This window comes from Lynx rufus, unplaced genomic scaffold (assembly GCF_022079265.1).
Source record: "Lynx rufus isolate CCGP_SWC_20201006 ecotype Redwood Valley unplaced genomic scaffold, mLynRuf1.p SCAF_8, whole genome shotgun sequence".
NCBI lineage: Eukaryota > Metazoa > Chordata > Mammalia > Carnivora > Felidae > Lynx > Lynx rufus.
This window is the reverse complement of record NW_025814896.1, coordinates 103,288,992-103,410,887: the sequence shown is the minus strand read 5'-3', so window position 1 is coordinate 103,410,887 and position 121,896 is coordinate 103,288,992. Positions and strand designations below refer to the sequence as shown.

General features: G+C 38.2%; 2 protein-coding genes and 2 pseudogenes across 8 annotated transcripts; 3 read left to right on the top strand and 1 right to left on the bottom strand.

Moving 5' to 3' along the window:
* Window positions 1–886: 886 nt before the first annotated feature.
* ZC3H8 (zinc finger CCCH-type containing 8) lies at window positions 887–27,904 on the bottom strand. Of its 5 annotated transcripts, none has more exons than XM_047068733.1 (9): window positions 27,765–27,904; window positions 23,514–23,610; window positions 15,297–15,528; window positions 12,869–13,002; window positions 10,920–11,006; window positions 10,174–10,285; window positions 8,682–8,791; window positions 7,518–7,566; window positions 887–1,481 (listed from the first exon to the last, which is right to left on the bottom strand). In XM_047068733.1, exons 1-8 carry the CDS (start codon window positions 27,839–27,841, stop codon window positions 7,537–7,539), a joined length of 879 nt encoding a protein of 292 aa, XP_046924689.1. In that variant the 5' UTR covers window positions 27,842–27,904; the 3' UTR covers window positions 887–1,481; window positions 7,518–7,536. The 5 variants fall into 5 exon arrangements, with proteins under 5 accessions (XP_046924689.1, XP_046924687.1, XP_046924688.1 ...); XM_047068731.1 differs by having other exon boundaries at window positions 10,884–11,006; window positions 27,765–27,903; XM_047068732.1 differs by having other exon boundaries at window positions 7,529–7,566; window positions 10,884–11,006; window positions 27,765–27,903.
* Window positions 26,334–26,421, top strand: LOC124504504 (uncharacterized; annotated as a pseudogene).
* Window positions 27,905–32,848: 4,944 nt separating the features above from the next.
* On the top strand, window positions 32,849–102,217 carry ZC3H6 (zinc finger CCCH-type containing 6). 3 transcript variants are annotated; one of them, XM_047067979.1, is made up of 12 exons: window positions 32,849–33,266; window positions 57,356–57,536; window positions 64,760–64,882; window positions 79,351–79,597; window positions 81,930–82,063; window positions 87,522–87,638; window positions 88,481–88,592; window positions 92,539–92,648; window positions 93,528–93,781; window positions 95,071–95,567; window positions 96,119–96,352; window positions 99,740–102,217. In XM_047067979.1, the coding sequence occupies exons 1-12, from the start codon at window positions 33,235–33,237 to the stop codon at window positions 101,206–101,208; spliced, it is 3,510 nt and encodes a 1,169-aa protein (XP_046923935.1). In that variant the 5' UTR covers window positions 32,849–33,234; the 3' UTR covers window positions 101,209–102,217. The 3 variants fall into 3 exon arrangements, with proteins under 3 accessions (XP_046923935.1, XP_046923934.1, XP_046923936.1); XM_047067978.1 differs by having other exon boundaries at window positions 96,119–96,361; XM_047067980.1 differs by lacking the exon at window positions 96,119–96,352.
* LOC124504501 (uncharacterized) lies at window positions 45,048–45,150 on the top strand (annotated as a pseudogene).
* Window positions 102,218–121,896: the final 19,679 nt, after the last annotated feature.

Sequence of the window (121,896 nt, the reverse complement as noted above, 5' to 3'; positions counted from 1 at the left end):
CAGTATTAAATGAAATAGCATACAGCACATGGATGGCAAGTGTGCATAAATGTTAGCTTACTGTCCACCAATGTTAACATACAAATTTGCCACAAAATTGACCTTCTGCAATTGTGAGCTATGACAGCTGTGGAAATCCTTTGAATTGTATATGATGTTTAAAGATACAAAGTATCAATTCTACAGGTGATATGACCACTTCTCTGCACAATTTCATTAAATTATTGAAGGCTTTTGCAAAGGATCCTTTTGAAGTATCAACTCAACCTCTCTCCTCTGTGACTTCCTCTGGCAGCCGCTAGTGCATTGTCTTGCCCTCCTCCCTAGCCACAGCCAGGGAATAAACCAATCAACCTGGCAGATAGCAATGGGCCATGAAGAGATGACACTCTTAGCTCAGAGACTCCTATGCTAAGGGCCCAGGAACTATCCTGGTTTCTTGTTTTCCTAGGTCTTGTCTGATAAACCTTTGCTTGAAATATGTGCAACTCCATTTCTTATGTTAGCAGGATTAGGTTATAAGCAAAATAACTGACTCATGTTTTCAAACAGGACTCTGTTAAGAATTGCCATTACCTTTGGTGTACTCTATGTATCCAGCAAGCTAGAGATGCTATTATTCTTCCCAGCAATATAACAATATGATAATGACAGTTTCAGGCTCATAGTATTGTTCTAATAATAATCAGTACCACTATATAAAAGTGCATATTTAGAATTTCATTATCTGTGCTTGGAGAACTTTCTATTTGACGATTATGTTAGAGATGCCATCACATTTCTAAAATTTACATTTTACACAAATGTATAGTCTCACTACAGTTTATGCACCAATGAGAAAGATAACCATTCTTGTATCTTAACAAAAAAGTAAAAAAACTCCAAGTTTAGGAATGGTATAGCAAGAGACATTGTTCCATTTTATTTACAACACTAAGAAATTGGAAACAACAGGAAAGTGGTTTTAAAAAAAATCACAAAACTGTAATTTAAGCCATAAAACAAAATTGTGAGCAACCATTAAAAATATGTTGCAAATGTATTTAATGACATGAAAAGATCTAACTGTATAGTCATCATCTACCTGCTATCCCAATGTGTTCCTAGAGAAACCTAACAGTTTTCTCTCTTCAATCTCCTGTATCTCTTCATGCGTCCGCATTCAGCCTAATCTTCCTTCCTATTTTACTGACAAAACTCAATCAGAAAAGACTTCTGCAATTTACTACCACAACATTTGCCTACCAGCCAGCAGCATCTCTGCCGTATATGTTCCTTTCCTGTTCCACTGGTTGGAACAGCTTGGTGAAGACCAATCCCCTCACTTATACACTAGATTCTGCCCCTCCCACCATTGATTAGAGAAGATGCACAACATCATAATGACACAAGAGGGCGCTTTAAATGAGGACTCTTGTAAACCACTCCAAATCAACAGTCTTGAACAGGCGTAGACATAAGTACTCTTCATCCATACAAAACTATGGAAGAAAATAACAAAAATACATCAGCTGCTGAAAATTACCAACTTTAGACACCCCTACTCCCTTCCCCCCAAAAATCACGCAGCAGCAGCAAACTGTAACACAAAAATCCAAACTGAATTAAATATCCCTGTTTAAGAATATGAAAAAACAACCTGAATTGAAATTCAAAAACTAAAACAAACACTGAACAAAAAAACAGAAGTAATGAAACAAGAGCTGACTGACCTCAGAAATGATACAAAAAAGAGATCATGTCAAAAATATAGCCTATATTATAAGACAGATTTGAATGGAAACAATAAGGATGACTGGATAAAAGTGGAAAAAGAACAAAGAATAAAAATGAGATAAAGAAAGCAAAATTTATAAAAGAATAAAAAAAGAAAATTCATCATAGAGAGGGAAAATACATAAATATAACAATTTACACAGTAACTATAATAAAAAATGACAGAAGCTAACCCAAACGTTCAGTCATTTCAAGAAATGTGAATGGGCTCAATTCACTTATCAAAAGAAGTAAAGGATTTTTGGTTTGGCTCAAATAACAAAACCCAAACTACACATGCTATATAAGAAAGGCTAAAACTTAACTCAGAAAAGCTAAAAAACAAAGTGGTGGGCAAATAAATACTAAAAGCAAATGTAACCAAATTTCCAGTTGCAATGTAAAATCTGAAACAATTAGAAGGAACGTTTTGTACTGCTACATTAAAACCTATTAGTCTATACTGTAGGTAGGATGGATGTTTAACCCATACTTTATACATCTTCCAATTTCACTATATGGATTACTGACATAACATATACTCAAGAATTGGTGTTTAACAACATTAAACATTTTTACCGTTTCATTGAGGACATTCTTTTTTTTTTCAGTTTAATTATTTTGAGAGAGAGAGAGAGCAGAAGCAGGGGAGGAGCTGAAAGAGGGAGACAGAATATCTCAGTAGACATAGAAAACACACTTGATGGGGTGCCTAGGTGGCTTAGTTGGTTAGGCATCCGACTCTTGATTGTGGCACAGGTCATGATCTCACAGTGGTTGAAATAGAGGCCCATTTCAGGCTCTGTGCTGACAGCGCAAAGACTTAGGATTCTGTCTCTCCCTCTCTCTCTGCCCCTTCCTCACTCACACACACGGGCTCTCTTTCTCTTAAAATAAATAAATAAATAAAAACTTTAAAAAGGGGGGGGAACACACTTGATGAAATCCAACACCCATCCGTGATAAAAGCTCTCTATAAAACAGGAATAGAAGGGAACTTCCTCAAACCAATGAAGAGTATCTCTGAAAAACCTACAACTAAAATCATACATGATGGTGAAGGACTGAATGCTTATTGCCTAATATCAGGAAAAAGGCAATGATATCTGCTGTCCCTTCTATTTAACATTGCACAGGACGTTTTAGTCAGTGAGATCAGTCAAGAAAAGGAAATAAAAGGGAACCAGATTAGAAAGCAAGAAGTAAAACTGTCTTTATTCTCATATAATATGTTGAAATTCCTAAGGAACACACACATACACACACACACACACACACACACACACACACACTCTACAGCTAATAAATGAGTTCAGCTAAGTCTCAGCAAACAGGATCAAAATACAAAAATTAGGGGCTCCCGAGTGGCTCAGTTGGCTAGGTGTCCAACTTTGGCTCAGGTCATGATCTCACAGTTTGTGGGTTTGAGCCCTACATCAGGCTCTGTGCTGACAGTATGGAGCCTGATTGGGATTCTCCCTCCCTCCCTCCCTCTCTCTGCCCCTCCTCTACTCATGTTTTCTCTCTCAAAAATAAATAAATAAACTTAAAAAAATACAAAAATTAATTCTATTTCTCTTTACCATGAATGTATGACCCCAAAATGAAGTTTAATTCCTCTCATCAACACCATCAAAGGAAAAATACATGTAAATAAATTTAACAAAAGTGTAAACAACACACTTGTACACTGAAAAGTACAAAACTGAGAGAAATTAAGGATCTAAATAAATTGAGATACATTCCATATTCACAGACCAGAAGATTCAGTTAACACTGTAATTTTCCACAGATCAATGTAATGTTTGTCAAAATTCCAGCACAGGTTTTTTGCAGAAATTTACAAGCTGATCTTGAAATTTATATGGAAAAGCACAAGACACTAAATTAGCCAAAATGATCCTTGAAAAGGTGAACAAAACCAGACAGCTTCTATTTCCTTATTTTAACACATAGTATAAAGCTATAGAATCACAAGACACTATCATAAGACAGTGTGATAACATATAAGGGTAAACATATAGAGCAACAGATAAACATATAGAGCCTAACATATAACATATAAAGATACACATATACAACAACAGAACACAATTTTTTACATTTACAGTCAATTGATTTCTGACAAAGATGCCAAGGCAACTCACTGGGGAAAGGGCAGTCTTTTTTTTTGAAATGGGGCTGGGACAATGGGATATCTATATGCAAAAAGAAAAATTTAGATCCTTAGACCACACTTTTCTCAAGAATTCAAAATGAATTATAGACATAAATGAAAGAGCTAAAACTATAAAAATTTTTAGAAGAAAACATATAGGAGAATCTTGTGATCTTGCGTTAGAATTTTTAGATAGAACCTCAAAACCATGATCCATAAAAAAAAAAATACACTTAGGGCATCAAAATTAAAATGTTCATGCTTTAATAGACACTATTTTAAAAATATAAGCACAAACTGGCCAAAAAGACAAAGTCACATATTGGGACAAAATATTTCCAAATTATATATGTGATAAAGGACTTGTATCCAACATATAAGAACTCTTACAATTCAACAGTATGAAGATGATCCGATTAAAGAATGGGTAAAGATCTGAATTGACCAATGGCACATGAAAAGATGCTTAACACCAGTAATCATTAGAAAAATGCAAATTACAACCATAATGAGATACCACCTCACCCCTACTAGAACAGCCACAATCAAAACAACTGACAGTAACAAATGTGGGTGAGCATGTGAAGAGACTAGAATATTCTCACATTGCTATCTAGGATGCAAAATGATGCAGCCACTTTGGAAAACAATGTGGCAGTTCTTAAAAAGTTAAAAATATATTTACTGTAAGACCCAGAATCTCCAAAACATACAATGGAATAATGGGGGCAATTTTATATGTACACACACACACACAAACACACACACACACACACACGTGATCGGGGTGCCTGAGTGGCTCAGTTGGTTGAGCATCCAACTCTTTCTTGATTTTGTCTCAGGTCATGATCCCAGAGTCGTGAGAACAAGCCCTGCATGGAGCCTGCTTGGGATTCTCTCTCTCTCACTCTCTCTGCCCCTCTCCCCCATTCGCATACACACTCTCTCTCTCTCTCTCTAAAAATAAAAAATATATGGGGCGCCTGGGTGGCTCAGTCGGTTGGGCGGCCGACTTCAGCTCAGGTCATGATCTTGCGGTCCGTGAGTTCGAACCCCTCGTCGGGCTCGGTGCTGACAGCTCACAGTCTAGAGCCTGTTTCAGATTCTGTGTCTCCCTCTCGCTGACCCTCCCCTGTTCATGCTCTGTCTCTCTCTGTCTCAAAAATAAATAAAACGTTAAAAAATAAAAAATTTAAAAATAAAAAATATATAAATCTTTAAAAAAATAAAGTTTTTTTAAAACAAAAAGTGATCTATGCTAAGGCATGAATGAATCTCAAAAACATCATACAATGTGAAAAGAATTAGAAGCAAAAGACCACATATTAAAGTTTATACGAAATGCCCAGAAAAGGCAAATCTAGAAATAGGAAGTAGATCCGTGGTTACCTACAACTGGATATGGGACTGGGGAATGACTTAAAATGGGTCTAAGGGATCTTTTGGGGGATGTCAAAAACATTCTAAAACTGGATTTGGTGATGTCACACAACTTTTAAATTTACCAAAAAGTATTAAATTTTACACTAAAAACAAGTGAAAACTATGTCAAAGTAAGTAAAAGGGCCCAAAATAGCCAAGGCATTCATGGAGAACAGCATTAGAAAAACTATCAAAGTATATAAAATGCAGTAAAACTACAGTAATTAAGACAGACTATTAGAGAAAAAAACAAATGAAGCAGAACAGATACCCCAGAAATAGATCTTTGTCTGAAGGAAACTTATCTATACCAGAGGGACCAGGCATTACAGATCAGTGGGGAAAGGGCAGTGTTTTCAGTTGAATGGTATGGAGAGAATGCTTATCCACATAAGGAAAGAGAGGGAAAATAAGGTGTTAAAAAAGAAATCAGTTAGTTTTAATTCTTCTCATCTCCCACTAGCCACAGCCACTCTCTTTTTCATGTAATTTAGCGGCTCTTCCCACATGGAAACTACAAGAGTGTACTTCCCTACTTTCCGACTTTGGACTTGGCTATATATCTTACTTTGGCCAATGGGTTGTGTGTAAATGTGATACAAACAGCCTTGAGCTTCTGCCAATGCTGTGAGAAGAACACATCCCAGCTAGCCCACTGATCCCAGGAGGAGACTGAGACAAACGTGGGCCAGAACCATCCTGGTCAACCTGCTTTAAGAAGCAGAGCCAACCTAGCCAAGGCTAGCCCAGATCAGCCTATTCCCAGCCAATTTGCAGATGCACAGAAAAAAGAAATGTTTATTTTTACATGCTGAGAAGTTTGTGGTTGTTAAAACCATTAAATTAGCAACTATTACCAGATACTTTTTTCAAAGGAGTAAAAAATAAATGTAAAAAGCAAAACCCCAAAACTTAAACGGATTGCTAAAATAAGCAATTCTGCTCCCAGAGGCACCTCAGAAAAAGTGAAAAGACAGTTTACAAAATGGGGAGACCTGCCACACATACCTCACAAAGGATTACATCAGGAATATGTAAAATCAATTTAAGGACAGTCCAGCCCAATAGAAATGTAAGCAAAAAACACTAACAGGCATTTCACAAAAGATGAAATTCAAAAGCTAGCAAGCATAAGAAAAGACGCTGAGCTTTATGAAAATAAAGCTATGTGACATCACTTTTATGCCCAATAAACTGGTAGAAAAAAAAAATTAAAGACTTGACAATGCAAAGTATTGGCAAGTATAGAGTAACAGGATTTATTTTACACAGTTGACGGGAATATAAACCGTTCTAACTACTTTCGAAAAGATTAGTATTGTTTTAAAATTTTAAGATGATACAATTCTACTCCTTGGTTTATATCCAAGATAACTTACACACATTTACGTCAAAAGACATGTATGTTATTAGATATATTATTTATTACACATTATTAGCAATACTTTATATTTAAAATATTGAAAATAACCTAAATGTCCATCATTAGTAGAATGTTTAAGTAAATGTTAACATATTTACAGAATGAAATGCTATATAAAAGTATAAATTAATGAATAAGAGCTTTGTGGATCTACATGAACGAATCTTAGAAACATAATGTTGAGTGAAAATACCAAGTCACCAATAAATACACAGAATACTTGTTTAAAAAAAAATCCAAACTGGTGGGGATCCTGGGTGGCTCAGCAGGTTAAGCATCTGACTTGATTTCAGCTCAGGTCATGATCTCACAGTTCATGAGATTGAGCCCCATTGGGCTCTGTGCTAAGCCTGCTTGGGATTCTCTCTCCCCTCTCTTTGCCCCTCCCCCAATGCTCGCTCGTTCACTCTCTCTCTCAAAATAAATAAGCATTTAAAAAAAAATCCAAACTGTTTAAATAAAATCCAAACACAAGCAAAACTAAATATAGTATTTAGTGAATCACATACATTGGCAAATCTACATAGAAACAAGAGGAGAATAAAAATACAAAAGATAGTGACAAACAGAGGGAAGCAGGTCCAAGGAGACGGGAGATACATATCTACGTATATGTATCAGATATTTTATAATTTTTTAGCAGGGGAGGAGAAAGAAAAAGATTTCTATTTTAGAAAATGGAAAAGCCCTATGTTTCCATGCCAATTTCTAGAGGTGTTTCAGAGAAATAAAAGGAAATGTGCTAAATTCTAATTTTACCTTTTTCATACCTTTATTTTCATGATGACTTCTTCTCAGTATCCAAAACCTAATATGAAAAAAAACCACACATTTTTATGCATCAATATCAAATTCAGGTACATCATAATGGTCTTGTAATTTTCTAATGATTCCAATACTATTTATCCTAGTAATTATAATACCGTAAGAACAACTGAAACATAACTTTTACATCTCTTTTTTCCATGTATATTTCATACTAATAACAAAATACTTGGTATGACTTTTTTTTTTTTTAAGTTTATTTATTTTGAGAGAGAGAGAGAACGTGCACATGTGAGCAGGGCAGAGAGAGAGGGAGAGACAGAATCCCAAGCAGACTCTGAGCCATCAGCACCAATCCTGACATGGGGCTCGAACTCAGAAACTGTGAGATCATGTCCTGAGCCAAAATCAAGAGTTGGATACTTAATTGACTGAGCCACCCAGGTGCCCCTTGGTATGACTTTTAATTCCAGGGTAAGCCTTCATATTTTACAACATAAAAATATCCATAAATAAGCACCTTTGACTTTCTCATATTTGCACACACTCAAGAGAACTTCTGCCACAAGATGATATGGCTTGGTTCTAGAAGAATCTTTCATTTTCGCTTAAATTTCAATTTAATTTTAAAGGCACAGACTCTAACATATGGGAGATGAAAGAATATAAATTACTATTTTTTCAATTATCTTTCCTCACTGACTGGAAGAACATTTGAAGAAAACTTTGAAATAACTATTTAAGGATGCTCTGACATAACTTTAAAACATTCATCACCCAATGATTCTTAGCTTTCCTTCTAAGAGTATAACAGGAGTACTAGTTCTCCTATTTGCTTTGTTTTCCTTTGCTTAGCTTGGCTACTAAGGTTACTAACTACTTTGAAAGTTTTAAGAACATTCCAATTTATACTTATTGCTTGCATAAGTATAATGTTCTTACCAGCAATAAGTATATATTTTCCTTTAAGCTACAAAAAATATATATACAATGAATAATTTTCTAAACAGAATTAAATTCTAAGATTGTCAGTCCTAACGTATCCCAAATGGTAACCTATGAGGCATTCTCCTTAAAGAATAGTATGTTTCCAAATTCTTGCCCTTAGTTCAAACATATTCTTTAAAAAAGAAAAACAAAAATTAAAATTCTACTTACTTTGGCCAACAATTCTTGTGTTTCAGGAGTCAGTGGAGCATGTGAAAACTTGCAATAGTCACCCTGATAACATTTTGTTCCTGTATGGTAAAACTTGCAAGGATATTCATGTAACCCAAGTGTTAAGGAAGAGAACAATTTTAATCCAACTAAAATAATTTGTAATTAACTTTATGTTCCCTGTATAAAGGCCTTTCCTTCTAGTAGAAACACTAAATTCTCTATTTAAAATATGATAAATTATGAATTGAACTATATGAAACATCTAATTTTAGGATAATTATAATAAATCAAGTTTATTGGCTATCACATGAAACTTTCCCTTCATATTCATTTTTATAATAAATTATAGGTCTGTTTCAATGACGTAAGAAAAGTTTGTGTGTTTTAAATACTTTAAGAAATGTGATTATTATTTTTTTATAATTTTCTTAAGTTTATTTATTAATTTTGAGAAAGAAAGAGAGAGAGCATGAGCAGGGGAGGGGCAGTGAGAGAAGGGGACAGAGGATCTGAAGTGGGCTCAGCAGAGAACCCCAATGTGGGGCTCAAACCATGAGATCATGATCTGAGCTGAAGCTGGATGCTTAACCAACTGAGCCACCCAGGCACCCCAGAAATGTGATTATTTTTAAGGCATTCTTTTGGGGTAGAGGCAATAAAGTCAATGACGATGATAGGTTTTACAAAACTGGATCCTTTATATATTAGGTTTACTTAAAATAGAATGAACTTAAACAACTTCAACATTGTTTTCTAGAAAAAAAACTCTCAAGTTAGAGTTTGAGATTCCCTATACTGCATGACTGAAGGAAAACAACTTTTGTGGTACCCAAAGGTGCTATTACCATAAAATTTTTATGTTCTATGTTTTTACAACCTGTCTGTACCGTTTGCATTAAAGAGTTAAGGTTATTCTCCAAATTAAAGGACAATTCAGTACAGGCTATACAGAAAACAAGTACTCCCAAATGACACTTTTTTTTTTTTTTTTTTTTTTTTTAACAAAGTAACTCATATGAGGGTGCCTAGCTGGCTTAGTTGGTAGATCATATTACTCTTAATCTCAGGTTTGTAAATTCAAGTCTTATGCTGGGGGTACAGATTACTTAAATAGAAAATCATTAATAACAACAAAGTAGTTGTATATATGTATATACACATACATAGCTATATCTCTATAAACATAGATATAATTAGTTAATGTCACAGCAGAAATTCTGAGTCTTTCTGTGGGTTGAATAGGTCTCATGAACTTGCTGCTATGCTATCCAAGTGAAGGATCTTCATTTGAGAATTACTAAATAATCCATCTTTTCTTTCTTGGGGAAAAAAAAAAATCACACAATTTAACCACTTTGATATGGATTTGGGCTTGGGTAACACAATTTTGCCATAGCTAAAACACAGGTTTTATTCAAAATTATACATACTTAAAATGTTCATGTAAATATTTATAAAAAGTAAAATTATATCTTGTGATAAAGGATATTATGCAAATACAGACAATTTTCACCTCTGGTACAATATCCTTGTACATAAAACTTGCACATTTCCTTTTTCTTCTCTATCTCTGCATCATGATCAAATTTACACTGGTCTCCCTGGGCGAAAGGAAGGAACAAGGACAAGCCATTATTTCTCAGTTAAGTCATGCAGTTCCTACCAATCTTAAAATAAGCAAATGGTTCCAGAAAAAAATCTGAGAAGCCCTACAGTCTAATTCTTAACGAGCTATCATATAACCACTCCACAATCTTAAAATCTTGTTACATCCTAAACCTTTTTAACACAAAGTATTTTTTTAAAAAAATGCTTATTTATTTGATAGAAAGAGCCTGAACATGAGCAGGGGAGGGGCAGAAAGAGAGGGAGAGAGAGAATCCCAATCAGGCTCCACAGTGCCAGCACAGAGCCTGCCACCAGGGCTCAATCCCACGAACTGTGAGATCATGAGCTGAGCTGAGATCAAGAGTCAGCAGTTTAACTGACTGAGACACCCAGGTGCCCCTAAAAAGTGTCTTTTTTAAACATAAAATAATACTTCAGTAAAGCTTTCTAACTGAACCTTTTCCAGAAGGAAAGAGTTATAAAATGTACAGGTATGCTTTTAGAGTATCCAATGGAGACAGGAGTTGGCTTTTGTACATTTTTGCTATACCTTACATTTTAGTATATTTTTGCTTACGCAGTTTTTTATACCTTAATACATTTCCTTTCAAGAAAATATTTACAAACTTGTTTCCCCTTGCGTTCCACTGTATGTTGGTTGATGAATCCCTGACTCATTCTCACATGCTGCTGCTTCTCTTTCGGTTTACCATCCTTTGAAAACAAAAACAAAGAAGTAAATGTGAGAAATATAAATTTAAATATTTTATTCCACTGCACAAAATTATTTTGACCACCTTTAAAACATTAAAAAGTGACTCTTCTAAACCGGCCTACATGTGTAAGATTTGGACTTTTGCACATCAGTTGAAAAATAAATGTTCTGCCAATTACAACAGAATTCCAGCACTGAACGTGTTTGGTCAATTTGAATTATTTTACTATACTTTGCCCTTATTTTTAAAAATTGAATGAGCAATTTTTTAAAGTGAAAATGCAGCTACTTGTGATAAAAAATGAAATCCGGGAATAAGGCTCTTGAGAACAACGGAGACAAAACTGGAGACCGTAAGGTAGACCAAAAGCGGTATACTCTTTAAGTTCAATGAGATGCTCACTGGGTGAGAGCGGAGAATAATAACCAGCTCTATCTAGTAAACAAATATAACCTCAAAGATGGCAACAGAGATATAAAAACAAAAGGTGACCTTTATATAAAAACAAAAGGGGAGGGCGCCTGGGTGGCGCAGTCGGTTAAGTGTCCGACTTCAGCCAGGTCACGATCTCGCGGTCCGTGAGTTCGAGCCCCGCGTCGGGCTCTGGGCTGATGGCTCAGAGCCTGGAGCCTGTTTCCGATTCTGTGTCTCCCTCTCTCTCTGCCCCTCCCCCGTTCATGCTGTCTCTCTCTGTCCCAAAAATAAATAAAAAACGTTGAAAAAAAAAAAATTAAAAAAAAAAAAAAGGGGAATCTCATAATACATTTTAGCTCTTTAGAAACCTAAACCATTTTAGCATGTTAACCTGTGGTACAATTTACATACAATGTCTGCATCCCAAACTTCTGAACATGTTTAGGAATTAAACATGTGCAAAGAAGAGACCTGACTACATTTACGTGATCTGCTTTGTAATGATGTTAAATTTCTACTTAACACTATCAAAATTATGTGTCCAATATGTGCCAGTTTAAATCTTTGGTTTTATTTGACTATGTTATTAAATTCTAACACAGGTTTATAATTTGCTACTCATGTAGAAGGGCTGTCAATTTTAGCTGAATAATCATTTGAGTCCATGTAAACCAAATGAAGCGAATACCAACAGGGTCAGGAGATACAGGCTGTGGCCTGGCCCTGTGTGACTGAGCAGATACCTGAACCCCTAGGGCTTCAGAGTCCTCATCTGTAAAATATGGAAACATATATAAATATGTTTCAATCCATAATATTTGGTATTTCTAATATTTTACCACCCCTGACTCTTGTCTTCTGGACCCAGCCTAACAAAAAAGTTTGTTTAAAACACCTCAGAAAAGCAGAGTCCAGAGGAGTCACTTACTATTCTATCCTGATTACATCTGCAGACCAAGGAAGAGGAACTTCTACAAAGCAAAATCAAAACACCAAGCGGATAGGGGGTGTTTTGTAAGCCAATGCTCAGAAATATTCATTTTTAATTTCCAGAGGGGAGTCAAATACTGATAGACCAGAACCGCAATCATAGCAACTCTGTAAGACTCTGTGACCTTTGAAGTGTTCTCTGGGCTACTTTACCTTCTCCCTGTTTCTCCTGCTTTTCCAGTCTCTGACAGTACAACACGGCCAAATCAAGGGACTTGTGTGCACGTATTCAGGTAAACAGGTTCAACGCTAAGGCTTAACACAGGTGCTGGCAGCTCATGAGGGAGAGGGAAGGAGCTGCAACAGTGACAAGGAAGAATGTGGAGAGCCAACTGATTGTGAGAGGAGATTTTTCACCGTCAGAGAACCCTCGTTTTATGGCTTGCCACTGAGGTAGGTGCAAGATGAATATCCTGCAGCATGTAGGCGTTCTCCTACGTGCCCATACTCTTGTACCTGTTCCTGTGAGCCACTGTTCCTCAGTGAAGCGTTGGATCCTTTGTGTCCGGCGCCAGGCCATTTTCGCTTCATTTTCTTCTGTTTACCATTTTTCTGTACAGCTTTAAGGTTTTTATTTTTTTGTTTAACAACTAAAAACAAAAAAGTTAATTCTGTTTAAATCTTAAACATTAAATTAAATCTTAAAATGCTTAATTTTAATTTATGATGACATAAAAGTACAATGGCAGTTTACTTTAAATTTTTTTTAACATTTGTTTCTTTTTGAGAGGGAGAGAGAGAGACAGAGTGTGAGTGGGGGAGGGGCAGAGAGAGAGGGAGTCACAGAATCCAAAGCAGACTCCAGGCTCTGAGCTGTCAGCACAGAGCCCAACGTGGGGCTCAAACTCATCAACCAGGAGATCATGACCTGACCCAAAGTCAGATACTTAACTGACTGAACTACCCAGGCACCCCGGCAGTTTACTCTTAAGTACATTCTGGGGCGCTTGGGTGGCTCAATCAGTTGAGCATCTGACTTTAACCTGGATTATGATCTCATGATTCATGAGTTCAAGCCTCACATTGGGTTGTGCTTTGGCAGCTCAGAGCCTGCTTCAGATTCTGTCTCTCTCTCTCTCCTCCTCCCCTGCTCGCTTGTGTACTCTCTCTTGCTCTTAAAAATTAATAAAATAAACACCTAAAAAAAAAAAGTACATTCTATAATAATCCAGGAGGAGTTCTCCACTGCTCACTGAGTGAAAAGTGGTATGATGCTCACCTTTCTGGAAGCTCTGGGATTAAGAGACCAAAAGGAGAATATATTCTGGATCCCCAATTCATTCCTTATGAAAATAGATAAGGTAGGGAGGCCTGGGTGGCTCAGTCGGTTAAGTGTCCAACTATCAGTTTCGGCTCAGATCATGATCTGGCAGTTTCATGAGTTCAAGCCTCACATCAGGCTGTGTGCTGATGGTGCGGAGCCTGCTTGGGATTCTCTCTCTCTTTCCCTCTCTCTCTGCCTCTCCCCTACTCATGCTGCCTCTGTCTCTCTCAAAATAAATAAACTTAAAAAAAATTTTTTTAATAGATAAGGTATAGTCAGGAAGAAAGAAAAGCAAGATAATTAATGAAATCAATCTTGCTTGCCACCAGCCAGATCCTTTTGAAGTGTTCAGAGTATAATGGAGCTAATTAGGAACTGCCATAGCACTATAAAAGCAAAACCTTCAAATGTTTAAAATGACCTCTTACACTACTGTCAGAGTTTTCACTGAAAACATTTTATATATGAGTGCCTGGCTGGCTTAGTTGGTAAAGGATGCAACTCTAGATCTTGGGGATGTGAGTTTGAGCCCCACACTGGGCAGTGTTTAATTTAAAATAAAAATAAACACAGATTAAAAAAAAGAAAAAAAACATTTTATATAGATTAAATTTATCTATAGACCGATTTTATTTTATTTTATTTTTTTTTTTTAATTTTTTTTTTTTTTTTTCAACGTTTATTTATTTTTGGGACAGAGAGAGACAGAGCATGAACGGGGGAGGGGCAGAGAGAGGGAGACACAGAATCGGAAACAGGCTCCAGGCTCTGAGCCATCAGCCCAGAGCCCGACGCGGGGCTCGAACTCACGGACCGCGAGATCATGACCTGGCTGAAGTCGGACGCTTAACCGACTGCGCCACCCAGGCGCCCCTATAGACCGATTTTAAACAGAAAAACATTTCAAGAGAAAAAAAGCAGTAAAATAAGAGGATTAATTTCGTTTACCATGGTCATTTGTCCTCATATCTATGACTAAACTTTATTTGATTAATCCAAAAGAATATTATTTCTGAGTTTAATCTGGCATACCACTATAACAGATATGAAATCAATCCCTCCCTACAACACAGCAATACAAACAGGCACATCTTGTCCTTCATATATGCAGAGGCAAAGGATTTAGCATTCTCCCTTTCAAAGCAGTCATGGCCTTTGATAACCCTGCTGTACTTTCCTCCTATAAACTAAGCATTTGTACACCAAATGGCCAGGTCTCAGGGGGGTATCCGGCCATGCAAGCTCACATCTGGTGTAAAGATCCATGGAGGCGCACCAGGGTAGCTCAGTCAGTGAAGCATTTAACTCTTGATTTTGGTTCAGGTCATGATCTCACAGTTCATGAGATCGAGCCCCAAGTCAGGCTCTGTGCTCACAGCACAGAGCATGCTTGGCATTCTCTCTCCTCTCTCTGTCCCTCCCCCTCGCAAAGTAAATAAACAAAAATAAATAAATAAATAAATAAATAAATAAATAAATAAGATCCATGGAAAGCATGATCTTCCTATGAAATAAAACGCAAGAGAAAACTCCCCCCCTCCCCAAACCCCAATCTGTATATGGACAACTGTGATTGCTTCTCTAGATAAACACAAAATGACAAAACAGTCTCACCCTTACCTTTCTGGGTGTCCTTCACTCCCTCTTTCTTCAATTCTTCAGGAAATGGTAAGGATTGAGCAGCATTTGCCATTTCTTTAGCTTGTATATACTGCTGAAGCTCTTTAGCAAAAGTATCTTCTGATTCCTGACTGCAGGTATCATTATCACTATATACATCATAGTCCTTGCTTCTTGATTTTCTATGTAGCAATTTCTTCGGTGATGCTGTAGCGTTCCCCAAGTGCCTAAACTAAGTAAAAATTAAATTTTCAATTTTAAAAACCTAGCATAATTCAACGCAATCTGGTTATAAAGAAGAAATAAAGACCAGCCATGAACTGATCATTGTTGAAGTTGGGTGATGGGTATACGGGGGTTCATATACTTTTCTTTCCACTCTTACATACTTAAAATTTTCCAGAATTAAAAAAAAAAATAAACAAAAAACACAACATATTGTCCTTGAAGAAAACTTAACACAAGATTCTGAATTTGTACACTAGATGTACTCTACTGAATTAAAGACGAAACCCCCAAATCTTAATTATTTGATATAATTTTATTTGATTGAATTATAGTATTACAATTCACATTTTATTTCTCCCTTTGCATCCCTTTGCATACTTTAAATGGTTTAATTCAATAACTCATCATTTCATAAAAGAACAAGTAAACTGTAATGGCCCAAGTGAAAATCTATACTACACTAAGATATATCACAGCTAGCGAAGTCCGTTATTTTTCCTGTAACTCACAGCATTGGTGGCAGAGAAGGTGGCAGCACTGACAACAAGGAAGAAAGAACTGCCCCGTTCTCTATAATCAAGTTAATTTTACTTTCAGAAACAGTTTTCTAACACTGTTGTTGCAGCTGCCCCAAGGCGACAGATGCAAACACTGGCACCCACACTGGAAGAGCAAGCCAGGTAAGGCAACTGACCCTGGGTCAGCCTGAGATGATCACAGGAGACAACTTAAAGTACTCTGAATTAAAGTACCAGAATTCCCTAGCATTGGTTATATAGGTATTTATACTCGATAACCCAGGTGGATCAAGTTGTATAATTATAGTTAGTACATATGATACATTTTAATTAAGGTTTATTTTAAAAAGTCCAAGTATCAAAGGGCTCCTGTTTTGATATCAAGAAGAGATGACATGTCTACCATTAAACTGACCAATGATCCTGCTCCAGAGCATGCTTTGGGGCCTGGTCTCTTACCTACTTTCTTATAACTGATCAAGGCAACAGACTCAAACAAACCAGAAGACTATTATAAAATATACTAAGTGGCCCAATTTAATGGTTTACCTTTGATGATTAACTTCAAAGCTAAGAGTCGTACCACCAGAGGATTTATCATAGGCTTAGAAAATGACTTTGCTCCCTGCCTGAAGAATCCAAACAAGTGGAGAAAGTTTCCTAACCTGACAGTGGCCTTAATGTACACCTCATCTTCATTACACCAGACAAGACTACCAACCAATCCAACAATCATCAGGCCACCAAGTTCCTGGTCTCCAAGTTTTCAAGAAAGAGCACCTTTTAAAACTAAAGCCATAGATGAACTTGTAAATGTATCTTCTTCCAGTCAGGGGTTGGCAGATATCAGCCTGGCCTCTTGTTTTTGTAAATAACGTTTTGCTGGAACACAATCACACCCATTCATTCACTTCTCTGCTACCTGTGGCTTAGTTGTGACAGAGACAATATGGCTCACAAAGTCAAAATGATGCACTAGCTGGTCCTTTATAAAAAGTTGGCCAATTTCTGTGTAATTATGTTTACCTTGGTTTTCGCCTTTAATTTCATTTAATGGGCACAGGGAGAATCATTCAATTATGCAACAGCTTCGCGAAGCTTAGTCAAACACACAGGAAATTCTATTCAGCGTAACTGAATCAAAATATCACAATGATCCAAATGAATAATTAAGTGCTCCCTCACACACAAAATATGTACAAAGCAGACCCCTTTTAACAGGTAATAATATGTCTGATTCGTTTGTATTAAATGAAAAGATGAGACGACTTGGCAACATGAATAAAACCAGGAAGATCATCAATTATGTTGTTTTTTATACATTAGAGATGAGCACTCCTAATGGATATGATTACTCTTAGAGAGCAATGAAATACACAAAATACGAATGATTGCTTTAATACTTTTCTTCATGCAGCTAGCTATAAACTCCTTGCTTTGATATTTGTTGTTCTCTATGTAATTTAGAAAGCATATAAATACACTATATAACTTTTTTCCCTTCAGTGAAGGAGTCTAAATAAAAATTTTTTTAAGCAAAAGATTTTTAATTTAGATGATTTATTGAACTAGTGTGGCCTCCTGAAAGTCCACAGAAATAAAAGTATAGAAATGTAAAAACAGTTCCATATTAGTGGGGGTGAGGGGGAAATGAAGTACATTCATCAGTAATTGAGAAAAGTTTAACAAATTATTGGCAAACATTTGAAAAACAAAAAGCAAATGATAATTGGGAGGCTGGGCTTATGTTGGTGTGTGAGAAATGGTGCTATAAATGAGGATGAATTAAAATTCTACATAAAAACAGACAAAGCTATTGTTAACAAATTCTCTCTACCCTACTCCTCACCAGAATACATACAAACAAAAATTTACCCTGGGCAAAAAAGAGAATAAAGAAATTGAATAAATGTCTGATAAAAGCCAAGTCTTGTTACCTGGGTACTAAGACCCCAGGATGAAGTCCTCCACATTCTGGCATTTGAGAGCAACCCCCACCAGAAATATACTCCATCCACTCAACCTACAACAGGAGTTCTACCCCACTGTCCAGAAGAGATCCGCCCACTGGGGTCTATAGACAGAATTCAATGAACTTGAATGGCAATAAAAATCACACATTATTTGCATCATCAACCTTTAAGTTGACATTTAGCATCTTCCTGTTGTGAAACACAGGCCAACAAACAGCAGTATTATCAGCAGTACCAGCAACTGTCCCTAATAGAATCATAGTTACTTTCATATATCACCTTATAGTTGCTGCAAATCTCAAAATATCTTTTATGTTCATCACTATGTCAAAGTTACAATAATTAGACCTGTTGGACCTTATTACTTAGTACATTAATAAAGAACATATTACTCTTTTCCCATTTGTTTTATTTTGATCACTATTATTTCAATAAAATAAATTTCCTTTGTAATCCAACATAGTCTATTTTATTCACTTAAAAACATTATTCTGAGAAGGGACCCATGGGCTTCACCAGACCTCTGAAAGGGATGCATAGCACAAAGCAGGCTGCAGGAAACCCACTTATCCACACAGCCCACTCATGTACAGAGAATGTCCAGTCAAGCTTCCCATCTGGACAAAAGGCCTACAGAGACACAGACCCGGCAACACACCAGTTTAGGCCGTCCATCAACTCTCCAGGCCTATCTTAAATCAAGGGACAATGAAGGCACAAAACACATGACAAAAATCTAGAGCAGGTGTCATTAAACTATGTTCCCAGGGCCAAATCCATCTTGCCACTTATTTCTATAACAGCAAGCTAAAAATGGTCTTTAGAATTTTTAAATGTTTGAAGAAAAAAATCAAAATAATAATATCTCATGACAATGAAAATTATATAAAATTCAAATTTCAACACCCATAAATAAAGTTTAATGGAACACAGCCACACTCATTCATTTATATATTATACTAGATGCTTTCACACTACAATAGCAGAGCTGAACAACAGCAGAGTCGAATAGTTGCAAAAGAGACCATAAATAGTTGCAAAAGAGACATTCAAGACATTATCTATTTAAAAAATGCTACAAAGCTGTAACATCAAAACAAAGAACAAGAAAGAACTCTTGAATAAATTATGAGAAACCAAGAGTTAGAAAATGGATGCTTAAAAAAGACGTTAATTTATAATAGCCTCATCAAACATCTAGCAATAAACCTAACAGAAGGTATGTATGTAAGATACCTACAAAGAAAAGTATCATATACTGTTGAGAGAAATTATAGAGGACCTAAAGATTAGACAATTCAATATTCTAAAGATGTCAATTCTTTCCAAAATGATCTACAGATTAAATGTATTCCCAATGAAAATTCCACCAGAATTTTCCACGGAAAAACTAATTTTAAAATTTATATAGGGCTAAGAAAAAGCCAAGACACTTAAAGAAGAAAAATAAGGTGAGAGGACTTGCTTATCTGACATCTAAACTCACTATAAAGCTGCAGTAACTAACATGGTGAGCTCTTAGGGGAGGGCTAAACAGATAAACCAGCAGAAGAGAATAGAGTCAAGAAACAAACCCACTCAAACACAAACGTTTGATTTTTGAAAATGGTGACATTGCAGACCAGTGGAGGAAAAGACCATTCTTTTCCTTCAGTGAATGGTGCTGGAATAACTGGGTATGATAACAGGAAAAAAAAAAAAAAAAAAGGTAAAAAAAATGTATTACCTCTACCTCACAGTATACAGATACAAAAATTAGTTATGGTGACTATAAGCCTTTGTGAAAAGCAAAACAATAAATCTTTTAGAAGACACTACAGAAAAATATTTTTATTATCTCAGGATATTTAGATAAAACACATAAAACACTAACTATAAAGAAGAATAAATTTGAATACATTAAAATATAAACTTTTAATCAAAAAATGCCATCCTGTAAAGCCACAAAATAAGCAGATATCTGCAACAGATAATACTCAATGAAGGGCGGGGGGGAACCCTTATAATCCAAAATAAAGAACTACAAATCAAGGGGAAAAAAAAAAATCACAGACAAACCCTTGTAATACTAAGACAAAAAGACCTGAACAAGCACCAAAAAAAAAAAAAGGAAATCCAAATGGACAAACACAAAAAGGTGCTCAATCCCAATAGCAATTAAGAAAATATAAATGGGGCGCCTGGGTGGCTCAGTTGGTTGAGCGTCCGACTTCGGCTCAGGTCATGATCTCGCGGTTTGTGAATCCGAGCCCCGTGTTGGGCTCTGCGCTGACAGCTCAGAGCCTAGAGCCTGCTTCAGATTCTGTCTCCTCCTCTCTCTGCCCCTCCCCTGCTCATGCTCTGTCTCTCTGTCTCTCAATAATAAATAAATGTTAAAAAAAAAATTTTTTTTTTAATTTTTTTTTTTCAACGTTTATTTGTTTTTGGGACAGAGAGAGACAGAGCATGAACGGGGGAGGGGCAGAGAGAGAGGGAGACACAGAATCAGAAACAGGCTCCAGGCTCTGAGCCATCAGCCCAGAGCCTGACGCGGGGCTCGAACTCCCGGACCGCGAGATCGTGACCTGCCTGAAGTCGGACGCTTAACCAACTGCGCCACCCAGGCGCCCCTAAAAAAATTTTTTTAATAAAAAAATATATATAAACTAAATTACAATGAGAAACTTCACCAGGTGATAAAAAATAAGATGGATAATAATATCACATGTGGAGTAGCAGAAATACAGTCTTTCATATATACCTCTGGGAATAAAAACTGGTAAAACCACTTTGGAATACAGTTTGGCATTAAGGTAAAGGTATAGATGCTTATACTCTAAGACCCAGAAGTTCTACTCCTAGGTAAATACAGAACACACGTGCAACACGACACAAGTTAAAGAATGTAGCAGCACTGCCTATAATCTCCTATAACCTATAACCTCTACCAACAATGAAATCTAGTATATTCAATAAAGGAATACCATGCAGCTAAGAAAATAAACAAGTATACACCACAACATCTATGAATCTTGTAAATATAATGTTGAGACAAAGAAGACAGAAAAGAACACATACAGGGGTGCCTGAGTGGCTCAGTCATTAGGCATCTGACTCTTGATTTTGGCTCAGGCCATGATCTCACGGTTCCTGAGTTTGAACCCCATGCCGGGATCCACATTGACAGCATGGAACCTGCTTGGGATTCTCTCTCTCCCTCTGTCCCTCCCCCTCCTCCCACATGCACACACACACACACTCTCTTTCTCTCTCTTTAAATAAATAAACTTAAAAATCATCTTTAAAAGAAAAAAATACAATCACTATCTTATTTCTATAAAATGTAAAAACAGGCAAGAAAAAACTGTGTTAAGGATGACAGCATCAGCAGTAAAACTAAACCTGTAAAGAAGAGCAAGGAAGTGATTGTTAGCATGCAAGTTAGGTCTCTAGTTACCTCTAGGAGGAAACAAGGGGTTATGACTGAGAAAGGAGGCATCAGAGGCTTTGCACGTAATGTTCTTTCTAGACTTGCAAATTGTTGGCTTGGGTGTTCTATTTTTAATCAGCTGTGATACTGTACATTTATGTTTCATGCACTTGTGAGTAAAGAGTCAGGCTGTAGCAAGCCTACTTAGGAATAATGCAGGTGTCCATCTTCTCACAGTACTGTTTCTTGGAATCTACTTAAGATTAACTGTAGAATGTTCTATCTGCCTAATTCCTGTATAGGATTATACATGGATTAGGGAACCTTAAGTGGGTATGAAGAACTGGGGTCTGTATGACTAAAAGAGTATTAAAAATTGGGGGGAAATCCAGGCTACAGTTTTAGTGTCAAGACCTTGGTTCTTGTCCACAGCAGCCACACATGCCCCAAAGGGCAAAAGAAGTTATATACTTGGGTAGCTGAGAAGCTGAAGATGATGTACCTGCTGCATTATCTGTCCTGTATCCTTTTATAAAGCCAAGTATAAAAGTAGCACATTAAATGATGCCTGGGTGGCTCAGTCCGCTAAGCGCCCAACTTTTGATTTTGGTTCACGTCATGATCTTGTGGTTCATGGGCTCCAGGCCCACATCCAGCTCCGCACTGGCAATGCAGAGCCTGCAAAGTATCATATTAAAGCCTATTTGTGTCTTGTGAGTCTCACTCCCCACTCAAACCCATCTCTTTGTAATGTGTTAAAATTCACAATTAAAAAAAATTTCACGGGCGCCTGGGTGGCTCAGTCGGTTAAATGTCCGACTTCAGCTCAGGTCATGATTTCATGGTTGAGTTTGAGCCCCTCATGGGACTCTGTGTGGACAGCTCAGAGCCTGGAGCCTGCCTCAGATTCTGTGTCTCCCACTGTCTTTGCCCCTCCCCTGCTCTCTCTCAGTCTCTCTCTCACAAAAAAACATTAAAAAAAATTTAGAAAAAAAAAATTTCAAAAAGAGAGAAAGAGGCAAGAGAGGCATAGATACTAGCTGTTATGGGTTGACTGTGTCCGCCCCCTCAACATTCTCTTGATGAAGTCCTAACCTTAGAATGTGGGCTTATTTGGAAATAGGGCCATTACATGTGTAATTGGTTAAGATGAGGTTCCTAGGGTAGGTTCTAATCCAATATGACTGATGTCCTTATAAAAGGATTAATTTTGGGGTGCCTGGGTGGCTCAGTCGGTTGAGCAGTTGAGCGTCTGGCTTCGGCTCAGGTCATGATCTCGTGGTTTGTGAGTTCGAGCCCCGCGTCGGGCTCTGTGCTGACAGAGCCTGGAGCCTGTTTCGGATTCTGTGTCTCCCTCTCTCTCTGCTCCTCCCCCGCTCGTGCTCTGTCTCTCTCTCTCTCTCTCAAAAATAAATAAACATCAAAAATAGAAAAATAAATAAAAGGATTTTAGATACAGAAATATGCACACAGGGAGAACACAATTCAAATATGAAGGTAAAGATCAAGGTGATGCTTCTGGAAGCCATGCCGAGGAACACCAAAGACTGGCAACAAACCACCAGAAAGTATGTGAGGGGCATGAAACAGACTCCCCCTCACAGCCCTCAGAAGGAACCAACCTTGCCAGCACCTTGATCTCAGATTTCCAGCCTCCAGAGACACAAGACAATAACCTTCTGTTATTTAAGTCACCCACTTTGTGGTACTTTGTTTAGGGCAGTCCTAGCAAATTCATCCAAGCTTTAAGCTGTAAATCACTAAGGTTAGTTGAGTTAGCTGTAAATCACTAAGGTTAGTTGAGTCAGCAAATCAAAACCCTTAAAAATTGTGACCTAATTTGAAAAGGTTTTGAAATAGACTACAACCCATTTCAGAAATAGAGACAACCAAAATAAAAGCAATACACTAAAACAGTTCACGTTAAATGACTAAAGTTTTTTAATAAGTTTTTTGACCGTGTAACCAAGGTTTCCTTGATATAAGCAACTAGATCTCAAATGCTGACTATACTGAGACAAATAGGACCCCTGATAAATTTCTCACACCCACTCCTGTCTGGTGTTTTGATATGCCAACTTAATCTTACTTTTTTGGGTATTTGCTCACACTCCAGTTTTACTTCCCATTTTATTTTCTCTTCTTGTGTTTCTTCAACTTCTGTATCATCTATTTCATCATCGATTCTGTAGCAAAAATATCAAATAATACAAGAAGGGTTTTTCAACCTGGAAATGGTTCATACCACACCATTAAAATTCACTGCTTTGGCTTATCTTCTACTTGCCCTCAAAGGAATTCCAAATTCAAATTCTACTCCAAATACTCCAAGAACAAAATTACAGAAGCAGTAAATGTCAACATGTGTTTGTAAGTAAAGTACAAACCTGAAATTTAATGCATAACCTTCATGTTCTAGTATTAGCAGCTATAGAAACCACCCATTCATTCATCCATCATTCCATTCATTCAACAAATACTGAGTATCCACCATATACCAGGCTGTAGGCCTTAAATCCTGGAACACAACAATGAAAAAGACTTTGTCCCTGCCTTGTGAGAACTTTCTATATTCTTGGAGAAAAAAAATAAAGCAATTTCAATATAGTCTGATAAGCATTGGTACATATATGAAGAACACTTAACCTACATTTGGGAGCCAAGGGTTTTCTAAGCCTCAAAGGTATATAAGAATTAGCTAACAGGGGTGCCGGGCTGACTCAGCTGGAAGAGCATGCAACTCTTGATCTTGGGGTCATGAGTTTGAGCCCCACATTGGGTGTAGAGATTAGTTAAAATAAATAAACACGTAAACTTTTTAAAAAGTTAGCAAACAAGGAGGAACGTAAGGGAGAATAGTATTTCAGGTAAAATGCAGGGTGTCCTTCAAGGTCAGGAGAGAGCCTAACTTATAAGCAAGTGGAAAGATAAAAAAGAAGTTGTTTCCAGACTTGCAAGGACTGAGAAGCTGAACATGCAGAGACGTCATCTGAGACAATTACTTGAGAATATTCTGGCAAAGCTAAAAATGAAAGATGAAGATGGGAAATATAAGAAGCTGGTGAACAAAGATGCCAATGAAATTTATGGGTAAAGCTAAATAATGGCTTATACTATAAATACCAGAGACTGAAAGCAATTGTGTCTGGACAAGTAGTGACTACTGAATAAAAGCTTAAGATAGGAGTTACATGCCTGGTAAAGGTAAGAACTAGGCAATGTGTACATTCTCAAAAAAACGTGTTACAAATGGAATGCGCAAGAATGTGAAGAGTGGCTCTGAGCTTCTTTCAAACTTAGGAGGAGCTCAGGCTTCACAACTTAATCCAATTCAACAGTTTACCACTGATCTATCCCCAGATAGAGCCTCAAAATTTCTTCAGATAAGACACCAAGTTTGAGCTTTCTACAGAAGCCATTATTACAAGAGCCAATAAGCCAGATACTGTGAGCCTTCATTGCCCCAGTTACAGTAATGAAATATTTCATGGAGTAGGAGGCAACCTCCCCTGAGGCAAAGCAATAATGACAGTAATGACTACAATAGCATTAACAACAGCAGCAGCTAACACTTGCATTATGCTTTCCCTCTGCCAGAAGCTATTCCATGCATATTACCCACATCACAACAAACTTAAGACACACAGACCATTTCACAGACGAGAAAAATGAATTACAGAAAGCTTATAAAACTTCCCACAGACCTAGTTAACTGGAAGAGTTGAGATTGGAGCCCAGGCAGGCAGAGCCAAGTACCTATTCAACATATTCCCCTGGATTGCTACCCGACATATTTTTAATAGAGCCAAAACTGAATTCTTGATCTACTCCTCTTGCTGTTTTCAACACCAACTCTACCCTTCTAATGATACCAACCAAAAACCTTGAAGTCAACATAGACTCCTCTCTCCTATCCCCATCCAATCTGTGAGAAAATCCAGTTTATCTTTAAAATATACCCATATTTGGCCACTTCTTGCTACTAAATACTATGATCCAAGCTTCTCTTGACTTGTTACATTCTACTCTCAACACAACCACAATGACCCTGCTAAAATGTCACCCTGTTGAAAACCTTCCAATAGCCTTTCATCTCATTCAGGGTAAAAGGCAAAGTCATTCTTATGGCATCTACAAGTCCCTACATGAACTGCCTCCCTGACCCTATCATGCGTACCTCTAGAGTATTACTTCTCTTCAACTCCTGCTACTCCTGGCCCCTCTGCTCCAATGACCCAATCACACCATGTTCACTCCACTTCAGGACTTTTATACGTACTTTTATATTCTCTCTGCTAGAAATCAATCTTCCTCACCTCCAAGTCCCTACTCAAATATTACTCATCGATGATATCACTGAGGCTTTAACTATCGTCTTTAAAACATCTACATTCTCCCGACCATCCCATCCTCACTTCCTATCATTTTCGTTTTCTCCCAGGCATTTATCATCACCTAAAACACTATCTATTTATGTACTGTGAACCAAGCATATAAATCTCATGAATATGGAGATTTTTATCTCTTTTGTTTATTTATTCCTATAGCCCCAGGGCCTAGGATGTCTCATATGTGGCAGGTGCTCAATACACGAGTAATCCCATCATAAAATTACTAGCAAAAAACCCAGAAACCATTAAAGATTAATTCATTTGACCTTACTTAAAACAAACAAAAAAACCTTTATGCAATGAAAATAAAGCCATAAGCAAAGTCAAAAGACAACAAATTGGAAGTAAAATATCTGCAGACCAGAGATCCTAAAATTTTAAAGAGAAAGACCAACAAAAACAGGCAAAGGATATGTATGAACAAGGAACAGTTCACAGATGCTCTCCATACTTCAATACCATTCTCCACCTAATACTTTGGCAGAAATCCAGAAGTGTCTTTTATGTAGTTCAGTAAAATCGCTTCTCGGCCTTTTGGCTAAGATCAAGTGTAGTATGTAGTTCAGTAAAGCTTTTGTGAATAGAATCTTTTGTCCAACACATCTTCAAATCGACAGACCCTACTGTTTTCTCACATGCACCTATTGTTTTTGTGATGATTCACCTTGCCGAATTCTCTTACGTATTTCAATAGTCTATTAACTGGTTCCTCTTGTTTTCCTTTGTAGATGATCACCCATCTGCAATTAATTAGTGTCTTTGTCTCTTTTCAATATTTATAGATCTTATTTTAGTCACTTTGCCTTAGAAACGTAGCAATGAAATCAAATCATGGCTCCTGAAGTAAGACTGGGTAACTTAATCCTAGTTTTGCCACTTACACTGTGCAATCTTGACAAGTTATTTATCCTTTCTCTGCAATTTTCTCATCTGCAAAAACAAGGATAGTTCTTTTCTTCAAGGTTAAGATCAAATGACGTATTTCATGTAAAGCACTAAATAAAACTCTTGATGGTAGCCTGAATTAAGGTAATAGTTTTAATTAAGGTATTTGAGAGAGACGGGAACAGATTTGATATCAGAAGGTAAAATCAACCAGAATAAGAGATATATTGACAACGAGAGAAATAAAAGAACAAAGGACTGTGTGTCACAGTTTCACCTTAGGGAAATTGGAAAAAATACATTAAAAGCTTAGAAGTTGGTTTTTGCATTTCAAACTCAGTAAAAAAAAAAAAAAAAGTAAATTAGTATCTGCGTGTAAAGAAACTACACTATACACGTCTCTAAGAATGAGATCAATAAACTAGCACCGTCTGATCAGCAGTGCCCCCGACTTTCTCAACCTAAAGGAAATGTTACATCTCAAAGGTGTTTGCTGATTTATTATGGTCTTCAGGGTCTTTTGAGGCAAATCAATGCACTAAAGGTAAACTATTCACCCTTCACTGCTTAATGAACTTAGGGTTTCGGTTTTTTCTACAAGAAAAAAAAAAAGCGGTTAGCATGTGTCAGTGAGAAATGACAATCTGTCCCCTAGGAGCTGATGGTCCGATGGAAGTAGGAGTACTTTGGGAACCCACTGGGTTTCTAACCTGGTTCACAGGGTCAGGAGCGCAAGGAAAGGGGAGCATCCTGGGGCCTCCCTCGACCCCTCTCGGTCGCCGCCTGGACCCCGCCGGTCCCCTCAACCTCAAGCAGGGTCCCGGCCAGAGCCGTGGCGGCTTACGAACGGATCCCCACCTCCGGCGTCCGTCCCCACGGCTTCGGAACGACCTCTCCACGTCCAACCCTCGCGTCTGCCAGGCCAACCCCACGCGCTCGCTCACGCACTCCCCGCGCGACCCCGCGGCGTGGCCCACGCGCAACCCCAGCGGCCTCCGAATGGAACCAAAAGGCGGAACACAGCTGAGTCCCTGCGACCAAAGTAGAAAAAGATGCGGAATCACCTTTCATCAGAGTCCGTGGTCGGATTTTTACCCAGGGCCGGGTTGGGGGGCTTGGAAAAAAGATTCTCAAAATCCATCACCCTCACAAGGACCCGGCAGCTATAAAGTAACAGCCACCGCGTGAGGAAAAGGGACTCAGTGCGGCGCACTGGCCACAAGTCGCCCCGCGCATGCGCCGCCCCGTCCCCGCGCAAGCCCGCTGTCTCCTGCTCATTCGCGGTTCTGCGCACGCGCCAGTTTAGGTGTGTTCTTTTTCCGTTCCCTTTTTGATCTGTTATCCAAAATGTTTACTAGAATTTTTAAATTGAGTCCTTGGGATTCTTTCTTTCACTTTCATTAGGGGTAAGTGGGCATCCCAAGTTGGAGAGAATTGTGTCAAGGCTGGAAAATAGAGCATATATATGGGAAACGGAATTGTTCAGTTTTGCTTACTACAACGCCCGGGGAAGAGTGGCGATTGTGGGAATAATGAAAGGAAGGCTCAATCTGTAGGGTAGCTAATGACCTCAAACATGACTCACTCCTGTTAGTGAGAGACTGATTCCTAGCGTGAATCAGAGTCCACTTCCCATACAAACGAAGGAAAGTTCTTTGAAGCCAGACATCTTATTTTCCCCTGTAGTTTCACAAATTCTTTATAACACTTCTCCCTTCAAAAGGTGGAGCCTATTCCCCTCTCTTAAATGTGGACTAGATTTAGTGACTCCTAATAAGTAACACTGTTAGATGGTGCCTGACTTCCGAGGCCAGGTGGTGAAAAGCATCACTCTGCCTTAGGCTCTTGAATTACCTACCTGAAGGAAAGTCCGTCACCATTTCATAAAGTACTCATGCAGCCTGTGAAAAGCCAGCCATATGAGTGGCCATCTTGGAGCTGATCTGCCAACGTGACTCCAGCTTCAGGAGAATCTGGAACAGAACCATCCCAGCTAAGTAGCTCCTGGATTCCTGACCCACAGAAAATATAAGAAGATAAATAATTATGTTACTGGACTCAGGTCTTTGGACCCAGCCATAGTAGAAATGAGGCTGGACCCAAAATTTAAAAGCACAGGCAAGGCTTTATTATGGGGGCAACAGCTACAGCTGGAGAGAGACAGGTAGTGACAAAGGTGTCAAACTGGCTCTCTGAACAATAGTCAAGGGAACTTTTTTTCCCTACATGTATTTATTTTTGAGAGACAGCACAAGTGGGGAAGGGGCAGAGAGAGAATGAGACGCAGAATCCAAAGCAGGCTCCAGGCTCCGAACTGTCAGCACACAGCCTGATGTGGGGCTCGAACTCACAAACCGTGAGATCACGACCTGAGCCGAAGTTGGACACTTAACCAACTGAGCCATCCAGGTGCCCCTCAAGGGAACTTTTAAAGGGACTGAGGTGGGAAAGGAGGGATGTTTAAGCATGTAGGGGTGAGGAATTCCAGGAAATTTGGGGCACAGGCCCAGTTGACAAAACATGCTTCATACATATGTTCTGGGTGTTGTCTCCACTTCTGGGTGCATTTTTTAGCATTATAATGAGGGAAAAAGTCAGTGAAAATAAATTTGCTGCCCATCTTATATCAGACTAATCTGAACCTGGTCTAGTCTTGTTCCTTGGCTGGGGCTTTGCAAGAAAAAGCAGTAACAGCTCACGGGTTGCTCTGCAAGAGAAGTGTTAACAGCCATGTGGGAGAGTTCCGGGTGCATAGGGTTTTGTTCCCAAGGTCCCTGTCTCATTTATGTTTTAAACCCACAAAGTTTTGGAAAAATTTGCTATGCAGCATAGATAAGTGATGTCCCTATCATTATAAAGCAGCTGGCCTAAACATAGAATTATCATATTCTACTCCTAGGTATATACACCAAAGAATTGAAAACCGGGACTCAAACAGATATTTGCATACTCATATTCATTGCAGCATTATTCACAAGAGCGAATAAGTGGAAACAACCCAAGGAATGGATAAATCAATTGTGGTATATACATACAATGGAATATTATTCAGCCATACAAAGGAATAAAATTCAGACACATGCTACAAATGATGAACCCTGAAAACAGTATGCTAAGTGAAGTAAGTCTGCCTCAAGAACATAAATTACTGGGGCACCTGGGTGGTTCAGTGGGTTAAGTGTCCAACTTCTGCTCAGGTCACGATCTCACGGTTCGTGGGTTCGAGCCCCATGTCAGGCTCTGTGCTAACAGCTCGGAGTCTGGAACCTGCTTCGGATTCTGTGTCTCACTCTCTCTCTGCCCCTCCCCCACTCATGCGTTGTCTCACTCTATCAAAAATAAATAAATGTAAAAAAAAATTTTTTTTAAAGGCATACATTACTATGTTTACACTTATATGAGGTATCTAGAATGGGCGAATCACAGAGACAAATAATAGATTAGAGACTTTCGGTGCTGGGAGAGGGGGGAAATGGGAGTCATTGCTTGATGGTTACAGTTTCTGTTAGGGGTGATGAAAAAGTTTAGAAGCAGACAGTGATAGCTGCACAGCAGTATGTAGTTAATGCCACTGAATTGTCACTTCAAAATGGTTAAAACAGCAAATTTTATATCATATATTTTACCACACACACAAAAAAGCAACTGACCTAATAAGATGTTGGAATGGCCTCTTGAGGACCAGTTTCAGTACCAGCTAGATGCAAAGTACGTTTTGTGGACATATGCTATAAATCAGCAATCAATAATATGGTGCTATTTCTCCCATAGTCGGGATTCATGGGTCTGGGAGTCAAACCATGGAAATGGGAGTGGACCCTTCCTTTATCATCTCTCTGACATCCTAGTAAAATTTTTGTTGTTGTTGTTGTTGTTTTGTTTTTTTTTTAATTTTTGCTTCTAATCGCTAAAACTTTGGGTTCTACTGGTCAGCAGAGTTTTTCAACCTCAACATTTTGACATTTTGGTTTGAGTAATTGTGGGAGACAGTTCTGTGCATAATAGGATGTTTAGCAGCATCCCTGGCCTCTCCCCACTAGATGCCAGTAGCACTCCTTCCCCTGTTGGCACCTTTATAGTTGTTACAATTTTTGTGTGCATTAGGGGTGGGGATGATTGTCAAAGATAAACAAAGCCAGGCATTAAAGTAGCAATATTTTTATTCAGTTTTTATTCAGAGAAAGAGCTGAGCTCCAGATTGTGCAGGGGTGACTGGGTGTTTTAAAGGGACAATGAAATAATGTATAATTCAATTTACATGAAATGTTCAAAAAGGCAAATCTTTAGAGACAGAAAGTAGATTATCAGTTGCCTGACACCGGTGTGGCAAGACAGGATTAATTGTAAATAGGCACTTGGGGGAAGGGAATGTTCTGAAACTGAATGTTGGTGATAGCTGCATAATTAGGTAAATTTACTAACAGTCATATAAGTGTACACTTAAAATGGGTAAATTTTCAGGCATATGTTTTAATATCAAAAAATCTATTTTTAAAAAAATAAAGGGAAAATGAGAAGTGGGCTATCCAAATTAGCTACAATAAGACCTAGGTAAAATGGTTTACAATAAATAAGGTCCTGAGATTCTAATCTAACTCCGAATGTTAATTGTTACTCCCGACAAAATAGATCTACTTTTCGAATGTTTACTAGTAATGTATTATGTCAAAATGTGGTGGATGCCCGCAGAATTATTTATCAGTGTGCAGGTCTTATCAATGGCTACATTCAACTTAAAAAAAAAAAAAAGTGCTATTTTTTTCCTTTTTCAATGTACATATCCAATTTTTTTTCGTTTTAAAATTTAACCGACTAATTGTGATTGCTTCCGAATGCACTGCATTTACGCATTAGCCAGATGCATTTATACCACAAAGTCAAAATCTGAGAGGATTTACCATTAAGTCCATCATTTCATTACAAAACAAGGAACTTTCCTTCGGAACCAAATAATTTACTGAATAGGCCAAAACATTGAGTTATCATTAAAAAATTATTTCCAGGGGCGCCTGGGGGGCTCAGTCGTTAAGCATCTGACTTTAGCTCAGGTCATGACCTCTGTGAGTTCCAGCCCCTCGTAGGGCTCTGTGCTGACAGCTCAGAGCCTGGAGCCTGATTCGGATTCTGTGTCTTCCTCTCTCTCTGCCCCTCCCCTGCTCATGTGGTCTCTGTCTCAAAAATAAATAAAAATATTTTAAAAAATAAATAAAAATATTTCCAAAGGTCACACTGTTCATAAGTATAAAAACATGTGACGGCTAGTTTTTGTGTGTGTTTATTATTGACAGAGAGAGTTAGATAGACAGAGCATGAGCGGGGAGGGGCAGAGAGAGAGAGGGAGACATAGAATCTGAAAACTCCTCCGAGCTGTCAGCACAGAGCCCCTGCACGGGGCTCGAACGCACGGACAGCAAGCTCATGACCTGAGCCAAAGTCCGACGCTCAGCCGACTGAGCCACCCAGGCACCCCTAGTTAATATATACATACATATAAATAAAATATTCGTGTATATTTCCAGATGGAATGTTAATCTTTTTACTATATAACTTAAATCTGATTTAGTTTTGTTTTCTTTTATTAACTAATGATCAAGTAGGTAAATTTAGTATTAACTATCAGAAAAAGTCACATGTCAACCCATTTTTCTCAAAACGCATTCCCAAGCACTAAACATTACAAAAAGATAGGTGCTACTTTGTAAGAGAATGTACATTTCCCCATTATTTAAGCGACCGAAGTGATTTTTTTTTTTTTCACTCTACCTACGAGTTCTTTATCACCCCACCCGACCACGCCGCAGAAGGGCTTTGAGGGCCTGTTTGTTAGGGGGCGTCTTGAACCAGACTTCCGCCCGTTTCCCCGCGGGCTTTCACAAGACGGGCCCGGAGGGCCCGAAGAAGGCCCGACGGGCCTCCTACCCCGCCCAGTACTACTCCAGGCGCCGCCCGGCCCCTCCAGCTAGCTGCCGCCTCCGCCGTTCACTGAGAAGGATGGGAACCCGCCCCTGGAGGTGATTGACGGACTGCCTCCTCCAATGGCCAACGCGTTCGGCGCCGGCGGGCCGGGCAAGGGCCGCGGCACGCGGAGGAATCTCTCCTGCCCTTTAGTCCCGGGCTAGGTGTTGCGGCAGGCGCCATTTTATCGAGCCGCCTGTCTCGGGTGCCGCCATGTTGGTGAGGAGAAATCACCGTTACGGCCAGTGTCCAAATCCCCGCGTCGCTGCACGCCGCCCGCCCGCCCGCTCCCAAGCCTCAGCCACCGGCGGCGAATAGAGACTAAAGCGGCAGCGCCGGCAGCGCGGGGCCGTTGCCCAGTGTTTGCAGTTAGAGTCCCATCTCTCTGGCGTGGTTGTTAATAGACTGGAAAGTCTGTGTCTGTGTCGCTCACTAGTAACCGTGAGTTTTTACCACTTCGTCACCTCTCGGCGGCGGCCGGGAGCAGGTACCCGCAGGCGGCGCAGGGGTCCTCCCCGCGCCCCGCCGCCGCCGGCCTCGCAGACCTGTCCTCCAGCCCCGCCCCGTTCTTGACCAAACATGACAGACTCTGAACATGCAGGGCACGACAGGTCGGGAACCCTTCTTGTCTGTCTTTCTGTCGGATGAGAGGAGGGGTCTGGGGCGGCGGGAGCGGGCCGGGGCCGCGCGCCTCCTGCATGACTTAGACGTCTCTGTGTGGCTCCATCAGTTCCATGACGTGCGCCCTTATGTAAAGCCCAGGCTGGCGGCCGCGGGGGAGGTCGGCCCGGCCGCGCCCGCCTCGCCGCGCCGGGGTCCTTTCCGGCCGGCCCCGCCCCCGGCCCGCACGTGCGAGCCCCCCGCCCCCGGGCGGCTCCGTCTGCCGTTCGGTCTGCGCCCGGCGCCTCCCGCGTGCGGGCTCGGTGCTGCGGGCCAGCCTGGGCTGAAATGAAGCCTCTCCCAGCCCAGGGTCCGCCGTTCACTTCCTGATGGGACGAGCCAGGAATTTGTAATAGCCGGTGTTCTGTTTGACTACTACCCTAGCACACTCCTAAAAATAAACTTGGTGTTTTTGTTTTTTTTTTTTTGTTTTTTTTTTTAAGGAAAAACTTAAACCCCCAAAGGCCATGTGTTTATAGTCTTACCCCCTTGGAATTTGAAATAGTAAGTTTCAAGTTAAAAATGTTAGGTTTTGCAAAGCTTAGTGTAGCACAGTTTTCTTCTAAAGTGAAAACCCCGCGGATTATCCCATCTAGCTGCATTTTCTAAATACTGTGTATAATTTGAACATTTAACTGAGATTCTGATATTTTTGCTAGGCCTTGAACAGTTTTGGTTCTTTTAGTGTTTTGGGCGTATTTACATATTTTAGTAGCGCAAATAGCATATTTAAGTTTGGGTTAGGTTTTTATTTTACATTGATATCTATCTTAACCATTAAAAAAAGGAGGGCTTTAGTTCGTTAAAATTACTGGAATGAAATCTGTTGAATCTAATTCTTATTTAGAATATTTAAAAATATGGAACTCTGCAGTGACTCCTTAGGGAATAGAAGTAATCAAAAGTATACATTGTACTCTAGTCTAAACCGTACAAATTGCTTAAATTTTACCTGTGGAGTAATGTGATATGCTTTTGGTAAAGCATTCCAAACACTTAAAAAAAAAAACAAAAAAAAACCACAAGCAGAAATAACAAACATCATTGAAATTCGAAATATCTAAATATTTGGCAACCTTGAGAGTGATAAAGATATTTCAACAACTCTCATATGGTAATAATACAAGTAGATCACCAAGCAAGTCAATTAAACATGCAGTAATTTTTGGCAGGTAAAAAAAAAAAAAAAAACACTCCTAAAAATTATGGCTATTTAGGCTTGCACTTGACATATTTTCATGATTATTTTACATTATCTTGTCATTAAAATGACATAATTCTTGGAATGGGTTAATTAATATTTTGAGAAATTTCCCACTCTGAATATCTGTGGACAAACCAATGACTGGGTTTTGCTAATGCAGCTATAAAGTTCATAATTTTGTATGGAAGAAGGAAATACGTTCTCTGTTCACAAAGCAGCTTCAATATGTAGAATTATGTATTCTATGTAATGAAGAAACCATGTCACCAAATTCAGATATTGAAATAATTTTGCTAGCAAGGAACTCTGATGCCAGACTTTAAAAAGACTTTGGAATTTTAAAATAATGAATTACAGGGCGTATGGGTGGCTCAGTCGGTTAAGCATCTGACTCTTGATTTCTGCTCAGGTTATGATCTCAGTTTGTGGGATTGAGCCTTTCTTCCCCCTTGGACTCTGTGTCAGAACAAGATTTTAAATGGGAATGGAAATTCTCAGAAGGCAACTTCTTTTTTTCTTTAAAAAAAATTGTAGTTCTTGCATTTTAAAAACATTTATTTATTTTGAGAGCGCACATGCATGAGTGCACAATTGGGGGAAGGGCAGAAAGAGATGGAGGGAGAGAGAGAGAGAGAGAGAGAGAGAGAGAATGAGAATGAGAGAATCTCAAGCAGCCTCCTTGCTAGCAGCCAGGATTCAGGGCTTGATCTCACGAACTGTGAAGTCATGACTTCAGCCAAAACCAAGAGTTGGATGCTTAACGGACTAAGCCACCCTGGCACTCCTCTTGTACATGTTTTATATGATGAACATTTTGTACAAGGTTTGTTTGCCAGCTTTAAAAAAAATACCCATTTGGTGTACTTTTCTTTAAATATTTCCATGTCTGGAGTGAAAACATGGTATTTTTATTAGTGTTAACTAATATAATAATACCGATAAATAAATTTGTGGGTATATAGAATGTTAGTAGAGGACTTCTGCATAGGATCTGAGAAATCAATAATAGAGGTGGAGAAGGAGTTGGGGAGAATCCAAAGTGAGACAAAATTCTTAACCTCTTTTCATTCATTTCTTCCCTTTCATCTAGTTCTCTTTGGCACAGCTTCAGCCACCTAGCTTTATATTTCACAGGATGTTAGTCCAATTAAAACAATTCACAAACAACTTTTAAAGGCTAAATACTGTGAGTTCCTGTTTTGGACACATGTACAGTGGAGTAGGAAAGATAGATACATACCTAAGTATTACATAATTTTCTGAAATATTCTAAAAATGAGTTTTACAGGGCCTGCACTGGGAAAAATGGTAATTTTAACATGAACAATATAAGACCTTGTGATTCTGAGAGTCTTTAATTGTTAAGAGATATGTAGAATAATTTCCTTTAGGAGGAAGTTATTCTTTGCCCATTATGAGCAACCTTCCCACCTCCTCACCTCCTTCTTTTCCTCCTCTCCCCACTTTTCTTCCTCATGTAAAACAAGAACAGCAAAACTCCCAACTAGTCAGAATTACAGTGTGTGTATGCATGTGTGTGTATATATGTATGCATATATATATATGTGTGTATATATACATATATACATATATGTGTGTGTGTACAATATATATAAAGATTATTTATTTTGAGAGAGAGAGAGAACACAAGCCGGGTAGCAGCAGAGGGAGAGAGAGAGAGAGAATCCCTCTCACAAACCATGAGATCATGACCTGAGCCAAAAACAAGAGTCAGACAGTTAATCAACTTAGCCACCTAGGCACCCGTATACAAGTTTATATTATTTCCCTCTTCTCTCTCCCTTGCACATAATGATTGAAACCTTACTAAGAGACGGCACTGGAGAATCTGAAGGGATGAGGATGTAGAAGATGATTACACTTTACATTTGTAATAGGGCTTTCATTTGATTCTCACATTAATCCCATGAGGAGGCATATAGTATTACAGCATTCAGTACCTTGTCTAGGGGATCCCACAGATGGAGACTAGATAGCACACAGGTATGCAAACTTCTACTTGTATTACTTTCAGTCTTCATTAAGTCTGCATAGGGATGCAGTGCGCTGAGTTCCAGCCTTTACTTTCTGAATTGTTGTGGGTTGTAATGTGGTAAATCTAAGAAACCCCTGCATTCGCAGTAAAACCTAAGTTTTGATCATCATTTTTCCTCTCACTTGGTTAATATTTTTTGTTTTTCATGATTGTTTATCTTATTTGTGAAATAAGGTAGTTGAATTAGGTGATACTCATCTCTCTTCCCATTTTAGTCAATATTAATTTAAAAAATTGCAGATGCCTTATCTCACATTAGAGTTCACTTGATGTTATATACAATATTTGGTTTGTAAATTAGTATGTATACTTGAGCAAATGCCTTCCCTCACTAGACTATTAATTAATGTTTTATATATATATATGTTTACATATATATGTATATATATACTTGTTTATATGTGTGTATGTATGTTTATATATATGTATATATGTATGTATATATGTATACACCCACACACATATATTTTTCTTTTTAAAGAGAAAGAGAGCAAGCTTGCATGCAAGTTGGGGAGGGGCAGAGAGAGAGAGGGTGAGAGAGAGTCTCAAGCAGGCTCCTTGCTAAACATGGAGGGCTCAATTTGACGACCCTGGGATCATGACCTGAGCTGAAACCCAAGAGTTGGCCGCTCAGACTGAGCCACCCAGGCAGCCTTATTTTATTTTTAATTGTGGTAAAATACACATGTAAAATTTACATCTTAACTATTTGTAATTGTACAGTTCAGTAGTGTTAAGGACCTACACATTGTTATACAACCAATCTTCAGAACTCTTTTCGTCTTGCAAAACTTAAATTGTATCATTAGTTTATTTTTTACTCCTGAATCTACTCATTTAACTATTGTGAAAACTACCAAAGTGAGCTTTTCTTTAGCAAATATAAAAAACTCAAGTTCTACGTCATGTTCAGGTTTGATGTTGGAAACCACTTTGACTCTTAGAAAGACATTTTTCTTTTCTTAGCCCTTCATAAACAAATCATTTCATTTACTTTTGAATTTTCATTGATTAAATTTCCATTCAGCAGAATTCTGTGCCAAGTATATAGTGTTAAGCACTGAGGAAACAAATCTGAATACAATCTCACTGAATTTGCTCTCTAGGATCTTATAGTCTAGTAAAAGAAACAGACTGGTAAATATATAATTGCAGCACCAGTCATATAATAGAGGTATAAATTGAAGGTGGTAGTGGCATAGATGGGGGATTCATGGAGACATCATGTCTGGAGGATGAGTAAAAATTTGGCCAGAGACAAATATATGAAAAGCATGAAGAAGTAAAATGGCATAGTAGGTTTAGAGATGATAAAAGTGTTAGTATGTGAAGCATGTACAACATATTTTGGGGAATGAGGAAAAGGCTTCCGTGAGTTAGGAATCTGACCCTGAATGATGTAAAGATCTCATCAAAGTTTTTAATTTTTTGATTTTTTTGTAGTTTATTTAAGTAATCTCTTTACCCTACGTGGGGCTCAAACTCAAGACCCCGAGATCAAGAATCACATGTTCTTCTGACTGAGCCAGTCAGGCACCCCTCTCATCAAGTTTTTTAAGCAGGAGAATGTTCAGGTGCATTTTTTGGCATGATACCTGGAGGCTAGGAGGAGGCAGACTATGGAAAGGGATATCAGTAGAAGGAAGACAAGTTAGGGAGCTTTCAATGATTTTCATGAAATATTAAGCAGCTAATATTTAGTATATATTGTTTTGGACTTGGGAAAGATAGCAATAAAGAAAAAAATCCTTTACCCAATGGAGCTTACATTTTCTTTAGAGAAAAAGATGATAAACATGAAAAACAAATGTGATCAATGCTGATAGAAAGGAAGGTGGGTTATCCTATGGGTGTGGGAAGGGTATTTCCATCTTAAGTAGGGTATGTTAGGGAAACATTCAACTGAAAAAGGAACATTTGAACAAAGCCCTAGAATGAACAATCCAGGCCCAGTACATCTGGGAGAAAAGCATTCTAGATAAAGGGAACAGAAGGTGGAGAAAGCCTAGAACTAGGAATGAGCCTAGTGTAATTAAGGAAAAAAGGGGGCAGTGTGGCTAGAGAAAAGAATGAGCAAGGGGAAGAGAAGTAAGAGATGAAGTTGGATGGGCAAGGGTGACTGTGTAGGGCCTTGGAAGGCCATATTAGGGAACTTGGATTTCACTCTGAGTGGTATGGGAGCCACTGGAGGATTTGAACAGAGGAGGTGCAAGGTGATGCTATAGTAAAAGAATGGTAAAAAGGAAGTTGCTTGAAGTAATATAAGTGACAAGTGATGATGGTTTAGGCCAAGGAGGTGAAAATGGTTGGATTTTGGATATGGTTTGAAGATAGAACCAATAGGATTTGCTGATGGGTGTGGAGCATGAAAAAAGGGAATGAATCAAAGCCACTGTAAAAATCTAGAAATTGGGTAACGAGGACCTAATCAAAAGCATTGACAGTAAGAAGGCAGACAAAAGTGAAAATTCATGGGATATTTCTTAGCATTGATAGAACTGGAGGTAAAGATCTGAGAGTTTTTAACAAAGATGTTAGTCTAGATGCTGAGATCACCCAGCTATGTGTAGTAGACCATGAAGAAGACAGGTTTTCTGGAAGCCAAGAGAGGAGAATGTTTCAAGGAAGGGGTGATCACAGAGCAGGTAAAGGAAAGGGTTGAAAACTGGTCACAGGATATACTAAATTAGGACTTTTAAAAACATGAATGAAACAGTACTGCAGGGCTTGCAAACAGCTGGCCTTCACACCAAATATCTTATTGTTTGCCTGACAGGATGTTTAACAATACTTGTGCTTGAATGCCACTAGACTTGTGGTCTTCATCCTTCACAATCTTTTCACTGATCCTTTCTTTGCATATTCAGCACCTAAGGTCTGCTTATGAAGTGACTTGCTGACCACTTATGCATTTGAGTTTGTGACCTTTTGTTATGCGATGAAGTCAAGTGTTCACCTGGACAGACAAGTGATCTGACTTCCAAAAAAATCTCAGAGAGATGGGTGACCTTGAATTCACCAAGTCAAGCCTCCGGCCAGTCTAGGGCTGTCAGAATATATTTTGTGCATCGATGCCCCCAGCGGTCTTGCTTTAATCTCTCAGATTCAGAAACTGATCAGTCTCAGGGCTGATCAGACTTGGGGATGTTAATTCATGCTAAAAAATAATAACAGTGGTTAACATTTTTAAAACTTTTTTTTTTTTAAGTTTATTTCTTTTTGAGAGAGAGCAAAAGCAGGGGAGGGACACAGAGAGAGGATGACACAGAATCTGAAGCAGGCTTCAGGCTCTGAGCTGTCAGCACAGAACCTGATGCGGGACTCCAGCTTACGAACCACGAGATCATCACTTGAGCCAAAGTTGGACACTTAACCAACTGAGCCAGTCATGCGCCCCAACAGTGGCTAACATTTTTATGGTGCTTACTATATGCCAGGTTCTGTTTTAAGTGCTTTCCATGAATTACTTCATTTAATCTTCACAATAACCCTATGTAACAGCCCTCGTTTTACAAATGAAGAGAGATTGATGAATTTCCCAAGGTCACAGAGTAAATCAGTGGGAACTCAAGTAATCTGATTGTAGAGCTTACACTTTTATTTGAGGATAGACATCTCTATCACAAGAGAATGTGTATGTGTATATCAGAATACCAATTCAGTCATGTAAAATGAGGATAAGATGTTTTCACCAGGGAGGGTATTCTCTCCATATAGGCTACTATATGGAAAACCAAATTATCAAAAGTTGCTTAATGAACAGGAGTATGGGATGAGAATGAAGGAGTTGATTGTAAATGACTGCAATTTTAAATGGCATTAGGCTCTAATAAAGTTCGTAATATATCTGCCAAGCAGTTACTTGCATCTGTCAGCTTTACAGGATATCCTCTTTCCTGAGCAGTGCTTACATGGGCACTGGCCACATTTGTGTCTTCACCTTTCCTTTTTCAACATTTCTATTGTTAAACAGCCCTCCTTTCTGATAGGTACATTTCTTCTCGTTGCATGTTAATGTCTTAAATTTAGTCATCTTTTACTTGGTGCTGTGTGTCTGACTTCTTCATCTCTGTTTTGGTTCTTTTCATTTTATGGTTGAACTTTCTGAGGTCATTCCTATTTCTTGTATCTTTTTTGAAGTGTTTGGTTCCTGGGAGATACTACTTGACTGCTGATGCCATGTACCAACCCAGATAGTAGTTACTGGATGACCTTACCAAAAGCAGTTTTAGCAGATTATTACTACTCTTGGCAAAGAGCAACGTTTCTCTATTGTAAAATGATTTTGTATTTGTTTTCTTTTGCTTTACTTTTTTAATGTGAGTTCATGGCTTAACATTACTAATTTGAATGAACTTTTTATTTTTTATTATTTTTTTTTCAACGTTTATTTATTTTTGGGACAGAGAGAGACAGAGCATGAACGGGGGAGGGGCAGAGAGAGAGGGAGACACAGAATCGGAAACAGGCTCCAGGCTCTGAGCCATCAGCCCAGAGCCTGACGCGGGGCTCGAACTCCCGGACCGCGAGATCGTGTCCTGGCTGAAGTCGGACGCTTAACCGACTGCGCCACCCAGGTGCCCCTTGAATGAACTTTTTAAAAAGTAATTATTTTTGAGACAGAGAGCAAGTGAGTGTGAGATGGAGAGGGGCAGAGAGAGAGAGAGATGGGGATCCAAGTAGGCTCTGCCTGTCAGCACAGAGCCTGACACGGGGTTTGAACTCACGAATTGTGAGATCATGACCTGAGCTGAAGTCCAACACTCAACCAGCTGAGCCACCCAGGAGCCCCCAAATGAACTTTTTTATTACTTCAACTTTCATAAATCATACCCACATTTTTGAATGGCAAGTATCCAAAGCAAGTCCCAAGAAGTGTTTAAAGGGAATCCTAAGTTAATTATCATTAAAAGGATAAAACCATGTAAAAATCAACAACAATCTATTTATAAAATTGATAGAAAAGGGGCACCTTGGTGGCTCAGTTGACTGAGCATCCGACTTTGGCTCAGGTCATTATCTCACATTGCAGTCCGTGGGTTCGAGTCCTGCATCAGTTTCTGTGCTGATGATTCAAAGCCTGGAGCTTGCTTTGGATTGTGTGTCTCCCTCTTTCTCTGCCCCTACCCCATTCACGCTCTGTGTGTCTGTCTCTCTCTCTCAAAAATGAATAAACATTAAAAAAAAATGGTAGAAAAAAAGAACCTAGATTTAGAACTCATGATACTTAATATTTTACATATATTGCTATTTCTAATCCACATGCTTTAATTCATTTGATCCACATAGAAAGAACAGATATTATTATCTTCATTTTGTAGTTTAGGAAACAGGTTAAGAGGGTAAATAACTTGTCCAAGGTGATGAAGCAGCTGAGCGAGAACCAGTCTATGTCTTGCTGCATTCGGTTTCGAACTCTCTGCCTTGCTGCCATTGCCTCTTAATGGTGGTAAATCTTACTGCATTTACTGATGCTGGATTGGGATATTGGGTCCTTAAAAGGGCTTGGGTTTTGTTTTTTTCTTCTTTTAGATATTACTTGATCATGGCAATTTGAGCCTACTTTACTACAAATTCATTTTCTATGACAAAGAGTTTTTCTAAATCCTAAAACATTAAGAATGGAATGTATAAAGAATGTTAATTTTCTCACATATTTTTAAAAGAGTATGAAATCAGTTCAATCTTAGTAACTGTGCACATTTTTAGCTGTAGTAAACAAGAATTCTTCTATTGTATATGCATTTTAACCTTTTAAGACAATTTATTGAAAATGCATTGAGGGGTGCCAGGGTGGTTCAGTTGGTTAAGCATATGACTCTTGATCTATGCTCAGGCCATGATCTCACCACAGTTCATGAGATGGAGCCCCAAGTCGGGCTCTGTACTGACAGCCCGGAGCCCGCTTTGGGATTCTCTGTCTTCCCCTCTCTCTCTGCCCCTCCCCCACTCACATGCACACACTCTCTCTCTCAAAATAAATAAAATTTAAAAGAAAAAAAGAAAATGCATAGCGATCAGAAGAGCCAATACCTCTTTTGCTTGAATTTTCTTTGATGACTGACAGTTGACAATAAAATGTTAGATCACTGGTTCTTGTGTCTGGGCTTTGAATTTTTCATGAAGTCTGTTCTTTGGCCCATAAAGGAGCTTGTGGGTTGGTTTATTTTCTATATCCTTGGGATACATAGGAGCCTATTTAAAAAATATGTTTTATGTAAGCAAATGAAAATAGAAGTGAATAATGCATTTATGTAAGAAATACCTACATAGTTTGGCTGTATATATATATTGTAGCAAATATATATATATTTTTGGAATACCAGATATCCAAGTATGAAAACCAATGTTTGACCAAAGCTCAGACTAAAGTTAATATCCCCACCATAGATTAAATTTCTGGAATATGTAAATAATTCTGAAATATTATCCCTCAAATTATTATTAGAAATTTTAGTGGTCTAGTTGTTGTTTTTTCTCCCTTAAGTTTAGTTATTTACTTTGAGAGCGCAAGTGAGCTGGGGAGGGCAGAGAGAGAGAATCCCAATCAGGCTTCACACTGCCAGCCCTCAGCCTGACTTGAACTCATGAACTGTGGTGAGATCATGACATGAGCCCAGATCAAGAGTCTGATGATTAACCAACTAAGCCACCCAGGGACTTCTGTTATACTCTTCTTAAAATCAATAGCTAACTTACCCTATCAATAATATTACTCAGGTTTTCTACTTGGCTATTAGAAAATTGTTAGTTTCTTTTGTACATAAAATGGTTTTCATAATCATTAATTACACATTTTTCTTTTACATTAATGTACATTTGTACTTCATCTCATTGATAAAATTTCAATATATAACACACACAAGAAGATTCTTGTTTTAAGCTCTACCTGTAATACCTTCTAAACCTGGAAAATGAAAATTCAGATACAATAGTAAATCCAGATGACATGGCCTTTTGCATGTATGTGACCTTGTTGCACTGATTAGATATAATAGTAACTAACTTAAGGATCATGTAATTTCCAGTCATGTCATATCCAGGGATCCAGAAATGGCTTGAAGCAGGCCAAGGCAGAATGGAGGAAACATGCTTTAGTTGGATACCTAGGCCAAAGACTAATTTTGGCATATCTTAAAAAAAAAATCTACTCCTACCACCCTCCCCAAAACCTGGAGCCTCATATAGGTAATCTCATATCAGTTAATTTGGCATATTTAAGATTTACAGACCGAGTGGGTGTTTTGGATATTACTGGGTTGTAGGCAGTTTTACCCAGTTCACTATAGATTCATGCAACAAGATGTTTTCAACTTTTGTTCTGATGACATGACACCTAGATTATTTTCTAGCTTTCAAATTCTAAGAGTGTTTTATTTGCTGAGATTTGTTTCTGTTGAGTTTCCAGCTTCTCCAGTCTATATTGGAGAGCCTAAGTCAGAAGGATAAATTGAAAGGGAATGAGACTAAATTAATTTTAGCTTAGTGAGATACCTGAGATAGTAAATGAAATTTTAAAAAGAATAATTTTGGGGGCGCTTGGATGGCTCAGTCGGTTGAGCGTCTGACTTTGGCTCAGGTCATGATATCACGACCTGTGAGTTTGAGCCCCACATGGGGCTCTGTGCTGACAGCTCAGAGCCTGGATCCTGCTTCGGATTCTGTGTCCCTCTCTCACTCTGCCCCTTTCTCCCTCATGCTCTGTCTCTCTCAAGAATAAATAAAACATTAAAAAAAAAAAGAATAATTTTTAAAATGTAGTCTCAAAAAAACTTGTGACAAGTTAACACAGTTTTGTTTTATTCCCCTAATAGTTTGTCTCGCTTATGGCATAAAGTATGTTTGAGGAGTAATGTGGTTATCCTTCATGGTGTCAAACATACAAGCTCAAGGATATTTTTTAAAATACTTCATTTCATAGATTAATATACAATAATACCTCTTTTATCTGGCATTGGATAGAGGCAGGGAATTTAGCATCAACAGATATTTGATTATCAGAAACTAATTTTATTAAAAATATTTTCAAAGGAACTCTTATATGGCATGCCTTCTTGTCATACTAACTAGACAGTTACTGATTTATCCTTTTCTTAGTTACTTTGGATCATCATGAACATCTAATGTCACCATAATCACTATGAACCTTAGGTATTATACTCCATTTTGTATTTCCTTGTTGTGTTCAGGAGACTTTGGAAATATGGGAGGCTTTTATACAGACTGTACCCAAGTGTTGCTTAATGATAGGATAAAGGAGAAATACCCTAAGGAACAGACTTCATATTTGGTCTACCACAGCTTCTTTTCTGCCTTTACTTGTTTGAGATAATTTTTCATTGTTATTTTCTGAAGAAAAATAAAGGAAATTTCCCCCTTGGAATCCATGCTTCTTGGGTTTATATCCTTTCCCAATTTCTATGAAAGTGCCTGTCATCTACCATACCCATTCTATTAAAAGGCATATATTTCATCGCTTCTCGGCCTTTTGGCTAAGATCAAGTGTAGTGTCTGTTCTTATCAGTTTAAAAGGCATATATTTCAGGTAAATTAAAAGAGGAAAGGAGGGGCGCCTGGGTGGCGCAGTCGGTTAAGCGTCCGACTTCAGCCAGGTCGCGATCTTGCGGTCCGTGAGTTCGAGCCCCGCGTCGGTCTCTGGGCTGATGGCTCAGAGCCTGGAGCCTGTTTCCGATTCTGTGTCTCCCTCTCTCTCTGCCCCTCCCCCGTTCATGCTCTGTCTCTCTCTGTCCCAAAAAATAAATAAACGTTGAAAAAAAAAATAAAAAAAACTTTAAAAAAAAAAAAGAGGAAAGGAAACTTCAGTTGAGGGCTACTCATCTCAATCCTTAAACAACTTTGTGATGGTAAATTAATTGATCCTATTTGCAGATGAGGTAACTCAATATTAGGGGGTAAAATAATTTGTTCAAGTTAGTATATAGGTTGTATATGACTGGGAGGCAGAATTTGAACCCATATCTTGCTGGCTCTAAAGCTTTTGTTCTTCTACCTTACTACAGTACCTTTTTAAGTAACCAGTTTTCACGTGTCACAAGTTTGATTATTCTTGTTTAGCACTCCTGCTTTAATTTCCAGGTTCAGGTGATCTCTCTTTGCCAGAATCCTGGGTCCTCATTAAATAAGGTGGTTTTGTTTGTTTGATTGATTGATTGATTGATTGATTGATTTGGGTGTGGGTCCTCTTTAATGTTAGGTGAAAATTGCTATTCTGGCAGCCAACCATCTCATTAGTATTCTACTCTATTTTCTGGATGTTGGTGCTTAGCCCCTTTTCGTTTTCATTGAACAGCAAACCCTAGTGATAACATAGCAATTTCCATTACTTCCAGCATTCCTTTCTTTTCTTTCCATCTTCTGACTTTGACATGGAGGCTTTCACCTTAAGTAAGCTATTGCCTAAACTACACCATTTTTCTTTTCCAAGTCCCATAAGTGATCTTTAATCAAATTTAACAGTACTTTTCATCAGAAACCCTGGAGACTGGAAAGCAGTGGGATAATACATGTTTTTTTAAATTCTTACTGAAGTACAGTTGACAATAAAATATAATATTAGTTTCTGGTGTACAACATAGGGATTTAACAATTCTGTACATTACTCTGTGCTCCTCACAATAAGTGTCACCATCTGTCACCATAGGATGTTATTACACAACATTATTGACTATATTCCCTATGCTGTACTTTTCATCTCCGTAACTTATTTATTTTTTTAATTTTGTTAACATTTTAATTTATTTTTGAGAGAGAGAGACAGAGCCTGAGCGGGAGAGGGGCAGAGAGAGAGGGAGACACAGAATCAGAAGTAGGCTCCCGGCTCTGAGGTGTCAGCACAGAGCCCTATGTGGGGCTCAAACTCACAAACCACGAGATCGTGACCTGAGTTGAAGTTGGACGCTTAACTGACTGAGCCACTCAGGCGCCCCCGTGACTTATTTATTTTATAACTGGAAGTTTATACCTTTTAGTCCCCTTCATCTATTTTGCTCATTCCCCTACCCCCCTCTACTCTAGCACCCACCAGTTCTCTGTATTTATGAATCTGTTTCTGTTTTTTGTTTGCTTGTATGTTTGTTTAATTTTTTAGATTCCACATGTAAGTGAAATCCTATGGTATTTGTCTTTGACTTATTTCATTTAGCATAATATTCTCTATGTCTGTCTGTACCTGTTGTCCCAAATGTCAAGATCTCATTCTCTTTTTATGGCTAATATTCCACATCTTCTTTATCCATTCATCTACTGATGGACACTTAGGTTGCTTCCATATTTTGTGAATTTAAATAATGCCGCAATAAACATAGGGGTGCTTATATATTTTCAAGTTAGTGTTTTTATTTTCTTTGAATAAATACCCAGTAGTGGAATTACGGGACCATCCTCCATACTGTTTTCCACAGTGGATGCACCAATTTACATTCCAGCTAAACTACACCGGTACTTTATCAGCTTGTCTGGGACCCTGAAATGAACAGGGAACCCCATTTTCCAGCTCTGCATGATTTGATTCTTTTTACTTCTTTTTAAAATATATATATAATACAAAATTTGGACTAATTTTCTTTAAGCCCCTGAGAAAAATACTGTTTAATAAAAAGAAAACCCTATAGCACCTTATAACTCCAAGTCCCATATTATCAGTTGAACTGATCTAGCCTGGTGGCTGCCATTTCCTTAACAAACATTAAAATAATTTCTGTGGAACTGCAGTAGTTATATTTACTTTTGCATGTCAGAAATGCAACTTTTAGACCTTAACAGTTTCTCTGTATCGTCTCTTAAAATACCACTTAAACGCATGTTGAAGTTTCTTTTCCTCAACATTTTATTGTGAAAAGTTTCAAACATGCAAAGATGTTGAAGTTTGTAGTAAACACCCTCATAGCCTACCTACTAGTTGGTGAGCTTCTTAAATAATCTTCTTTACATTAGCTGATATTAAGTGGTTTGGCTATTTGCAGTTTCCTCCTGTGACCAAATGTGTTAAGAACTATGGGTCTGGCAATCATACTGTCTTGAATTTGGGCTCTAGCTCTGTCATTTACTAGCAGAATCAGTTAAGGTCTTTGTCCCTTCTCTTCACCTGTTTATTGGGGATAATTCAGAGTTAACATGAAAATGAAGCAAATGGATCAAAAATGTCTGCAGCATAGTAATTATTCAGTAATTGTTAACTATCATACTAGTTTGGTTTTTTTTTTTTTTTACTAACCTGATTCAAGATGTTATTTTACTTCAGAATTACTTGGTCATACACACATTTGCTGGAATTGAAGATAGTCTTAAGTAGTGAAAGAATTAGATAATAAAAAGGGTAGACTAAAAATTGCTGGAAAAAAATTTTTTTAATGTTTATTTATTTTGAGAGAGAGTGTGTGGGTAAATGTGAACAGGGGAGGGGAGGAGCAGAGAGGGAAAGAGAGAGAATCCCAAGCAGGCTCCACGGTCAGCACAGAGCCCTATGCAGGGCTCAATCCCAGGACCATGAGATCCCAACCTAAGCTGGCATCAAGAGTTGGATGCTTAAGTGACTGAGCCACCTAGACGCCCCCTGAAAACTATTTTTAAATTATTTGTTAAAGTCACATATCCATAATCCTCTGATGGCCCCCAGTTTTTTAAAGGTTCTGTTCCAGCAGTATTTTGGACTTTAAGGGAAAAATAACAAAGTTAACTTACCCTTTTTCTTAGAAGAGGAAAAGCTAAAATGGAATCATTTGCATTTTCTGTTTATTAATATCTAGATTTGAGAGATTAATTGCAGGACTACTGAGACAAGCTGGCACTACAGTGAATGGTGAATGTTAATGCTCTCTTTAAAGGATAGCCATTAGTTTTATTTATGTTCTCTATTGTTTTTGTTCTGTATTTTTTGATTTCTGTCCTTATATTTATTATTTTCATTCTTCTTTTGGGTTTGCCCATTTCTGAATTCTTGAGTTGAATGTATAGTTCATTTGTTTTTAACCTTTTCATTTCCTGAAAACTGTGTTTATTTTATTTTATTTTTTTATTTTTTTTTTAAAGTTTATTTATTACTGAGAGAGAGAGAGAGAGACACAGAGCATGAGCAGGGGAGGGGCAGAGAGGGGGGTAGACACAGAATCTGAAGCAGGCTCCAGGCTCCGAGCTGTCAGCTGTCAGCACAGAGCCTGATGCGGGGGCTCAAACTCAAACTGTGAGATCATGACCTGAGCCGAAGTTGGTCACTCAACCAACTGAGCCACCCAGGTGCCCCCTGAAAAATGTGTTTAAATAAAAGCATAGATCTTCCAAGGACTCCTTTTCTTCGTTCAGGTCTTTTAATTAACAACTTAATGGTATACTCTGCACCAAATTTATACTGGGAGGTTTATCAGGAAGTTACATTGCTTGAATTCACGTTTCATTAATATGTTACTGATAAATTCATTACCTGAGTCAGATCATTATAATGCCTGCTTTGAAAATTTTGAGGCTGAAATGATGGGGATTATGTCTTCCTGTGATATAGAAGATTAACACATTATTCATTCACATCCTTACTACTTTTAAGGAAAATCTTGACCCCATTCAAAGGAATGACCTCAGGAATAATGAGGTGACATTTAAATATACAAATTATGGGAATGTTTGTAATATTAATGGAGGATTGCCTGAAGGATAATAGTTTATTAATTTCTCAGTATTACTAATTTTCAGCTCATTTTTTCTGCCTCAGAACTGTTAGAGAATAAATATCCCCATCTGTGGTAAAATGTATGTATTTGGGTGGAGAGTGTCAAGTTATTAGATTCTCCAAATATATTCCATTCTTCTTTTGGATTCTTGCTTGATTTTTGCAGTGGCATCCTGTTTTCCTGCAACTGTTTTATTTCCCCTTTAGATCTGTTTTTTACTCCCAAAGCTATCTTTCAGAATGAAGATCTAATTATATCACCTTCTTTCCTGGAAACACTTCAGTGCTTTCTCATTTATATTAGAATAAACTCCAAATATGATCAAAGCTCTGCATGATCTAGAAGCAACCAGCCTAATTTTGAACCAACTTTCCCTTTTTCTTTATTATCCAGTGACATTGGCATTGTCTCAGTTTCTGTCTCAGTTCTACACCGAAATTTTGCTTATCTTATTATCTCTGTCTACCAGAGGTCCTTCCCCAACCCTTTATCTCTTAGGCTAACTCATCACCTCCATTCATTCATGACTTCCTCAGGGAAAGCCTTTCAGACTTCCCTGACAGATGACTTTCTCCTATTCTGTGCTCTCATAGCACTATTTACCTCCTCCATTTACTTGTATGGTTGTTATTTTATATATATTTGTGATTCTTTCATTGATGTCTATCTCCCCCATCACTAGATTAAATACTTCTTGAGAGAAGAAACCATGTCTCTTTCTGGTTTATCATTGTATCCCCACTGAGAAGGTGGTGAATAAATACAAGTTAAATGAACAAATGCCCCCCCCCCTTTATGTTGGGAGGACTAAAAATTCTTATATACATAAAGTTTTTGAGAATCCCTGCTCTAGATGTTGTGAATTTCATCCTTGGATTAAATCAGAATCTCAGAGGGGTTGGGTACCTGGCTGGCTCAGTCAGTAGAGCAAGCGACTCTTGGGTTGTGAGTTCAAGCCCCATGTTGGCTACAGAGATTACTTAAAAAATAAAATAAAATCTTTTAAAAAATAGGAACATCAGGCAATTGCATACTTGAACAATATTACTTTGTTTCCTCATATAATTGCTTTTTTTGCAATTGGATTTTGACTGCAAACCCTTGGTTCAAATTGGGGCATGCTGTAGGTGATAAACTATTGCACTGAAGATAGTGTCCATTGTGTGAAGTACTGACCATTGTACCAGCTAATAATGTCTTTATGAGCACTCAGGGGAGAAATTTTTCTGGTTTCACTCCTAGAAAAAAAGATGCCTCTCTTGAGCAACTGGTCTATATTTGTCTTAGAAGCACTGTTGTCTTGGGGCACCTGGGTGGCTCATTCGGTTAAGCTCAGCTCACGTCATATCATCAAAGGTTCGTGAGTTTGAGCCCTGGATTGGGCTCTCTGCTGTCAGCCGCAGAGCCCGCTTCAGATCCTCTGTCTCCCTCTCTCTCTGCCCCTCCCCTGCTCTCTCTGTCTCTCAAAAGTAAAAAAATAAAACACTTAAAATTTTTTTTAAAAAGATGCACCATTTTCTTGTACCTAATCCTTGTTTCCTGAAGGTCAGAGCCAAATTTGCAGCTCACATCTAAAAATGAGTCAGATTTCTGGCATACCTCTGTGTAAACTAATCTTAGTCTTAGCTTCATCTTAATCTTTGGAATTTTAACATATTTTATATTTTGATCAATAAAAGTTTCTTTAAATAGCTTTCAAGGAATAATACAATTCACCTGAGGTTTTTTTTTTAAGCTATGAATCTGCTTGCTGGGTGAGAAATGAGTTCACCCTGTCTCTCCATGCTGAAAGTGAAAAAGAGGGGAAAAGTATATTAGGAGGAATTCTAGGTTTTATGTTCTGATTGGGTCATTTAGGAACTAGAAATTCTTCCTTTTGATTTTGTTCTGCTGTCACAAAAGTATAGAGATTTCTTTATAAAGAGGTATGAGGTGGGATATGAGAGTATCTGTTAGGCTCAGAGATACAGAGTCAGCACTTTTGTATGCACCTGCTAGGAATTTGGTGGAGTTTTATCTTAGCAGTACTGCCTTAGTCCTATCGGTATAGAATAGTATGCTACATATTCACTGCTGTATGGGTTATGATCTTAGCATTAATTAGCAGTAATTAGCAAACATTAGCAGTAATTCATATTTTTTTCTTGGCTTACCAGCAAGAAATTTAGGACTATGCTGTTATCCACGACCACGTAGATCAATGACTTTAGTTTGTTGTAATTCTGGGGCTTTGCAGTATTATTTATCTTTATAGTCAATGTTAGTCACAAATTTTTGATAACATTTTCAAGTTACGTGACCTCTGTAGTTGAAAATAGAGCCCGAATGATTCTAGCATAAAGGGAGTGTCTGGTTTTTTTTTCCTCCAGATAAATCATTGTTCCTTCAGACACTCCCACAGAAGCATAGTCTTTTGAAAGAGATGGGAAGGAAATATCTGAAATCGTCTAATTATTATATTTTTATATACAGTTATCTGTATATATAAATTAGATTTTGATGAGGCAAATATGAATAAGGATGTTGTTGATTCAGAAAATAAAGATTAAAAGGGTCACATATGTAAAACCATAAGAGGAATTGCTCAAAAGTGAGTAAGAAAGGGATTCTTAGTTGTCTCTGGGATAGAGATAACTTACATAGAGTTAAGCAGAATTTGGAAGGATTGTCATAAGACTATGCAGGATCTTAGGCTAACTAGAATTTAAAATTTTGCCCATAAATTTGTGCAAAATCTCATTCTGGAAGGAATTTGTATTTGAGTTGAGGCTTTGACAAATTCTAAGGTTGGTCAAGTAATGAAACTTGCCATGGCTATAGACAGTCAAAAAGGGATAAGCTGAGTTTCTGCAAACCAAATACATTCCACAGGCTGTAAGAACCTGTTAGATAGAGGATAAAGATAAAAACACTTCAAATGTTGTAGATATCCATCAGATTTTACCACGGTAGTTTGTAAAGAGAAACTTTTTTTCTGAAACAATTAAGATGAGTCATCTAGGATACAAACGTTCAAGGTCCAGTTTGGGGATAACCATAAAATCGTAAAAACTCAGGTGAGGTAACTCTTCCATGGCCCTGGTATGACCAGACAGTATTTTCCTTGAGAAGAAATATCTAGTTTGGGAAGTATAAGGTAGGGAGTTAGGTCAAGGCTTTGTCAAGAGGATCATATGTAAGCTATATAGTTGAGGGAAAAGATCAGAGTAGGCATGGGCAAGCCTATAGCCAAGCAAGTTTTCTGTTAAGCACGCTGACAAATTCAGCCAGTAAAATTCAGTTTATTACTTACATAGACAACAGATCACCATGGTGTCAGCTTCTCTTGTCCATTGTCTCACTGGGTAACACTGAAACCAGATAATCACAGGCAACGTGAGTGGTAGGATACCCTGTGTCTGAGGAACGGTGGCCAGACAGAAGAATTTAGGGCAGTGGGTGAGAGAGCTTTGTAGCAGCACCTGCCACGACTGCATATATTTCCATAGTCTGGAATATCATGAGGCATTCTGCCAGAGCTTAGGTCAGCCTGTGGTTAAGCCTGCCTATGTGGAGACATGTAAGGTTGGCAGGGTATGAGTACAGAGCAGTTCTTCTACATTATCCCTGGTGAAGGAGAAATGACAAGGTGAATTAGAACAAAAGCACGAAAAGAAGTATTACAAGCCATAGTTTCAAGTAGGTTGGAAATTTATGTTCTATTGTTCTTGGGATAAGCAGCCTACTTCTATAAAGTCATCTGCTTCTGGAATGTAAAGACATCCTGGACATCCTGACAGTCACTTGGTACCTTCTGAGAAATACCTTTTTTCTGGTGATAATACCAGCTTATCTCAGGAAGCTTGTATTTATGAGTAATATCTTTTAATATCATCCATCAGGAGTACGTGTATAGTCTTTTATTGAGGCTTTTGTGTTTCTTCCAGAAGACTCAGTTTCTGATCTGTAGCTTGTAACAGGAGCCTTTAGGCAAGCATAAAGAAAGCAGAAACTACCTGTGGAGGTAAGACTGGTTTAGATTAAGTTGTTTTAATAGCAACAGTATCAGAAAGGAGAAAAGTAGAATCCTTTATGAAGCAAATCGATTTATAAGGATTTAGTGAATAATTTACCTCAGAATAAGAACATATCATTGGCATTGACCAATTTCAGGGTTTTAAATTTATACCAGTGTATTATGATTTTCTCTAGTTGTCTGCAATCTAGGTAGTTAAATCTAGAGATAAAATATTTTAAAACTTGTTTTTAAAATAATAGCTTTATTGAGATAAAATTCACCTTTTTAAAGTATATGATTCACTGGTTTTTAGGATATTCAGAGTTGTGCAGTCATACGACTATCTAATTTTAGAACTTAAAAAAAAATTTCTGGAACATTTTCATCACTCCGAAAAGAAAAACCCCATGACCGCTGACAATCACTCCTCATTCCTTCCTCCAAACTACCTGGCAATCCCTAAGCTACTTTCTGTCTCTATGGATTTGTGCCTAAGAGATAAATTCGTTTAAAAATAATTTTGTTTGTTAACTGAACAATTATTTACATATCCATAAACATGAATATGTCTCTTCCTAAAAAGGACATAACCACTCTATTATTTTACATTAATAAAAAGTCATCCATTATAGAATTGACCTAGGTAGGAGTTTCTCTTTTTGACTTATTAATTTTTGAAAAGTATCTTGGGTTTAGTAAATAAAACAGCTTTCATAATGTCATTGAGCTAATTCAAGATCTAGAGAATGCCAAGCACTCTTAACTATATCTACTATCTCTTCCATTTTTGATTCACAGAACTAGATTAGTATCTGATACATTAGTAAGTGCTCAATCAAGAAAGCTTTGTTTTGTTTTGGTGACAGAACTGGAATTAGAATCCGGCTGTTTTCCCATGAAGTTACCTCTTCCCATTACACCACACATGCTTTCCATTGTGTCCAAAGCTTATTTTTGTAAAACATTTGTAAACAGTTCATAGATGTGGGGATCAGTGTTCTTTATGTCCTTTTTCTATCCTATTTTTTGGAAGCATATGGGAATTCACAAGTTTAAATTTGTTATTGTGTGAATGCTGGCTAAGGAGAAGAAAGAAAAGTAAAATACCTTTCAGTGTTTTTTGTCTAATGATAGATATAAATACCCCATATTTCACAGTTAAAGAATTTATGTAAAGTAGATCATAAATTCATATGCAGCATTTTTAGCTTGAATACTGAGGTACTTAAATAGCTCTAGTCAAAATGTTAAGCATGAATTAGTGATTTTAAGATATAAAATGATTTATGCTTTAAGGAGCTCAATTTGGAGGAGAAGGATGGTAAAAGAAAGGATGAATGCCCATAGATTTTCTTGGTGCTGTTCAAATTTGGTTATGGTATAAATATAGGCAGTATTCAATTTTTTTTTTTAATTTTTTTTTTCAATGTTTATTTATTTTTGGGACAGAGGGAGACAGAGCATGAACGGGGGAGGGGCAGAGAGAGGGAGACACACAATCGGAAACAGGCTCCAGGCTCTGAGCCATCAGCCCAGAGCCCGACGCGGGGCTCGAACTCACGGACCGCGAGATCGTGACCTGGCTGAAGTCGGACGCTTAACCGACTGCGCCACCCAGGCGCCCCAGTATTCAATTTTTAAATGTACAACTTGATGACTTTTACACATTGTTCACCACACAGATCAGTATACCGAATATTTCAACACCCCAGAAGGTTCTTTAGTACCCTTTTTATTTTTTTGGTAGTTACAACCCTCCAAGAGGTAATCATAATTTTGGCTTCTGTCACCATAGGTTAGTTTTGCCTTTTCTTGAAATATGTATATAAATGGAATCAAACAGTACTGTCTTGTATCTGGCTTCTTTTACTCATAATTGTGTTATAAGATTCATCCATATTGTGTATAGTAGTGGTGAATTTGTTTTGCTTTATAGTATTACATTATATAAATAAAGCACAGTGTATTTATCCATTTACTGTTGGGTTTTTTTTTTTTTTTACAATTTTTTAACAGTTTTTTTACTATTGTGATTAAAGCTGCTAAGAACAGAACATTCTGTGCTTATCTTTTCGTCAATATATGCACTCATTTTTCTTGGGCCTTAAGGTTTTATAGTGTTATAAAAGTTTAGAACTTTTTTTGTTAAAATAGAATGCCAAGCCTGCCTCACAAGAAAATTTCAAGTCTGCTTAAATGGATATATACCTTTTTAATTTTATAATAGAAACTGGGGAAAAATAACATGGACTTCACAGCCAATTTTGAGTGGTATCATGTGCCTGTTCTGTAATGCAAGGGTTATGGATATTATACATTCATTCCTTCAGTGAACAGCAGGGAACCATGCTGTGTGTTAGAGATACAGCTATGAAAGACACGGTCATAGTTTACTTTCCCCAACCAATATGTTCAGGTCATTTGAACATAATGTATAGAGCACAGAGATAAAGAAGTGAGAATTATTAGGGGAGTACTTAGGGTGAAGCATCTCACCTAAACCTGGGTAGTCAGTGGAAGCATCTCAGAGAAAATGACATCTGAACTGGGTCCTATAGAATGAACTGGACTTAGCCAGGTGTAGGGGCGGGAGTTGGCGTTGAGAACAGCAGTGCTATGAGAGCTTTTAAGGGAATGTTTAAAGCTAGAGACACAAGAAATTGAAAGTAGTTGGGTAAGCAGGGACTCAATTATAAAGGGGTTTTTGGCAATATCAGGTTTTGACAGCATTCTTAGGTCAGAAGGGAATCATTGGTACTGTCTTTTTTTATTATGGAAAACTTCAAACACATACAAAGAGAATAGTAAAACGAATCCTACACATCCCACAATTTGAGCAATTACCAACTCATGACGAATCTTGTTGATACCACTTTTCCCCTCCCCCAGTGAATAGTTCTGAAACACATTTGAGACATCATATCATCATTGAAGATTTCGAGCAGGATAGTACATGGTCAGTTTTGCATTTTAGAAATCACATATCCCTAGTAACTTTAAAGTATATTTACAATGCGTACACCATAGTTAGTTGCTTCTCATTTGCTTCCGTTATACAAACATTTGTCTTTCTGCACCACCATGTACTATTTATAGCAGTTTGCATTTTTTCAAACTGTATGGAAGCATGATTAAATGCTAAACTTATTTTTTTAAGTTTATTTGAGAGAGAAAGAGAGAGCTTGCACATACTCATGGAGAAGGGGCAGAGAAAGAGGGAGAGAGGGAATTCCAAGCAGGCTCCACTCTTGTCAACAAAGAGCCAGACATGGGGCTCAGTCCCATGAACCATGAGATCACAACCTGAGCCGAAATCAAGAGTCAAGACGCTCAACTGACTGAGTCACCCAGGCACCCCTAAACTTATTTTACATATTTATCTTCTTATGAGGATCATTGTTTAATTTGCCTTTAAAGATATGAATATTTTTGGCTTGTGTAACTATAAAAATATCATAAACAATATAAAAGTTTGTTTTAGTTCAGTTTCCATGATAGCAAAGATACTGGTATTTGGAAAGTAGAATTCAATTTATGGTTTTACTACAAATATTTTTTTACAGATTCAGATTTAATTTATGATTCTTCTGTGGCTCAGGTTTTGCTATTTATCTACCTATTGAAATCTGTTTCTTTTTGAAGTTTACTTTGATGGTGAAAATTAATATAGGTTGCTTTCATTTTAAAACTATTTATAGTTTTTACACACCACTAAGTTAAAAATTCCTTCCTGTAGTAAGAATGTTTACTTCCGAAAGTATTTTAGTTTAACCTTTGGTTTAGTAGATGGTAACTACCAGCACCGCATTCATGCATTTATTCATTCATTTGGTGAAAGTCAGTGATCTTAATCCAGATCACAGGTTGGCAAATATTTGTTGCTGAAACTGGTTCTTAGATTTTTGGAAGGTTGTTCCAAAAGAAAGGGAGAATTCACAACAGAAACCATATGTGGCCTGCAGGCCTTACAGAAAAAATTTGCCACCCATGGTCTAAATGAATATAACTCAAATTACTGGATGTGCTTATTTTTCTTTTGGAAGCGTTTGAAGATTCATTTTCAAATTGACATTTAAAAATAAAAATTTAATTGTCTTCTACAGAGAAGATGGTGAATTAGAAGATGGTGAAATAGATGATGCAGGATTTGAAGAAACACAAGAACAGGAAGCAAAAGAGGATGAGAAGCAGAAAAATGAGAAAGCCTATAGAAAATCAAGGAAAAAACACAAGAAAGAAAGAGAGAAGAAAAAATCCAAAAGGAGAAAACGTGAAAAACATAAGGTTAGTTGAAATCTACTTTTAATTCTTTTAGTAAATTTTTATGAAATATAAAATACTGGAAATTAGAAAGTATAAATCATTGCTTATTTTTTTATTAAAAAAATTTTTTTTGATGTTTATTTTTGAGAGAGAGCATGAGTGGGGGAGGGGCAGAGAGAGAGGGAGACACAGAATTTGAAGCAGGCTCCAGGCTCTGAGCTGTCAGCACAGAGCCTGACGTGGGGCTTGAACCCACCAACCATGAGATCATGACCTGAAGCCAAAGTCGGATGCTTAACCGACTGAGCCACCCAGGTGCCCCAATCATTGCTTATTTTATTATAAAACTTATTGATTACTTTTATTTATGTGAGTAATACATTTTCTAAACACAAAGATTATATGAATTATCTCAAAGATTTAAAAATTAATCAAGGTAACTTTTAATGCAAGTTAAAATAAATCTTTTTAACTGATGATAAAAGGTTAAGAAAGTTTTATTCTCTACAGATCTAAATTAGCAGCATTGGCATTGCCATCCATTTATTTATTTATTCATTCATACGTATTATTGTGTGCTTGCTATGGAAATCTCTGTGCTCTGTGTTAGAGTTACAGTAATGAGTGAAACAGTCTCTAACAGATTACATTAAAAGTGGAAGGAGAAGGCAATAAACAAATGAAAATATGATCAAGAAAAAAGAGTAGGGTGCTGGATAGAAAATAATGTAGTTTGGGATAGGAAAGAAAGGATATCTATGCTGATGAGAACTCAGGGAAAAGTTGGCAGCTGTAGTGGGGTAGCTTTTGAAATTCCCCCCATAAAACAGAGCAATAACGATAGCAAAATCTGGGGCACCTGGGTGGCTCAGTCGGTTAAACATCCAACTCTTGATTTTGGCTCAAGTCATTATCATGGCTTGTGAGATCAAACCCTGCACTGGGCTCTGTGCTGGTAGTGTGGAGCCTGATTGGGATTCTCTCTGTCTCTCTCTCTGTCTCTGTCTCTGTCTCTCTCTCTCTCTCTGTCTCTCTCTGCCCCTCCCCTGCTCACAAGTGCGATCTTGCTCTCTCTCTTTCTCTCTCAAAATAAATAAATAAACATTTAAAAAAATGAAAGAAACAAGTTACCCTACAAACCTTAAAAATACAAATGGTTAAGGCCAAACTACAGACAGCAACAAGACCAGTATATTAAATCAGCAACTTTGCATACTGAAGCAGAGGGAAGGTAATGCGACCTCTAGAAAACTAATTGCCATCTTATCTCAAATGGAGGGATCCCCTTGCCACTCAACATGAAAAGTCCATAGGCCAAACTGAGAACAGCAGCAGAAAGTGAGAGGGGGCTTTACTAGTTCCAATTCACATGTGAGTGTAAGGTGATCACATGAATTTCATTGATGCTTGAATGGTCTGGGCCTGATGAACTCCTATTACTGATCAACCAAATCCCTCTCTCGGACAGAATCCTATACTGAGAACATAACTGCTAGCAGTAGAATCTAAATTAAGAGGACAAGTATATTAGGACCAGGCAAGGAAAGAAATAGATTTAAAAAAATGAGGGAAAGAAGCAAGGGACACATATCTCAGGGGATACATAGCCATATTTATTAATACTTCATGCAAACAACAGAACAAATAACCCTAGAGAACAAGATAAAGCCATGATCACATTCCATGTAAGTTACTATTTAAAAAAAAGGGTGAATAATGGACAGAATATTCTTCCAAAAGAGAAAGAATTCCCACAAAACATATAAAATATTTAACCTAATTTACAAAATGATAAAAAAATTAAGAAAGCAATATAAAGCTATGATCAAACAGCATAAATACAATTTGGAGGACACATCCTTTGGTCATCTAGGCAAAAAAGACCAAGTCCCTTATTAGGAAAAGAAAATCAGATTAAAAAAATTATTTATTTTAGAGAGAGAAAGCTCAAGCAGTTGAGGGGACAGAGAGAGAGAGAGAGAGAGAGAGAGAGAGAGAGAGAGAGAATCTTAAGCAGGCTCCATGCTCAGCGAGGAGCCCGACTTGATACCACGACCCTGGGATCATGACCTGAGCTGAAATCAAGAGTCAGATGCTCAACTGACTGAGCCACCCAGGTGCCCCTAAGAAAATCAGATTTATATAGAAATTTTTGATATCAGTATTTTATGCCAAAAGATGATGGAATGCCATATTTAAATAAGAATTGGTTTCAAGAATTTTATATCCAGCTAAATAGTGACCTCCGGATATATAGTCCTCAGAAAAACTATATATGGTAGAACTTAGGAAGTATTGTTATCATGAGCCTTCCTACAGACTCTACTAGAGAGCAAGTTTAGATAACCAAAATGACTAGTTGAAAGAGAGGGATCTATATACGTGCATATATTTCCTTATAAAATTAAGGCTAAATGATGGACATAAGAGCAGTATATTATGTATCTGTACATTACAACTATAAAAAAATATCAGGAAAAGCAGAAGAGTATATGGCAAGAAGAATAAGGTTACTGATTGCCTTATAGTTATTAACAGAGAGTAAAAGGATGTTGCTTCAAATTATTATCCTGGGAATAAAAGAAAGGAGAAGAGGTTACTGCCAAACTTCAGTATTGGTCCTGTTGGTAAAGAAACAGTATGTGCACCTGGGTGGCACAGTTGGTTAAGCATCCAGCTCTTGATCTCGGCCTAGGTCATGATCTCACAGTTCCTGAGTTCTGGTCTGATGGCACAAAGTCTGCTTGGGATTCTGTCTATCCTTCTCTCTGTCCCTCCCCTGCGTGTGTGCTCGCTCTCTCTCAATAAATAAATAAACTTTAAAAAAAAAAAAAAGAAACAGTATGCAAAGAAGGGACAGGAAGTAAGGTTATTGGAAAAAGACTGTATGAAAAAAATAATTGAGACAAAAATATAAACTTTTCTAAATACCCCAACAATGCAAAATCCAACTCTGTGTACAAGAAAAAGATTTTAAAAATGGGTAAAGACATGCGAGGCAAATGCAAAGAAAGAGAAGGCAGAAGTCATAATGTTGATATCTGAGATAGTCAAATTTAGGTCAAAAAGAATTGAAAGAAACAAAGAAGAACATTTTATGATGTTAAAGTTTACAACTCATAATGAAATATAAGTTGTTAATATTTTATATCCCCCCAAAAAGCAACTTCTGAAAAGCAGGAATTATGGGAGCTACAAGAAGAAATAGGAATATAGTAATAACAGGAGATACACCAATATGCCTTTCTTAGATCAATCAAGTGGATGAAAAGGTGGTAAGGATGTTAAAGAGAGATTATAAATAAGTTGTAAGCTCTGAATCCTGAGAACACATCATCCTCTCATTATATGGCCACATAGTATGCCTTATAAGCTCCAATTACTTTGATAGAGTGGAAATGTTACAAAGAGCAACATCAAACCACAATACAATAAAACTAGACATTACTAATAAAGTCAAAACAAATGCCTTTTTACTTTATAATTCAAATACCTACTATAAATAGCTTGTGGAATATAGGGAAAACAGATTAAAACTGCTGAATTTCATGAAAATAATGAGAACTCTTGATATGTAAGTACTAGTGGAATATGTCTAAAGCAGTTATCAGGAGAAAATTATAGTATTATAGTATTAAAGGCTAAAAAAGTGGCAAATCAAAACAAAAGAAACAAAAAGAAGGACTTTTGATAAAGTTACAAGCAGAACTTAACGAATTAGAATGAAAAGTCAGGGGCGCCTGGGTGGCGCAGTCGGTTAAGCGTCCGACTTCAGCCAGGTCACGATCTCGCGGTCCGTGAGTTCGAGCCCCGCGCCGGGCTCTGGGCTGATGGCTCAGAGCCTGGAGCCTGTTTCCGATTCTGTGTCTCCCTCTCTCTCTGCCCCTCCCCCGTTCATGCTCTGTCTCTCTCTGTCCCAAAAATAAATAAAAAACGTTGAAAAAAAAAATTTAATTAGAATGAAAAGGCAGTAGTTACGAAAAAAAGATCAACAATATATGTATAAATCTTCGGCCAGACTAATCTAGAAAAAAGGGGGGATTGCCTGGCTGGCTCAGTCGGTGGAGCATGCAACTCTTGATCTCAGAATCTGAGTTCAAGCCTCACATTGTGCATAGAGCCTTCCTAAGAAAAAAGAGAATGAAAAGAAAAAAGGGAAAAGCAAAACTAAAACTCACTCTGTTGAAGCTAAGAACTTTCAAAACTAACAAGTTTCATCTCCTTTTTAACAGCCTTTCATTTATCTATTTTCTTTGACAGATAGTTACTTTCAATATTTTGCTTTAAAATCATTTTTATTTCAAAAAATAAACTTTTTTTAAAAAAGTTTATTTTGTGAGAAAGAGCAAGGACGAGTTAGGGGGCAGAGAGAGGGAGAGAAAGAAGAGACAGAATCCCAAGCAGGCTCTGCACTGCCAGCGCAGAGCTCCATCTCACAAGCTGTGGGATCATGACCTGACCCAAAAAGAGTTGGACTCTTACCCAACTGAACTACCCAGGAACCCCTCAACATTGTGCTCAAAAATCATAACTAGATCACTTAGTTCATTAGATAACATTTTCTACTTTGCATGTTATTGAATGCAGCTGTGTTGTTCAACTTTCTGCCACTGCATAACAAGAATGTCCCTTTTTCCAGTTTTAATAAGCTATCTGTCACTTTCCTTTAAGTTGCCTCAAAGTCCAAAATTTTGCTAACAATCATTCAAGGCAGTTTATGTATTGTTATTGTTATTATTATCATTATTATTATTTTGTAATCTCTATCCCCTACGTGGGGCTCAAACTCATGACACAGAGGTCAAGAGTTGCCTACTCCAACTGAGCCAGCCAGGCACCGCTCATTCAAGGCAATTTAGACTTTCACTAAGGCTCTCCTTAAAGTCGTTCCAATATCCATCCACTGTGTGGTTGCAAAATCCCTCCTGCCTTTTAGATACTTGTTATGGAAGCACAGCATTTCCAGACACCAGTATCTTATTAGTTAACTATTGCTGAACAGCATATTACCCCAAACTTAGAAGTTTAAAAGAACAGAGATTTATCTCCCAGTTTTTGTCAGTCAGGAAACTGGATGCAGTTAAACCAGGTGATTCTGGCTCACCTTTTCTCATGAGGTTTCAGTCATCTCATGGCTGGCTCGACAGAGGTAGGATCCTGTTCCGTGGTCACTCATTTGGCTCTTGGCGGGCCTCATCAGTTCCTCACCATGTGGACTTCTCTACAGGCTGCCTCAGTGTCCTCATTGATGTCAGCTGGCTTCCCCCAAGGCAGGTGACCCAAGAGTGAGAGAGAACAAGAGAAAGCATCCAAGATGAAAATTATAGTCTTTTTTATGACATAATCTCAGAAGTGATACACCATCTTTTCTGATATATTCTACTTACTACCTATTTTTAATGTAGTCAAGTTGCTAATTTCAGGTAATAATTACTTATTACTATATATGAGCCACATGTGTATATTTTTTGATAATAGTCTTCTTAAAGTCAATATGTTTTTTAGCCTCACTTTTTTGGAGTAGCCTGAAGAAACTTCTCCCTTAAGCAGAACCTTCTTTTCCCTGGTGGTTTTTCCTGAAGCACTGTCTTCGTCTGAGCTGTTTCTGTTTTTGTTTTTTTTTTAAGATTTTATTTTTAAGTATTTTCTATATTCAACGTGGAGCTTGAACTCACAACCCTGAGATTGAGAGTCACATGCTCCACCAACTGAGCCAGCCAGGTGCCCCTGAGTTTCTTCTTAATCAAGTTTTATCCCTTCTGTGATCTTCAACTGAAAGGTTTCCCTTGGAACTGGAGCTGACTTCTGCTAGTGACTTAGCAAACTTGGCTTTTAAATGGACAATAATTGGGGCACCTGGGTGGCTCAGTCGGTTAAGCGTCCGACTTCGGCTCAGGTCATGATCTCATGGTTCGCGAGTTCAAGCCCCGCGTCGGGCTCTGTGCTGACAGCTCGGAGCTTGGAGCCTGCTTCACATTCTGTGTCTCCTCTCTCTTTGCCCCTTCCCTGCTCATGTTGTGTCTCAAAAATAAATAAACATTAAAAAAAATTTTAAATGGGCAATAATTATTTCAAGCCCTAATTAACAAATAGTAGATAGTTAAGTTTGAAGGATTTCATAGCATAATTATGAAAAGATTGCTTCGTATCACCTATCAAATCAGCAAAAACAGAAATAGCACTACCACAAAACAAAACCTGAAAACATTTAAGAACAAAGTGGAGGAAAAGTTTGTTTTTCTTAAAAGAACCTTTAAGAATAAAGGATAAAGGAGGGTACCTGGGTGGCTCAGTTGGTCTAATGTCCGACTTTGGCTCAGGTCATGATCTCATGGCTTGTGAGTTCGAGCCCTGCATGGGGTTCTGTGCTGACAGCTGAGAGCCTGGAGCCTGCTTCGGATTATGTGTCTTGGTCTCTTTCTGCTCCTCCCCTGCTCATGCTCTGTCTCGATCTCTCAAAAACAAACATTAAAAAAAAAAAAAAAAAAAAAAAAAAAAAAAGAATGGGGTAGAGGAAAACAGATCCTTCTATTGTAAAAGCAACCGAGTTCAATTTAGTTCACCTAATTTTTACTGAGTATCTTCACTGATAAGAACTTTTAAGAATTCTTTAAAAAGAATGCTTAACCTGAGAAGATAATTACTTTGACTATATCGAGATTTGGTGACTTTTTTTAAAGAAATGCACACATATTTTAAAAAGCTGACTCTTGATATCTGCTCATCATTATCAGTTCCTTCTGGTTTCCATTTCACTTTTGTTCAATTTTTGGGGTTGGATTTATTTCATATTTATAGTTTGGAATGTTTGGTATCTTTTAGTTTTAGGGTACTTACACAAAAGAGTAAGAATTCTAAAGCCATTTTAGGTAAAAAAAAATCAATTCATACTCTACTCATGTTCTGTGTTCCTCTTTGAGGATCTAGTTTTATTCTTTAGAGATTAACTTTAAGATCACTTTAAGCATAGTGGAGCACAGGTCCTTGGATCACAGGGATGATGATGATAATGTTGCTCTTAAGTCCCTAAGAAGAGTGGAAGATACACTTTTCCTCAGAAAATTTTAGAGAAGTTGGGGTGGTGGTGGCCTGTAGTAGAGCAAGGATTTTTCAGTGAATACTTCAGAACCTACTAGGCTAATACTGTCTATTGGTTGGCACTTCTGGCTGAAACAAGTCTATCTAGTTACTAGTTAAATGTTCTTCCTTTTGCACATGTAACATAATTGTGTTTTCCCTTTTAGCATAATTCTCCGTCTAGTGATGATAGTTCAGACTACAGCCTCGATTCAGATGTTGAACATACAGAAAGTTCCCACAAAAAAAGAGCTGGTTTCTACAGGGATTATGACATTCCATTTTCTCAGGTATTGCCTTTTTAAAAATGTGGTCAAATATACATAACATAAAATTTACCATTTTAACCATTTTTCAGTATACAATCAGTAGCATTAAGTATATTCACAATGTTGTACAACCATCACCACTATCCATTTCCAGAACTTTTTCATCATCCCAAACAGAAGCTGTGTACCCATTAAATGAGAACATCTCACTTCCCCCTTTCCTCTACTTTCTGTCTTTATGAATTTGCCTACTCTGTAGGCATATAGGTGCAGTCATACTGTATATGTCTTTTTGTGTCCAACTTCATTTATCATAATTAAAAAAATTTTTTTTAATGTTTCTTTATTTTTGAGAGAGTGAGACAGAGCAGGAGTGGGGGAGGGCCAGAGAGAGGCAGACACAGAATCAGAAGCAAGCTCCGGGCTCTGAGCTGTCAGTACAGAGCCCAATGTGGGGTTCAAACCTCGAACTGTGAGAACATGGCCTAAGCCGAAGTCGGACGCCCAACCGACTGAGCCACCCAGGCACCCCATCATAATTTTTTAAAGGTTCATCTAGCATGTATCAGAATTTCATTTTTTAAGGCTGGATAATATACGATTGTATGGATATACCATATCTTGTTTGTTCCTCTGTTGATGGACACATGAATTTCTCCCACCTTTTGACTGTTGACTGTTGGACTGTATACCTAAGAGTGGGATTACTAGATCATATACTAATTCTATGTTTAATTTGCTGAGGAACCACCAAACTGTTTCCCAGAACGGCTGCACTGTTTAACATTTCCACCACAACGCATGGGATTTTCCAGTTTCTCCACATCCTTGCCAAACTCATTATTTTCTGGGTTTTCTGTTTTATTTTGTTTTGCTTTAGGTTTTCTTCTCCTCTTCTTTTTTTTTTTTTTTTTTGTTGTTTGTTTTATAATAGCCATCTTAACACGTGTGAAGTGGCATTCTTTTTGTTGTTGTTGGTAGTTACTTTTTACTTCTTCTTTTTTTTTTTTTTAATTTACATCCAAATTAGCATATAGTGCAACAATGATTTCAGGAGTAGATTCCTTAGTGCCCCTTACCCAGCGCATCGCCCCTCCCACAGCCCTCCAATAAGTCTCTTCTGTTTTGTCCCCCTCCCTGTTTTTATGTTCTTTTTGTTTCCCTTCCCTTATGTTCATCTGTTTTGTCTCTTAAAGTCCTCATATGAGTGAAGTCATATGATATTTGTCTTTCTCTGACTAATTTCACTTAGCATAATGCCCTCCAGTTCCATCCACGTAGTTGCAAATGGCAAGATTTCATTCTTTTTCATTGCTGAGTAATACTCCATTATATATATATATATATATATATATATATATATATATATATATACCACATTTTCTTTATCCATTCATCCATCGATGGACATTTGGGCTCTTTCCATACTTTGGCTATTGTTGATAGTGCTGCTATAAACATTGGGATGCATATGTCCCTTTGAAACAGCACACCTGTATCCCGTGGATAAATACCTAGTATTTATCCAATTGCTTTATCCAATTTATACAATTGCTGGGTTGTAGGGTAGTTCTATTTTTAATTTCTTGAGGAACCTCCATACTGTTTTCCAGAGTGGCTGCACCAGTTTGCATTCCTACCAGTAGTGCAAAAGAGATCTTCTTTGTCCGCATCCTTGCCAACATCTGTTGTTGCCTGAGTTGTTAATGTTAGCCATTCTGACAGGTGTGAGGTGGTATCTCATTGTGGTTTTGATTTGCATTTCCCTGATGATGAGTGATGTTGAGCATTTTTTCATGTGTCAGTTGGCCATCTGGATGTCTTCTTTGGAGAAGTGTCTATTCATGTCTTTTGCCCATTTCTTCACTGGATTCTTTGTTTTTTGGGTGTTGAGTTTGATAAGTTCTTTACAGAACCTGGATACTAACCCTTTATCTGATATGTCATTTGCAAATATCTTCTCCCATTCCTTTGGTTGCCTTTTAGTTTTGCTGATTGTTTCCTTCTCTGTGTGGAAGTTTTTATTTTGATGAGGTCCCAGTAGTTCATTTTTGCTTTTGTTTCCCTTGCCTCCAGAGACGTGTTGAGTAAGAAGTTGCTGCAGTCAAGATCAAAGAGGTTTTTGCCTGTGTTCTCTTAGAGGATTTTGACGGCTTCCTGTCTTACATTGAGGTCTTTCATCCATTTTGAGTTTATTTTTGCGTATGGTGTAAGAAAGTTGTTCAGGTTCATTCTTCTGCATGTTGCTGTCCAGTTTTCCCAGCACCACTTGCTGAAGAGACCGTCTTTATTCCATTGGATATTCTTTCCTGTTTTGTCAAAGATTAGTTGACCATATGTTTGTGAGTCCATTTCTGGGTTCTCTATTCTGTTCCATTGATCTCAGTGTCTGTTCTTGTGCCTGTACCATACTGTCTTGATGATTACAGCTTTGTAGTATAGCTTCAAGTTTGGGATTGTGATGCCTCCTGCTTTGGTTTTCTTTTTCAAGATTGCTTTGGCTATTCAGGGTCTTTTCTGGTTCCATACAAATTTTAGGATTATTGGGGCGCCTGGGTGGCGCAGTCGGTTAGGCGTCTGACTTCAGCCAGGTCACGATCTCGCGGTCCGTGAGTTCGAGCCCCGCGTCGGGCTCTGGGCGGATGGCTCAGAGCCTGGAGCCTGTTTCCGATTCTGTGTCTCCCTCTCTCTCTGCCCCTCCCCCGTTCATGCTCTGTCTCTCTCTGTCGCAAAAATAAATAAACGTTGAAAAAAAAAAATTAAAAAAAAAAAACAAACAAATTTTAGGATTATTTGTTCTAGCTTTGTGAAGAATGCTGGTGTTATTTTGATAGCGATTGCATTGAATATGTAGATGGCTTTGGGTAGTATCGACATTTTAACAATATTTGCTCTTCCTTGAAGTGGCATTCTTATTGTGGTTTTGAGGTATTGCCTTTAAGGAGAGAAATGCAATTTTCAGTTTTATTCTTTGATTTCTGATATTTTGAAAAAATATTTTATATTTTCAGTATGGAAAAAGAGACATGAATATACATGCTGCAGATATTATTTTATTTTATTTTCTAATTATATTTAAATCCAAGCTAGTTAACTAACATATAGTGTGGTAATGGTTTCAGGAGTAGAATTTAGTGGCTTATTACTTACACGTAACACCCAGTGGTCATCCCAACAAATGCCCTCCTTGATGTCCATCACTCATTTAGCCTATCCCCCCACCCAACACCCCTCCAGCAACCGTCAGTTCTCTGTATTTAAGAGTCCCTTATGGTTTGCCTCCTTCTCTGTTTTTATTTTTTCTTCCCTTCCCCTATGTTCATCTGTTTTGTTTTTTAAATTCCTTATATGAATGAAATCACATATTTATCTTTCTCTGACTTATTTTGCGTAGCATAATACACTCTAGTTCCATCCGCATTGTTGCAAATAGCAAGATTTCATTCTTTTTGATGGCTGAGTAATATTCCATTGTATGTATATACCACATCTTCTTTATCCATTTATCATTCAATGGATATTTGGGCTCTTTCCATAATTTGGCGATTGTCAATAGCACCGCTATAAACATTGGGGTGCATGTGCCCTTTGGAATCAGCATTTTTGTATCCTTTGGATAAATACCTAGTAGTGCAATTGTTGGTTCGTAGGGAAGCCCTATTTTAAATTTTTTGACTAACCTCCATACTGTTCTCCAGAGTGGCTGCACCAGTTTACATTCCCACCAGCAGTGCAAAAGAGATCCTCTTTCTCCACATCCTTGCCAACATCTGTTGTTTCCTGAGTTGTTCATTTTAGCCATTCTGACAGGTATGAGGTGGTATTTCATTATCGTTTTGATTTGTATTTCCTTGATGGTGAGTGATGTTGAGCATCTTTTTATGTGTCTATTAGCCATCTGGATGTCTTCTTTTGAAAAGTGTCTGTTCAAGTCTTTTGTCCATTTCTTCCCTGGATTATTTGTTTTTTGGGTTTTGAGTTTGATAAGTTCTTTATAGATTTTGGATACTAAGCCTTTATTGTATATGTCATTTGCAAATATCTTCTCCCATTCCGTCAGTTGCCTTTTAGTTTTGTTGGTTGTTTCCTTCACTCTGCAGATTTTTTATCTTGATGAAGTCCCAATAGTTCATTTTTGCTTTTGTTTACCTTGCCTCCAGAGATGTGTCAAGTAAGAAATTGCTGCGGCCAAGATCAAAGAGGTCGCTGCCTATTTTGTCTTCTAGGGTTTTGATGGTTTCCTGTCTACATTTAGGTCTTTCATCCATTTTGAGTTTATTTTTGTGTATAGTGTAAGAAAGCGGTCCAGGTTCATTCTTCTGCATGTCGCTGTCCAGTTTTCCCAGCACCATTTGCTGAAGAGCCTGTTTTTCATTGGATATTCTTTCCTGCTTTGTCAAAGATTAGTTGGCCATACATTAATGGGTCCACTTCTGGATTGTCTGTTGTGTTCTATTGATCTATGTGCCTGTTTTTGTGCCAGTACCATACTGTTTTGATGATTACAACTTTGTAATATAGCTTAAAGTTCAGAATGTGATGCCTCCAGCTTTGGTTTTCTTTTTCAACATTACTTTGGCTGTTCAGGGTCTTTTCTGGTTCCATACAAGTTTTAGAATTGTTTGTTCTAGCTCTGTGAAGAACGTTGGTGTTATTTTGATAGGGATTGTATTGAATATGTAGATTGGTTTGGGTAGTATTGACATTGTAACAGTATTTGTTCTTCTAATCCATGAGCATAGAATGTTTTTCTATTTTTCTGTCTTCAGTTTCTTTCATAAGCTTTTTATAGTTTTCCATAAACAGATCTTTTACCTCTTCAGTTAGGTTTATTCCTAGGTATTTTATGGGTTTTGGTGCAATTGTAAATGGGATAGATTCCTTGATTTCTCTTTCTGCTGATTCATTCTGTGTGTATAGAAATGCAACCAATTTCTGTACGCTGACTTTATATCCTACGACTTTGCTGAATTCACGTATCAGTTTTAGCAGATTTTGGTGGAGTCTTTTAGGTTTTCCACATACAGTATCCTGTTGTGTCAAAGAGTGAAAGTTTGATTTCTTACTTGCCAATTTGGATGTCTTTTATTTCTTTTTGTTGTCTGATTGCTGAGGCTAGGACAACACTATCTTGTATAACAGTGGTGAGAGTGGACATCCCTGTCGTGTTCCTGACTTAAGGAGGAAAGCTCTGTTTTTCCCCATTGAGGATGATATTAGCTGTGGGTCTTTTGGATATGGCCTTTATGATCTAGAGGTGTGTTCCCTCTGTCCCTACTTTCTTGAGGGTTTTTATCAAGAAAGGATGCTGTATTTTGTCAAATGCTTTTTCTGCATCTACTGAGAGGATCATGTAGTTCTTATTCTTTCTTTTATTAATGTGATTTATCACATTGATTTGCAGATATTGAACCAGCCCTGCATCCCAGGAATAAATTCCACTTAATTGTGGTAAATAATTCTTTTAGTGTATTGTTGGATTAGGTTTGCTAGTATCTTGTTGAGAATTTTTACATACATGTTCATCGGGGAAATTGGTCTGTAGTTCTTCTTTTTAGTGGGGTCTTTGTCTGGTTTTGGAATCAAATAGATTCCATAGAATGAGTTTGCAAGTTTTCCTTCCATTTCTTTTTTTGGAACAACTGCAAAAGAATAGATATTAACTCTCAGATGTTTGGTAGAATTTCCCTGGAAAGCCATGGCCTTGAACTCTTGTTTCTTGGGAGAATGTTGATTACCGATTCAATTTCTTTACTGGTTATGAGTCTGTTTAAGTTTTCTGTTTCTTCCTGTTTCAGTTTTCATAGTTTATATGTTTCTAGAAATTTGTCCATTTCTTCCAGATTGCCCAATTCATTGGCATATAATTGGTTATAATATTCTCTTATTTTCATTTGTATTTCTGCAGTGTTGGTTTTGATCTCTCCTTTTTCATTCTTGATTTTATGTATTTGGGTCCTTTCCTTTTTCTTTTAGATATATCTGACTAGGGGTTTATCAATTTTTGTTAATTCTTTCAGAGAACCAGCTCCTGATTTCATTTATCTGTTCTACTGTTTTTTTTTTTTTTTAATTTCAATATCATTGTTTTCTGCTCTAACCTTTATTATTTCCCTTCTTTTGCTGGTTTGGGGCTTTATTTCCTATTATTTTTCCACCTCCTTTAGGTGTAAGGTTATGTTGTGTATTCAAGACATTTCATCCTTCTTTAGGAAGGCCTGGATTGCTATATACTTCCTTCTTATGACCTCCTTTGCTGCATCCCAGAGGTTTTGGACTATCATGTATTCATTTTCATTGACTTCTATGTACTCTTTAATTTCCTCTTTAATTTCTTGGTTAACCCACTCATTCTTTAGTAGGATGTTCTTTAGTTTCCAAGTATTTGTGGTATTTCCAAATTTTTTCTTGTGGTTGATTTCAAGTTTCATAGTGTTGTAGTCTGAAAATATGCATGGCACAGTATTAATCTTTTTGTACTTGTTGAGGGCTGATTTGTGACCCAGTATGTGATCTGTTGGAGAATGTTCCATGTGCACTCAAGAAGAATGTGTGTTCTGCTGCTTTAGGATGAAATGTTCTGAATATATCTGTTAAGTCCACCTGGTCCAGTGTATCATTCAAAGCTATAGTTTCCATGTTGATTTTCTGCTTAGATGATCTGTCCATTGTTGTAAGTGGGGTGTTAAAGTCCTCTACCATAATGGTATTATTATCAGTGTGTTTCTTTATGTTTGTGACTAATTGATTAGTATATTGGGTTGTTCGAGTTGGGGGCATAAGTATTTACAATTGTTAGATTTTCTTGGTGAATAAACCCCTTAATTACAATATAGTGCCCTTCTTCATCTCTTGTTACAGTTTTTGTTTTAAAGTCTAGGTTGTTATGGTGCCTGGGTAGTTCAGTTGGTTAAGCGTCGGACTTTGGCTCAGGTCATGATCTTGTGATTTGTGGGTTCAAGCCCTGCATCGGGCTCTGTGCTGACAGCTCGGATCCTGGAGCCTGTTCCAGATTCTGTGTCTCCCTCTCTCTCTCTCTGCCCCTCCCCTGCTTGTGCTCTGTCTCTCTCTCTCAAAAATAAATAAATGTTAAAAAAAAATTTTTTTTAATTAAAAAAAAAAATAAATAAATAAAGTCTAGGTATCTGATAGAAGTACGGCTACTCCAGCTTTCTTTTGAAGTCCATTAGCATGATAGATGGTTCTCTATCCCCTTACTTTCAATCTGCAGATGTCTTTGGGTCTAAAGTGAACCTCTTGTAGGCCTATGCCACAAATTTCAAGTCTTTGAAAATCATACAGCATATATTTGTTTGCCACCACTGTCATAACAAAATATCCCAGACTAGTGGTTTAAATAGCAGAAGTTTATTTTCTAGTAATCTGGAGGCTAGAAGTGCCAGAGCAAGGTGTCAGCAGGGTTGGTTTTCTCTGAGGACCATAAGAGATAGATCAGTTTAGCCTCTCTTCCTTGCTTATTGATGGCCACCTTCTTGCTGCCATGCATGGTCATTCTGCTGTGCATGTACACCCCTGTTGTCTCTGTGTGTCCAAATTTCCTCTTCTAAGGACACCAGTAAGATTGGATCAGGGCCACCCTAGCAACTTCATTTTAACTTCGTCACCTCTTTCAATGCCCTGTCTTCAAATACACTCACATTCTGAGGTATTGAGGGTTAGAGCTTTCACATACAAATTTTGTGACATCTGTCTCTCTAAGTGCAAAAATTATTTGAAGTGTTTTAAATAGAAAAAAATTTAAACAATAGGATATACTTTATATTTTTCTTAGGCATGTTGTGTTATCTGAACAAAGTCTTCAGTATAAATCGCATTTTATGCTAGAAAAATCACGATGCTCTCAGGAACACTGGGGAGTATTCAGATCATTGTGTACCTATCTGAAAAACCCTAGACTTTCTGAGTTCTGGTTTCTGCTGGTCTGTTACAAGAAATTAGGAACACCAAATTAGGAAAAAGAATACAGCTCTGTAGACAGAGCTGTATTCTTTTTCCTAATTTGGTGTTCCTAATTTCTTATAGGCTTAGAAAAAAAAATACTGTGTTAGAGTTCTTTCTATTGCCTTTCATTATTCTGTTGCCTTCTTTATAGTTGAGGTTGCTCAATAACTATTGAATAAATGATGTTTATTATAATATCTTTTAAAATTTAAAAAGGATTATACTCTAGTTAATAATTTTATCTAGTTAGGTCAATATATCTGTATATTCAGTGTGTCTATTGATTTTGGAGTAAATGGAGCTGCCATTTCTCAGAATATTTTATTTATTTATTTTTTTAATTTTTTTTTCAACGTTTATTTATTTTTGGGACAGAGAGAGACAGAGCATGAACGGGGGGAGGGGCAGAGAGAGAGGGAGACACAGAATCGGAAACAGGTTCCAGGCTCTGAGCCATCAGCCTGACGCGGGGCTCGAACTCACGGACCGCGAGATCGTGACCTGGCTGAAGTCGGATGCTTAACCGACTGCGCCACCCAGGCGCCCCCTTTTCTCAGAATATTTTAATAGCTAGAATTATTTTTGTGCCTAATGACAAAGGTTTTAAATCCATTTAATATATCAAACACTGATGTGATACCTAAATTTCATCATTTGCAGTTAGATTTATTTTTTGGAAATATTCAACAGTTGGGGCACCTGGGTAGCTCAGTTGGTTAAGCGTCCAACTTCAGCTCAGGTCTTGGTCTCACAGTTTGTGAGTTTGAACCCCACGTCAGGCTCTGTGCTGGCAGCTCAAAGCCTGGAGCCTGCTTCAGCTTCTGTGTCCCTCTGTCTCTGCCCATCCCCCGCTTATGCTCTGTGTCTCTGTCTCTCTCAAAAATAAATAAACATTAAAAAAAATTAAAAAAAAAAAAAAGAAATACTCAACAGTTTTGTTGGTTGTTTGCTGTGTAGAAACTTTGTATTTTGATGTAGTCCCAGTAGTTTATTTTTGCTTTTGTTTCCCTTGCCTCAGGAGACAGATCTAGAAAGATGTTATGGCTAATGTCAGAGAAATTACTGCCTATGCTCTCTTCTAGGATTTTTATGGTTTTAGGTTTCACATTTAGGTCTTTAATCCATTTTGAGTTTGTTTTTGTGTATGGTGTAAGAAAGTGGTCCAATTTCATTCTTTGGCATGTAGCTCTCCGGTTTTCCCAACACCATTTGTTGAAGAGACTTTTTCCTATTGAATATTCTTGCCTCCTTTGTCGAAGATTAATTGATCATATAATTGTGGGGTTATTTCTGGGCTTTCTGTTTTGTTTATTGGTCTATGTGTCTACCTTTGTGCTGGTTCCATACTGTTTTGATTACTACAGCTTTCTTAGTAATATAAGCTGAAGTCTAGAATTGTGATCCCTCCGTTATGTTTTTCTTTTTTTTTAATTATTTTTCAGAGAGAGAGAGAGAGAGAAAGAGTGGGAGAGGGACAGAGGAGGAGGGAGAGAATTTCAAACAGGCTCCATCCTCAGTGCGGAGCCTGACACTGGGCTTGATCCCACGACCCTGGGATCATGACCAGAGCCAAAGAGTTGCTCACTCAACTGACTGAGCCACCCAGGCACCCCTCCAGTTTTGTTTTTCTTTTTCAAGATTTCTTTGGCCTATTTGAGTTCTTTGTGGTTCCATACAGATTTTAGGATTGTTTGTCCTAGTTCTGTAAAAAAATGCTGTTGGTATTTTGATAGGGATTGTATTAAATGTGTAGGTTGCCTTGGGTAATATAGACATTTTAACAATATTTGTTCTTCCAGTCCATGAGCATGGAATGTCTTTCCATTTGCTTGTGTCATCTTCAGTTTCTTTTATCAGTGTTTTATAGTTTTCAGAGTACAGGTCTTTCACCCCTTTGGTTAAGTTTATTCCTAGATATTTTATTATTTTTGGTGCAACTGTAAATGGGATTGTTTTCTTAATTTCTCTTTCTGCTGCTTCATTAGTGTATAGAAATGCAACGCTTTTTGTACATTGATTTTGTATCCATGACCTTACTGAATTCACTTATCAGTTCTAGTAGTTTTTTAGTGGTCTTTAGGGTTTTCTATATAGTATTGTGTCATATGCAAATAGTGAATGTTTTACTCCTTCCCTACGAATTTAGATACCTTTTATTCCTTTCTCTTGTCTGATTGCTGTGGCTAGGACTTCCGGTGCTATGTTGAATAAAAGAGATGAGAGTGGATATCCTTGTCTCGTTCCTGACCTTAGCAGAAAAGCTCTGTTTTTCCCCATTGAATATGTTCGCTGTGGGGTTTTCATATAAGTACTTTATTATGTTGAGGTATGTTCCTTGTAAACCTGCTTTGTTGAGGAATTTTTTCGTGAATGGATATTGTATTTATGTCAAATGCTTTTCCTGCATCTATTGAAATGATCATATTTTTTTCCTTTCTCTTACTGATGTGATGTATCATGTTGATTGATTTATGAATATTGAACTACCCTTGCATCCTAAGAATAAATCCCTCTTGAATGTGATGAATGATTTTTTTAACATATTGTTGAATTCAGTTTGCTAAGATTTTATTGAGGATTTTTGCATCTGTGTTTATCAGAGATACCTGTGGTTCTCTTTTGGTTGTGTCTTTATCTGGTTTTAGAAGCAGGGTAATGCTGGCCTCATACAATGAATTTGGAAGTTTTCTTTCCTCTTTTGTTTTTTGGAGATGTTTGAGAGGGGTAGGTATTAACTCTAATTTATTTTATTTTTTTAATTTTAATTTTATTTTTTTAATTTATATCCAAGTTAGTTAGCATATAGTGCAACAATGATTTCAGGAGTAGACTCCTTAATGCCCCTTACCCATTTAGCCCATCCCCCCTTCCACAAACAGTAACCCTCTGTTCTCCATATTTAAGAGTCTCTTAAGTTTTGTCCCCCTCCCTGTTTTTATATTATTTTTGCTTCCCTTCCCTTGTGTTTATCTGTTCTGTGTCTTAAATTTTTTTTATGTTTATTTATTTTTGAAGGAGACAGAGACAGAGCGTGAGGGGGGAGGGGCAGAGAGAGAGGGAGACACAGAATCTGAAGCAGGCTCCAGGCTCTGAGCTGTCAGCCCAGAGCCCGACGTGCGGCTCAAACCCATAAACCACGAGATCATGACCTGAGCCGAAGTCGGAGGCCCAGTCGACTGAGCCACCCAGGGGCCCCTGTTCTGTGTCTTAAAGTCCTCATATGAGTGAAGTCATATGATAATTGTCTTTCTCTGCCTAATTTCGCTTAGCAATAATACCCTCTAGTTCCATCCACATAGTTGCAAATGGCAAGATTTCATTTTTTCTGACTGCCGAGTAATACTCCATTGTATATATATACCACATCTTCTTTAGCCATTCATCCATCGATGGACATTTGGGCTGTTTCCATACTTTGGCTGTTGTGTTAACTCTTCCTTAAATGTTTGGTAGAATTCACCTGTGAATCCATCTGCACCCTGGACTTTTGTTTATTGGGAGTTTTTTGATTACTGAATCAATTTCATTGCTAATAATCTGTCTGTCCCAATTTTCTGTTTCCTCCTGATTGTTTTGTTAGGTTCTATGTTTCCAGGAATTTATCCATTTCTTCTAGGTTGTCTAGTTTGTTGATGTATTTTTCACAATATTCTCTTACAGTCGTTTGTGTTTCTGTGGTGTTGGTTGTTATTTCTCCTCTTCTGTTTCTGATTTTGTTTATGAGAGTCCTCTTTTTTTTTTTTTTTTTTAAATGAGTGACCAGAGGGGCGCCTGGGTGGCGCAGTCGGTTAAGCGTCCGACTTCAGCCAGGTCACGATCTCGCGGTCCGTGAGTTCGAGCCCCGCGTCGGGCTCTGGGCTGATGGCTCAGAGCCTGGAGCCTGTTTCCGATTCTGTGTCTCCCTCTCTCTCTGCCCCTCTCCCGTTCATGCTCTGTCTCTCTCTGTCCCAAAAATAAATAAACGTTGAAAAAAAAAATTTAAATGAGTGACCAGAGATTTAATCAATTTTGTTAGCTTTTCAAAGAACCAGCTCCTGGTTTCATTGATATGTTTTTTAGTTTCTATATCACTTACTCCCTTATCTTTATTATTTCCTTCTTTCTGCTGGTTTTAGATTTTATTTGTTCTTCCTTTTCTAACTTCTTGAGGCATAAGGTTAGGTTATTGAGATTTTTCTTGCTTCTTGAGGTAAGCCTGTATTGCTGTAAACTTCCCTCTTAGAACCACTTTTGCTGCCTCCCAAAGATTTTGGACTATTGTGTTTTCATTTTCAATTGTCTCTATGTTTTTTTTATTATTATTATTTCTTTGATTTCTTGGTTAACCTGTTCATTGTTTAGTAGCATGTTATTTAACCTCTAGGTATTTGTGATCTTTCCAGAGGTTTTCTTGTGATTGATTTCTAGTTTCATTGTCTTGTGGTCAGAAAAGACACATTGATCTTTTTTAATTTGTTGAGATTTGTTTTGTGGCTTATATGTGATCTGTTCTGGAGAGTGCTCTGTGTGCACTTAAAAAGAATGTATATTCTGTTTCAGGATAAAATGTTCTGAATATATCTATGAAATCCATTTGGTCTGGTATGTCATAGAATCACATTTTTTAATAAAAGGAAAAATAAGCACTGCTCAACTAAAAATTAATCTTCAACTTAATCTAAACAATTATTTTCATAGTACTTTTATAAAAAATTTGAGAAACACTGCCTTTGGCTGCAATTCTTTTTTTTTTTTAATTTTTTTTTTTTTAACATTTATTTATTTTTGAGACAGAGACAGAGCATGAACAGGGGAGGGGCAGAGAGAGAGGGAGACACAGAATCTGAAACAGGCTTCAGGCTCTGAGCTGTCAGCACAGAGCCCGACGCAGGGCTCGAACTCACGGACCGTGAGATCATGACCTGAGCCGAAGTCGGACACTTAACCGACCGAGCCACCCAGGCGCCCCTTGGCTGCAATTCTTAATCCCCTTCTGAATTTCTGAAGTGCTAAATGAAACCAGTTTATAAATTTTTTATAAATTTTAAAAATACTACTTAAATCAGAAATCTAATACAATGTCTTCAAAATTTAAAATTGATGAGCTAATTGATTTGATATTTTTAGTTAGCTATTTTTTTTCTATTTTATAATTACTGAAGAGATCTTAATATTTCTCTGTGTTTTATTAAAAACACATATTCTCATGTTGGTAATCTGCCAGGGTAGGCAGTATTTTTGCATTATATTTTAAATGTGCTAAGCTGGAGATGAATCATGGCCTCGGTTTTTGCTAGATCCTCAAATTGCAATTACGTGCATCTTTTCTTCCTTTCTTTTAAAAGATTGACAGAAGATATGATAGAACTAATAAAAAGTATTTTAGTGAATAGAGGTAGAATTGAATACTACCATTAAATAAAACTATAGGACTAAAATGTATTCTTATTTTTCATATGCTTTTAGTAAAATAAATTACTAATAAAATTAATCATGTATAGTATAGTAAATAGTTTCCAACAGCAGTTTATTCAGTAGATGTTTTTAAGTTTTAGAGAAATCCTTGTTAGACCTCAGAAATAAGAATATTCTTTTTCTAAAATTTCCACACATACAGTTTTTTTGTTAAGTATAAGATGCTTAAACTTGTCATTTGGGATAATGTTAGGAGAATATATATTTTCTCCCACCTCAAGCTATTTTACTATATTTTCCTTCTTTTCTTTTTTTTTTTTGAGTTCATTTATTCTGAAAGAGAGAGGAGGACACATGTGAGCAGGGGAGGGGCAGAGAGAGAGAGGGAGAGATAGAATCCCAAGCAGGCTCCACACTGCCAGTGCAGAGCCTGACACAGGACTCTATCCCACGAACCGTGAGATGATGACCTGACCGAAAATCGAGAGTCAGACACCCAACCTATTGAGCCACCCAGGTACCCATATATTTTCCAAAAGATGTTTTCAACTTTTTAGAGAAGGAATTCATGTATAATGGTGTGGATTTTTAAGTATACTTTTGTGTGCAAATACGGAGACACTGGACATGGAAAACAAAAAGGGAACAAAACACACTCATCAGCAAGGATCTGTGAACATTAATTATAATGTTTGATAATACCAGAGTAGCACTTGGCTTTTTGAACTTAGTTTTTTTTTTTTTTTTAATATTTTTTTCAACGTTTATTTATTTTTGGGACAGAGAGAGACAGAGCACGAACGGGGGAGGGGCAGAGAGAGAGGGAGACACAGAATCGGAAACAGTCTCCAGGCTCTGAGCCATCAGCCCAGAGCCTGACGCGGGGCTCGAACTCCCGGACCGCAAGATCGTGACCTGGCTGAAGTCGGACGCCTAACCTACTGCGCCACCCAGGCGCCCCTGAACTTAGTTTTAAATACTGTCATAGACCAAGTACTAGCCAAGAGTCAGAACTATAATTGTCTTTCCCCTTTTTTTCTCCAGATTTCTGGGGGGAAAAAGATGTCCTGTGTTACTATCAATTCATTTATATAGCTGAAAAATCCTGATAACTATTGTCTATTTTCACTTAGCATGGACATTTATCAGGAAGCTACATGACATCAAAGAAGAGTCAACATAACAAAAAATTTAGAAGTAAAGAATATGATGAATACAGTACCTACAGTGATGACAACTTTGGTACCTACAGTCAGGAAACAGAGGAAGATTTTGCCAGTCAGCTGAAACAATACAGACAAGCTAAAGAAACCTCAACGACTGCTTTAGGATCATTTTCTAAAGAACCAGGGAAAAAACAAAGAATGAAAGTTCAGCAAGGTAAGTGTGAAATTGTCGGGCTGTGTTTTAATATGGGAACCTTATTACAGCAGGTAGCAATGGAGTAAAAACTTAAATTTCTTAGTCCCTTCTCAAGATCGGCTTATTCCTGTGGTTCCCGAATTCTTTTTTCTTTAATTTTAGATTTTGAGGACAAACATCTACAAATATTTTAATCTGCATAGTATTTTAATATTTGAGTTAGAAAGATACCCTAATATTTTAAAAGTATATAAAAATGTAAAACAATTTTCCATTACTTTTTTTCCCTTTCCTTGTATAATACCAGTTTACTGAAAAAATAGCCTACCTTTTTCAGTTGTTTCTGTTACTCTATGCATTGCTTTATATTTTAGACCTGTAAGGAGAGAATTCTAGGAAGCTATTCTTTTATTAGACTTTAAAAGATGGTGATCATCTTTGCTGTGCAAATGTACTTATACTTAGGATTATGGATATTCTTCAAGATTGGAAATAAGAACATAAACTAAAGAAATTTCTGGAGTGATCATCAACTCATCTGCTGTATTGAGGCACATGGTGCCTGGAGAGAGCATGGCAAGTTGCCATAGAAACTGTGGGTCACATAAGGGTCAGATCAACCTTAAGAACTGTCCACTCAATATCTGCTTCATGAAAACTGGAGTAAGATGAGGCTGAAGTCAAGCAGTGAGCACCCAAACCCTATGTTACTATACTTTAATTATTGTTGAAAAAAGGAATTAGTTAAGAGTAAATGTGGTAATTTTTATGACTTCATTTTTTCTTGATTTCTTAGCAAAATTCCTTTGAAAAATATGTATCCAGGCTTTGCTGACCTAAAAAGGAAAAGAATTTGCCTGTGCATATGCTATTGTAATTAGTAAGTTTGTTCCTGAAGTCTAGACATAGTGGTGTCAGGAATCATTCCACTTGGGGAATAAGGGAACATAGAGAGGTTTCGCTCATCCATTCCCACCTGGGGTTTTCCCTTTCAAGTTCTTCCTGTTTGCTCTGTTAAAGAATTGAGTATTCTTTTATTTTTGACATTCATTTCCTCCCCCTGAAATATGAAAGTAATACATGGCCAAATGCAGAAAACCTTTTCTGTGTGTGGAAACAATAACCCAACAAAGATCAAAGATAAAAGCAATTTGAATCCCTACACCCAAAAACAGTGACTATTAGTATATTTGATGTACATTCTTCCAGAATCTTTCTGACAGTTATTTTTAACAAAAAACTATGTATGCTGTTTAACTTGTTTTTTCCCTTAACTATGAAGTATATCTCATTCTTCCACTAAGAAGTAGCTTTTAATGTCTGCATTCTATTCAATTAAATAGATATACGATAACTTGTTTCACAGAGTCTTAGGTTTGTGTAACAGTAACCACTTGAGATTTAAGTGCTACTTAACATTTAAGTTGCACCCAGGTTTTTTTTTTAATTCTGTGATTAACCATGCATATTTATACATGTCTCAGAAAACATCTTCACAAATACTTTTTAAGAATAAATTCTGAAATGCAGAATTGAGTCAAAAGATATAGCCACGCATTTGAAGAATTTTAATCCACATACCAAGGTTGATTTACAAAAAGTTGATAGACCAATTTTTTAACAGCATGCCAGTGTGTGAAAATGCCAGTTTCTCCAAATCCCTACCAACCCTATTCTTTGAAAAGGTGAAAATTGATGTTATTTAAAATTTTTAATTTCTTTGACTCTTTTTGATAAAAACATTTTTTTCATATATTTATTTGCTGTTTTGTAGGTTTAAGATCACGTAATACGTAAGAAAATATATTAGTTCTATGGGACTTTGGTAAAATGAGAAGTACTCTGTATTCTATCCTAATATTTAATTTTGGTAATTTTAGGTACTTTTAATACCAAGTTTTTAAAAAGTAAGACAAGTATAAATTTTACTTGGAAATATATGTGATATCTATTCAAAATTATCACTAGAAACTCAATTTGGTCAAGTTAATCGCTAATATCTATAATGTCTTCCTTAGGGATGGATATAATGTTTAATTCTCTGAAAAACTGTTTTCTTATTCTAAGGAAAATTAAAAAGAACAAAACTAGATTTAACTTCTCTAGTCATGTGTATTGTGCCTTGCTTTCTTACTATCATTAACATCCCTTAAAAAGAAAAAAATGAAAAGCAATACCCAGAAAGTAAAATGGAAAAACTTAATTAATATTTTTCATTGAATCTAGAGAGAAAGAAAAAGAATGCACTGTATATTATATACTATTTAAAATATGCTGTTCCTTATAAGCTAATAGATTGACAGTTGCGTTGTTTTTCTGTAATATTTGAAGTACATTTTAACTCTTTTAGGTATTGAACAGAGGGTTAAAAGTTTTAATGTTGGTCGTGGACGTGGTTTGCCGAAGAAAATCAAACGCAAAGACCGTGGGGGAAGAACCAATAAAGGGCCTAATATTTTTTCAGGAATGGATGACTTTCAAGAGGTACTAGTTTTAACCTATTTGGCTGCAGAGAAATCACTGTGATTGTAATGCTACTTTCCTAGTAAATGAAAATTCTCTAGCTAAGATCAAATGAGTATAAACAGATTCTTAAAAAAATAATTAAAGAATTGTTTTAATAGTCATGATACAAGTATAGAGATGCAAATTTAGGTCACCTTGAAATAAAATGGATGTGTTTGAAAGCACCTTAAAATAAAATTGGTATGTCAGAAAACAAAAATGTATGGTCGATTAGTTCTCTGCTGTATTTTCCTTTCCTAGGAGTCATTTTCCCCAGATGCAAATGGAACTAAAATGCTAATAGCTTAATATGTAGCAGGGCTGATAAGAAGGGAGATACTGTAGTGGTAAATTAACTTAGTAAAACTGAAAGCATTGAAAGAGAGGAAAAAGAGATATAAATGGTTGGAAAGATGAATTTGTGTACCTTGTGTTTGGTAGATATTGAATAAATATGTGTTGAATTGAACTCTGAACATGTACATTTCAGCCTTTTGGCAACTCTGGATTAAAGTGGCCCAATTTCAGTATTCTGTCACTGTTCCAGTAAGATTGATTGGATTATACAGAGCAAGGGTAGATTATTAAAAGCTGCAACCTTGAGTGGGAACAAAGTGATAGCAATGTATTGTAATTTGAAAATGCTTGGTTTTCTGATGTCTGGGTTTAAAGATAATGGGCACAGATTTCTTAATATGTATTCGTTAGTACACTATTTAGGGAGATGTTAATAAGTATGAGCTAAAAAAAAAAGAAGTTCAGGCCCAGGTAAATTAGTGAAACCCAACACATACCACTCTACCACTAATGTTCTCAGTTAACATTAATGTATTAAAGGCTCCTTGGGGCACCTGGGTGGCTCAGTCGGTTGAGCGTCCGACTTCGGCTCAGGTCATGATCTCATGGTCCATGGGTTCTAACCCCGCGTCAGGCTCTGTGCTGACAGCTCAGAGCCTGGAGCCTGCTTTGGATTCTGTGTCTCCCTCTCTCTCTGCCCCTCCCCCATTCATGCTCTGTCTCTCTGTCTCAAAAATAAATAAATGTTAAAAAAAATTTTTTTTAATGTATTAAAGGCTCCTTGCAAGTTAGATATAAAAAATCCTGTTTTACTTTGTTCAATCCACTGTTTTCAAATTTTACTTAACCCTAAACTCACTCCTTCACCCCACCCACATTTATTAACATTCACTGAACCACTCACTGTTCCATGGAATAGCAGCTTTGGAAACAAGCTTGGAATTTCTGAGTAATTATAACCTGTCTATCCATCTTCCTAGACTCCCCTAGAATGTGCTGCTTTCCCTAGACTAAATTAATGTGAATACTTTCTACAGTAAGTTTTCTCCTATAACCAATACCTACATGCTATACCTGGAAAAAAAAAAATTAGCTTCCAAGAAAGTGTGGCTTTGAACAAGTTACTACCTGTCTCTGAGTTTCAATTTGCTTAATCTGTAAAATGAAAGTATGGAATTAAATTAACTCTAAGGAGCCCTTCAAGCACTGACATATTATTTTTTTTGTTTTTTGTTTTTCGGTGTTTGTTTATTTTTAAGAGAGAGACAGAGCGTGAGCGGGGAGGGGCAGAGAGAGGGGAGACAGAATATGAAGTAGGCCCCAGGCTCTGCCCAAGCTGTGAGTACAGAGCCTGACCCAGGGCTTGAACTCACAAACCTTGAGATGACTTGAACCATTGTTAGACGCTTAACTGACTGAGCCACCCAGGCACCCCAAGCACTGACATTTTGGTGTTTACTGATCTGGACTGCAACTAAAAGATGCTTTATCATGGTATAGAAAATCAGAATAAATTCTTTCTTTTACATTAATCAGATTTAGAATATTTTTCCTTTTGTTTATTAAGGTTAAAATGTTATCAACTGTTTCAGTTTATTGGCTGTCAAGAGAGATTTCTTCTTATTCCAGAAACAGCCAGGAGAGTGCCAGAGCCCAAGCATGTAGCTTATGTTTGGGAGTAGTCTAGGGGAGACCTGTTCAGGATAGAGTGAACATGGTAAAGTGGCCAATATAGATCCATCCTTTCCAAGGAGTGTAAGATATTCCTAAAGCCAGATAAACTCACAGATACTTGTATGTTCACACAGTCTTGAAAACTCAAGGGTAGTCACAGAACAAGCAAATTTTTGATGGATTTGAAAGACTTATTTATTCTGTTAGCCATAAAGCATCTAAATTTTTTTGTCTTTGTAACAGCTGTTAAATTTTCTGTAAACATATATTATTTTACTGGTAGATCCTTTCATTTCCTCTTCTTTATATATTTAAAAAATATTTTATGCTTGTTTTCCTTATACCAGTGTAATACATCTTCTAGAGTAAATTTTAAAATAACCAAGTAGATAGTTTAGTTTTCTCTCTCTCCCTCCATTTTTCCTTTCTCTTCCTCTTTTCTTGAATTGTGTTTTCTTAGAGGTAATGTGATACAGTGCAGAGAGTTCTATCTAACCTGCCTGCTCACTCACCATATGACCCTTGGCAAGTCACTAATTTCTCTAATCTTCAGTTTCTATACTTGTCCAGTGAGGGTGCCGAACTAGATGACTGATTCTTCCAGCTCTTACATTACAAGTGATCTTTAAGGGTAGAGGACATTCATGTTGCTTCTGTAGATTCAGACGTAAAAGATCAGATCTTCTAGGCACTTTATTTTGTCCTAAAATTTTATTGTTAAAGTTAGATTTTCTGGAATATCATGATTATAATTAGATTTCTCACAGTTATGGATACTGAGATACTTTCTACTTTTTTACCAAACTAAAGAACAAAATGAAAAAAACCACTATCCTCTATTACAACAATGAGGCATATCATTAGAAAGTAACATAGAATGAGTTATTAATGAAATAAAGGTGCAACTTGGTGTGTTTTTCAGGGTGTTTGGGTGGGTTTTTTTGGTGATTACCTAATTTTTTACTTTTTAATTTCAGAGTTATATTCTTCAAACTGGCCCATTGATTTTGTGTAATGCATTCTCCTTGGCTTCCTATTTTATTATAGCCACCATTCTTTGTAGAGAAGGCATATATGAGCTGGTCATTTATATCTACTTGTTCTAAGTGAACCTAGAAATAGAAAACGTTTGTGAGTCAAATCTACATAAATTTAAGACAGTTTAAATGGTTCTGTCATAGTATATTATAAGCAATTTCATTGCGTTTCCCTGGTGCAATTTGATTATGCTGATATTTTTTAAAAGAACCTATAGGATTGTCTGTTTTCTTGGTATTTTTGTACTTTTTTCCCCCAAGAATTCCTACAGTAAAGCATATTTCAAATGCAAGTGCTGAGGATCAGATTTCAGTCTAGCCATCTCTTGCCTCAAGTGTTTGCTGGAAATTTCCTATTTCCAGTAGGTTGTGTTTTGTTCTCCATCTCCAGCAAACTGAGGGAAAGGGAAACAAATCAAATTATAAGAGCAAGTAGCTATTGAGCTCCTACTGTATGCCAAGCATGGTGCATACCGGGTGTTTGAAAAATAACGTTGTTTTATAGAGCTCATGAATCTTAAGTCCTTAGCATGGCTAAGCATCATACTCTTGTTAACAAATCAATCTTGTACTCCTAGCGAAAGTTGAATAGGGGAAAAAAAAAAAGTTCAATAGGGGTTAAAGGAGAACTAAGGAAACATGTAGGGCTGTGAGATTTTTTACAATACATTTCTTTCTGTTTTGTTTTGTTTTTTTAATTTAAAAGCTAAAGGAGGGGCGCCTGGGTGGCGCAGTCGGTTAAGCGTCCGACTTCAGCCAGGTCACGATCTCGCGGTCCGTGAGTTTGAGCCCCGCGTCAGGCTCTGGGCTGATGGCTCAGAGCCTGGAGCCTGTTTCCGATTCTGTGTCTCCCTCTCTCTCTGCCCTTCCCCCGTTCATGCTCTGTCTCTCTCTGTCCCAAAAATAAATAAACGTTGAAAAAAAAAATTTAAAAGCTAAAGGAAATATATCCTTCCTCTTTTGCTTAAAGGAAGTACAAAAATAATTCAAAAAATCTCTAATTTTTTTAGGAGTACACCTAGAGACATGTACTCTTAAATGTGGGGGTATATTCTTTTAGTCTTTTTTCTTTTTTATTCTTCAGTCTTTTTTTTATTATAAAATTGGGATCAATTTTTCACTTAGTAAAGTATTATGTGCATTTTCTTTCTTTCTTTTTTTAAATGTCTATCAATTTTGAGAGAGAGAGCGAGAGTGCACAAGGGGCAGAGAAAGAGGGAGAGAGAGAATCCCAAGCAGCCTCCATGCTGCCAGTGCAGAGAGAATGCAGGGCTCTATCCCATGTACAGCAATACCATGATGCAAGCTGACATTAAGAGTGGGACGCTTGGGGCGCCTGGGTGGCGCAGTCGGTTGGGCGTCCGACTTCAGCCAGGTCGCGATCTCGCGGTCCGTGAGTTCGGGCCCCGCGTCGGGCTCTGGGCTGATGGCTCGGAGCCTGGAGCCTGTTTCCGATTCTGTGTCTCCCTCTCTCTCTGCCCTTCCCCCGTTCATGCTCTGTCTCTCTCTGTCCCAAAAAAATAAATAAAAACGTTGAAAAAAAAAATTAAAAAAAAAAAAAAGAGTGGGACGCTTAACCAACTGAGCCACCCAGACACCCCTATGAACATTTATGTCCCCAAATTGTCTCTCCATCTCATCAGTTTTTAAAAATTTTTTTAATGTTTTTATTTATTTTTTGAGACAGAGAGATACAGAGCATGAGCAGGGGAGGGGCAGAGAGAGAGGGAGACACAGAATCTGAAGCAGGCTCCAGGCTCTGAGCTGTCAGCACAGAGCCTGACGTGAGGCTCGAACTCACAGACTGAGACCATGACCTGAGCTGATGTCGGACACTTAACCAGCTGAGCCACACAGGCGCCCCTCCATCTCATCAGTTTTTAATGATTACATAGTAGTCTACCAGTGATAGGTATTTAACTGGTCTTCTTATCTGGGATGTGTAGGGTATTTCTAGATTTTTGTTTGTTTGTTGTTTTATCATGTAAGTAATTCTGCAGTAGTTATTTTTGTGAATAAATATATGTGTGCCTCCCTGATGATTCCCTCAGAATACTCCTGAAAAGTACAAATTCTGTGTCTAACAATATGGATATTATAAGTCTTTTATAACATAGCTATCAAGAATAATATGAGAGTGCACACTTTATCATACCTTTGCCAACACTGAGTATTGTTAATTTTCAAGCTTTTTATCTTTAAAAAGTAGTTGTACATCCTCATTAAAATAGAAATAGGGTTATTTGAACCACTGGTAGCAATAAGCAGTGTATTAGAAACATAACTCCAAATAAATGATAGCATCTGAATTTCCAGTCTTGGCCACTTTAGGTTGTAATTATACTGCTTTCTCAATCCATTTGACTATCCATTTTAATACCTTTAATATTTCGTATGTTGTATTCAAATGAATTGTTTTTTTCTCACAGTATAATAAACCAGCGAAGAAATGGAAGGTTATGACTCAGGAATTCATTAATCAGCACACAGTGGAACACAAAGGAAAACAAATCTGTAAATACTTTCTGGAAGGGAGATGTATTAAGGTAAATTTATAGTGATATCTCATGAGTCATTTTAACTTCCAAAATAATCTTTAAAATTTAGTCTTTTGGGGGTGGTTAGGTTTTTCATTTCTCATATAGTTGTAATAAAGCTATTTCTTTGAAACGTATCTTGCATGGAAATACTGTACCACAGAGCTCATTTAATTATATTCTGGGACAGTAATATACTTTGTTAAATCAGGTTTTATTTAACAAACACATAATCTGACTATGTGGCAAGTACTGTTCAAAGTGGATCACTAATATTAAACGTTTTAATCTTTACGGCAAGCCTATGAAGTAGTTACTGTTATTCTCCCCACTTTATTTTATTATTATTTTTTTTAATGTTTATTTATTTCTTTTGAGAGAGAGAGAGAGAGTAGGGGAGGGGCAGAGAGAGAGAGGGAGACAGAGAATCCCAAGCAGGTTCTGTGCTGTCAGCGCAGAGCCTGAAGCAGGTTCAGTCTCACAAACCATGAGATCATGGCCTGAGCTGGAACCAAGAGTCTTAACTGACTGAGCCACCCAGGCACCTCATATTTTCCCCACTTTAAACGTGGCCAAACCAGGAGATTAATTAAGTGACCACAGTAGCTCAGCTAGAAATGGTGAGTGCTGGTAGAGCCAGGCAGTAGCCTCTGAGGCCATGTTCACTGTGCTGCCTCTGTACATGGCCACATCCACTGTCTTGGGCAAGAATTCCAAGGGATTGTTTGAATTATTATTAGCTCTTTATTTAAAGACTGAAGGTGTGTCCATAGTTCTACCATGAAATACCATAGAGAAAATTCAATGTTTCTCTTTTTCTCTCTTTTTTTTGTTTTTCTTTTTTGTGACAGGGAGATCAGTGTAAATTTGATCACGATGCAGAGTTGGAGAAGAGAAAAGAGATCTGCAAATTTTATTTACAAGGATATTGTACCAAAGGAGAGAACTGCATTTATATGCATAATATCCTTTATTAAAAATATGTTAACCAAAATATTGAGGTTGTAAAACATTACTGAGGTATTTATTTATTTATTTATTTATTTATTTATTTACATTACTGAGGTTTTTAAAAATCCTAGGTACAACCTCTACAGGCTACTTTGGTTGTAAATTTAAAATAGCACATTACATAAACCAAGTCTAGGTAGCCTTTGTGCTTCGAAAGGGCAAACTGAGGTATTTTTTAGGAAAATAAGATAACTTCCCTTTGGAAAAGAAAATCTGTGAACTAAAGGTACTTTATATTTAATATACTCAGCTTGTAAGTATTTCAAGCAACTGTACTTCCTAAAGGAGTATTTGGCAAACTGTTTATTCTATGACTTAATTATTTTACTTATGAATATAAGTATTAAATTATTGTTGAACATTATAAAACCGAAGTCTCATCAAATCTTATCACACAGTGACAAACACAGTACATTCTTCCCTATTTCTCTTTGGATATCTATACATTTAAATTGTAACTCCTGTCCCCACTCAAATTGGTATTTCATTATACATAATTCTTCTTTTAAAAAAATTTATATATATCTATATCTTTGTGTCTATCTATATCTAAATCTCATGAATCTTTCCATGTTAACTGCCCCCCATTATGTTGCTGGTTATTCATTACCATTTATAACTAATGGAGCCTTTCCTCCCTGATTTGAAACTCCATCTTCATCATAGATGAATGAAGTGTTTACATGTATGTTTTTGGTTTTGTTCTGGACTTTCTGTTGGGCTCCATGGATCTGTTTGCCCTAATGTCTGTGTTGCTTTGCTGTGATTATTTCTGTCTTGCCAGCAAACTGATATTTCACAGATCCTCACATTTATTTCTTCCACCTAAAATTTAAAATAGTCTTGTGTAGGTCAAAAAATAATATTAACAAATTAAGTAAAAAATCCCTTTTTATCATAGAGCTAAATATAAAAAATGAAACCATACAAATCAAATGATTTTTATGAATGGATTCCTTCATAATCCAGAAGAGTAGAAAACTTTCCCAAGTCTGACTTAAAATCCAGAAGCAATAAAAGATTGAAAATTTGCACAAAAATTTTTAAACTTGCATGACAAAAATATGACCTATATAGCCAAAGATAAATAATAAAATGAGAAAAATTATTTGCAACTTACATCACTTACAGAGAGATAACAGCCTTAATACATGAGTTTCTAAAAATTGAAAAGAAAAATGAGCAAGACATACAGATAATTCATAGAGAAATGCAGATGTTCCCAAAATGTTATAAAAAGACGCTCCATCCTGTTCATAATATAATGTATGTCGAGATACCATTTGTAGCTTCCAGATTTGCAAAAATTAAAAGTGAGAGCAAGGTTTGTTAGCAAGGCTGTGAAAAAACAGATGACATTCCAACTTTGTGGTAAGAATGCAAAATTGTTCACGCCTATAGATGGGAGCTTGGCAGGCTCTGGCAAAATTACATGTGAATTCACCCTTTTCTAATTGGTCTGGGCAGTGATTACTGATGGCTGCTAAACTCATTAGGTGAAATGTTGGTGAGCAACTTTATAATTGGTAGATTGGGCTGACAGCACTGGGGCTGACTGCTTGGTCTTAACCTCACTAAAAAAAGCCAACTATACGTTAAATGCCTCCTAATACGATGCAGTACAGAGTGTTTAAACACCATCTATTGACAAATAGTAAAATTAACAAATGATGCAAAAATCAAGGAGGACTTCTAGAGATCAATAAAGGAAATTTGAGAGGTCTATTAACTGGATGCAATTTATGGATCATGTTTGGATCCTGATGTGAATAAAGCAGTTATAAAAAGACATTTTTTGGAAACAGTCTGGAAAATTTGTGTATTGACAGTATCACATGAAATTAATGCGTTAATTTTTTTAGATTGATGGTAAGGTTGTGATTGCTAAGAAAAATATTCCTTATCCATTTGAAATAAATTTGGAAACATTTTCTGATGTAATGTATTTGGAATGTGCTGTGTTTCATATACTCCAGTGTTTGTGGGGAGAGTCGAGAAGAGAGTATAGGAGTGATAAAGATCTTACAGAATACCAAATGATGAAAATTGTTGAACCTACATGGCCAGCAGGAGGGAGCTCATTTTCTCTCTACTTTGGTACATGTTTGATAATTTTCAAGTTGACTTTTTTTAATCCTAAGTAATCTCACTCTTCATGGATAACCATGCTAACAATATGGTGTGAAGCCTTTAAGATTTTTTTTCCATGCTGAGGTATGTATGTATGACTGGATGTATATATGTATATATTTTTACACATAATTTTTTACAAAAACGTTATCCAGCTATGGTTGTTAAGGTTGTATTTTTTTTAAATTTAATATTTATACCTTTAGTTGATATGGATTATTTTTTAATGTGTGATGTGCAGTAAGGACCTTATTTTTTTTCCAGATGGTTACACTTATTGTCTCATCTTCACTGATTTAAAATGGCATCTTGACCAGATCTACCTCTATACTACTATTACACATTGTGCTGTTTGATTTTTCCCCTCTATAATAGTATATTTGATATGTAGTAGGACAAATAATCCTCCTTTCTCTATCAAAATGTTATAATAAATTTGACTTACTCAAGAAAAGGAAATCTTTTTAAGATTTGGCATATTTCTTTAGAAACCAAACACGTTATTGAAATAAAAGCTTTCAGCCTATTCTTACATTTTCCCCATAGGGTTATGTCATCTGTAAATAATAATAATTACTTCTTTTATCACATTTAAGCTTCTTAATTTTCATTATATTGGCTACACTTCCAGCATGATGTTCAACAGTAATGATTGTGACAGACATAATACATGTTTTAATGATCGTGCTTTTTTGCTTTGGCTTGTGGCTGTAGGTTTTTATTTGTTTGTTTTTGTTTTTAAGATTTTATTTTTAAGTGAATTCTAACACCTAATGTGGGGCTCAACAATAGAACCCTGAGATTGAGGTACCCATACTCCATCGACTGAGTCAGCCAGGCACCCCTTGTGACTATAGTTCTAAGATACATTTTTTTTATGTTTATTTATTTTTGAGAGAAAGAGAGAGAGAGCAGGGGAGGGGCAGAGAGAGGAAGGCACAGAATCCAAAGCAGGCTCCAGGCTCTGAGCTGTCAGCACAGAGCCTGATGCAGGCTCAAACTCACAGACTGTGAGATCATGACTTGAGCCGAAGTCGGACACTTAACCAACTGAGGTGTCCCTAAGATTTTTTAAATCAAGTTAAGTAACTGTGTTCTTATTTTACTAAGAGGTTTTTATTTTCATTTTAAGTCAAAAAAAGATTTTGAATTTTAGCATTTGCCTTTTGTATCTGCTGAGATGATCATATGATTTCTCTCTCTTGATCTTGTCAGTGTAATGATTATAGTAATAAATATGCTAAAACCACTCAGGAATTCCCTGAACATAAACACAAGTGGTATATTTTTTTAATAAACTTACGGATTTAATATTTTCTTTAGAAGTTTGAGGTTTGTCTCCAAAATCATGAGAATGATTTGCTTATAGTTTTCATGTTGGGATATTTGACTTTAACATGACATATCAAGTCCTTTTGTTTTCTTCATAGATATAAGCTCTTGCTACAAAATTTGTTTTATATAATATTTTTATTATGGAAAATTACAGGACTTACATAACTAGAATACTATAGTATTAGCTATAACAATTGTAAGTATTTTTTCTTTAAAAAATTTCTAGTTTAATATAGTAAGAAAGATTTAAAATTTTTGAATGTTTGCTGCCTAATTAAAATACTTAATCTTAAAATAAAAAATTAAGTAGTCTAATCTGACATGATTGTAGAAAATTTAGTATGATATGATTGACTCAGCACAGTTATGTTTTGTGGTTTAAAAATATTGGGGTTTGATTTTACTTGGTTTATTCCTTAATATTTTTATTTACATGAATTTCCATGTAAGTTCTATCACAGTGGAGCGAAATGTTACCAAGGAGACAATTGTAAATTTTCCCATGATGATCTGACTAAAGAAACAAAGAAACTTTTGGACAAAGTAAGTACTGTCTTTTGCACTTCAGTTATTTGTTAGGTCTCACCACAAATTCATTTGACTTGAATCATGTTTTACAAATTACATTTCATAAAGCCCTCCTGAGAAATCAAGGGTTTGCTATTTTAGGTTTTAATCCATTAACGTAGTGTGTTAAAGGGGCGCCTGGGTGGTTCATTCAGTTAAGTGTCCGACTTTGGCTCAGGTCATGATCTCACGGTCTGTGGTTTCAAGCCCCGCATCGGGCCCTGTGCTGACAACTCAGAGCCTGGAGCCTGCTTCGGATTCTGTGTCTCCGTCTCTCTCTGCCCTCTTCTGCTCATGCTCTGTCTGTGTCTCTGTCTCTCTCAAAAGTAAATATTAAAAAAAAATTTTTTAAATGTAGTGTGTTAGAAAAGCAGAAATATTGGGCTAGGAATTAAGAATCTTTTCTTACTCTTGTTCTGCTATTAAAAAGCTAATGTACTTTGAGAAATATCCTTTACCATTTTGAATCTCATTATCAAAAATGAGTTTTCTCTCTCTGATCCATTTTAACTTTAAAATGATAATTTTCTAATATCAAAACTAGTTTATTGAAGTGTTCACAGTTTTTAAATGTAAGGAAGAGGGGTGCCTGGGTGGCTCAGTCGGTTGAGCATCCACCTTTGGCTGGGGTCATGACCTCATGGTTTGTGAGTTCAGTCCCCATGTTGGCTCTCTTGCTGTCAGCATAGAGCCTGTTTTGGATCCTCTGTCCTTCTCTCTCTGCCCCTCCCTCATTTGCACTCGTCCCTGTCTTTCTCTCTCTCTGACTCTCTTTCAAAAATAAACATTGAAAAAATTTTAAATGTAAGGAAGAAAGCTTGTGTTGAAATAGTAATCTTTGCCAATTATTTTTAGGTGTTGAACACTGAAGAAGAAGCCACAAATGAAGATGAAAGAGAATTAGAAGAACTTAGAAAACGGGGCATAACTCCTCTTCCCAAACCACCTCCAGGAGTTGGGCTTCTGCCAACCCCACCAGAGCATTTTCCCTTTTCTGATCCTGAAGATGATTTTCAGACAGATCTCTCCGATGATTTCAAGAAAATCCCATCTCTTTTTGAAATAGTTGTGAAACCTACTGTGGATTTAGCACATAAGATTGGGAAGAAGTAAGTTAAAATTTTTTTTAGTGATACCATTTTTGCTCCTAAAAATTCTTATTAAGAAACTAACTTGTATTCCACGGTAATCATATAATTAAACTTAAGTAGAGATAGCAGATACCTGGCATTCACCCCAATTGCTACTTCCTACTTTCTCTTTGTCCCCACCCTCCACTGCATGCCATCCATGCTTTTCTCTATGGAATCCTTAACACAGCTTCAGAAACCTCTCCACACAGTAATCCATCCGGAAGGGCACTGCCAGGTGGATGAATTGATATTTCTCCCAATTTGTTAGGAGGCTGCATGGATACTGATAACACCTTCAGATAGTGGCATTAGCATGGCTTAAGAATATTTAGTTCTTTTAGAGAAATATTTCCTTGGGCTAGTAGAGAAAAATCTTTGGATAAGCTGGATCCAGATCTGCATTTTCTAACACCACCATTCCAGCCTTGCTACCCACACCACAGGGTCTGTGCACCTGGGCCTTAAGTCCTATTGTTGATTGTTCTTTTAACCCTGAACACTCAGGGATCCCTAACAGGGAGATGTCAGCAAATGAGGAACAAGAACTCTATAAGAAACATCATAGTTAATGTGAACCATTAAAATTATTTCTATTAAGGTCAAGAAGAAGACAGGTATGTGCACTGTTGGCTAATACTGTAGATCAGATCCTCGTCAATGCAAAAAGAGAAAGATATAATAGATATAAAGATATAAAATGGCCTGGAGAGACAGGCCATTATTTGGGCAGTTTTCCTCAGTAATCCTGAAGGAACCAACTGCCAAAACTATTAGAAATAGTAGTTAAATTAGTAAGATATCCAGAAAGAAGAACAATAGTCAAAACCTAAAGGTCTTTTTATATGCCACCAGCAATCAATCAGAAATTGAAAAGTTGTATGTTTATGTAGTATAATTTTAATTTCATTATGTATTAAAAAAGATCTGTGTATGCCTAGACTAGGAGAGAACTAATAAAGAAAAATTTATCGTTGGGTGGTGGGATTAGAGGTGATTCTTACTTATTTTTGTACTTTTCTGTATTTTTCAAAATATCTCTGAGTAAGTTTTAGAACAGGTGATAGTGAGTGGCGGTTAAGACTGTGAGCTGAAAATGAAAGCAAGATGCATGTATTGGTGTTTTCACTTGGAGATAATATGGAATAAACTGCTTCTTAAAAACACGTTCTGATATAGAAAAGCACATTCAACCAATACTTACTTAAAAATGTAACATTCTTACTTGCCTCTTTCTTTGAGCTAAGAAATATTCCTTCTGTCTACAGGCCACCAGCATTTTATAATAGTGCCTCACCACCAGGACCACAATTTCAGGAAGGCAGTCCACATCCTCAACATATCTATAGTTCTGGATCAAGTCCAGGTCCTGGACCCAATATGTCTCAGGGACATAATAGTCCTGTGATGCACCCAGGCTCCCCCGGACATCATCCGTGTGCAGCCGTGCCGCACAGCCCACCTTTGCCACCTGGTCCACCTGGAATTTTAGGTCCTCACAGTCAAGCTGGAGTACTTGTTCAACCAGATCCACCTTTGACACCACCAAGTATGAGTGGTGCTTACCATTGCCCAGGCTTTCCAGAACACATGATGAAAGTACCTAGAGAGAATCACTGTTCTCCAAGTTCGTCATACCTGCAAAGTACTGGTGAAATGCAGCTCAACACCAGTTACGAGTCCGTACAAAACCCAGCCGAGTTTTATGATAATTACTATTCACAGCATGTTGTACATAATTTCCAGCCACCCAATAACTCTGGTGGTAAGTTTTCCTTTTGAAATAACTCATTTTTAATTTAAAATCTTTGGAGTTATCTATCTTTCATTAAAAACATAAGAATGTATGTTTTAAATAAAGCTAAGTAAAATGTAATGAAATTGAAACCATAAACATGTTTTTTTTTTAAGTTTATTTTGAGAGAGAGAGAGCATGCATGAGAGCACAAATGAAGTTGGACAGAGAGAGAGGGAGAGAGAGAATCCCAAGCAGGCTCTGCCCTGTCAGCACAGAGCCCCACACTGGGCTCGATCTCATGAACCACAAGATCATGGCCTGAGCCGAAATCAGGTTGGCCACTTAATGAACTGAGCTACCCAGGTGCCCCCAAAACCATAAAATATGTTTTAAATTTAACCAAACATTGGTTACACCAGAACTTTAGATAGTTTTAAAAAATATTTACAATCACATAATAATTTGGTAATCAAATGTAGTTAGTATTAGAGCTTCAATTTGTTATAACTCACTGTGGTGCCCTCTAGAGGAGTTCTGTGCTAAATTCGCATCTGTGTCTTTCTGTGTTATGTGTATAGATGGCATGTGGCATGTTGAATTTGCCCAGCATCAGCCTCCGGTTGTTCAAGATTCCCCAAACCGGGGTGGTGGATCTGACGGCAGCAGCAACACGATGGGCCACGGCCCCCTGCCTGCACCAGGTCTCCTTCCTGCAGTGCAGAGAGCTCTTTTTGTGAGACTTACTCAGAAATACCAAGAAGAAGATGAACCAAGCAGCACCCAACCTCAGAGGGCACCAAGCAAGGAAGAAGGTGTGTCAGGTGCTGTGATAGCATCTTACTTTGGATTACTTGGTTCCTGAAACGGTCTTGAATAGGTTAAAACTTGGAAAAGGAGTTCCTCTAAACTATCTATTCTATTTCCAATTTACCTCGTAGCTCCTATCTGCTTGGAATTGATTGTGATTTCCAGGGCCATACATGCTTTAATAATTAATTGCAAAGGGTTTGATCTGAAGCTATAGTATGAGGCCTGGCTGAGCAGACTTGCTAATAAGTCCTGTGTTTGGAAGAAAGAAATAGAACAGAAACAGGACATCTTCCAGTTCAGGAAGTTTGACTTCTAGCCCAAGTTTAAAATGACTTAGTTATTAGAGAAGTTTTTATGGGCACAGGCTGTGTATTTCAGGTTCTACTATATTATGAAGGAGTATTCTTTTTAATATAAAAGATTATGTGGAGGGGCGCCTGGGTGGCTCAGTCGGTTAAACGTCCAACTTCGGCTCAGGTCATGATCTCACAGTCCATGAGTTTGAGCCCCACGTCAGGCTCTGTGCTGACAGCTCAGAGCCTGGAGCCTGCTTCAGATTCTGTGTCTCTCTCTCTCTCTCTGCCCCTCCCCTGCTATGCTCTGTCTCTCTCTGTCTCAAAAAATAAATAAAAACATTATTTAAAAAAAATTTTTTTAAAGATTATGTGGAGACACCAAGTTTACCCTAGTGGTTTTGATATTGATAAGTGTATAGCAATTAGTTAATTCAGTTAAGGAGAGAAAGCTTAAAGCATCAAATTTTTATGAATTACAAAATTGATGTGTTTGCCCACTCTATTTGTGTGTGTGTGTGTGTGTGTGTGTGTGTGTGTGTATTTCCTTTTTCTTAACTGCACACCCACTGTGGGGCTCAAACACACGACTCAGACCAAGAGTCACACTCTCCACCAACTGAGCCAGCCTGGTGCCCATTTGCCCACTCTTAAACGTAAAATTTATAAATAACTGTGTAGAACTAGATAACATTAGGTAGCTACAAGCTATTATATAAACATTGTTTGTTGCCTTTTCAAAGAAGGTAGCATTAACTTTTCATTTATTTAACATCATGGGGAAACGAGGGATTCCTAATAAGTTAATTTCCTGTACAATTTATGTTTGCTCCTTTAAGTGCTAAAACTTAATTTTAAGAAAAAACAATTTTCATTATTTTCTATAAAGTCTTACAAAGATTTGTATTTTCATAAATAAGAAAATTACAAATTTTCTAGATATAAAATTTTGTACTATAATATTATATAATTGGTGATGTTTTATGAGAGTTTTTTCTCTGTGTCCAGAAAAAATCTTGAACAGCTAGGTTTTTTGTGTTTGTGTTCATTTTTATAAATTTTAATGCCCTTATAAGTTTATCTGTCCTTTGATAAAAAGCTGATAACTGTCATTTCCTATCTAATATCTCCTTTCCATTGGGCTATCCCTACTGGTTTGCTTTCCTTCTGTCATATACTCATTCTCATTCCAAAAAGGATTTAAGATTGCTTATAGATATGAAAGTCAAAATAAAATAGCATTTTCCTTATATGGATCAGATTTGGATCATCTTACCTATTTGGATCAAGTAACAAATTCTGTGAGGAGTGAAATTCCTATACAGAAGTATTTAAAATAATGGCAATAGGTAAAAGCTTTAGGCTTCCTGAGGTCACTGAGAAGAAGAAAAGAGATCTAGTGTGTAGAAGTAGCCTGTTGTTGTTGTTGTTGTTGTTGTTGTTGTTGTTTTGAAAGCTAGCTCACTTTTTTTTTCTATTGAGAAGAGGAGGGCCCAAGGGAGAGGGAGGGAGAGAATCTTAAGCAGGCTCCACCATCAGTTCAGGGCCCAACATGGGGCTCAATCTCATGACCATGAGATCATGACCTGAGCCAAAATCCAGAGCAGGAAGCTTAACTGACTCAGCCACCCAGACGCCCCTAAAAGTAGTTTTCTTCAGACACTGAGATATGAGTAAAACTTTTTTCAGTTGTGTTGGGACACCTGGCTGGCTGAGTCGGTGGAGCATGCGACTCTTGATCTTGGGGTTGTTAAGTTTGAGCCCCACATTGGGCAGGGGGATTACTTAAAAATAAAATCTTTTAAAAAAAAAAACTTTTTTCCATTGTGATATAATCTATACAATTTTTGAAATTTACTTTAAGACTTTTCTTATGTTTATTTTGAAAGGGAAAGAGAGAGAGCAGGGGAGGGGTAGAGAGAGAGAGGAAGAAGAGAGAGAGAGAATTCCAAGCAGGTTCTGTGCTGTCAGTGCAGAGCCTGAGCGGGGCTCGAGTTCACCAACTGTGAGATCATGTCCTGAGCCGAAATCAAGAGTTGGTCACTCAACCGACTGAGCCACCCGCATGCCCCAGTCTGTACAATTTTAAACCACACTTTTCAGCCTAAATTTCAGTACTTGTTTTGCAAGCTCTGTTCAAACTAAATGTGTAACACTGAAGTTCCATGTAATAGAAACACATTAATGAAATGAGGTAAAATGAGAATATTTACAATATTCTATTCATCCAAGATATTCTAGTATGTATATGTATGTATGAGTGTGTGTGTGTGTGTGTGTGTATGTGTGTAACCAATTCACAGTTAATGTATGTTGTTTTAATGGAAAGGAAGGAGACTCCCCTTCTGCAGCATCAGTTTATAATCCCTTCTGTACTACTAGAGAGAATACCTCTGATAGTTAAGCTTCTTAACAGTGTATCTAACACACTAAGGTTAAATAGACTAGGAGTAAGGTCTGAAGTGTTCCCATAAAGTGTATAGATTTCAGGATGTTAGTTTTGTTACTTTTAATTTTAAATGTTTAAATAGCTAATATATTCACATATGTCAAGCATCTAAAAATATAATAAGCTATAAATGAAAAATCTCTACGTCATCCCTCATTTGGTCAGTTCCCATTGCTTCCTTAACCAGTACTATTAGTGTTTTTGTTTTCTTTCCAGATTTTTAAAAAGTATTTCTCCCTTGTTATCTTGATAAATCCAGAGCTATGAAACCTGAGTATTACTTGAATTAAAGAGATCCAAAACATTTGGTGTTCTTTTCCAAGAGTATTTCTCTTCTTACCCAACTCTGTCATACCACACACACTTTGGCCAGTCGGAATGAAAGGTTCTGACTTTCTCCTGGCTGGAAGGACAATACACATATTCTAGTATCACACTTCTTTCTTTATGGAGTATAACGACTAAATTGATCATTGTCATCCCACATCTAATTTTGTTCCAGTGTTGAAACTCTGGCATTTCTATGATGCATTTTCTTGAAGTTAGACTACACTTATTTCAGAAATAGCATGTGTTTTTTAAATTATCTCAATTAAGGCCAAATATGAATGTTTCATTCTTTACAATAAGTTTTTGTCTACATTTAGATGATACTGTTAACTGGTATTCCAGTAGTGAAGAGGAAGAAGGAAGCAGTGTCAAGTCAATACTGAAAACATTACAGAAACAAACAGAAACTTTAAGGAATCAGCAACAACCTTCCACAGAGCTCAGCACTCCTACTGATCCAAGACTTGCTAAAGAGAAAAGTAAAGGAAACCAAGTTGTTGACCCTAGACTTCGTACTATCCCAAGGCAAGACATGAGAAAAGCTTCTGAGTCTGCCCCGCTGGATCTTAGACTTGCATGGGATCCCAGAAAATTAAGAGGGAATGGAAGTAGTCACACAGGATCTTCCGTTGGTGGAACAAAGTTTGATTCACACCATGCAAATGCTGGCTCTGTCAAACACAAAAGAGGAGATGATGATGATGAAGATACAGAAAGAGAATTGAGAGAAAAAGCTTTCTTAATACCTTTGGATTCTTCCCCTGGTATAATGCTCCAGGATCCAAGGTCACAACTGAGACAGTTCAGTCACATTAAAATGGATATTATCCTAACCAAACCCAACTTTGCAAAACACATCGTGTGGGCTCCAGAAGACTTACTTCCAGTCCCCTTACCTAAACCTGACCCAGTATCTTCAATCAATTTACCTCTACCCCCTCTTATAGCTGACCAGAGGCTCAATAGGTTATGGAATACAAAAAGCGATCTTCATCAAAACACCGTGCCCATTGATTCAAAATTAGCAGCCAAAGCCAAAATTAACACAACAAACAGAGAAGGCTACCTAGAACAATTTGGGGACTTACATAGTTCAGGAAGTAAGTTAGGAGATCCTAGGCTACAAAAAAATTTTGATCCTAGACTTCATAGACAGCATGGTACAGAGTCTCATCAGGCAGTTACAAAGGATTCACATACATTAAAGAGTGCCCCTCACTTAACCAGATCAAACCCTGGTTCATCACAGCCCTCAGGGGCAATAACTAGCAATTCTAGTCCCGGGGCCTTGCCTCCATATGCCCCTAAACTCTCCTCTTCAGCTGGCCTTCCACTGGGAACTCCAAGTTCAGTTCTTAGTGGCATTAGTTTGTATGACCCTAGGGAGCATGGTTCATCATCTACATCAGAGCTAGCAACAGAAAATGCAGAGAACCAGAAAAAAAGTGGTAGTTTAAAAAGTAGTGACAAAAATGAACCTTCTCCCGGAGAGGCAATCCCGCCACAGAAAACCAGTCCGAACGTGGAAGTCACTGTTGATGGGCCAGATGACCCACAGGCAGATAATCTCAGGAGTTCTGGTGTGGTTCAGGTCCCAGCAGTGCACAGTCTTCCTATTCAGGCATTAACAGGCTTAATTAGACCCCAGTACAGCGATCCAAGGCAGTCAAGACAGCCAGGACAGATGAGTCCGACCCCAGAAAATGATCCCGGTAAAGAACCAGATGACAAGTCTCTGAAAGAGGTTTTTAAAACTTTTGATCCAACTGCTTCACCATTTTGTTAGCTATTGTGTAATTAAGCAGTTCTTTTCACTCTTGTGACTATTGCAGTCCTCTGCTGTTTTGTAACTGGTTTACCTCTATAGTTTATTTATTTTTAAATTATAAATACTTTTCAGCTGCTAGTATCAGAACCACATGAAGTTATATCCTCTAAAGCCTGTGGTATTTTATATAATATTTTTATAACTTTAAGAGACTGTAGTAATTGACATAGAAACTTATCTATCATGTTAGCTTCGGTAGAAGTACTTTTCTCGTAAATAAACCATCATGAACTCAACACTCTGCCCAAATATATGCCAGTTGTCTTTCATAATCAATGTTTAGATAAACGATTACCACTTTTATATGGTTGTTAGTTTCAAGCAATATGATGTACATTACTTTTGAGCAACAGTATTTTGACTAGGATCTTCTCTATTTGTCAACCCAGAACTGATTAATATGTAATGCTAACTGCTAACTAAAATGTAAAATTAAGTAAAGAAAACATTTTTAAAATCACAATTAGCAGAGCAGTTCGTGTTTAAGGGCATCACTTTTATTAGTATTGGCAATATTATTTGTGTAAATGAAGCATTTGAATGTCCTATCTTTTAAAAGTATTTTATTGTATACTGTATCATAGAAGTTGGAGATACATAGATTGTTTTTGCTAAAGTGGAAAATTCCCAAGTTCTCTAACATAACTTTTTAAATTTAGTTTTTCATATTAAATAGTTATGAGTTATTGCTGTGTTACATTGTGATGTTTATGTGTTTCAATGTTTTTTGTCTTTAGCAGCATAATTTATATTACTTTTTCAAATGATGTAGCTGCAATAATTGTATTCATCATGACTTTGGTAATTTTTAACACAATTTTAATAGATCCAGTGACAGTCTGTAGTGATTATTGCATTGATAATGTTTTAAATGTCCAGGTTCTATATTTTTTCTTAAATAGCAAGAAAACACAGAGATGGTATAATCAACTGTATATGGCTACCAATAAAGAATCTCTTTCAGATCTCTCCTGACTGGCATTCTGTAACAGAGGAGACTGCCTGGTATTTACAGTATTTAATGTCCTCATAGATTGGAAATCTCCTAAGTTGGCTAGAAATTGTATTTTTACGAAAACTAATTTGTATTCATTCTTGTGTATTTATTGCAGTATATAAGTAATGGCAGCCCTATATGTTTTATACATATATTATTTATAACAGAAACTAAGTATTACACTAATATTCATATCTTGAACTGGATGTGTGTGACAGTGTTTGTTGGTAACAACTCCAATAAGTAACTTGAAAACAGAGCATTTCATTATAAAAGATAGTGAAAGAGGGGGAAATCGATCCTTGGATGAAAACAGCTACCCTTGAAAAGTGATTTTAAAAACATAGCAAAATATTTCTGTAGGAACCTAACACTTAGATAGCATATGTTAACTATTAATGCATATTTTTTCTATTCACTTCTTCACTTTTTTGTTTTTGTTTTGTTTTGCTTTGATTCCATGCTTAAATGGAGTTGCAGCTAAGTGAACAACAACTCTGCTTACTGAAGAAGTTCATTGTGTTCTAAGTGGAAGGACAGTTGTTTGAGGGGATGTGAATTTCTACTATTTATACTTTGGTTACATTGTTGCCTAACATGGCTCTGGATAACATTTTTGTTTAAAAATGTACTTTAAAGCCACCATAGAAAGTATTTTCTGGTTTCCTATCCACATGAACTTTATTATACACACATACATATATGTAATACTCCTTTTTCAGGGAAAAAATCAGTAAAATTGCTGAATTTTAGTAATTAAATGGATAATTTTAGCAAATCTCTAATTCCCTTGTGTATTTTATAATTATATTAAGTAATGCTATTTATATTTTAAATATCATACAAAAAAGATAATTTGGCTTGTTAAAGATCAAAATAGAATCCAAATTCTTAACAGAAGATCCTTTTTACCAAGAGATGTTGAACTATTAATTAAAAAGTAAGGTTTAAGTATCATTAATGCAAGTTATAATGTTCACTTGCTCAGTATTTTTGAGCCCCTATTATCTCAGCTAGTGTCCTACAGGCTATTTTATAAGAAAGTGTGGACTTAGTTTAAAATTTAACAATATATTTTATATGAAAATTTTATATTTATGTTTAAAATAATGATTTTAATTTGTGGTCTTTTTTAATTGAGATAACTTTAGCTTAAGGGATATCCTATCGTATCCTGTCAACTTAGATTATCTTAATCTTATTTTTTCCTTTTTCTCACCAAAATCTAATAACCCATTTCCGCTGATGAATAACCTCCTTTAAGATGAATCGGTGTTTGTTAGAATCCATGTAAGTTGATTTACACCAGCACACTGGAAAGTACTTTATGTCCCTATTCTTATAAGCCAAACATTTACAGATAACAGAGGTAACTTGTGTCCTAAAAGAGTCTGGATGAGACTCACTGACTGAGACGTAACTTAACTATTCATACTGGTTTGTGGCAGAAGGTTTATCCCTATTTACTGTGATGTTGAGTGGAATGGGATATATCAGGGTGTTACATTGGAATACCCAGGTGACCATAATTTAGATTGGGCAACTACTTTCCCATATCTTGTTTAGTCTTTGCCCAAAACTCCTGTCTCTGGAGCTTTCCCAGTTAGGACCTCATTCTGAACCCTGAAAGAAAACCAAATGTTGGAGTGATTTCAAATTCTGCTTCATCAATTAGGTCTGCTTCTGTAGGGACCCTCTGTTACCCAGCTCTATGTACCAAACCCCAGAATTAGGGTGCGAGCAAAACAGCCTAAGTAGATTAGATTTGCTTAGGTTTCTATTTGTCTTTTTAACTTGCCATAAGGATTTTAAATAGTAGTTTTCCTTGCTAGTCCTACTTATTTTAAGAGTGGAAGAATAGTTGATTAGTAAAGAAATCCTGCATAAGCTTACATATAAGCCGCTTTGCTGAATTAATTAGAAGAGAGAGGAGGAAAGGAGAATTTAAGAGGGCTAGGGGTTTAAGGACCATGAATTCATATTGTTCTAAATTGATATATGGATTTTTTTTCTCAATGTCCAGTTCCTTATCTGTGAAATGGGTATAATTTTGACTGCTCATAGATTTGATATAGTGAATGAATTATTATTTTAAAGCATTTTAAAATGTAAAATTGGTTTATAACTTTTGCAAACATAATCATTATACTTCCACTAGGGTGCATTTAGCTGTACAAATTCTAAAGTAACACGGTTTGTGTGGTTTACCAGTTTTATGAAATCTCAGATGATATACATTAAAGACACAATAGAATTGTGTAAGAAGTTATTTTGCAGAATATTAACCCATGAAGTTAGCAATTCCCCCTTAACATTTTGTGTGTTAGTAAGACATAGGACTTTTGTATTTTAGAGCTTTATGGACTTGTAGTGTCTATTCAAGATCTGACCGCTCTGCCCATTTTGTACAAGTTGGATATTGATCGAGGGTTAAAAATGCTGACAGTCCATATTGCATGGTGTATTTGCTTCAATTATAGCATGTGTGCTGTGGGCAAAGTGGCCCATTTATTCATTATAAAAGCCATTGGCCTTAGAAACAACAGAGATGTTTACTCCCATTTCTTAGTATGTATTTCTGCAAGCACATGACACAGGTATTTCTGAGTGCCCACTTGCTTGATAAAGGTGTCATTTTCCTTTGTTCACGGCAATTTAAAGTTTGGCACTTCCTAGGGACCTAAATGTGAGGTCTTGTCAAAATCCTTCCAGTTGCACAACACAGAGTCTTAAGGTGGAGATGTTCTCCCCGAGTTCACCCTTCTGGGCGTAAGGGCTGTGTCTCAGAGGGGTGGTCTGCGCTCAAGGCTGTAACTTGGAGGGGTTGTGTGCAGTCACGGGGTCGGCTGATAGGGCCCCTGCACATTTCAGTAATTGGGCTTTTTGTGAATATCCAAAATGAAGAGCTGTAATTATCTTTTCAGAAATGGGTTGGCAGTGTTTGATCACATAATGGTCAAAATTAAGTCTAGTAGGGTATGTAAGTCGTTAGTAAACTTAGTTTAAATAAGGCTTAGTTTAGGAAATGTAAGCTTTAACAAAATGTAACCAAACAGGGCTTGAGTGTCTAGAGCTGTTTTCCTCACGTGTGTTTATTGTTTAGTATTTATGGAATGTCTTTACCCAAAGTGTTTAATGTGATTTACAGAACCAGTTTCAGTAGCTACCAATCACCAAATTTTGGGCTTTTGTTTTGTTTTGTTTGTTTTTGCTGGGGTTTTGTTTTGAGTATGCTATTTATCAGCAGTATCTGCCAGTTGTAACAAAGCCTGTATTAACCTTCTTTTCTTGGAAAGGATACAGACCTAAGAAAGGACTTTAGGTTAACATCAACATAATATTTAGAATTTCTAATTTTTAAATAAGAAATAAAAAGCACATTTTAAATTGTATTTTATGCTTTTGGAGGCAAGACCAGTATGTGCCTCCCTACTTTGCTGTTTCCCCACAGCAACAAGCCTAGTTCTAGGCACACAGGTGGGTGCTTTGTTAATTGCTTCCCAATATCCATCCAAGTTTAGATTTTCATGTGGCAGAGCCTCTCCATGATTGTGTCCAAGAGTACAATTCATAAAGTATACCTCCTTCAGTGGACACAAGGTACCTACCTTCTCTTTTTTGTTTCCCCTCCCCATCTCCCAACCAAACAATGTAAAGGTAGGGTTATGGCAGCTTAATGTTTCTACAATAATTCATAACTCCAAGAGCCCTCCAGTTTTATAAGTTAACTTTACTACTTCATGGTAGAAATTTGAATTGGTCAATAATTTATTCCTGTAGATCTATGAAGGATTCTTTCTGTAACCAGAAAGAACTGCAGAATCAGAGACCTCTTTTTATTTTACAGTATATTTGTCTAATTTCTTTCTTCCTGTTCTTAAAATATCAACCACAATTATGAAGTTATACCCCACCTGGTGAAATTCCAATAACATTAAAATTTTTCTTTATCCCAACACCTTGAAAGGTAATTTATCCTTTAATGTCATGAATTGGACTCTATATTGGGTCCTGCATGTTGCTTAATACCCTTCATTACCCTTTGGAATAGAACAATCATGTGTTGCAGTGGGCAAAATCATTGTGGGCATAGAGAAAATCTATTTCTCTATGTATTTTATAGCCTTGTTTTTCCTTGAATCTCTTGTCCTGAAAACTTTAAATTTGTCAGAAGAAGTTAATATATAGCTAATATAGCATTTTAGAAAAATATTAGCTCCGAATTATCAGACCCCACACTTCCTTGCTCATTACTGATTTTAACACCTCTGTGAGGGTATTAAGGTTAAGAGGAGCAGTAAAACTTGCATTAGCTAATACTATTTTGTCAGAGGTCTGATACATAGTTTATTGTAAAACAATTAAATATATAGAGCCTCCCCCCAAAAACAACTGGCCATGTTATTCCCAGACCTCCATTATGAGCAATATTTTCATATTAGTTGTCAGCGATAGACTATATGTTTTATATGCTTGTTAAATAGAGAAAGTGAAAAATAATGAACTAATCATTGTTACTAGAGGTTTTCGTCCACCTCTGTTTTACAGAAGTTTGCCTTCCATTTGTTTGAGAGGGAAGTCAAATAAGATAGGAGAATATCTTTTCAGAAGGTAGAATGATATTTCCTTATAAAAGTGACAATCAAGAAATAGTCATTTGTATACTTGCCAAAGTTTTAAAAAGAATTTTACATTCCTGACCCTAAATCCACGGCTCCCCCACCCAGGATTCAGAAAGGGCTCAGTGTAGATCCAGGTTTCCGCGGCCCAGGTCCTTTTGTTTTTAGTCCAGGGCTTCTATGCTTGCACATGACTAAGGCATTGATGGCACTTGTGTCCTAGGATTCAGTGTGTGTCTGTGTTTGGAGGCGGGGTTTGGGATTGGGGTGGGGGAGGAGCGGTCTGTGTTCAGACTTATGATCATCCATTTTTTTATCAGGTATCCAAGTACCATCTGTGGGCCAAAACGCAGGTTCAACCTATTCAGAATGAGGTGGGATTTTAAAACAAAACAAAAATTTCTAATGTTATTATTTAATTTCCCCCAGTTGTATCTCAAATGTTGGGGAAATGCTGCCTTGACTGTTTTACTTTGCAAGGTTTTAGTAGATACCAATTTAGTAAATTAACTATACTGTCTGTTCAAAAGATACCAGCAGGGTGTATTTTGCTAAACTGATAAATTATTCTACTTAAAGACTAACAAATCATTTGGTAAAATCAGGAATATTATTTCTTTTCATTTACTAATAACTTTCCAAGTTACCTTCTGTTGTTGCAAGTTTCTGTAATTTTTTCCTGTCATACCTTTCTATTGTCTGACTTTAAATAAAAATGTTTCTAATATCTGTCTAGCACTGTGTTGCTTTTCTTTAATACATCTTCTTCCTTTAAAGACAGAATACAGGGGAGCATGTACTCGTATGAGAACTTAGAAATGGACCCCATCCCAGGCCTTCCTGAAAGAAAGAGATGGTAGTCCTTCAGTGTATCGGAGGCACAGAGATTGTGCTTCACTTAGCCACACAGGTTAGTAGCATCTGAAGTCCTCTATTTCCTGAGACTGCCGGCATTCTGGACATGTAAGTATCTCTTAGATGAGCTCACATTAATTTTCTAATATTTATTTATTTCTGAGACAGAGAGAGACAGAGCATGAATGGCGGAGGGTCAGAGAGAGAGGGAGACACAGAATCTGAAACAGTTTCCAGGCTCTGAGCTGTCAGCACAGAGCCCGACACGGGGCTCGAACTCACGGACTGTGAGATCACGACCTGAGCCGAAGTCAGACGCTTAATCGACTGAGCCACCCAGGCGCCCCTAGCTCACAATTTTCTATTAAAGGATCGAATCCAAGAGGTTGCTAGCAAATGGACTGCTTAGAGCAGAACAGGACCCCTCAGGACCAGAGTGGGACCTCATCACAGAGGGAGGGCTCAGAACAATGGGGTATGCACTTCCCTTTGAGACAGGAGCAACAAAGAAGTGACTGATCATGACTCCCTCAAAGGCCTGGAAGCTTCATTAAAAGATGTTTTCTGGTTTCTGTTCTAATATGTTCAGTGGCCAAGGACACACTGTCTTGAATAAGGGGGACTTGTAGATTCCTGGACTTACTTATTGAGCAACTCTGTGGAAAAGTCTTCTTTGAGAGCTAGCAATCTCGTCCTGGAGCATACTCTCCTGAGCAGTGCAATACTGGGCGAGTCGGGACTTCCCAGAGCATCACCTTCCTCATAGACAAAATTGGGATCCATCACTCATTTGAGAAAGATTGTTTGAACAGTCAGCATATGCTAGTAGGTGTTGGGTTACAGAGATGGATAGGATAGACTGCTTTTATAGCCTACATTTCCCGAATGAAAAATGTATGCGAAACCCCAGTGTGCAAACTGGATGAAAGTGGAGACACTCTGGCTGACGTTGGGGTGGGGTGCCAGATCCCACAGCTGAATCACCTCAAAGGAACGCGAATGGAGTGCGAGAGCCCACATCTGAATCCTCCACGCTGCAAGCAACCAGTTAGTTCATCGTACAATGCAGCTATCATCCTTTCACTCATTGCCTTAAAAGCCCTCCAGGGTTTCCCTTATCTGCACAAAAAGTCCAAACTCTGTGGCTTTGCATTCCAGGATTCTTTTCCAGTGCCTTCCCCACTCTGGTTGTCACACCCCTAGATCAGCAGAGAACTAATTGTGCTGTCTGCGAATGAGCTGAGAATTTGTCCTCTGTTGCACTGTGAGCTCTTATTCTATTTGCCTCTATTTCCCCAGGACCTTGCGTGGTTTCTGGGTTTCTGTTCCTCAGCAGGAGCTCCCTCAATAATCGCTAGGACGTGACAGACTGGAATTGCAGATCAGAGGCCTTTATCCACATGGGTGGCACGCTTCCAGCTCCCACAGCCTTGTCAAAAGTCTACAAAAAAGTTCGAGACTTGAATTTTGGTTTCAAAATATTACAAGAGATTGTAAAGGTGAAATGTTTATTTTGAAAGCAACATTATTAAATACTGTCATAATGTGTATAATGAATAATTACATAACTTTATATTTTACACATGCATAGAAACACATGCATAAATATATGTGTACATACACAGTGTGGAAGATTGGGTGCCTTTACTACACTAGAGTGAGATCTTTAATTTTTTTTTAATGTTTATTTTTGAGAAAGAGAGACACAGTGTGAGCAGGGGAGGGGCAGAGAGAGAGGGAGTCACAGAATCCGAAGCTGGCTCCAGACTGAGCTGTCAGCACAGCCGGACGTGGGGATTGAACCCACGGACCATGAGATTATGACTTGAGCAAAGTCAGATGCTTGCTTAACTGACTGAGCCACTCAGGTGCCCCGTGGAGTGAGATCTTTAGAAATTATCAGGAGGTCAACACGTAGCCCTGCTTCCAATCCAGAATTTAAAACCAAGAAATATCCTGGAAGACAGGAAGTGGGGCTTATTCTATAAACCTGGAGCTTCACTGCTGTGAATTATATTTCTGTGTGTGTTTGTGTATACATATATATACACACATACAAGAAAAATGGGGAGATTGCCTAGTTTTCTGTACTTTGTGCAATATTTTTACCAGGAAGATATTTTAGCTAGTTGTGAATAACCACCTATGCTTTATGTATTCATTCAGCAAATACTAAGCCCCTATCCTTTGTCAGGCTCCACAATAGGCTCTGGGGATTCAGATGCAAATGGGGCAGATGGGCTTGGAGTTTACAGTTGAATGGAGGAGACTGAGATGCAGGAAGCATGTAACTACAGTGGCCGGGTGCCACTTCTCGTGGCCACTGAGCCACAGGGTGCTTGGAGAAGGACCCAATGCTGCAATGCTCCCTCTCTTCCAGGGAGGAACTGGTCCTGTACGTGTTTCAGCCCCTTACAGGCAGGACAGCTGAGTCTGATCGCCATCTGGAGGCCATGTTGGATAACCGCTCACAGATGGAGTAGCAAACCCATCCCTCGCACACCTCTAACACTGAACGCTTTGGGCTCCGTGCTAGGTGTCAGGGGTGAACAGATGAGACACACACGATACAGATCCCATCCTTGTGGCAAGATTCAACCCAGCTTCACCCCACCCTCAAACTGGTACCTGTCTCCCTCACAGGCCTTTCCAAAAGCCTCCCCTCCCAACTGTCTGGAGCAACTGGGAAGGGCTCTCCCTCCCCACCATGGCACTGGGGTAGAGACCGGATGCCTGAAGCGACAAGCCTATCCTTAAAACGCTTTGCTCTGACGGTGCAGTAGTTCTTCAGCAATGGCCAAAGAGCCGGCAGCAGTCTGGCTCCTGGTTCCCCTGTGCTTGGGGCAAAGGATTTGAAGCCACAAAGAGACCTAAACAAAATTGCAATTAGAGAGAATAAAGGGTGACAATGTGGAGGAGAGAACAGGTGGAGGTGGGGGAAGGGAGCAAAGGGAATAAAAAGCTGCAGTCAGCAAAGGGGAAAACTGCAGAGAGGAGGCCCACGGAGGAGAGAGTGTCAAGAAGGAAGAGGTCCCTGGAGTTGGACCAGTCAAGAACTCAGGGAGACCAAATTTGGAGAAGAGCCCATTGCATCTGACAAATTGGGAAAAAAATGAAAAATGAAGCCAGAGTTTTGAAGGATTGGTGGATGGTAAGGAAACAAAACAGCAGTGATAGACTAATATTTCTTGGACCTTGGTTCTGAATAGCAGGAGAAGACCCAGGGAATGTTTCTGAAAGAGGAGACTCAAACATGAGCCAGAGAAAAGGTAGTTTGAAAAGAGAAACAAGTACTTCCCCTGCTGGCCAAGAGGGAGTAACAGAGGCTAGGTTACACACACACACACACACACACACACACACACACACACACACACCCTTCATCCCCAGAACAGCCAGATGAAACATACAAAACAATAGAGTTCAGAGTTGGACCCCAGGCAGCATAGGACAGTCACTCTTAAGAGAGATTAAACCCAACAGGCAAATTCACACTTCTAGTTGCAGATTTCAATACCCTTCGCTCAAAATGGTTGGAAAAAGTAGAATGAACATCAGGGAACATCATGGAAAACTTGAACAAAAGAGTCGATCAACTTGCCCCAGCTGGTGTTCATAGAAGACTCCACCTACCAACAGCAGAATGTACATTCTTCCCTACTGCACGTGGAACATTTATCCAGATAAACTATACCCTAGGCCCCAAAACAAAGCTCGGTAAACTTAAAAGGATTCAAATAATACAAAGAATGTCTTTTGACCACAAAGGAATTAAATCCGAAATCAAAACAGAAAAAAATACCTGGAAATTCCCCCCAAATACTTTGAAACTAAATAACACAGTTGCAAATAATCCATGGTCAACAAAGAATTCAAAAAGGAAATTAGAATGTATGAGAAAGAAAACCATAAAAATTGGAGGCTAATGCTGAAGTAGTGCTTAGAAATCACAGCAGTAAGAGCCTGTAATAGAAAAGAATGCTACAGAATAATGATCTCTGGTTGCACATGCAGAAACTTGAAAAGGAGAACAAGTTAAGCGCAAAGGCATGATAACAAATATCAAAGAGGGGCACCTGGGTGGCTCAGTTAATTCAGTGTCTCTTGGTTTTGGCTCAGGTTATGATTTCCTGGTTCATGGGCTCCAGCCCCACATTGGGCTCACTTGCTGTCAGCACAGAGCCCACTTCAGATCCTCTGTCCCCTTCTCTCCCTGCCCTTCCCCCACTCACATGTGCTCTCTCTCTCTCTCTCTCTCAAAAATAAGTAAAACATTAAAAAAATATATATTAAAGAGAAGGAATCCATGAAGTAGAAAACAGAAATCTAGGAAAGAAAGTCAATAAAACCAAAAGTTGGTTATTTAAAAAGATAAATAAAATGGATAAATCTCTACATCCAACTTTCAGAAGAAAACGTAGGAGGAAATCTTGGGACCTAAGTATGGCCAAGAGTCCTGAGCATCTGAAAAGGATCATCTTGCAGTGATCATGCTGAAGGAAAGAAGCGGGGGGGGGGGGGGGGGTAGGAAAGAACACTATTACATGATTCCAGTTTAATAAAAATCCTAGAAAGTGCAAACCAATCTTCAAGCAGCTATGCAAACCAGTCCTTATAGGGAGCTCATCCCAGGCTAACACAAACTTCAGTTTCCCCACACCTTGAACTTGACTGACCTCCCCAGTGTAACTTACACATCTTTCAGTACCTGGCTTCCTGCACAACTGATACTGTTCTCACTTTGCAACACCTTAATAAAGGCTTAAGCTAACAGGACGTCGATGTTTTCCCCCCTCCTCCCACAGTCTATATGTGATGTTCCTTCTAAGCCCAGAAACTTAAGTATCATTCCCAGGGGATCAGCCTCACCAGGGGCCCAGGGACATTCCTCCTCACTGGGAGAACTGCCAAGGCAGCTCTGTGCAAGGCCTAGCCCCTGCCCCCCCCTCCCACCTGCCCAACCCCCATGTAGAAGGTTCTACAATGTGAGCCTATTTCAGCCTAAGAGTCACTCCCCACTCTGGGCTGCCCATCTCAGGGCCAAGGCACACATCAACAGACAGTCTGACTCAGAGAGTATTTCTCAGTCTTTAGAATGCTTCTAGAAACAGGGCTGCTAATGTTGGGGGCCCTTCTGTGCTTGTTTTTCGCAGGCCCAGCTCATCATAGTCCAGGTTTGAAGTTTCTCGAAGTCTGTGCCTTAGCAATTTTCTTCTCCACTGCACACAGAAGGCAGCAACTTCCAGTTCTTCTGGATCTGAGGAAGGCTGTCTCAAGCCCTGGAGGAGAGAGAGGTAATTACATGTCCTGGGGGACACTGTGCACACCTTCCCAAGGTCAGCTGACATGAGCTCTTGCTTAGTTAGCAGACTCCACTGACTGACGGTGGAGCTCATTTTCTGACATTTTGGCCCTAATTTTTTTCCTTGTATGTATGTATGTATGTAATCACTACACCCAACATGGGGCTCAAACTCATGACCCTGAGATCAAGAGTCACATGCTCTTGAGGCGCCTGGGTGGCTCAGTCAGTTGAGCATCCAACTCTGGATTTCAGCTCAGGTCACGATTCTAGGGTCATGGGATTGACCCCTGCATTGGGCTCCATGCTGAGCGTGGGGCCTGCTTGGGATTCTCTCTCTCTCTCTCTCTCTCTCTCTCTCTGCCCCTCCCCTGCTCACATGCTCTCTCTAAAATGAGATTAGATTTTATTTTATTTTTGATTAGATTAGATTTTAAATTAAATTTAAAAAGAGTCACATGCTCTTCTGACTGAGCCAGGCCAGGCACCACTGGCCCTAATTGAACAGAGATCAAGGAACTGTGTTTGAAGGGATCCTCTGAATTAAAGCCCACTCATTCCCTCTCTCATGAAAGAAGCACAACAGAACAAAGGATCTTATGTTGGTCAGAATAGAATGTTCGGAGAATGCAGCCAATTAAAAATGCTCTCTCTGCCCCAAATTCTGCCTCCTTTTGGATCTCACCTTCTTCATTTTGGTTTATGCAAACTATCCCTGGGTCTTTGGCCAGTGGCCTAAGCAGAGCCCGGACACAGGTGCCCACGGTAAGGACACAGCCCTGCCCTCAGGTTCTCCTGCACACAAGTGGCTAGGAGATTGAGCTGTGGTGACTGTCCCACCTCAGGTGGTGCTGCAGGATGAGTGGGAGGCTGGGACTGTGGCCATGCCAGTAAGGAAGGACTCGGCTCCCTCCGGGCCAGGCCTAAGCAGAAGAGCTCAGCCTTCAAGAGACTCTGGAACCTTAGCTAAACTATGCCCATTTTTCAAATGCATGTCTATTCAATGTACTCTTTGAGCTTAGCCGGTACAAAGTTGCTTTAAACTTGAAATGGAAATTCTCATTCTATTTACTTAGCACCTCCATGCACCAGCCCACAATTCTAGGTCTGTGGCTTCATGGAGTTTACTTTTTTTTTTTAATTCGAATTCCAGTATAGTTAGCATACAGTGTTAGATTATTTTCAGGTGTATGATATAGTGATTCCACACTTCCATGCAGCAGCCAGTGCTCATCACAAGTGCACATGGAGTTTACAATTTCTTTTACATAATTAATTTATTTATTTTGAGAGAGAGAGAGAAAGAATGGCAGAGAGACAGGGAGAGAGAGAATCCCAAGCAGGCTCCCTGTCGAACCCACAAACTGTAAGATCATGATCTGAGCTGAAATCAAGAGTTGGACACTTAACCGACTGAGATACCCAGAAGCCCCAGAGTTTACATTTTCATAAATGTTTCTTTCTGCCTGTGGCCCAGAGCCGTGGTGCCATATGTGTGTAGTCTCTGCCAGTGGCCACTTTCAGATGGGGTCAGCACTTACCCGCAGATTTGCAGCTTCTGTGGTCCTCACGGTCTTGGACACGGCCCGGAGGAGCTGTTGAGCATTTTCCAGCAGGAGCTCTTCAGAGGACCTGCTTCTTGCCAGAGAGGCCTTTACACTTGAGAGTTTACAGGAAGAAAGCAGACAATGTTACACCAGGGAAGAGATGCCGTCTCAAATAAATACTGGAAGGTTCTACAATGTGAGACTCTTCCAGAACGCTGGGATGCATTTACAGGGACTACTCTGGGGGAAAAAAAATGTTTCGAAGGCAAATGTAACATTTTTAAAATAAAATTTATGTTTTAGTACTAAGAAAGTATGAATCGGACAGTATCTACAAATTAACAAGAAGTATGTTTTTAAAGAAAATAACTGAAGAGACGTGGCAGAACAAATGCCAACATTCATATATGAGGAAGGCAACAAGAAATTTTGCATACAATTGTACTCAGGACTTAATAGTTCTCAGGGCGCCAGGGTGGCTCAGTCAGTTAAGTGTCCAACTTCATCTCAGGTCATGGTCTCATGGTTCCTGAGTTTGAGCCCCACATCAGGCTCTGTGCTGACAGCTGGGAGCCTGGAGACTCCTTCAGATTCTGTGTCTCCCTCTTTCTCTGCCCCTCTCCTGCTCATGCTCTCTGTCTCTGTCTCTCTAAATAAGTAAACATTAAAAACAAAAACAAAAACATTCTACTCAAAGATCAGACTGGTACCTCCTAATTAAATTATACACCTCAATGATATTTGTTTTATAGTGAATGTAACTGGATTTAGTTATACAAGTTGTTTCCTACAAAGGTAAATAAAGATGTTATGAAATTCACCTCCTTTAAAGGATTGAGAGCTTGATAAATATACCTGTATTAATCATGTCTTTTTATTTTCTGTATTTCTGATGCATTGACATTTTAGGACCTTACTGACATTGGAAAGACGGCCCCTGCGGCGTTAGCCGCTTCTTAGAGAGTCAGTAAACGACTCCTGGCACTTACACCTGCAAACTAGCCAGTGCAAAGCCCTGTCTTGAATACCTCCTTTGTGGAGCTCTTACCCTTGGGGCCATAGCCCTGCCCCAGGGCTAGGTACCAGACAACTAGAGATAATCTCCATACTCCAGGGGTCATTGAAAATATTCAATCCAGTCTATCGGAAATCTGTTTGCCTGCTTCCCCTGCCTTGCCCATTCCTTCCCACGAAAACTCCAGTAAAGGCTCTCGTCAGGTTTCCCCTTTGCTCCCTCTGCTTTTTGACCAACTCTGGCACTTTCCTGCATGGTCCTGTATGGCATGCTATGCCTCCTGTTCCTAGGAATCTTCTTCCTCCAAGAAAGTCCTTTCCACATTTGCAGGTGTTACCATACCTGATTGAAACAAATCCCAGGTACCCTTATAACATGACCCATAACTGAAATGCTAACATTAATTGCAGTTCCTGTGTCCTAAGCAGTAAAGTTTGAGTAGCTATCCTTGAGATGATTATATACCTGAAATATTATTTCCTAGAGAAGAGTAGCCACATTTTATTTTTATATAATTATTTAAAAAATTTATATACCCTGGTCTTAGCAATGTTATTTTTATGCCTCACAGTGACTGATAATAGTTTTAGCTATCAAGCTTTCCCATAATATAAGAATATTACAAATACAGGAGGTACCTGGATGGCTCAATCAATTGAGCATCTGACTCTTGGTTTTGGCTCAGGTCATGATCTCATGGTTCGTGGGTTTGAGTGTCAGGCCCAGTGTCAGGCTCTGGGTTGACAGCATGGAGCCTGCTTGGGATTTTCTCCCTCCCTCCCTCTCTCTCTCTCTGCCCTCTTCCCCCCAAAATAAATAAATAAACTTAAAAAAAAAGAATACTGGGGCACCTGGGTGGCTCAGTCGGTTAAGTGTCCAACTTCAGCTCAGGTTATGATCTCATGGCTCGTGAGTTTGAGTCCCATATCAGGCTCTGTGCTGACAGCTCAGAGCATGGAGCTTGCTTCAGATTCTCTCTCTCTCTCTCTCTCTCTCTCTCTCTCTCTGCCCATCCCCCACTCACACTCTGTCTCTCACTATCTCCCAAAAATGAATAAATGTTAAAAAATAAAAATTAAAAAAAGAATATTATGAATACAAGTTTGTTACTGACAAATGTGCCAATGCAGGTATCAGGAGACTCAGGGAGAAATGAAACCATTCCATGCTGCCATTATGATGTTCTATATTACCAACACAAAAGCTGTTATAAGGAGACAATTAATAAAAACCGCTCAACTCCAAAGTCTGAGCACATTAAATGAATAAATCTTAATGTAAGCCGTGTACTGGTATAGTTTTTCTTAGGCCGATTACATTCATGGCGCTTTCACTTTGTAATTAATGTATTTTTAGATAACTGATTTTTTGGTTAAATATGCCTAGTATAAAAACAAATAAAAGAACTAATGGTCAAAATTTAACTGTGGTTATAAAGTAGAGATCAGGCATTTACGTTTGCAGATGGAACTCTGATGTGATGTGAGGGCATAGGACTGCTGGAGCAGGTGCACAGCACTGTGAAGCAAGGGGAGCCTTGAAGGGGAACAGAAGTCCTGATGTATTTGGGTTTTAAACATCCCTTATGGTTACTTTATGTTCACACCTCCTCAGGAACTAGTTTTACATGTTCAATCTTTTTTTTCCTTTCTTATGTATATTACCAGATCTAATATTTTTGAGATAAAGGGAGAAATGACAGTGGCTAAAAATGTATTTTTTTGTCCTCTGTAATACTTCTCTATATTTTCAACATTTGTTTAGTATCCTCAACATAAATGTAGGCTCCTGAAGGAAATATTTTTAAAAGTATACAAAAAGAAAAAGAAAAAGAACTGCCTAAGCCCTCCCTCTGGCTCTTGAGAAAGCAGAGCACAGCAGTCACAACCAAAACCGTTTCCTACCTGGAGATGATGCGGAGCTGGTTGCTCATTGTTTGAATCTGGTCTACCACACACAAAAGCTCCTGGGAACATCTTTGATCTATGCAGTTCTTGGCGATGATGCGGATAAGTCTGGCGAACTTTTGTCCAGAAGTCGCGATTTTCCTAGCAGAGGTAATGAGCTGATCTTTGGTCTATATCAAAGAGATGAAAGTCAGAAGTAGGTAAAGCCCTCACAGGTTTTCCAGAAGAAATCAGTGGCAAATCGTAAAGCATCCCAAACTTGCCTAGCACAATGTACTTCAGCCCCAGAGTGAACGTGTCTTAGCTTGGTCTAAAACCATAAGCTCTCGAACCTCCTCCACAGACTTCAAGACCAGCCACTCAGATGCTTACTCTCCTGAAAGCCAGCAGAATGAAGAAGTCCACGCCCTTGCTTCTGTGGGGGAACTGCTGAAGGGAAAGCAGCCCAGCCTCCTGTTTGTGATCTAGCCCTTTTCCCATGGGGGCTGTGGCCTGCACTGGCTCAGGGTTAGTTTTCAGCAGGCCCAGGGCAGAAATGAGGCCCCTAAGAAGGTCCAGGTATGGGGAACATCCAGGTTGAAGGTGATCTTGGCTGCAACAAAGGTGCAAAGGTACGTGTAGACTACAGCTACACGTACAGCTTCTTAGATGGGAAATGATCCTTAATGGGTGACAGAAAACAGCACCTTTTATCCAAATAAAATCTTAAACGTAATGGTGTATGTTGAGGCAACTAAAATAGATAAAAGACAGACACAGACAAGCTCTTTGTGTCCACTCGCTCTCTCGATGTGCTAAGTGTGGGTTTGATGACCTGATTTCAGAATCACTGGTCTTCTGTGACTCACTGAAAAGGTGAGAGACCTTCCCCCCCCCCTTTTCCTGGGGATATTTGATACAGTAAACAGTACTGCTACAGTTCTCCAGGATGGACAATGACTAAGGAATGCCTTTGTTCTCTGCTGGCCCACAGAAGATGTTCCACAAGTATTTGTTGAGCAAACAAAGATGTGAGATGCCATGATGTTGTGGCAAGTCTACCATGAGATCACCTCCATGTGGGAAGGGGAAGGGCTCCCCTGAAGAGGTCTCAGAGATGCGAGTAACCACATGAGAGTAAGCGTATGCAGACCTCCACCACGAAAGGAAGTGTTTACCTTTTCTGTCTCTCCAAGGGACACCGTCTTCCAATTTTCCCACCTCCCTCCTCGTCTCCTCCAGCTCTGAGCTGAAGAGCTGCTGGCATGGTGGGTTCTAGATTAATGTCATGGGATCTGACATTCTGCTTCAGGAAAACTTACGTCCTGCACCCCTGTGCTGCCAGTTTCCCCCTCACCAGCTATTTTAAATTCTTTTCTCTGTTTGACTTTGGTTGTTAAAATCTGGGAGGTATTAACATTGAGATTTGGGAGGTTTGTGGGAGAATTCTGCAGAGGCACTTCATCTTACCAGGCACTAGCCTCACTGTTAAAAATTATCATTTGAGGTGCCAGGTGGCTCAGTCAGTTAAGTGGCCGACTCTTGATTTCAGCTCAAGTCATGATCTCACGGTTTGTGAGATGAGCCCTGTCACTGTCAGTGCAGAGCCTGCTTGGGATTCTCTCTCTCCCTCTCTTCCTGCCCTTCCCCCACTTATGCTCACTCAAAACAAACACACATTTTAAAATTATCATTTGATATTTCTTTTGGCATTTCCCCTTATGTGTGCATTTCCCCAAGGAACACTCCATGGGGTAGAGGATTAGTACATTCCTGGGCCCTCAGCCACACAGCACCACCAGCACCCAAGTCCTATATAAATTAGAATACCTGAGATGTTTGGAAAGAAAATGGGAGTCGGCAGAAGTAACCACTGCCCGTTGTGATGTAACGACCCTGTGAAAAAGGGACTGTTTCAACTGGGCAGGGCAATGAAAGGTCTGAGCCTTGGGTGTGGTGGTTGCTGGGTTTGAATCAGGAAGAGGACTAAAGAGAGTTAGAACGGCCACACAGCACTGCAGGTGGTCTCCAAAAGCCAGTGGAAAGCCACCCCCTCCCCCTCTAGGCTGTGCTGGCCCTGAATGGCTATCCATCAGGAGGGTGCCGCTCTGTTATTTCCATTTGGGGGAATTTTTAAGAATGTAAATAGCTCCCTTCAGCTCATCCTTCTGGGGATATGAATGAGTCCTTGGTTTTACTGAATTGCAGTTTCCGGCAAATTACCTTCCCTGGTGCCATAAGACCAAGATTTAGTGACTGAGCACAAAAGAAGAGGGAAAAAGAGAAGTGAACTCTAGGACGCATCCAGACAGAGGAAGAAGGCAGCACATTAGAATACTACAATCCCACTAGTCCACAGTGTGGTCTTTCTTTTCTGGGAGCTGCCCTGCCTGGCCTGGCCCACCTCCTGCAGGGCAGCAGTCGGGGGCTTCTCTTCCCCCAGGGTACCCAGCCCTGCTACCACGGCTGCCCGCTGAAGGCCAAGTACCAAGACGGGTCCTCTCCTCCTCAGACTCTGAGCCATCAGGAGCACCTCTGTAGCCATCTCGCGGGTAATCTGGATGATCCTGCTTCCCCCTTCCACGCCGCCATCCTCCGGGAGCAGCTGGTCCGGCTCAGGGCCCAGCCAGGCCAGGGGGCCTGTGGAGCCTGGTGCTGGGCTGTGCGGCTGCTCCTGCCAAAGGACAGGGTACAGCTAATGAGACTCCAGATGCTCAGGCCTTGAAACTCCTGTGCTGCTATCAAGGGCCCTCTCGCCACTTTTTGAAGAAGGGTGGGCGGAGCGCCTGTGTGGCCCAGTCGGTTGAACGTCAGACTCCAGCTCAGGTCATGATCCCATGGTTCGTGAGTTCAAGACCCAGATCGGGCTCCCTGCTGTCAGCGCAGAGCCCGCTTCAGATCCTCTGTCCCCATCTCTCGGCCCCTCCCCCACTCATGCAGTCTCTCAAAAATAAATAAACATTAAAAAAAAGAAGAGTGGGAGTCAAGAGGTCCCTCCCACCCTGCTGATTCCCCACATGCTGGCAGCTCCAGGCAGTTTACTCCACGTGGGTAGGGAAACAGTGAATCCCTGTTCCTCCAGGCTCTGTTCATCCAGAAACCTGGCATGCTGGGATCCCAGTACGGTTCAAATACCACCTGTTCTCTCCTTCTGTCAAGTTTTAGGCCTTACATGGGAGAATTTACAGCTTCTTGAGGAAATGCAGGAATCCTTGAATGTTCTAACTTTGGGACCCAGACACTTTCTCACCAATCATTCTACATGAAAGCACTTTACAGTTCTGATATGAATACTTAGGAATTCTCTCCCATGGACTTCCTTGTTAATTTTCTAGTGAGAAAGAGAGCTACTGCTGGCACCCAGAAGTGGGCAGGGCATTCAGCACTAGGCCTGGTGATTTTTTTATTGGACCCTTCTTGGAGCCTCCCCTAAGCCTTTTCCAGACTCTGGAATTGAGACAAGTTGTTCTGGCTTGGAGGCAAATCCAATAGCAGAGGATCAAGAGTGGCCTTGATTTCTCTCTGCCTCGCCTGTCAGATCCTGAGCTCCTTAGGGCAAGGGCTGTGCCCTAGGTGCAGGTGGGAAGGGAACGGGGTGGGAGGGACCTCGGGCCTGCCCCCAGCCCTGCTTTTTCTCCAGTCCCCCAGTGCAGCATACTAATGCCTCAGAAGGGATATAACCGTTAGGTGTCACTGTTGGAAAGGTATGAAGTCTTGAACATGATAATAAATTCTATCGAAATTGGGAGATACAAGTTCTGAGCCTGATGCAGGCCCCACAAGCGAGATCCTGACCTGAGCCGAAGTCAGAGGCTCGACAGACTGAGCCACCCAGACGCCCCTCTGTGCTTGTGCGTATTGAGGCGTCATCTGGCTTCGCTATCCTTTCTTGTTGCTTCTTCAATTTAATAATTCCCTGCCTCTTCAAAACTGTTCATCAGCCCTCTGTTAGGCGGGTTGGGAATCTGAGGCAAGAGGCCTTAGGCTGTAGGGAAAAAGGCACTGTGTCTGCTCTCCTCCCAACTACTTTGGGAAGAGGGTCCCCTCTCATGGTAATGACACTTCAGGGAGAAAAAGGAAGAGTAAGGGGGTGGGGGCACATGGTCTGATGGGCTTTGTGTTGGGAGAAGGCCCAGGGAAGGGTTTGGGAGGGTCCATGCAGCCAAGCATGAGGTCATGGAGGGGATAGATCGAGTGGTGAATAAAATGCTGGGCTGAGCACGCTTGCTAGGGAATTTCTTGGGCACTGCCAACCTACTTTGGTGATAGCCGGTATAAGTAAATCAGATGTTTGGGCTCCACAATGGCTGACTGTCCTGTCTGGTGCCTTAGAAGGAAATGACTATGTGTGGAAGGTGTTGAACAGACCCAGCGCCCTTCTAATAAATCTTTCTTTTTGCCTGCACTGCTTCCTGCTGGATCCCC

Bases quoted from the DNA above. Each gene is read 5' to 3' on its own strand.
- ZC3H8 (XM_047068731.1), bottom strand. From the start codon at position 27,841: ATGGATTTTGAGAATCTTTTTTCCAAGCCCCCCAACCCGGCCCTGGGT. The intron at 15,529-23,513 runs GTAAGATTAAGT...ATTTTTACTTAG, and splicing joins GTGAGCAAATACCCAAAAAA to TTTAGGCACTTGGGGAACGC. The intron at 13,003-15,296 runs GTAAGGGTGAGA...TTTTGTTTTTAG, and splicing joins AGTGAAGGACACCCAGAAAG to TTGTTAAACAAAAAAATAAA.
- ZC3H6 (XM_047067978.1), top strand. From the start codon at position 33,235: ATGACAGACTCTGAACATGCAGGGCACGACAG. The intron at 82,064-87,521 runs GTACTAGTTTTA...TTTTTCTCACAG, and splicing joins GAATGGATGACTTTCAAGAG to TATAATAAACCAGCGAAGAA. The intron at 92,649-93,527 runs GTAAGTACTGTC...AATTATTTTTAG, and splicing joins CAAAGAAACTTTTGGACAAA to GTGTTGAACACTGAAGAAGA.